Genomic DNA, 144,179 nt, shown 5'->3' with positions numbered 1-144,179 from the left:
AGTTATCTTGGGAGATAGCAAATTCATGCAAATGCAAAGCATTATAAACAGTAAAGAGGTCTAACATATATGTGCAATGTTTTAAATATATACAGATGTTATTGTGATGGACTAAATATAAATTCATATGCTTTTACTGATAAATGTAGATGTTTTTCTCATTACGAAACAATATAGCTAAAGGTAGAAAACTGACAACTGGTAGAAAGAAAAACATAACGCTAAGCTAAAAATCTACAACTCTAAGGTGAATACAGTTGTATATTTTTAGTAGACTAGATTTAGGTTTAGCATAATCACAATATAGTCTTCATTTAGGTCAGTATTGTGGTTAAACAAAACCTCATATTTCAATTATTACAGCCAATTAGACAATATTTACTGCTCCGTATGGGTTAGAGGTAAACTAATTGCATTATTTCTTTGGTTCTAGCTAAGCCTTTATTGATCCAAAATGCCATTGATTTATGCTAGCATTATTATCTGAATTCCATGAAATTATGTGTGATTCATTTTGAATAACAGGGATTTTATATTAAGTATTTGGGACTGACTACCGGGGAATATAATAGCAGATTCTGCTGAGTTGTGCCTATACACTAAGAAAAATGCATGTATAGTATCATACCAGGAAAGGAGTGGCAGAGCCTTGGACTAGGTCCATTATATCAGTGTAATGTCTTTACAGCAATAAACCAGAGGCCAGAGGAGTTGCACAAACAAGACTGCCAACTCATGCAGTGAAAAACAAAAATGCCAACTCATACAAATCATGAGTAATCAGGAGATCTTAGTTTATTCATTCAGATGTGATGCACTGCTCACAGCAGTGTTCTGTACGCTGTAAAGGTCTGAGTGTGAAAGGTTGCCCTTCAACTAGTACACCAACTTCCCAGGCTCATCACTTCCCCTCTGAGTTTCTGTCTTTTGTCTTTCTAGCTCGACCTGTCTTTCTAATTCAACCTATGAATTCCATGATTCTGCCTAGTATGAGACACTGTGTTGGTCGCTTCACAGCAGTCGAAGTTGTATAAGGCATCATTTAATTTCTTAAAAATCCCGGAGTCCAATGATTCAATAACTACCTAGCAACTCATTTGCTTCTAGGACTCAAGACCTCAAATCTGTAAGCAGAGACAGAGCACATAGGTGGAAGGTGGCAAAATTTGCAACAAGGCAACAGTGCTGTAATGCTTGACTCAGCTCCAATTCCATTGATAACACTCCAAATACTCATCTACACACCAGTAACGAGAGGTGAGAGCATTTTGCCTTAAACCACTGTGTGCTACTATCCTGAAATATTGCACACTGAGTGGTTTATAATGACTAGAAAATTACTTCCGTTTGAAAGCTGAGAAATCCAAGCCCCAGGTGCTTGTACCTGGTTTCTGCCGAGGACCTTCTTGCTGTGTCCTCACCTGGCAGAAGACAGAAGGGAAAGCAGCGTGGAACACATCCTCAGAAGGTGGAAGAGGGAAAAGAGCACAAACCTACTCTCACAAACCTGTTTTCTAAAAACATTAATCCATTCGTGAAGACAGAGCTCTTTCTGCCACGTTGGGATTAAATTTCAATGTGAGTTTTAGAGACAGAAGCGTTCAAACCACCACACATCGATTTGAAAACAAAAATAGAGCAAAACTAAGGCATGCTTGTACTTGTTTTGAAATAATGGGAGAATTATTCAGATACTTGGTAACTGCCTGCTTAGCTTGTAACACGTGTTCAGTTTAACTGTGTGGGAATAGAATTTGGTCATTGGAGAATAACAGGTGTGTTTGGTAATAGCCAAACATCACTCAGAGTCAGGACAAACGAATACAATCAATGATAAAGCTGCTCAATAGATTTTGAGATGACAATGAAGTGTGATTGGTGGAGTGAAGTTGGTTTTCTTTGAGGGTCTTATAATTAATTAGCCAGGAAGGCAGTTCTTATTCCTTGAGACATCTTGAGCATCACAAGATTCAGTAGTGTTCCTCCTGCTTCCAAAGGCAGTGGGAGTAATCTGGCCTACGTAATGGTTTTAAGAATTTGCTTAGTGAGAAATACTAGCTGTGTTAATAACACAGATGTCACACTTGACTGATCCTCATTGTTACGTCTTTCAGACAAGGAATACATTTTTTATTCTGATGGAAAATAAAATTTAGAAGAATGCTGAATTTCCCTTTCACTCAGTCATTTGTTTTGTGCTACATGTCAAGTTAGAACAACTGCCAAAACAGAACTTGCCGTTGTGGCACAGCAGGTTAAGCTGGTTGCAGCCGCAGCTGCTCCACTTTCAATTCAGTTTCCTGCTAATGTGCCTGGGAAAGTTATGGAAGATAGCGCAGGTGCTCAGGCACCTACACTCAAGTGGGAGAATAGGACAGGGCTCATGGTTCCTGGCCCAGCTTCGACTGTTGAGGCCATCTGGGGAGTACGTCAGTGAATGGAAGATGTGTGTGTGTGTGTGTGTGTGTGTGTGTGTGTGTGTGTGTGTGTGTCTGTCTGTGTGTGCGTGTGCACACACATCCCCCATCTCTGTGTCATTATATCTTTCAAATAAATATTTTAAATTATTATTATTATTTTCCATGTTACAGCTTTGTAGGTATGTGGATCCTCCCTTCTTCTCTTCCTGCATTCCACTCCTACCATTTCTCCCCATTATTATCACAGTGGCATAGCCCTTTTGTAACAGTTACGAGTCTGACATCCTGCTCTGTAAGTATATCACCGCATTGTAGGTAGAGGAAAAGGTAGAAAATCTAGCATCATATTGTCAAGGTATACTTACCTGTTTCATTGGGAGTCTTTTTATTCAGGAGTAGAGATACGTACTGCAACACATCTTCAAAAAGCTCACAGAGCAGCTTTATGAAATCAGCATAATTTCTCCTATTTTATGGAAGGCAAAACTGAGCTTCTGAAAAGTGAAGTGACACATGAATCAAAATTAGAACCTTTTTTTTTTTCCTTTAAGTGTGCCAAGAATCATAAATGTAATCTGCCCCATGAGCAAGTGTTTGATGCTGTGTTGGGAATTCTGCTTGGGATGCCTGCGTGCCATAAGCAGAGTGTCTGATTTGAGTTCTGGCTCCTCCACTTCCGATCCATCTTCCTGTGAGTGTGTTCTTGCAGATGGTAACCACTGAACTACCTGGGTCTCTGCTCCTCCTCTGTGGGAGACCTGGGTTAAGTCCCAGGCTCCTGGTTTTGGCCTGGTGCAGTGTTGGATGTTGCAGGCATTCGAGAAGTAAACCGGGGAGTAAAAGTGCTCTGTTGCTTTCTCTCTCTCAAATGTAGTGAAATTAAATTTTAAACAACTCACCTCTATAATGTATCTGTGTGGGGGAAGTTCTTGCTCAGTGGTTAGCACTATAGCATTAGCACAACTGACTTTTCTTTTTGTGATGTTATAACGTTTCAACTGACTGGAGTACACCACCATTTTTGTGCTGGCTTACAAGATACTAACATAATACAAAAGAATAATTTTTCTTTATTTTATAAATGAATGAATGGCGACACTTTCAATTTTTCTTTTCTGTAGGAAAGCGCTCCTCCTCTCATTGTGTGGTTGGTATACTACTCAACATGCCTACATCTCATCCAGGAGGGTTTGGCTTAAGCCTTCTTCACTTCTGATCCAGCTCCTCATGGTAACTTCACAACACAGACAGGAGTCATGTCTTCTTTTTATATAAGATTTATTTGTTTTTATTGGAAAGTCAGGTTTGCAGAGAAAAGGAGATACAGAGAGAAAGACCTTTCATCTGGTGCTTCACTCCTCAAGTGGCCATCATGACCAGAGCTAAGTTTTCCAAAAACCAAGAGCCAGGAGCATCCTTCGGGTCTTTCATGCAGATGCAGGGTCCCAAGGCTTTGGGCCATCCTTGACTGCTTTCCTAGGCCACAAGCAGGGAGCTGGAAGGAAAGTGGAGCAGCTGGGACATAAACTGGAGTCCATATGGGTGCTGCCACTTCCAGGTTGAGGATTAGCCAATTGAGCCACTGCGCCGGCCCCTTAATTTTTTTTTTTCTTACAAATATTTTGCTTGTAAACATAGGACTGCATAGTGCAACTGGATTTGGTGTGGCTTATTACCATCTACTGCATTTTGGTTAAAGGCTTTCTGGTGAATTTATTTGCTCACTAGAAAAAAAAAAGATTTAAAAAACCCTTTATTTAGCTACTCACATATCTAGATCTATGAGCCAGTTGTTAGCTCATAAATGCTAGTATTGTTCTGGAATACTTTTCAACTAAAGACTGCGCTTTCCACAATGGCTTCACTTGCATTGTTGTCTATCATTCTGATGCAAATGAGGGCCTTCACCTGTGCTGTAGAACTTATCAGCTAGTGTATTAGAGCTCACAGAAATAAATGTGCAGTGGTCCTAAGGAGCTGACATGTTAGTGCTCCTTTTTGATGTGTTTCCTTCTCCAAATTCGAGAGTCTTTATCTGCTGTTGACTACAGGCTATCTTGCATGAACATCATTCCTGCCTTTTCAACAGGAGTTAGTCTCCTGCAATAGCCATTTGCCATAGGGGAATTCCATTACCTCTCCTTACCAGAAAGATAGATTCTGTCTGGTATTTACTCGGAAGATGGGGGAAATTTAATTAAATTCTTTCAAGTGCCAGATTTACTTACACTATCAATTTACTGCTAAAACCACCATTCTCATTTTGGAGAAAGAGAATAGGACCATATGTCTCAAACTTATCAATTGTCAGCACTTCCAGTAATAGCTTTCTGTTCGAATCAAAGGATTTGGGTTTTTGTGTCCTCTGAGCCCTCTAGTTAGAACCTTACAGACATCATGATTTGAAGTGGGATTTACTATACATATTTGTTTATTGGAATAAGTTTTGCAATAAATCTAAAAACTGATTTGCAAAATGTCTTAGGGCAAAATTTGGCAGCCTCTTCAAAGAACAGTTCTCGTCTCCCTCCCATCATTGCCTCGTGAAGACTATGCAAGGGTTAGATTAAACACCATCACTAATAAATCATGGACATATTTGGCCAAATGACAAAATCCTGACCTGTGGGGAACCTAGAAAAATCCAGCATAAGTATCCACATCCGTTGGCATGGAAATAAATAAATAATATAAAAAGAATCTTGTTAAAATTCCTCATGTCAGAGGTAAATATTCCTTAATTCTGTCCACAAAATTATACTGTGGGGAAACCTCCATTGAGCTTTGATTTACATGACTATTTGGTTTGTAGATAGAACAAAACTACATGTGTATTTTCACATTTCTCTATTACAAAGATATGGTTTACATTTGGATAAAAGTTGAAAAAAACCTATTCAAAATCTAATGGGACATGAGATTTGTCCTCAGTTTGCTTATAAAGAAATTGGAAAGATGAGACTTCCACACAAAATATCATTAAAATCAAAGAAAGCATGAAAAGAAGAGTGGAGTGCACAGTTGTATGAAGCAGTGTGCAAAAATATACATTGAATGCTATAGAAATATAGGAAGGGCAACACAGGAATAATGGAAGCTTGGTTCTTAGGGAAAGATTCCAAAAGAATGTGTGGTTTGTGTTCTGACTCAAAGGCTAGGTAGGCTGCATATGTTCAGAACAGAGGGAGAACGAGGCATTCTGATTGAAAAGAGGAAGGCAAAAAAGCGAAGTTATAAGAGGTAGAATCAATCTGGCTGGCAGAAGACAAAGAAAAGGCCAGGTTTCCTTGGGCAGAATGTGTGAGAAGATTGGTGTGACCAGGTAGATTGAGAATTGGCTATGCAGGCCTTAGAACGTTGTTGAACTTCCATAGCAAAGAAGAACCATCAGGCCCCATGGAGCCATGTAATGACATGATGAAAGTAGTGCTGTGGAGAAATAAAACCTGGATTTATGAGATTACATATGGCCATCCAGATGGCAAATGGGATAGTTGCAAAGATTCTTACTTGCCAATGAGATGAATTTGAAGGGAAAGAGGCTGAAGACTGGCATGAAATCAGACTGTGATGGAGCATGGGTTCAACCTGAATGAATGCAGCTGGGAAGACAGATCGTTCCAAGCAGCTTATGAGAGAGTTGAAACATTCTGATACAGTATACTCAGAGTACTGAGGGATAAAAGTAAACTGATGAGAACAAGCAAAGTGGAATAGTGAGGGCCGAGGATCACCTGGTCCTGGTTTCCTAGTTCAATCTCACTTTGTTTACTTGTCTAAAAATGTTAGTGGACATATTAAAATTGTTCTTCTTTATGGGGTAACATGTGTGATACTTTGATACATGTAAATACTGTACATTATCCAATCAAGGCAAATTGAGGACTGTCTCCTCTAATATTTCACATTTATTTACAGTAAAGCATATTCAAAACATTAGCTTCTAGTTGTTTCTTTGTTTAGAGAAATATCCGATGCATTATAATTGCCCCACTGCGTAATGGAACTCCAAGTATTCTTACTTCTTCTGAGAAGTTAGTATGCATTAATCAGCAGAGACTGCCTCCCCAATCTCTGGTAAACACCATCACACTTTGAACATCTATGACATTATCCCTTTAAAAGACTCCACACATAGGAGTCTGCAATGCTTGTTGGCACGTAACTCAAGTGTGCACATGTATGAGATCAACTTATTTCACTTACCATAATGCCTTCCAGTCCCATTCTCATATTGGAAATTGACAAGATTTCATCCTATTTACAGCTTAGTAGTATTCCATTGTGTATGTATATACCACATTTCCGTTACCCATTCATCAGTGGACAGGCATATCAAGTGCTGGTATGTCTGAGAGAATGGCATCATTTCCCTTGGATGCATACTTAAGAGTGGAATTGCTGGATACTATGGCAATTCTAATTTTAGCTTTTTCAGAAACTTTCATACTATTTTCTCCAATAACTGTGCTACTATATTAATTACCTCACATGCTCTTAGTCATATTGAGCTGCCTATGCTTCCCCAAAGTCAATGTTTTTTCTTCCACCTTTCCAGTGCTTTGGCCAGAAGACATGCTCTTTCATTTCTCCTGTAAGAATTTATCTTAGGCAAATGGGCTCCTAAAGCCATCTAGATGTGCATCCCTAGAGCTGGTACATGTGTAAGAGATTTAGCAGATATAGTGAACATTACACACATCAAAGTAGTAAATATTATGCTGGATTTTCTTGGTAAGTCCAACCTAATTACAGAACTTTCACTGGAGTTAAAGTGATACAATGGAAGAAGAAATCGGAGGGCTTGACATGATGGCTCAATTGGCTCATCTTCCCCTTGCAAACACCAGGATCCCATATGGGTGCCAGTTTGTGCCCTGGCTGCTCCACTTCCATTCCAGCTCCCTGATTATGACCTGGGAGAACAGTAGAGGATGGTTCAAGTCCTTGGACCCTTACACCCATGTGGGAAAACTGGAAGAGGCTCTGGGCCCTTGTGGCCATTATGGGAGTGAACCAGCAGATGTAAGATCTTTCTGTTTCTCCTTTTCTATCTAATTCTGCCTTTCTAATAAAAATGAAATCTTTAAAAAAGAAGAATTTGCTTAAAAAAAGGAGAAATCAGAGAGATGAAAAATATGAGAGGAACTCCATGCACTGTTGCTGGAGGGGAAGAATAATGTGGACATCAGGAAAAATGAACAGTATGGTGGTAAGGGTCACTGGCAATGCAGACCAGTGCTCAAAGGAGATGTCAAGGTTAGCAGGGAATATCAGTAACAAAGGAAACTTAGTTTCCCTGATTCAACCTAGCAAGTTTAGAAATTGAGAGTGTTTGCTTATGCTCCTCAGTTACTAAGCATCGCTTACACAGTATATCTTTAGCTATCTAGTAATTATTTATATCTAGTATTTATTTATTTACAGTATTTAGATATCTAGATATTTAGTGTATTTTTATGTGTCTTCACACTCAGATAGGAATGGTAAGCCAAAGATCATTAGTTCTTTATTTGTATTTCTTTATTTTTGGCAATCTTTACATGATTAATTAGAGCATAAAGGTTCAAGGGCTACAGGAAAGTGGGTAAGACTATTATTTCCACACACTCTCTCTCTTTTTTTTTCTGTATATGGGGTAAATGGGGAGATAAAGGGAAAAACCCCACCCAGCCGCCCACCCATCCCGGGTCCCCAATGTGGGGCATGCTCCAAGGGTTTTGTTCAAGTGGTTTTGATAGTTCAACAGTTATGAATTGCTGCCAACCACTCCCTGTACCCACCCCCCATGGTGGATTCCTCCACCTTGTTGCAGGTGAAGTTTTCCTAAAAAGAACTGATGATAGAGGCTCAGACGGAGCAGTGGACAGCACAATCAGGTGCACATGGAGGATATGGCAGTGTATTGGAACCTGCAGAGGGTACCTGGCACCACAACAGAGGACAGAACAAATCAATCAACTACCCCAGCCATATGTTGGCAGTGAAAAACTGGGCAAACAGAGACTCTAAGATGGACTATGTCAATCAGTGGATTCTGCAATGACTTCATTGTGCTTGGAATGGCAGAATGGAAGATAATGGGGGAGGGTTATCCTCGGAGTTCTGAACAAATGCCTATTTGTAGCCAAGAATTTTATTCTCAGCTAAATTGACCAACAAATCAGAAAGTAGAATAAAAATATTTTCAGATATGCAATGTCTCAACAATCTTGCCTACCACGCACCTTCACTCAGAGAGTGACACTCAAGCCAAGTAAGAATATAAACTCAAAAAGAGAGTCACGGGAGCTGGGTCATATCTAGGAGAGAGGTGACAGGCATTTATACAACAACAGCTGCACAGCAAGCTCAGAAAGAAGATAGTGCTTACTGGAACAGGCTGGGGACTCCAGGATAATCACTTCTAGGGCTAAAATACCCCAACCACCTTCCAAAATTCAAAACAATGATAACAAAACTGACAGATAATGTGGTACTACCATGTGGACTATACTGAGGCATTGACAAGATCTTCAAAATATATAGGAAAATTTGGTCACAGGCTGAAATAAACTATTAAAAAGGAATAAAATTAATCAGGTAATCTAATTAGGTAATTTAACTTCTGAAAACTCAGAAGTTGTGCAAGAAAGCAAATGAGGTCACAGCATAGTTCTTGGCTCAGTAGTGGACAATATTTGCATAGTCATCGTGACACAGATTTTGAAGTGTGATATTCTATTTGTAGAATAAATGCTAAGAAGGACCTTAAAAACAAATGGAATCCTTATCTACTATTATAAGATGACAAGAGAAAGTATGTGTATGGAAAGATAGCAAGGCAAGCATATTTTAGGGGAATATGAAAGCAAAGATTGGAAGAATGCTTGACAATTAAAAGTGAGATAGTGTAAGGCAAATGGGTCTTGCTTCTTTTTTATTTTTGTAAACTAATTTTTAAAAAAACGTTTGTTTAATTTTATTAGCAAGGCAGATTTACAGAGAGAAGGAGAGACAGAGAGAAAGATCTTCCATCTGCTGGTTCACTCCGCCTACGGCCATCATGATCAGAGCTGAGCTGATCCAAAGCTAGGAACAAGGGGTTTCTTTTGGGTTTGTCACACAGGTGCAAGATGCTTAGGCTTTGGGCCATCCTCTACTGCTTCCTAGGCCACAAAATGGGGAAGTGGAGCAGCCAGGACACAATCTGGTGTCCATACGGGATGCTGAGGCTTCCTAGGTGAGGATTTAGCCATTGAGCCATCACGCCGGGTCCCTGTAATTAAAGCCTTTCAGGATAGATTAATATAACATAATAAAATAAGCATGCATTACTTAAATAAGGATAAAGATTAATTGAAAGCAAACCAGTAGTGGCTACTTATAAAACACAGATTCTTTTCACTTTCACTTTCTGAATCCTCTATTGCTGGGCATTCTGTGCTTTCCTCTTGACCACAACCATAGAGGCAAGAGTCTGCAAAGCTCTCATCCCAGGCATGTAGAGAGCTAACACTCAGGAGAAGGGTCATGAAGAGTGCAATCATTTATAAAGGAGGAGTTCAAAGCAGCTCAATGCAAGGCAAGAAATAATTTCTAAATATGGATATATGGGCATTAACACATCAGTTCCACTTTGCCATACTTGAGTGTTATGAACTGTGGTGTTCAAAAAGGAAGGGCAGGTAACTCAAGGAGCAGTAATCCTAGGGCTTAAAGTTTATCTCCGAGTGCAGGAGGGAAAAGGGGATAAGTTTGCATCTTAGAAGATAAAACCCATGTATCCTTGCCACCTCTACTATCTTCTACTCTGTGCCCAAATTAGAAAACAGGGTATCATCCTTTGTTCTTCTCGCATCACCTTAACACATTCTAATCATAACTACCAAATGTCTGTTTCTAGGCTCTGATGTTCTTTTGAAGCAATCCAATTATTTCCAGCCTCCCTGCCATTTTAATCCAATCTGCCAAATCCCATGATGGCCATAGCATTATCACTGACCTCCTTGTCACTGATATGTTTAAATATACATTTATTTAAGAGAGAGAGAAAGAGAGAGAGAGAGAGAGAGAGAGAGAGAGAGAGAGAGAGAAATGGGGAGGTAAATATCTCCTACTCACTGATACATTCCCCAAATGACTGCAACAACATGGGCTAGGCCAAGACTTTCACCAAGAACCTAGAACTCCATCCAGGTCTCCATCATCAGTACTAAAGATCCAAGTATTGAACAGCTCCTGCTGCTTCCCAAGGCTTGCATTATGAAGAACCTCAAGTCAGCAGCCAGAGTCAGAAATCCAACCCAGATACTCTGATGTGGGATGCCAGCATCTTAACTGCTACCCTGAATACCCACTTGCCTGACTCCATATACGCCATTGGCCCTCCAATCTATCCATCATGTACTGAACTGTGACCCTCTTCCAGCACCCCACCCCCAAATTCATATCTTGAAGCCTTAATACCCAGAAACTTAGTATTTGGAGACAGGATCTGTATTGATGCAAGTAAGTTAAAATAAGATTATAAGGGTAGGTCCTAATCCAATATGACTATGTCTTTATGATAATAGGAAATTGTGACATGGACAACTACCAAGTAAAGAGACAACGTGTGCAAATCATGTGTCTGATAAGACAGTCATATCCAAAACATTGCAGGTAGTTGAGCAATTCAATAACAAAGTAATAAATAACCCGATTTTAAAATGGAGGAAAGACTTGTCTTTTCTCAAAAGAAGACATACAAATCGAGGCCAGTGCAGTGGTATACAAAACCCTGTATCTGTGGTGCTGGATATGGAAAGGTGCTTTAAGAAGTATTCACAAGGTGGAAATATTATTATAGCAGATGATAGTTCCTTGTGTGTTTTTGCTCCTGATTGCCTTCCAGCAGGACAAGATGTCATAATGGAAGACAGTGGTATGGATGATCCTGATGATGTATAGCCTGAGGCCAAGGAGTTTGTGTCTGCAATTTTTCTAAAGGTTTATTTTTGTTGGAAATGCAGATTCATAGAGTGAAAGAGAGACAGAGATTTTCCATACGCTGGTTCATTCCACAAAGGGCTGCTACAGCCAGAGCTGAGTCAATCCAAAGCCAGGAGCTTCCATGTCTTCCACATGTGTGCAGGGGCCAAGGACTTGAGCCATCCTCCGCTGCTTTCCCAGGTGATAACCAGGGAAGTGAAGCAGCTGGGACATGGACTGATACTCTTATGGATGCCAGAGCTTACAGGTGGAACATTAGGCTGTTGAGCCACAGCACCAGTCCCTGTGTTTGCAATTTTAACAAGATAGCATAAAAAGAAAAGAAAAGAAAGTAAAAAATTAGATATAATTCATATAATTGTAAATTGTACCTGAGATGTATATTAGGTGATATCATCTTAGTTTGTTAATTACAGCCATATGTACACACAATGAAAAAATGATCTAATGACCGATTTCTTGGGGCATATCACTATCATTAAGCAATGCATGACTGTTACTGTATGTCCAAACAATAGAGAAGATGGAGAAAGTCTATGAAAAGAATTCAATTCAAAAATTAGAATCTACAGATAATGAAATTTAAATATAGAACTGGAAAAAACTTTAAGAAGCACAGATAATACATTCAATGTATGACTGTACACAAATGGAGAGGGTTTGTATGCTGGAAGATATGTTACAGTAAAGTATTCAAGTGGGAGGGTATAGAGAATTAAAAAAATGAAAATTGAAAGAGTGTAAGGATAAGGGAAGCAAAGTAAAAAATGGTTTTAATTGGAAGAAAAGGATAGGAAAGAAAGAATGGGCAGCAACAGTACATGCAGAGATGGAAAATTTCCCCAAACCAATGAAAGATACCAACTATCCAGGGGGAAAAAAAGAATTGCATTCTATAGTGAGCAGATAATGACTATTCAGAGATCCTAACCCCTGAGATGTATGAATGTTACCTTACAAGGAAGAAATCATTTTTACAAATACAATTAAGGATTATTACATGAGGAGATCATGTCAAAAGGTCCAGGTGGGTCTGAAACCTAATCTTGTAAAAGAGATGCAAAGGGAGATTTCATAGAAAGGGAGAAAGGAGAGCAGAGGGGAGAAGAGAGGACAGAAAAAAAAGGAGAGAAGAGAGGAGGGGAGAGGAGGGCAGAGGGGAGAGAAGAGAGAAGGGGAGAAGAGGGGAGGAGAGGGGAGGAGGCGGGGGAGAGGGGAGGGGAGAAGAGAAAGGAAGGGAAGATGATGTGAAGACAGGATGCAGACAAAGGAGTGACACATCACAAGCCACAGAGATCCAAGGCTGGCCTGCAGTCACCAGAAGATGGGTAAGGAACAAATTGAGATTTCTGAACTCTTAAACTGTGGGAGAATATATTAATACTGTTATAAGCCAAAGCTGTGGTATTTTGTTACAACAGAAACAAACAACCAATGAAATAATGATGAGACAACCAATGTAACAATGGCCTTTAATATAACAAGAATGACAAACACAAGAGAATAGAATTCTCACAACCATTATATGAAATGAATAATTCATGATTCCGAAATTGATACTAGAAAATTGAAGCTTGGAGAATAAAGTGACTTACCCAGGAATCTCATGGTATAGAAAGGATTCAAGGCCAGTCGTATGTTACTCAAAATACCATGTTTACATATTCACCATATTATCTTACTTTCTTTTTTTTTTAAGATTTATTTTATTTTTATTACAAAGTCAAATACATAGAGAGGAAGGAAGATCTTCCGTTCGATGATTCATTCCCCAAGTGACCACAACGGCCAGTGCTGTGCCGATCTGAAGCCAAGACCAAGAACTTCTTCTGGGTCTCCCACACTGGTTCAGGGGCCCAAGGTCTTGGGGTGACCTGGACTGCCTTCCCAGGCCACAAGCAGGGAGCTGGATGGGAAGTGGAGCTGCCGGGACTAGAAGTGGCGCCCGTATGGGATCCCAGCAAGGACTTTAGCTGCTAGGCCACCGCGCCGGTCCCATATCATTTTTACTTTCCACACTCCTTAGCATGAGGAGGAACCTTCAAATGTTCATGAAAAATGAGTATTATTAAATATTTGTGCGTGATTTCAGTTGTTGTGCCATAATAGTTATTTAATTCTGTTTTCCATGACTTTTTGAAGTACCTTCATATAATCCTTGATGAGTTGATCCCGTCTTTCCTCTTGGGTTGGATCTGCCCCCGCCTTGATTTCAGAGCCCATGCTCTAAAGCAGCCGAACTCCCTGCGATTCCCTTCATCTCTACTCTGCTTGCAATACTTTTTCTCATGTTCTACTCCCACACATCACCATATGGCTACTCCAACTTGTTCTGCCACTTCTTTTCATAATCACTTCCTCTATGCTTCAAGGTTTAGCTCCTTGTCTTTCTGTACTCCCGCAGCCCCTTACATTCACCTCGAAGAGTACTGATCTTCCTCATTAGATTGAGAGCTATTTGAGGCTGTGTGGTCATGCCAGAGTGAAAGCTGGTAATACAAATAGTGCGACCATAGTGCAGCTGCTAAATTTGGATAATTGGTTGGAGTCAACTTCTAAAGGGCGTATGTATCTATGCTCAGATACAAAGACACTGTGTGATTATAAGATAGAGGTTCATAAAAATATTAATGGAACCTTTTCTTATATTTCAAGGCTGAATTGAGTACTGCCAAAAATGATGTTGTTAGGGTTTTGGGCACATTATTTACAGTGTACATTCCCTCTCTCTTGGAACAGATGTTTGGGAAAAACCTGTAAGACATCTGGCTCAGGGAGAGGAGAGGTCCTGAAAGTATGAGTAGAGAGAGTCATATTAGATATTCAGTGAGCCTGTGGATGACTGCAGATGCTGTTTAACTGCAACTACTTGAGAGACTGTGAGGAAGACTAACAGAAGAACTGCTGAGCTGAGCCCAGTCAATTCAAAGAATGGTGAGAGAAAATGCATTGTCATCTTAATCATTACAGGTCAGTCTGTTGGGAAAGAATAGAAACACTCCCTTCATACCTACTACATTCCCTACACTATGAAGTCAATAGTTCTGATTTCTAAAGCTTCCTGAACCCACAGAACCAAATATCGCTGCTGATAGCCCATTTCAATCCCCAGGGAAAAGGCTTTGCTCTTGACTCATGATACCTCTGTGTGATCCAAATTTCAGGATGATATCTTCCCACAAAGTAGTAGGATTGAACTTCCATATCCATGAGTTATGCATCCAAGGAGTCAACTGACCACTAACCTAAAATAGTTGGGAAAAAATGCATCTGCTTGAACCTGTAGAAACTTTTTTTCTTGTTTTTTATACAGTACAGTATAACAAATATTTGCAATAGTCACACATATTACACATAATCTAGAGGTGACTTCAAATATACCAGTGGATATGTGTAGAGTATGTGCAAACACTCACCATTTTATGAAAGACTTGAACATTGACAGATTTGGGGGTCTTTGGAGAGTACCAGAACCAGTGTCCCACAGAAGGGTAATGCATTCTAAGTCTCCTTTGGGTTGTGAATGGAAGTCCCAGGTTTTCACATTTGGGGATTCACTGAGTAGTTGGAAAACCCTTTGGATGACTCTTAGTCACCCTCAGTACATAAGCCTCTTCTCTCTACAGGTCTGTCTGTCTAGAAGTTGGTGATAGTTCAGTGGTCTTGCCTTGCTACCCACCATTCCCACATACCTTAAAAGTCCTGGTTTCATTCACAACTTCTTATGTATGGGCCTACAATGTCATCCTGAGGTTTGCATACGATGAAGCTCAAACTGCATATTTTTCCATAGGCATCATTCAGTTGCAAATTTAGAAGACACAGTGTTGCTGGTGTTCTTGATTTTTGCTTCCCTGACAAGAGTTCCATTTCAACAGGTCCTGTGAAAACATTAATTTGCAGCTATAATAATTTCAAAGTAAATTTTGGAGGTAGCTGATAGGCACATCAGCCAAAAATTACTTATACAAAGCAGCCTTCCTGATATTGTTTTATGCAGAATGCACATTGTAATTGTATAAATAGAGCAGATTTGATGATCTAGGTTATGGACAGGGAAAGGTGACATAAATAATCTGAAAAGGTCATTTGTATTTGTTTTGCGAATGTACTATAGTTTATTTTGCTTCAACAGCAGCAGCAGGTGTTCCTAATTATGGTTTGGCTTAGACTAATACTGGAATTAGCCTGTGTATTCAAAGCTTATATGTGTCAAAAACCTGTTGGGCAATTGAGTAGGGAGAGCTGACCCAAGACTCTCAAGCCATGTGATGCACAATTTCCTTTCAATCTTGAATACTGATGTTGCTAAGGGGCCTACAAGGTTTTATGCATGAAGTGAAAGCTGATCCTCACACTGATTGACTGGATGTCAACGCCAAAGAAAACTTCTCCCGTGTTCTCAAAAATCTTTCTGTAATTCACCTTCAGAAACTGTCCTACTGTTCTGTAGTGGGAAGCTGCTGTGCGAGTTTATCCACTACCATGTCTTTCCCTGGAGGACTTTGGGGACCAGGCAGAGCTGGGAGGCATGAGGAGCAGTCAGGATGGAAGGTGGTGCTTGGTCCAGGATGCAGCTGGAGACCTTTAGCCATCATCATCATCTTGATAACTCCCAGATCCTGTCCTGAACCCAAACCTTTCTCCCAAAACTGTAGTAATGCATAGATGTATTTATTGCCTGCCAACTGTCCCTCAGGACTCCAAACCGAACTTCTCTCGCTCATTCCCTTCCAAGTCATCTTTTCTTTCTGTGTTCATCAGTAGGTGGTGCCACTTTCAATCCAAAGAAGAATTGAGGAATCATTGTCGCCTCTCCCATCTCCATTCTCCCCTATCTTTTTCACTTCTTGCTGATTTTATCTGCTGATTTTCACTGCTGACCTCTCTGCACTCTCCCTTCCAATCAGACCAAGCCTCCATTACCCCTGCATCTTGGACTCCCGCATTCTCGTCACTGGCTTTTTTACATGAGCCCTTGTTTCTTGCCTCCATTTTTCCACTAAAGAGCAATGATTTAGAAGGGCTGTTTTTTTTTTATCACAAAGTAAATCCTAATAGCTTGCCATCAACTTTAGGATAAAATTCAATATCTTGGCCTTGCCTACAATGACCCTGCACAAGTGTGACCCTGTAACCTTTCCAGCTTTCTGGAATGTCTCCTTTGGTTCTCTGCACTTCAGGCATGCTCTGCGTTTCTCAACCTTGGGCTATGCCAGGCTCTCTCCTCTCTGAGCCTCTGGGGAAACCTCCACTTTGCCTGTAACGCCCCTTCACGTTGGTCTTTATCAGATATTCAGGTCTTCTTGCTTCAGGCTGTCCTACGATTTGGAACTTGTCCTTTGGAGCACTCTTCAGACCATGAGGACTGCCAGAGCCTTTGTTCCTTGCTTAAGGTTTTAGCACCATGGTGGGAACAGAGCCAGCACTCCATAAATACGAAAACCTTCTTAACTAGTCTGCCTTCCTTAGAGGTCTCCACTTCCACTCTCCAGAATCAGCTCTATTGCATGCAAGGCACAGCTCTGGTCTGGTGTATTTTGAGCTAAAGGCAAAACCAAAAGCCAATAACCAATGCTCCTTATCTAATGCAGAGTGAAATCCTGGTGTTTTTATAACATCACAAAATCAGAGTTTTGTCTAACCTTTGCATAAACTGCCCAAAAGGCCTTCCTCGGTCCATCTTACATTCTCCCTAGAAGCACATACTTCCTAGAAGTAGACTGCCTAGAAGCCCAGCCAAACTGAACTGCACACTGTCTACGGCCTGTGCTTCAAATTGTGTAACCTTCATGCATCTGGTGAGTTTGTACTGTGCTTCTGCCTCTTATGTCTCATCACTTTTTCACCATCCAACGGAAAAATCTTGATCCATCTGAAGGGTCTGCAGGTCCCCTCCCAGCTGAAAGTGATCACTCCCACCAGTGAACTTCAGCCCGTTCTAGCTCCCTCTTGCCATAATCCCATTATGTGTACACAGGATTCATTCTCTGCTCAACTGCAAGAGAAGAGAGTAGCATCATTTCTGCATGGCCATTTGCCTTCAGCCAACACTGGTTGTCTGGGGCTAATCTGTGGGCCTACTGCATGCTTTTTAACCTTTTCCACAAAGTATGCTTCAAGGATCAGGGAGTTGCCTGGTGGCTTGTTAATCATTCATAATCTTGGGTCCTCCAGATTTGGGAAATCAGAATGTACACACTAAGATTCCCAGGTGATCCACAAGCATGTTATGATTTAAGAAGCCGTGCACTGCTTTCACAAGGGAAAAATAGCAAACCCGAAGGAAAAACAAAACCAAACACACACACACACACACACACACACACACACACACACACACACGCACACACACACACGCACACGTTGTAATTTGGGGCTCCCAGATAGGGAATCAGAACTTTCAGATCAACTGCATCATGCGTGTTTCTCCGATTTCAAATTCCTGCTGTCGAGTTGGGACCTGGTGTTTCTCCCAAACCATGGGAAGAGCTGTACCCCAGGGCAGGGGCGCCTACAGTGCTGTGGACACACCTCGCTGGCCCTAGTCAAGCCGGAGAGTTGCAACTCTTTGCAGCTTGCCTTAATCAATGTGGTCTCTAGCCAAGGTGTGAGTCAAGCCTTGTGTCCTCTGTTAAACATCAGTGAAAGGAATGTCACGGAATGATGTCAAGTGAGCTTTTGAGCTAACCACTCCTAGAAACATCTGGCGCTGGCAGAGAATCACGACTATGAATGTGGCTAAAGGGAACAATTGAGCAATTTGAATTAATCACGGTCTTAAGTCTTTTGTATGTAATGTATTTCTGTTTTGCTCTAAAGAGGCAAGTAACTAAGCAATGCTTCCTTGGCTTGACTTTTTTTCTTCGTCTTTCCCCAGGTTTTAGAAGAAAGCTAAAGCCCCCATGTAAAAGGACTGCCTTTCCAGCGTTCCTCTTTGCACCAACTAAAACAGCCTTCTTGCCTCCCTGAGGCCTTTCTTAATGATCAGCACAGCTCAAGTATGGTGTTCAGCACCCACCTCGCTTGCAGAAGTTACAGGGTCCTGCCTAGCACACTGTCTCACTTCCTGGCTGTGTGCTGCAGAGGAACTTGGTAATTGGAAAACCCCTCAGGTTCAGGCAAAGTAGCTCAAACTGGCAAGTGGCAAAAGCCACTGTTTGTGCCTCACACAAATATTCGCTGATCAATTACTGTTCCTAAAGCACGCTCTCTCTCTCTCTCTAATTTGAGCTGCTTGACTTCTAATCGCCACCATACCCAGGCTGAAACAGGAGTGGTTTCTGACCAGTTTCTATCTGACACTGGAAAAGAAAGATAGCACTGTCCTTCTGCCACCAAAGTGACAGAAAACCCAGGCTTGGCTAGCAACCCCTGTCACAGCCCCCTGGCTGCATTTAAATCAAAAGTGGTTATTGTCAAGGAAGACTTTGCCAGCCAGAGAAACAACTGTTTTGAATTAGAAACTGAGAGCTGGTGAACAGGCTGCTAATGGAAGCCGTCTTTCTCATGGGAAAGTTGCCCCCTAGACAAAATTGTGATTTAGACACACATGTCACATTTTTGTCCTGAACTGTTCCTGCATTGGCCGGGGGTGTTGGTCTGGGTTCACTAGAGAAGCAGAACAAATAGAATATATATGGAGGATTCATGGAGGTCACGGGGAATGTTTATTGTTTTTAATTACATTTGTCCACGAAGTTTTTGAAGTACCTGAATGCGGGGGGGGGGGGGGGGCGGGGAGAGACAGAGAGAGAAAGAGAGATGAGAGATTTAGGGGATATGTCAAGTTCAAAACCAAATCTTGAGTCAGAAATCCTGACTGTAGGGTTGACCTGCAGATTGCAAACTCGAACAAGGTGTTTGTTGCAAACATAAGATACAGTTGCTTCTTGTACAGCATGCCAAGGCAGTTATAGCACTTCAAATCCACTTAGTATAGATCACATTTTGCCCCATGATATATTCATCTAATTAGACTGTCAGCTTGGGTAGGGCCAGCCAACCTTTCTGGCTGCAGGCTCGACAGGTACATGGTTGTTAGTTGGGAACATAACGACACATTGAATTTTGTGTTAGAGACACTGGTCTGCTATGATCCAACCATGGGATGGCACCTATAGGGCAATGTCAACAGGGAAAAAACTTTCAGGTGTTTTATATCCCCAAGAAGTCCATGGTAGCTGGTGACTCGAGAACTTCTGAAAGACCTTGCTTTAAAAAAAAAAGATTTATTTATTTTTATTGCAAAGTGAAATATATAGAGAGGAGGAGAGACAGGAAGATTCCCTGTCCAATGATTCACTCCCCAAGTGAGCGCAACGGCCGGAGCTGAGCTGATCCAAAGCCAGGAGCCAGGAGCTCTTCTGGGTCTCCCATGTTGGTGCAGGATCCCAAGGCTTTGGGCTGTCATTGATTACTTTCCCAGGTCACAAACAGGGAGCTGGATGGGAAGTGGGGCTGCTGGGATTAGAACCAGTGCCCATATGGAATCCTGGAGTGTTGAAGGTGAGGACTTTAGCCACTAGGCTTTGCCTTTTAAGTCACAAATTTGAACCTCCTCTTTTCTGTGCAGCCCTTCCCTGCCTGAGTGGCCAGACGCCTTGTATTGACACACAAGGCTCACTGGTCTCTTCCTCTCTGCTGGCTACTTGTTTCAACCCCAGCAGCTCACTGAATCCATTGTCCCAGCCATGCTTCTGTCAGCTTTCTGGTCACCCAGCAGTTTACCCTGTAGGGTCATCCTCCATGCTTCTAAACAGGAGTTCTCCAACCTTCCATATATTCTGTGAGCCTGTTATAGCTCAAGTGGTATTGAACAGCTCTGCAATAGAGAAAAGTGACAACAGGATCAGCACAACTGAGACTCTACTGAAGTTCATTTATTCAACCAATAGCTATGTAACCAAGGTCTACCTGCACATCAGCCCTGTGGTAGGATTTGGGAAGAGAGTGATCAGTTTGACATGAGCCCACCATGAGCTCAGCAAGTGCTTTAGAAAAACAGACAAGCAGGTAAACCCTGAAGATTTACATAGAGTTCCCCCTTTCCCTCTAAAAAGCATAACGATAAAGATGTGTGTTGGGGATCATTATGGTTCAGGAGAAGGAGGGTGGAGATTAGGTAAAGAGGAGGGACTTTTCCTGCACTCTGGAAAGTAAGTTGTAACTTACTAGATGAACAAAGCAGATGAGACATTACAGAGGGCAGGGAAGAGCAGGAGCAGATGCGCAGCTTTGCACTCATACGGAGCCTGTGTGAACAATGGAGATGAAGTCCCTTGGTGTGGACAGATAGGGCGCAGTGCATGCCATAGAATTCCGAGGTACATGGAAGTGAAGCTCTGGAGTTTCTGGCCATGAATATTGGACTTAATGCTAAAGGAAAGCTCCTCTGTTCCCAAATAAAAGGAGGACTCCCATTGAAACTATGAATTCTACCTTGACAATAGGATGCTAAACAATCTACCATTGCCTATACCTAAAATGCGTAATATACTTAAACAGCAGGATGTTGGACTTGGGGCTGTTAGTAGAGGTCTATACTACTGTCATAATATGGAGAGGAAAAGGTAGGAAAGGAAAAGGAGAGGGAAGAAGGGGAGAGGGGAATCCCTACACCTATAAAACTGTATCATGGAAAACAATAATAATACAACAATATTATTCTAAAAATGCTGAGGAAAATAGAGAACTATGGACGTTTTTGCTTTTGGGGGGACGGTAGTTGTATTGACATAAAATACAATTTCATATTGTGCTTGGAGAGTACAATTCATGATTTTCAGAATATGCACAGTACTCTGCCACTGTCTAATTGCAGGTCATTTTCACCATTTCAAACAGAAACCTGACACTGATTAACAGTGTCCTCCATCCCCTTCATCCTTAAGTCACTGACAGTTACTGATCTATATCAGTGTCTGTGTATTTGCTTACTCTGGATATTTCATATAAATGTCATCATACAATGCATGACTTTTAAAAACTGCTTTCTTTCATGTAGCCTATTTTCATGGCTTGTCCATGATGTAATATAGTTCGCTACTTCATTGTTTTTCGCACCCAAATATTAGTTCACTGAATGGATGTGCCGTATTTTACTTACATATTCATCAACCAGTGGGCATTAGGGGTGCTCATATTCTTGACTCTCATGAATAATGCTGCTGTAAACTTTGTACAATTATTGTGTGGACCTACTAAGGGTCTTCATAAAGTTCATGTCAAATGCACACTATGAAAAAATATACACAAATTAAAAATTGCACTAAAATAAACAACTTTTAATTTTTTCTGCTGACTTTCTGAAGTATCGTTTATGTTTTCTTTTCTTTGGCCTACATACCTAGGAGTGAGATATGTGGGTTATATAGTACGACTGTGTTTGTTTATCCATTGAAAAGCTATTACTGTTTTCTAAACTGGCTATACCATTTTACTTTGCCTCTACCAGTGTATAAGGGCTATGATTTCTACATAGTCTTGTCGAAAGTTCTTATCTTTCTTTATCTTTATCCTAGTAGCTATAACACAGTGTAATGTTCTTTTGACTTGCAGCTTCCTAATGAGTTTGTGTTTGAGCATATTGTTTTTGGAGAAATGTCTGTTCAGATCCTTTGCAAAAACTTCAATTGGACTACTTGCTGCTCAAGTATTGCATTGTAAGACTGTTTTTTCTATTTAAAAATATTTTGCTTTTTAGAAAATACATCATTCAACCATCCTGCCCAGTGGACACCCTTGCTCTGGCCCTGATAGATCCCTCTCTTTGAGGGATCAGAGGCTCCTGGTCTGGGCTAGAACTCTTATCTCTGTTCCCCTGGAGGCTAGTCCTCCACTCAGCTCCCAGGCAGGGCTCACAGGTGTCTGAGTACCCAGGTGAAGACAAGGACTAGGAATGGGAGGGATCTCTCTCTCTCTTTCTCTCTGTCTCTCTGTCTCTCTGTCTCTGTCTCTCTCTCTCTCTCTCTCTCTCTCTCACACACACACACACACACACACACACACACACACACTAGCACTGGGGCAGGGGGAGCAGAGAGTCCTGAGAAGTACACATGTTTGGTCCCCAGCCCAGGTGTGTCACAGAATGCCTTCTCTGGAGGTCAGACTGGTTACGAGGGAGGAGGCAGGGAATGGAAGGGAAGTGGACCCACAGTCTACACCTGCCAGCTCCCGTTGTAGTCAGCCTCCTAGCTGCCATTCACCGTATTGCAAGAGAAATTGTTCTCTTGATATAAATAAAAACATTCGATTTTATTGGAAAAGCAGAGAGACACGAAGATCTTCCATCTGCTGGCTCACTCTCCCAATGTCTGCAGCAACCATGCCAAATCCGGAGCCAGCAACCAATCCAAATGCATGGCAGGGACCCAACTGCTGGAGCTATCACCACCTGTCCCCCAGGATGTGCATCAGCAATGGCAAGAAACCAGATTGGAAGAACGGGGAGCTAAAGCCAGGGACTCTGAAATGGGATGCAGGCATTCCAAACTGCATCTTAAATGCTGTGCCAAATATTACCCCTCTTTATATGGTCTCACTGCATGTTTAAATATATTCTCAATTATATTTTACAATTGTTGTCCCATTCTGTATTTTTTCTTTGTATATTCTTGATTGCATCATTTCTTATTTTTTTTTTTCTTTTCTCTTTTGGATGGGGTCCTTTGACAGACAAATTTTTTATTTGGATAAAAATCGATTTATTAGTTTTCAATTTTACAACTAGCATATTGGATAGTGTATATAAGAACTCTGTCAAACCTAATGTAAGATTTTTCTCTCCAGTTTTCCCTAGAAGTTTTACAGACACTGAAGTTTACAATCCATTGTGAGCCAATTTGTTCTTTGTGTGTGTGTGTAGCATGCATTAAGAATATCGATTCCTCTTTTTCACATATGGATAAGCAGTTGCTGTAGATCATTTGTTGAACAGACTATGCATTTTCCATTAACTTATGTTACTATGTTAGAGAAAAATCAGTTGACCATAGACTCTCAGCTCTGTGCCAGTAATAGTCTGAATTTCAGTGGTTTGAAACCAGTTAGTTTTTCTTTTTCCAAACTGCTTTGGTTCTTCTGTATCTTTTATATTTCTGTATGGAATATAGGAAAGGCTTCTGTGATTTTGAGGGGGTTACACTGACATTACATATCTGAAGATAATTGTCATCCTGCAATATGGAGATTTCCAATCCATGAACATTTGTTATCTCTATTTATTTAGATCTTTATAAGGGTACTTTAAAAAGGTCACTGAAAATGAAATTTCAAAGTGGATTCATGCTGGTATAAAATATTTTCAAAATCTTTGTCTAGTTTTTTCATGAACTTTTGGAAGACTCCTTATATTTTCTAGCGGGTATGATTTTTGGTACACAGGGTTTTTTTTTTTAACATACTTTGTGTTAGATTTATTCCTAAGTGTTTCATATTTTTATGTTACTCTCAATGGCATTTTAAAGCATTCATCATTAAGTATGACATTAAACTGTGCTTTGTCCTTATTATCCAGCCACTTATTTATTGCTTTTGTATATGTCTTTATCAATGCGAGGAAGTCTTCCTCTATTTCTAATGTGTTTAGAGCTTTTCCTATGATGGGTGTTGAATTTCAAGCTTTGGAAAGTACTGTTTGAGGAGGGGTCATCTATTGAGATAACAACATAGCATAGTCCTTTATCTCCTAGGTCCTTTATCTCCTTAGGTCCTTTATCTCCTTTATCTCCATAGCTTAGGTCCTTTATCTCATTAATATCTCATAACATTGAAGCAGATGTGGGGGAAAGGTACCTTAATCCTAATCAACACTGCTGGTGGGAATGTAAACTAGTACATTATGGAAGAGAATATGGACAGTCTTTCAGAGATTTGAAACTATATCTACCATGACTCAGCTATCCCACTCATGGGAATTTGCCCAAACAAGATGGAATCACCATGTAAGAGAGTTGTTTGTATACCCGTACTTATTATAGCTCACATCACAATAGAAAGATATGGAATCAACCCAGATATTCATCAATGGATGATTGGATAATGAAAATGCAATACTACTCAGGTATAAAAAGATTGAATCCTGTCTTGTGCAACAAAATGAGTACAAGTGGAAGCCATTACACTTAGTGAAATAAACTAGTCACAAAAAGTGTAGGGATGAAATGATCACTTTGGGATATGATGGTAGTTTCTAGTTCATGTTTATATTTTAGGGGAAATGCAGTCTTGTGATCTTTTCAATTTTTATTTTTGGAATATTATGATCAGTAGAAAAATGTTTTGTTTAATAAAATCAGAGATTAAATAAAAAGCAAAAGAAATAAGTAAAGCCATAACTTAATTTTTAAAATTAAGTTTCAAACACTAAACTAACCTTATATAGCTAACATACATCTTACTTGGCCATGGAGTATAAATTGCACATGTTTCTACTTTTGGTTTCTTAATATTTTGTTAAGAATTGTGATTGGCTCAGCTCTGGCCCTTACAGCTACTTGGGGAATGAACCAGTGGACAGAAGATCTTTTTCTGTCTCTCTTTCAGTCTGTAAATCTGCCTTTCCAAGAAAAATAAATAAATATATTGTAAAAAGGATTGTGTCTGTGTCTGTAACCATGAATAATGCTGGTTTGTACTTCCATTTTCTTGTGATTTTATATTTAGGGTTATACCAACTTTACATAACGAGTTGGGAGGTGTCCCCTCTCAAATTGTTAGAAGAGACAGTGAGGGACGGCTGTTATTTCTTCTTCAAATATTTTGTAGAATTCATTATAAAAATCTGATTCTGGGTGTTTCTTTGTGGGAAGATATTAAATTATTCTATACATTTATTTAGTTGGCACAGGATTAGTTGGATTTTCTATCTAATTTTTTGTCGGTTTTGGTAATTCATGCCTTTTTTAGGAACTTACCTATTTCAGTTATATCGCTCAACTTTTCACATGATTTTTTGTCCTAGGGCCTGGCCTGATGTTGTGGCTTAGCTGGTAAAACTGCCAGGTGTTGCACAGGCATCCCATATGGGTGCTGGTTTGAGTCCTGGCTGCTCTACTTCAATTCCAAGTTCCTGTGTATGGCCTGAGAAAATGGCAGATCATTCAAGTCTTAGGTTCCCTGCCACCCACGTGGGAGACACAAACGAAGCTTCTGGTTCCTGCCCCTGTGTGGCCTTGCGCTGGCCGTTACAGCCACTAGAGAGTGACGCAGGAAATTGGAGATGCTCTCTCATCCTCTGTCTCAATCTTCCTCCTCCCATTCTCTGCCTCTTCCTTTCTCTGTATCCCACTGTTCAAATAAATACGTCTTTTTAAAAGTGTCAGTAAAGTTAAGCTACTTTATAAAAGACTTTCGTGGTATTCTGTTATGGTCTTTCATCTCTGTAGTGTTACTGGTGACATCCTCTCATTCCTGTATTTTTTTCTGCTTGATCATTTTAGCCTATGATTTATCAGTTTTGTTAATCTTTTCAAAGAATGAACTTGTGAGTTAATTGATTTCATATCAGTGTTTTCTATTATATTAACTTTTTTGTAATTTTAACTATTTCCTTTATTTTGTCAATCTGAACTCTTTTGATTAGTTTTATAAGGCGAAAGTTTAAGTAGTCACTTAAGGTATCTCCTATTGTCCAATTTAAGCACTTAAAATTATAAATGTCCTAAACTTTGCCTTAGAAGCACCCCCCAAATGTTGATACTCTGTTTTTTTTTCTTTCAGTTATTGATAAGTATCTTGCTTAACTTGGTAACACTGATTTATCAAGATTCTTTCTGTTGCCAATTGTCATTGAATTTCATTTTGTTATTGAGCATATTTTGTTAATTTCATTCCTTTGGAATGTGCAGAAACTTCTTTATGGCCTAGCATATAATCCATACGGGGGAATGTTTGGAAGGGTTGTTAGCGGACAGCAGGGATTTTTAGGTAGCAAACGTTGTGAGGACTGAAGTAGTCACAGAACTAAGGAGCAATGGAGAGACAGATTTGCGAGGAGAAAGGAAAAGGAAATTGATTTTGAAAACATCTAATTTTCAAGCTACGAAGACATCCAAATAGATATGTCCACGGTCAGTTTACAGGGTAGGTCGCAAGCTCAGGAGTAAGAAAAGGCTTCAAATGTGACAGGACAGTGATCACACAAATATTTGGATGCAAATATGTCCAGAAAATTGGAGACATCTTTTGTATTATTTTTTTAAAAAATAGCTTGGCCCTTCATAATCTTAAATTTCTCTACAGCTCCCCAAAATGTCTAAATGTTGTCCTGTTGTTGCTGGTGTTTCGTTTGTTTGTTTTTCCTTTGATTTCTGTTTTTTTTTTTGGGGGGGGGGATGAAATTGAATGTGAACTGATCACGGAAAGAAACATACTGGCTAGCAAGAAATTGAAAGTTAAAGCAAGTAAGATCCCATAAGGCATACAGGACCTTCTTTCAATCCCATCACCATAAAATTATGCTGCAGTTGGTGGTCCAGAGTCAGTGATCGTGTGATTGCTGCCCCCACTCATTCCCACCACCTGTTTTTCAGTGAAAGATTCACTCAATTTCGCAAATACGTGTCTATGGTTTTTTGTCTCAATTTCTTTGGCCTTGTCTTCATTTGTACCTCTTTTAGTTTATTGAGCTTTCCTTCAGGATGCTTTCTCACTATTTATCAACCTAGCGTGTTTATCAACCTAGCATGCAATGGCCTATGTTTTTCTGAAAGGCTCTGAACCTCCACTAGATGGCAGTGTTTGGGAACTTTGTTAACCAGGCCTGGGGATTCCTGAATACCTGTTGGAGGGTTGTATTTGGGTTGTGTTTCAACTGTTGCCACAGTTTGCGAGGATAAGGCACTAGGCCTAGTTGCACCCCTTTGCCTAGTACAAAATAAGTGTCTTTAAAACATTTAGTCCTGGAAAACCCATTTTTTAAGGCTTGCCTTTCTCCCCACCTTAATTTCACACAAGTTGCTAGCCACAAAGTTTTCCTTTAGCTTCTCTTTTATTCCACTTCTGCTACTGCTGGTTGCTTAGTCATATTTTTTTCATGCACAATAATTCCCTTCTCCTTTCCCGACTCGTAAGCTGGATTAATTCCTCCTTCCCCCCCTTTTGAGCATGGACTCGTGGAATCATATACTGTCAAAGTTTGAAGGGCTGATGGATTTTGTTGCAACTAATTCCTTATTTACAGATGGGGACTGAGGTAGGGAAGAGTAGGAATCTGAGGATAGAGTCCTATAGGTTGACCTCATGATTTGCTGGTAAGAATTAGCAAAAGCAATCATCATTTTTGACCTGTTTGTTATTTGTGGATATGACATAGCTGAAAAGAGCTAAGGAGTGAAGACTGAGTACTTGTCCTCCAGACCTCAAGAATCAAAGTGACCAGACAGGGTCCATACTCTGTGAGAAAGGATGCGTGCGATCAGGCAGTGCTGCTGTAGCAGGCACAGGGATTCGGGCAGGAGGGTGGGGAGCGCTTGTATGAGGAAACAGTGCTGTGAATGAAAGTGGAGGGGGGATGATAACTGGTCATGGGAAGTCCCAGGTTTGTTTTTATTCAGAAATCAAGATGCATCTAGAGGCTGAAGATGAAAGAGAAGTGAAAAGGGTATGGCCAGCATAATGGCTCAGCTGGCTAGTCCTCAGCCTGCAAGTGCAAACATCTCCTATAGGTGCTGCTTCATATCCTGGCTACTCTTGTGTCCATCTAGCTCCCTGCTTGTGGCTGGGAAGGCAGCAGATGATGGCCCAAGTCCTTGTGATGCTGCATCTGCATAGGAGACCCAGAGGAAGCTCCTGACTCCTTGCTTTGTATTAGTTCAGCTCTGCTCCAGCCATTGCAGGCATTTGGCGGGGGGGGGGGGGGGGGTGAACCAGTGGATGTAAGACCTCTCTGTCTGTCTCTCATTTTCTGTATAAATCTGCCTTTCCAATAAAAATAAGTAAATCCTAAATGGAAGAAGTAAAAGACAAGGTTCCGTGATAACACAAAGAACAATATGTCGGTTCATAAACATCAGCTAATTTCTTACCAAGGCTGAACAGGAACCATCAGATTTTCTATAGTCAGTGATTTTCCATTATGTTTAATTCCCCAAGAAGTTGCTTCTTCCCTTTGCTCCACTTTCCCCCACTATACTCAGCTCTCACAAAAGAGATGAAAATGAATTGAGAAATCAGACTGGAGCTTATTTCTACTACAGCTGTTCCCTAGTGACCCAACCAAGAGAGACCTGGCTACTCTCCACTCCACACTCCATTCAGTCACGGGATTTTCATTTTGTATTCACTAATGAGAGTCTGAGCACCTGGTCTCTGCACGCCAGAGCTCCCTTTGTTACAGGGGCCTTCCAGAAGCTTTGGAGAGCTCTTGACAGCTGAGAAACACCTCTAGGGACTGAACATGACCTCATACAAATGAAAGAGGCACAGAAACAAAAAGGCTTTTTGAAAGCAGGTCCAAACATGGAAACAGCCCAATACCCCATTCAGATTGTCAAGCATCCTAGCCTCTTGGTCAACCACATTTCAAAGCAAACAGGCTTACTCCTCCACTCTAAACTTTCTCTCGATATTTCCAAATGGCTTGAGACTTGTCTTTTTGCAACATACAGTGGACATTCCCACCTCAGTCAACTTAGTTATCAGTAAAACTATCTAGGTGACCAGCATGTAGCATAATAGGTTAAGCCTCCACCTCTGATCCAGACATCCCACATGGGCACTGGTTCAAGTCCTGTATGCTCCATTTCCAGTCTAGTTCCCTGCCAATGACTTCAGAAAGCAACAGAGCAGAGTTCAAGAGTTTAAACCCCTGCACCCACATGAGAGACCCAGATGAGGCTCCTGGCTTAGATTTAGCCTAGCTCCATCTATTGTGGCCATTTGGGGAGTGAACCAGAAGAATGGAAGATCTTTCTCCCTCTCTCCTCCACCTCCCCCCCATAAATCTGACTTGCAAGTAAATAAAATAAATCTTTCCTCCTACCATTTGGTGCCTTCCTCCTCTTGCAGAGTTCTCTTCCTTCAAGGGCCTTAAAGATTGCCCAGGCCTTGAATACCTCGGAGCTTTTCATGTGTCGCTGAGAATAGAAAGTACAGGGAAATAAGGACATATTACCATCAAAGTCCTCTATTTTAGAACTTCTTATGCTGCTGTAGCTGGTATTAATAATTATCTTTCTACTACCCAATCTTTGTCCCTTTGATTTCAGCAAGTGCCTCAGCTGCTCATATTTCTTTTTCTGGGAGGGTGACCCAAAGCTTCATCCCCAGGGTCCGGGCCATTAGGAGCCTTGCAAGTGCTAGGTAGCTGTAGTTTTTCGTAAGCCATTGTCACAGGGCATGAGGATATTAAGAAGCACCCTAAGGCACTGCCTGTATTCTAGGTATACTCTTCCTCAGCTACATCATAGAGTAGTTCTCCAATTTCCCCTTGGTGGTCAGTATCAATCACACCAGTCAGCACAAAAAGTCCTTTATTTGCCTGTTGATTGAGAGACACGAGGAGATCAAAGCGGCTAGACAACAGCCTCCATTTCTAGTAGTCATCGTTGTGGCTCCTGCTGCAATCATTTTTGCCCTTTGTAACTAGGACTCAGAGGCTAGCAGAGTATACGACATAATAATAGAAAGCAACATCTTGCTAATGGGTTGCTACTAAGACAAGGGTGAGTGGTGTCCCTCCCATTTCAATATCTTTTGGGGGGTATCTAAAAGAAAACGTCTTTATTGCAATTGTCCAAGTCCTTAGGATTTGTCCTTAAAGATCCTTGAAGAAGATGAGGAAGAGCATATACATCAAAATTTCAATATCTTTATTCCTGGACCCACACATCTTGGTTATGAGGAAAAAAAGAATAAATTGGACATTGATTCAGAGCATACACAATGTCCTAGGGTTTTGTCCCAGCCCCACGAGATGCTGCAACCTAACTGGAGCTATAGCTGAATCCCCAAAACGCCATCCCGACTATTTTATCAAGCCTGCTTTTTTACAATAGCAGGGAGCATGATAAGACTGGTGAATTCCATGATCATGGTTCCACTGCTGCATTTCATTTTCTATAAAGTTTTTCTTGATCAGAAGCAATGCTGTGAGGTATGTTTGATGGTAAATAAAGCATTGTATAAGCCCACAGTGGGTAGTTTGGGTGGAAGTGTTGTATGCATTGAAAACAAATCCATTTTCAGGGTGTCTGTTCTAATAAGGACAAAATGTTGATGGCAGAGGAGGAGCTGAGTAATGACTGTAACCTTGTTGGCCTTGGCAAGTGAAAGTCCATGTTGCTGAGCCCAGGCACCACAGCCGTTCCACCCGATGAACATATTGCATCTGAGCCCACTGGGTGATGACAGGCATGGCAGGAAAAGAAAGCCAACTAAGTTCTAGAGAACAGATTGTCGCATCCACCTGATTATTCAGAGTTCTGCTTAGGTCAATATTTGGTGAGTGCTTACCGGGACACAAACACCCCATTTTATTGTACATTAAATTAATTCTGTCCATATAGCCTTTCTCCCAATTTTTTAACCATGTTCCTTCCAATTCTCCAACTATTCGACTAAACCATTGGCCATAGCCCAAGGCTAGTGTATAACTGTATGTCTTGCTACTTTGTTTTCCAATCAAAATGGGTGACAAGGTATGCTACTCAAATTCCCGCCCACTGGGAGGATTTTTTCCCCACTATCCTTCAGCAATATCCCCAAAACGTGCAAGTTGTGTTATTCAATTCCTGCATCCCCAAAACAGGTGCTGCACCTGTCCACTTGCAGGTGGTGTCTGCATGTGATGCAGAACTTCCTATAAACTGGACCCAAATCCTTTCTATCTGACAACTGATCATAAGGTACTCCGTGAGGTAACAATGCTGAAGTAAAAAGAGAAGATAGTGTAGCAGGGTTGGGAACGGTGGCCATGAGTTCCCTCTTCAAATTTAACTGACTTGTCCCTTCTGGGTCTGCTTGGGCTAACCATACATATACATCATTGCAATTTGGTGATGGTACCTTCGGTTGCATACATGAATTTATGGCTTGGTAGCTCAGAGCACATAATAATTTGATGGTTCATGGTTCAGCATTCAGTCTGTACTTAGGCTCAATAGCGGGCCAAACTGCTTCTCAAAAGAATAGTTTTCTGTGGAGGACAATAGGGCTTTGTTCCAAAATTCTAAGGACATGCATGGCAATTCACCTGTAGGGTCTGCCAAAGGCTCTGAACGGTATCTCTGACTGTTACTACCACTTCAAACATCATTGGATCTGCAGGATCATGCAAGCCAAGGCACAGAGCTTCTCCCTCAACTGGCAGCTTTTGGGGTTTCTAGATAAATGGGGAAGACTAATTCACCCAAAGAAAGAGTGTATTGAAATCCAAAGAAGCCCACTAAGCATCATGCTTTCGCTTTGGCTGCAGCAAGGGCCAGGTGCTTCAATTCATTTTTTCACCACAGCAGGGACATTTTGACATGCTGGCATATCACTGAGCCCCTCCAGAATCCCCATAGTCACTGAGATAAAAGCCCTCTAGGCCTTTGCTTGATTTATTTGCCATCTTCAAACAAGATGTCACTCCACCATCTTCCCATGTACGTACTTTCCAACCTGCTCACACTTTTATATTTGTTCCTCTGAACAGAACATATCTCCTCTCTCTGGCTGCTTTTAAGAGTTTCTCTTAATAGCTGCTCTTGGGCAATTTGATTATGATGCACTGGCTCTAGTTTATAGTTATATTGTGCTGAAACATAATTGAGCTTTTTGGTTTTCTGGGTTCAGAGTTTTCATCACATTTGGAAAATTTTCAGTCATTATTTCTTAAAATACTTTTTCTGTCCCACCTTATACCACAAGGATCTGATTACATGTATATTAGGCTATTTGTTATTTTTCCAAGTTCACTGGTTTTACTAACTTTTTTTCTTTCTGTGCTTCACTTTTAATCATTTGTATTGATAGACTCATGTTCACCATTAGTGTTCATCTTAGACATTGACTTTTCATACCTTGAATTAGGGTCTTTTTAATAACTTTATGTAGCTACTCGCATTAATGTAAAAATTGTTTGTCTTTGACTTCTGAAAACTATAATTACATATAATGATAGTGTCAGTGTGTTTTTGAATACGTATTGTTTGATATCCTTCAGCCATTGCTTCTTTGAATGAGCTTTCCGTTCCTCTCTCACACTCCTTCTCCCTCTTCCTTACCCTCCCATGTCTACAGTGATCTACTTAATCCTGCCCTATAAGTCCCTTTAAGCACTCTTCACTGGTTTTCATTTTTCATCTTTTTCTTTCTCTGAATCACTTCCAAGTTTGTTGGACCTTTCTTCTGGTCTATTCTACTGAGTTAAATTTTTTGTTTAGTTTTGTTCATTGGTGCAATGCTGCTTGGTGTTTTTAAAAGATTTCCTATTGCAAGGAGGGCTGGTGTGGTGGCTCACAGGTTAATCTGCCTTCACGTGCTAACACCTCATATGGGCACCGGTTCATGTCCCAGCTACTCCACTTCCTATCCAGCTGTTTTTCATTATGGTTATTTTCTGGAGACTTACCTCGTTCTTTTGTTTGGAACATCTTTGCCTGATTGTTCATTTTCCGTGACTCTCTGTACTGTATCTGAATACTATGCAAAGCAGCTGCCTCTCCTAGTTTTCACAAACTGGCCGTGTACAGAAGAGCCCTTGCCAATCTGCTCAGCCAGATAGGAGGACCTCTCAAACTTTTCTGTTAGTACAACCTGATATCTTTGTGTTTTCCAGTGGCCAGGTGTTTAATATATCTTGGGTCCCATAAGTGTAATGGGGTGAGTGATAGAGACTGATTTCTTGGGAAACTCATAGAAAGTTGGATGTTCCATATACGTTTCCTTCCCCGAGGTAAAAGCTAGTCACTGAGGTTTTTTTTCACCTGCCCACCTAGCAAAAAATAAGCAAGTTTTTTTTGGTAAAACCCTCAGAAAAGTTGTGTTATTCAATTCCTGCATTAATTCTTTCTTTCTCTGGAGCAAAATAGGCAGCTGTGTTTTGTTTTTTTTTTTTAAATTTGCTCCATGCTGACCTTGGGAAAGCAGCTATGATGTCTAACAGTCATGGGCAGACTTCATTCTCTCCTGGGTGGTTAGCCTGCCAGGTTCTTCAGAACTCCAAGACTAACCAGGCAGGTGCCAGTTATTTGAACAACCCTAGAGAAGTTGAGGCACTGTATATAAATATTTTCTTCTTCCAAGAGGGAAGCTGGCAGCCTGGAGAATCACTCTTTTATACTAAACAGGGGAAAGGGGCTACTGGCTTCACCAGCCCAAGCCATAGTGTTTGTTCTCCCACAGGTTGCTAGATTGTACTGGAGCCATCAGAGTTCTAAAGACTGGCAAGCTGGAGGACAATAATCTGGTGAACCCTTCAGAAAATCAATTCCTTCCCTTAGGAGAAGCTGGGGGTGTCAGAGTGTCTTTCCGCTCAGGTGTTGCTGTGCTCTGGGTAAGGATTCTGATTGAGTACATCCAGACTCCATACCGGCTTCAGTGAGTCTGGCTTTAAAACGGCCCAGGATGCAGGAACCTTCCATTTCGGAATTTCTTCTGAATGAAATTTGTGTGTGACTTGCTGCTGGATTGGTATATTTATGAGGGGAAGGAGAGTTCATGAATTACTTTTCCACCATCTTGTTGATAGCAGGGTTTATTTCACATACATTATTTCCACGTCTTCCCTTTCTCTCCTCTTTAGGCTCATGTTTTACTTTCAGTAGTTAAACATATAGATTTATAATAGTTTTCTTGGAATATTTGGTAAAGCCACTGCCTGCAGCATTGGCATTCCATATGGGATGTAGCTTGTGACCCAGCTGATCTATTTGCCATCCAGCTTCCTACTAATAGCCTGGAGAAAACAGCAGAGGATGAGTCAACAGTAGAGGTTGTTGGGGCTATCTGGAGAGTGAACCAACTGACAGAAGGTCTCTCTATCTCTCCCTCTTTCTCTGCAACTCCTTCAAATAAATAAATAATTCTTTAAATACTTGTGTCTGCTATCAATTGGAATACTTTTTGCTCTAGATGACAGTTTCTTTGCTCTTTATGTTAGTTATCTAATCGGCTTTATGACTGTTACATGATTGAGAGTCTAGATTTTTCTGGTTGTTACAGAGAGTGCTTAAGTTTGTCCTGACAGGAAGCTCAACTACTTGTGGATCAAATCTTTTGAATATCATTGTTTAGTTCATAACATCTAAGCTAGTGCTCATTTAACCCATTATAAATGCATGACCTTCTCACTCATTAGTTAATGCTCCAGTTGTTCAATTTTGCTTCTCCACTTTGGTCAGAATTTAAGTGTCTCCCACCTAGGAACAGTCCTGGGTTATACGTGCTCGGTAGTTGTTCTTTGCTTGGACTTAGGGAGAAGGGACAGCTTTATATTCAGCAGAAAACCAAGCAGGACACCATGTAACTTATGGGGGAATTTTTTTTTGGATAGCTCTCTCTACCCCCACAAACTCTAGTTGTTTCAGCCTCCACAAGCCTTCATCTGTGTGCTCCACCAAGAGTTGCAGACAGAAACTTTTAATATGTCCTGTTCACTAGACCTTAAGTATTGACATAAAATGCTAACTATAACTTTGTAAATATTTTTTAGTTTTAGTCATATCACTAAAATTCATTCCCAGTATACCATTAGAATGTTTAAGGTCTATTATCAGTATGTTTATACTATCATCGCAGGAAAATTTGCACTCAACTGTATTATTTCAATTTTTCCTTCCTTAGAGTATATATATTTGGCTCATGTTTTAAAGCCAAGCAAAGGAAAAAGTAAATAAAATTATTGTCACCAACACTATTGCATTTTTTTCTTGTCCCTAAAATTCACTATCAGCAACACATACAGGGACAGATTGCCTGTAAATACATAAAAGCCCTTCTCGGAAAAAGTGGGCATTTTGTTTCCATCATGGTGATACCCAGGTCCTTTGATAGGATGATTGATGACAAGAAGATAAGAAGGGCTTAGAAGGCCTACCTATTTGCACTCTGTACTAGCATCCTGTGGACACATCAGCATGAACAGTGGCCTGACTCCTCTTAGCTTGCCAGGATCCAGTGACCTGACTACAACCGGTTACTGATGGATGGAGTAGCCCTGAACTCTAGCAGGAACAACTGAAGAATGGAATCCTGCCCATTCTTAAACCATTTTCCGTTTTACAAAGTGAGAGTTAGTGCTGGAAGTTGAATGGCATAGTGGATAGGCTGAGCACTATTCATACCTCCCAAAGATATCACATAGCCTCTGTTCCTGAGGTTCTGAGCAGCTAGCTGAGTCCCCTCTCCATTTGCTTTCATGTATCTCCAAGGAAGTAGGATCAGCAGGATGGGGGTGGCAGGTTTCGGGAATTTATTTTTAGAGGACATGAGCTACAATTAAGATATTGTAACTGACGCAATGCAAAAAGTAACAAATGGGAAGTCAATACTGATGCAAAGTCTGGAAGCCCAGTGACAGTGTGGTGCTGGTGGGTTTGTATCAGTCTGAGACAAGATCAGAGCGACAGTCGGAATTAACAAGCCAGTGGGTCCTCACAGTAGGGCAGGAGTGTGGATGCATAACATGTGGCTTGATTGGGTTGGCTGCAATCCTTGGAGTATATAAAATATTATTATTTCAGTTATTTATATTTCCTGCCTAACAGGTGTCCATTTACTAGACTTAAACTATGAATCTTTTGTAAAAAGAGAGGCAATCTAAGTTGAATTTCTTTTATTTTCCACCATAAGTATAATCATGAAACAATGCATTGGTTCTGAAATTCTCTATTCATTCCCCACAACTCAACCTTTCCAGCTTAAAAATCTTAAAGCAAGTGCATTTTTTGTTTCTTTTATTTGGAAAGGCTCCCTTTCATCCAAACTCTTAAGGACTTAACATACTTCTGTTTCATATGCGTTGCCAAGCAAAAGCAGACAAGAAAGGGCTAAGCAGTCATAAAGCAAGGAAAAAAGAAAACCCCATTTCCCTTCTATTCTTGCAGAGGTCCCTTACAAGTGGATTTGGGAAGGTTTCATACAGTTGACCCTAGGAAAATTTTTCATTAAATCTGGTTTAGAAATGCCAAACCAGGGGGAGAAGTGAAATGTTGCATGTCAAAAAATAATACCTGTATGTGTTTGTATAGATCATATGACTCTGTGTAGAGTCATCATGACACCTAATCTACAAATACAGGCTCTCAATAAGTTCATTAGCACAAAGGAGTAAGAGGTACTCCCCCTTTGCTATGCACATCCAGGAACAGCCGGAGGTTGATTTCTGAAAGGAGAAGACAATGGCCCACCCTGGAGTCAGAAAATCATCCTTTAGGATAAATCATAACATGTTTCAACATCAAAGTTTCTGTTCACATAAATTGATACAAATAACTGGGGAAGGAGGGTAACATGCCAAATTTTACGAACATTTGAGCTGCAGATAGTCTTTGTTACAGCAACACCTCTTCTAAAAGACTTTGCCAAAGAGCTTTATTCACAGTTATGTGACTTCATGTATAAGAATTTTCTTCAAGTCATGGATTGACAGTAGTGACACATCTATTGATAGGTTGTCAATTGAACATTAACTTGGCATCTAGAAGCTCCTGGGAACCTCAAAAAGGCAGTAATGAAAGAATCGAGAAAGAAAAAAAATGCAGAAAAATTGGCAGACATATTTATTTTCTCTCTAAATACGTTAAATATAGACTTAATAAGCACAATACAGAAATTTAAAGAATATATAAATAAAATTTGACCCAGTTATATTGTCTCCATAATAAACACATTTTAATTTCAAAGGTACAGGCAATTCGTTTCAAAAGTCCAGTGTGGCTGATTGCGTAGTGGCCAGGATGCAATTGCTCACTTCCCCTAATAGAGTGCTTGGGTTCGAGTCCTGGCTCTGCTGCAAATTTCAGCTTCCTTCCATTGCCCTAGGAGTCAGCAAGGGACGGCTCAAGTAACTAGGTTTCTGTCATCCAGCTGGGAAACCTAGATTAAGTTTCAGGTGACCTGACCTGGTCCTGGCTGCTGCCAGCATTTGGAAAATGAACCAGTGAATATAAGTGGTCTTTCTTCCTCTCTTCTTCTCTCTCTTCCTCTCTCTCTGTCTCTCTCTGTCTGTCTCTCTCGCTTTCTCTCTGTTTATCCTTACCCCACTGCATGTTTAAATACAGAAATTAAATGCTTCTTTCTGATAAAGAATTAGAAATGTAAAATTAAATCAATGATTTAAATCTAAGAGCTATAATCACGAAAATTTTTAGTGAAAGTACTGAAGTAAATAATTATGACCTTGGATTAGGAATAGTTTCTTACATTTGAAATAGTCAAATTGAATCTTACAAACTTAAAATTTTTTCATTACAAATGATACCTTCAGTAAAGGAAAGGCAGCACAACACACACACACACACACACACACACACACACACACACACACACACAGACTTCTTTATTTAGAAAGTCAGAGTTACAGAGAGAGGCAGAGCAAGAGAAGCAAGAGAGATCTTTCATTCACTGGTTCACTACCCAGATGCAGCTGCAGCTGTGTCTGGGTCTCCCACATGGGTGCAGAGACCCAAGCAATGGGCCACCTTCCACCACTCTCCCAGGTGTGAGCAGGGAGTCATCCCCATAAGGCATTTGAGGAGCAAACCAGGGTGTGGGAAATATTTCTCTCTGTTTCAAACAACTGAAATTTAATATTTGCTTTAGATTTTTTTATTGGAAAGGCGGATTTACAGAGAGAGAAAGAGAGAGAGAGGTATCTACCCTTGGCTGATTCATTCCTCAAAAGGCTGCAATGGCCAGAGCTGAGCTGATCCAGAGCCAGGAGCCAGGAGGTGCTTCTGGGTAAACCATGTGAATGCAGGGTCCCAAGGACTTGGGCCATTCTCCATTGCTTCCCCAGGCCATAGGCAGGGAACTGGAACAGAACTGAAGCAGCTAGGACTAGAATTGGAGCCCAGATAGGATGCCAGAGCTGCAAGTGGAAGATTGACTTGTTTAGTCACCATGCAGGACTCTCATTACAGCTTTTCTAATCCAGATTCCTGTTAATGTGCACCTTAGGTGACAGCCAATGATGACTCAAGTGTTTAGATCCCTGCCACCCACGTTGGAGACCTAGAGTTCTGGGTTCCGGCGTCTGCCTGCAGCAAATCTGACCATTGTAGTAATTTGTGGAGTGAACTAGCCTATGAAAAAATTCTTTCCATTTGTCTTATGATTTTCAAATAAAATAAAAGCTTCTGTCTGCCCCTATCCAAACTCATCTGTTGCAACCTTTTGGGGTGTGAACCATTAGATAGAAGATCTCTCTCTCTTACTCTCCATTTCAATTTGATGAAAATGGGCCATGATGCTTTCTAGGTGTTGAAGGAAATCTGTGAGTCTATCATGAGATTAGAATATACGATAAGGAAGGAATTAGAACTTAACTGTGACTACTTGCTACTTCAACTGGATGAAGCAGTAACATAAATGTAAAAGGAAATATTACATGTGGGAAGTGAGAAAATGGAGGGACACGAAGTACAATGCCCATTTTTTTTCATCTGCAGCTAAGTGGGTGACAATGTCATATTTTAAAGGGGGATATTAGGATGGAAGCATGGATAACAGGAAAGATGATCAATTCTGTTTCACACATGTAGAGTTTGAGATGCTTGGGAGGCAGCTGAGTGAGTCAGAAGGTGTGGTATCTCACTCGACATAAGAAGCACCATTTCAAAGGTAGCCGCCATTTTCATTTGCATCTTGAACTCCGACATACACGCAGAAAAGTTCTCATTAACAAACCTATTAAGTGATATGTGCTCCCTGTTTACCTTGAAATGCAGCTGATGTCTTCTGTACTCCTTGCCCTTGACAAGAAACAGACTCCTTGGAGTTGGCAAAGGGCCACCTTTGTCAGGCTAGCCTATTAACTCCTTCCCTTTAGCCTTGAGAATGGGGATCCTCTGGTGCCTTGCCTCCAGCCGACCTTGACCACACTTCTCTCTGTAAATTTCCTGTAATAAACCACATACTTTTGGGATCCTGGGTTTGTCTGCTGCTTTCTTTGGTCTTTTGGCACCTTCTGCTTTTGGCAGCCACTTCTCTTATACTTCAGTTAGTCACAGCAGAAGGTGTGAAGCCCAAATGCATCTGGGTGAGGGACCTCTATGATCTGAATGGGCAAGACCGCCTTTTGGTAGAGTGCAAAATAAAAAAAATAATAATCATAAGGGGTTGGTGTCTTATTTGCTCTCTGGGCAGAGGCGGATGAGACATAGAAAGAGCACATTGCCATAAAAGACAAAGGAAGAAGTTGTTTATTTTAAGTGTAATAAATTTTGTTTCATTGTATGCAATTTTATGGATTTGGGCAGTGCATAGTCATTAACTATTAATACAACTAAGAAGCACAACCATTTAATTCCCTCCCCAGCCCCCAAATTTCCTTGTGCTGCCCCATTTGAGGCAATCTCTTAGCCATTCTTTATAACCATCACCATAGCTTTGGCTTTTCCAGAATGAGCTATAAAAACGGATTCATAAAATTTGTAGGTTTGGGAGGATGGCTTGTTTCACTTACCCTAGTGCATTTCAGATCCACACATGCTTGCTGTATCTAGCAACAATTCAAACCTCTTTCTTTCTGAGTAGTGTTCCATTGTGCATTTATGCCACAGTTTGTCCATTCACCAGTTGAAGGGCAGTTGAGTTGTTGGCAGACTTCGGAGATTGTAAATTAAGATACAGCAAACATTCATCCACAGATGTGTGTGTGTGTGTGTGTGTGTGTGTGTATACACAAGCCTTCATTTCTTTGGAAAATGAAATACCTGGGAAGTAATGTGGCTGGCTGGGTAGCATGAAAGGTGTACATTTAGTTTTGTAAGAAAGTGACAAACTGTATTCCAAAGCAATTGTACCTTCTTCATTCCACACAAGCAACGTATGAAAGTTCTGTTTGCTTCATATTCTGACCAGTATCTAGTATTGTCAGATTTTATATAACTCATTCTAATAGGCAACTAAAGGTACTATACTGTGATTTTAAATTGTATTTATCTGATAACCAGTGATCATTTGAGAGGCTGGGAGAAAGTGAGATAGACAAACAGCACTTCCAGAGTTGATTCACTCTCTCCAAATGCCCACAGCAGCTGGGACTGAACCAACCCAATCCAAGAGCAACGAATGTAACTTGGGCAGCAGGAACTCAAAATGCTTAGGTACCTGATATCACACAAGAGTGCATGTTAGTGGGGAGCTGGCATTGGGAGCATCACCTGGATCAAATTCAGGCTCTCCGGTCTGGGATGTGAGTGTCCCAAACAATGTCTTAACTTTTAGGCCAAATGTCTGCCCCTGGCTTAGGATGTTAAACATATTTTCTCAGATTTACCTTACCTAAATTTCTATGTTTTTCTCATTTGAAAATCCAGTTTCCTCTTGTGTTATCGTTGAGTTTTAAGGATTATTTATTGTAGATACAAGTGCTTTGTCAGGTATGTAATTTGCAAATATGTTTCTCCCCAGCTCTAGTTCACCTTTTCTCTTCCTAACAATGTTTTTCCAAGAGCAGATTTTGCATTTTTAAAAGTTTTTATTTGAAAGGCTGATTTATAGAGAGGAGGGACAGAAAGAAAGATCTTCCGTGCATTGATTCATTTTGCACATGGCTGCAATGGCCAGACCTGGGCCAATCCAAAACCAGAAGCCAGGAACTTCTTCTATGTCTCTCACATAAGTGTAGGGTCCCAAGGCTTTGGGCCATCCTCTGCTGCTTTTCCAGGCCACAGACAGGGATCTGGATGGGAAGAGGAGCAGCCAGGACACACACTGATGCCCAGATGAGATGGCACTGCAAGGCAGAGGATTAACCTGTTGAGCCACTATGCCAGCAACAAGAATAGATGTCTTTAAATTTAATGTCTGACTTATTAAATCCCCTCCCGAGTGATATTTAGATATGAAACTTGATAACCTTTTAAGTACAGAAATGAATGGGCTCTAAAATATCTGTAGATGAAAACATGGTTTCTTTTCACTGAGAGGCAGTAGAGTATTAAGATTGGAGACAGGATATGGAGCCAAATTGCCTAGATTTGAATATTGACTCTGGCAAGGGGTAGTAGCTACATGATCTTATGTTAGTGACACAATCTCTCTGTGCATTAATTTTTCCACTTGTAAAACAGGGATACTATTTGTACCTAACAGATTAAATGATGTGGCTGAACTAAGGTCATAAACAAAGCCCTTAGAACAGTAACTGGCACACAGTGTGTGCTTAAAAATACAAGCTCTTGTTATTATTATTTTTCTCCCAGTACTAAGAGGTAGAGTAGTATGTTCAGCTATTCTATTCATTATTCCTCTCTCTTTATTTTCTTTTAAAGATTTATTTTTATTATTTTTTTATTGGAAAGGCGGATATACAGAGAGGAGAGACAGAGAGGAAGATCTTCCGTCCGATGATTCACTCCCCAAGTGAGCGCAACGGGCCGATGCTATGCCGATCCGAAGCCAGGAGCCTCCTCCGGGTCTCCCACGCGGGTGCAGGTTCCCAAAGCTTTGGGCCGTCCTCGACTGCTTTCCCGGGCCACAGGCAGGGAGCTGGAAGGGAAGCGGGGCTGCCGGGATTAGAACCAGCTCCCATATGGGATCCCGGGCGTGCAAGGCGAGGACCTTTAACCACTTGCGCCACCGCGCCGGGCCCCCTCTCTCTTTATTTTCTTGTACTCCAAAGAGGTCCGAGGTTCCAGAGAAGAAAGCTGATGATGTTGTATGGCTCAAGGTCCCAGAGCATTTGCTCACCTGGAATCCCAGGTGCAATGTCAGGATTGTGTTCAAACACAGGGAAAGAAGTAGTCACCTCTTGATTAGGCCAACATAGAGATGTTTCTCCAAGCCTTGGAAGAGACTTGCAGCTTCCTGTTTGGAAATAATGACGGAGTAGGGCCACTCTCTTGCAGAACCACTAGGGGAACCCTTCAAAGCCTAGCTCAGTTCTAGGTATAATTTTTACCCAGGCATGGGGGAAGCATGGCTGCTTGCTTTTATAACATCATGCAGACTTCAACCAGAAATATTCTCTCTGTTTGTCTCTCTCTGTCACAGAGATCACTTATGCATGAATATAAAGTTCCAGGAAATGGTGGTGATTTCTAATTTTTTGTTTGTTTTTTAAAGATTTATTTATTTTTATTGGAAAGGCAGATTAGGCTTAGGGAGAGAATTAGAGAGAGAGAGAAAGATCTTCCATCTTCTGGTTCGCTTCCCCAATGGCCGCAATAGCCACAGCTGAGCCAATCCAAAGCCAGGAGCCAGGAGCTTCCTCTGCGTCTCCCACGTGGGTGTAGGGTGTTAAGGCTTTGGGTCATCCTCTACTTCCTTCTCAGGCCACAGGCAGGAAGCTGGATGAGAAGTGGAAAAGCCAGGACATGAACTAGCTCCCACATGAGATCCCAGCACACACAAGGCAAGTATTTAGCCATTGAGCCATTGCACTAGACCCTAGGTGCTAAGAAAAGTTACAAGGAAACATCCTCAGAGGGGTAATAAGCCAGAGTTGTAGAGCAGGGAGCAATAGGATCTCCCCACTGCAGTATTTGTTAAGAAGTGATTCATTTAAATGTCTTTCAGAAGTATGTTGAGACTCTTGAGAACATGCGTTAGTTTTTAGGGCTTCCTTGACAAAGTACCACAGATTGGATGTTCTAACAAAAACCTCTTTTTCTTCAGTTCTGTAGGCCACAAAACCAAAATCAAGACATTTTTGATACTGAAAACTATTATATTAGCATTGATTTTTGGAAAATCTGTACAAATTTCCTTTTATTCCTAAATTACACTACATAGATCACACATCTGCTGAGTATTTTTTTAGAACACTTTTAGCTGAAGGGGAGCCCTTTGGAGGCATTCTTTAAAAATTCAAACACAACGGAAACCATCATTTCGCTGCCTCAGTTTTGTTTAAGTTTGCCTGTCAAATAAAGTGTATTGCTATTCAAGGATGCAATGTGATACAAACAGCTTTGCAAGGACCCTCCAGCAATTTTTGGTGATACCACAGCAAGGAGTGACTTTGTGGACCGATGTGTCATTGGGTCGTGAGTAGATGCAACCCTGGCAGCATGATTGGTTGAATATTCTAGTGAGGATGTATATGAAGAAAAAGGCATTTTATCCATAATGGGCAAGGAATGAATTGCGTAATGATGATTTTTTTTTAAGAGTGTGACATTCCTATAGGCATTCTCCAGGGTCATTGTTAGGCTGGTCACATTGGGGTACTCCTTGTACAGAAAGCTGTGAGGGAAGGGAACGCAATTGAGGATGCGCAGGCAATGCTAATAACCAAGGCTACCCTACTGGCAGCAGGTGACTTGGGAAACATTCTCTTCATCTAAAAGAAACAGCTGCCTTTCAGCTGCAGCACATTGTACAGATGCTGCCAGATCTACATCATTATGTGAAGCATTTTAATTTTTCAATGTTGGCAAATAATTCAGGAAAACAAACTGACAAATTGAATTTTATCCAGGGGCTAACATTTTTGAAATTTTGGTAACATCAACTTTTCCTTCAGTTAGAATATTGTGCTTTGTTTACAGTTTCATGGCATCTAATCCTTATCTTTCTGACTATATTTATCTCCTATCATATTTATTTATGATTTTATCTGTAGTAGACATCAGCCAATTCAAGTTCTACTTTGGGAATAGCATAGAAAGGCTATAAGAGAGAAGTCTGCCATTGTTTATGACTATATCTGATTGGATGCTGCACATTCAGTTCACCAAACAGGGTGAGCACTATTTTCTCTCTAGGAAATTGGCATGTATGTAACTAAGCATCTTAGTTCTTTATTCTGCAACAAAATGCCAGAATTTGGGCAAATTATAAAGGGAAAAATGCCTCATTGAGCGCACTCTTTTGGAAGTCCAAGGATATGGTACCAGCATCTGTTTGACTTGTGCTGAGGCCTTCATTCTACATCACAGCATGGTGGAGTGTGGGCATTCCTGAGTGAGTGGCACTCAATGACTTTCAGAGTCATACCTTTATATTATCTGGTGGCAGAGGGGTGTGGTGTCTGTGGCAGGTATAATTAAGTATACATAGAGGGTGATGTTTGGGACAGGGATTTAGTACTGTTCGTCCCCTGCCCTTTTGTGGAAGTCTATGAACTGTTAGGTCTCAACACACAATACAAGTTGTAGCTTCAATAATGGTAATTGTGTAATTTTATTAAAATGACATTATAACCAACCATAGGTCATCCCAGGGACACAGTTGACAACCATATTAGTGGTTGACCATCATACTGGTTGTTTTTGGCCAGTGCCCATTTCTACAAACTGAAAATTATGATCTTCTGTAGCCCAAATGGAGAAAAATGTGAATGGGGCAGGGAGAGCTGCAGGAAGGGGCTGGTACCTCAGCCGTATCTTTTTTTTTTTTTCTGCTCTCAGAGATTTTTGTCTCTTACTTCTTACGGAAGGTCGGGGGAGGAAGGTCCACCTTCTGTAACTCTTCATGCTCTGTCAGGGTGTTGTTTCTGTCTAGTCGGGGAATAAAAATCCCTTGATAACTGAACTTCAGTTTCTTTGGGGGAGCTAGAAATTCATTGTCAACCCTCCCAATAAAACTGCTAAATGTAGGTTTACAATAGGATGCTGGACTTTGTATCATTGTCTACACCTATAATGTCATGATACACTTACATAGCAGAACAATGGACTTGTGACTGTTGCTCAAGGACTATACTATTGTAATAATATAGGGGAAAACTGAGGGCAGGGGAAGGCAAAAGGAGAGAGTGGAAGGGGAAATCCCTTAGTCTGTGCAGTTATATAATGAAAAATAGGCTGGAATCCCTGCATGGTCACCGAATTTACATGAGATTGTGGGATTCTAGAAGAGTAGCAGAAATAGGTCCCATGTCCGAGAAAGGAGAGCACTTTGGGCTTTTATCCAGGTGATGGGAGTCAAGGGACTTCCTTTACCGAGCTCATGGAGCCACTTGGCCTGGTCACAAAGTCTTCTGTTATCTTCTCTCATGAGACTACTCTTTTTAGTGTAAATGAAGCTGGTTTTATTAATTGCTGCATATACTCTATCCTGTTTTAGCAAGGGAATCAAAAGAATATTATAGTTGCTCTAGTGCCTCGCCAGATATCTGGACCAAGTAGTCCAAGGAAGTCCACAGGTTTTTTTTTTGAAACAACTCCATGGCATATAGTAGGATTTTCTTCTTTTGCTATTATAGTGAAAAAATTTATCAGGGAGTTTTACTGCTAATGGCAATTTCTCAAGAAGGATAAGAGATGAAGGAAAGGCATGTCAGCTAGAAATACAACAGCTTTAATGTCTCCTTCTTTAAGGAGAAGTTTATGATAGAACTAGTTTTACTTATCTTTAGCCTTTTGAAGATAAATTTGAGTTCCTTTATTGGATCACCAGAACAGGCAGAATTATCCTGTGTATGTGCCTGGGAAGACTCAAGGGGTAGAGGTTAAGCCCTTGACAGATGTACCCAGCTTGAAATTCAATGTAGTTTAACTGTAGTCATCCTGCACCTAATAGGGTCCTTTCCATTTAGGCTGTTGTTAGTTACAGAGGGTAGAACTTTGGATGTTTATTGCACTTTATCTGGTTCGGTCAGGAAGATTTCTATGCATCCAGTGTACCAAGAAGGACTACTAAACATTAGTGACCGTTTGTTGTGAGCCTGTTAGTGAAGACTATTCACCAATACTCTCCAGAGTAGATTTCCCTCCTTTGTAGAGGACTGAGTAGGGGAAGTGGTTTGGTATGACTCCCACAATGCTTTGTGGACAAACGGAGACAAGATTGAGTAACTTCGTTTATAACAGTATGTAGTCTCTTTCCTCCAGAAACATGAAAGCTATTGGATTTCATGTTTGTCTTCCCAGGTGGATGGACTTACACATGTATTTGACGATTCTCCATCGAGAGACCGTTAGGAGCATGATTTTATGACCTAAAGTGTAACACCCATTGGGATCATTAGCAAGTCTCATTGCCTAGTGTAAGTTGTTTTATTGTAGGGACCTCTAGCTGTCTCAGGAAGTTAGGATATTAGAGCTGTTTCTGGACCCTTCTCAGCGACAGCCTTATTTGCTGCCTCATCTGTTGCTGCATTTCTGATTATATGCCTATTCCGAAACCCTTTGATGGCCCCTGTAATTTATTACAGCCACCTTCAGAAGCTTCAAAATGTTTGGAAAGTCAAAAACATCTTGACCATGCTTTATAGGAGAGAAATTAGCAGTCAGTAGGTTTCTTTTTGTCCAAGTTTGTGTGTGTGTGTGTGTGTGTGTGTGTGTGTGTGTGTGTGTGTGTGTGAGATAAGGAAGAAGTATTTGCAACATATAGCTATTGACTCTCTGCACTTTTTCTAGTTATAAGGCTTTAGTCAAGGTGATGGTTTTGAACTTTTGATCCTAGATATTGGGTGGTAATGCATAGGCCTCCATAACTTAGGTAAGATATACTATGGCATATGCTATTTTTCTAACTCCTTCCTTCATGACACTACAGGCATCAGTACATTCCAGGTTCGCCACACATTCATATTTGTAGAACAATCCAACTGCAGTGGACTTTCTCTGTGCTCTCTACCTAAGAGCAGACTAGTTTTCCAATAAGTTCAGATGGCAGAAGCATAACTGGATGGAACACTTGGCATAGTGTGAGAGTTACCTCTGGATATTCTAATACCAGAGCCTAGTATTTAGTAAAAGCATTCTCCTTCCAGCCGCTCATGTCCTTTAATCTGTAGGTCCTCTTATACTTAGTGTGGCCTAAATAAATTTGGTGGTTTCCTCTTCCAAAAGTGTGAGAGCAACAACTGCCCTCAAGCATCTAGGCTCTTTTGTAGCCACTGATTGTAGCTGTTTTGAAAAGTAGCCCACCAGTTGGGGAAGTGGAATCAATTTTTGGGTGACTACATCCAAAGTCATTCTCTTTCAGCAGCAAAACAGATAAAAGTCTTATTTAAATTAGGAATCCCTAGAGTGGAAGTTGTTTTCAATGATCTTTAATCTTTTAAAGGACTTGTGGTTTTTTCCTGTCCACTCAAATGGGTCAATGCTGTGACCATTTGATGATGTCTTATATGGTTTGGCTATCAACCTGAATCCTAGAATCCTGATCCTGCAGAAGAAACAATTTTCAGGAATGTTTTGTACTGTTTCCTTGTCTGTTTTAGCCTTACATATAATCTGGTTTACTTTCACTTAAGGAATAGGGCATGGTTTCTTGAGATCAAAACATATACCAAGTGGAATACTTCTGGTTTAGACACCTGGGCTTTGGTTAGGGAAACTTTATGTTCTCCTCTAAAAAAAAATTTAAAGCCCGAATGATGTTCTCATCCAAGTCTTCCTTAGAATAACTGTGAAAGGGGTAATGTCTACAGATGCTAAAATGATTTCCATGTTTTATTTGAGTTCTGTAAGTTCCTTGGTGGAAAGCACCACTAAACAAGTGAAGATTATCTCTAAAGTATTGAGGAAGGACTGTCATCAGGTGTACTGCTGAGTAGTTTTTGAGGATAGATCTGTATATTTCAGGTGTGAGCCACTACTGGAATTCTTCTTATTATTATTTTTATTATTTACCATTATAGAGTTTTATAGATATAGAGGTTCCTCCTTCCTCCTTCCCTTCATCTTTCCCTATTTTTCTCCACCTCAACCCACCACCATTTCCCCCTGAATTATCACAGAACTACTGGGATTCCAAATTTGAGGTTATATAGAAGAAGAAATTTTTCAATTTGAGGATTGTGAACAAAGATATGCCTTCAGATATAGAGGTAGGATAGTATAAGGATGCTGTATAATTGGATGATGTGGGATGACAACTTCATTTATGGCTTTGAGGTCTTGAACCACTTGCCATTCTCTATTTGACATTAAAAATCAGATGGTAAGGGGATGGCCATGGAATCAGGACTTAACGATTGATAGATAATTTGCCAGCCACAAATTGGAGTCCCCACATGGGTTCCGGGTTTTAAGGGATATTAGCATTAATGAGAAAATCATGCCTTGTCTTTTAGGAGGACCATGACTGGGGCAGATGTGCAATCCATTCATGTGTACTCTGATATCTAATGATCTACTACTTATTTTGGACTGCAACTGGAGAATTGTTCAAATTGTGTTTTGTTTTGGCATTCATTGACATCATAACAAAATATTTAGGTTTAGGGGTAATTATTTTGAAAGAAGACTCCAGAGAAGGTATCACATTTCTGCCAAATAAAGGAATCAGACATTCAAGCATAACCAACAGCTGATGGGAGATCTATCTGGTAAACCAGAGGCAAAGTAAATTGTCACCAGTTCTCATGGTGACACAACTTTTGGAGGATAAAAGTGCTGCATGGAAATTCAGAAGAAAGTAAATGGCTCTCACATGTGTTAGAAATTTGCTTTTTCTTATTTGTAATATCCAGAATCACCCAAGGGATTTGGGGTGTGATGGTCATTTGGCTTGTGGGAGCCACCTTGAATTCCTGAGACCTTTTAGAGCTTGGATAAAGACAAAAGTTAACTGAAGTTCTTCCTTCCCTTTAGAGCTGGGGACATTCCCATCTCCATTGCATGTCTTGTTGACAACGGGGGCAAGGACTCCACTCATTTTTAAAGCAGGAAGATTCCGAATTGCCCCAATTTCCGAGCTTCTGAGCTTAAAACACTCTCTCTTGGGCTTTTCAGCCAGAGTTAGATATCTCCTGGAATGGCGATGAGGTCATGCTGTGGTGGTTGTAGCTGCAGTTATAATATGAGCCTGTTGTCTAGACTGCTGTTTCTCATGTTGATGGTCCCCTTTCACTTCAGTTTTGTTTCGATAAGTTAACACCAAAAATTCTGTATGTAGTATCTGGTTCATGGGAGTTTGGGGGCCACTACCAGTTCCTGGAGTTTCTTCTCAATATCTGGGGCTGACTTCCTGACCAACTGAATGCTGAGCATGATCTTTCCTCCAAGGGTGCTAGAATCCAAATTAGTATATCTCTTCAATGCCTCTTTCAATCATCCTTGAAAGAAGACTGTATTGTCTCTTGTGTTATCTTTTTGAATTTGTCATAGTTTATGGATTTTATAGAACATTTTTCTTTCATTCTATCTACTAGATAGGTCACCATACTATCTCAGCATTTCAAATATTCATGACCTTGATAGTAATTCCAGTTAGGAATTTGTAGGACTTTTGTGACCCCACATCATACTGATTTGGCACCTAAGCTACCATGAGCTTGGGCCTTGGCTCCCAAGATTGGTTGTTCCTCCTCTGGGCTGCAACAAATGGACAGGACAACTTATAGGTCACCCAGGTCACATCAAGGGCTGGAGTTAGGGCCTGAAACTCCTCAGTAAATTTGCAGAATCTTCTGAAAACCTTTGTTAGCATTTGTTCACATTGATTGAAGTTAGTAATAGAAAAAAGGATGTATACTCTAATTGTCCCATTATGGTTGTTTGTCACCTCTGTCACAGGAGAAAGCCCACCTGTACCTGGATGATAGCAATCCCCAGTGTGATCGACTCTAGCCAGACTGTGCTATAGTAGATGGCAGGTGTCGCTGTAGGGTGGAGGTTATGCTAGTAGGAGATGAAAGAGAATTGAGATCTGAAGGTGACAGAGATAACTCCTTGGCCCCTGGGGATGGTTTACAATGAGACAACCTGAGCTTGAGGCAACGGATCCGTGGCTAGTGGAGGACCACTGAATAGTGGGTCATTCATCATCATCTATCATCTGTCTTTTTGAATCAAGTGTCAGTAATAGGGTAAGGACATAACAGGGCCAACAGCTCCCTCTAATGGTAGGTTTTGAAATACTGTCATGGACACCTGGATATAAGCACTTTTTGACTATTTTTGTTGTCTCTTACAGAAGTGAACAAGTTGAAGGATAATTTTTTTTTTTTTTAGATTTACCACTGTTCTTTATTTCTTTTTTTCTACAATCTTAGTTTATTAGGGTTCAAAGAGTCAAGGGCTACAGGAAAGAGAGTAAGACCATTGTTTCCACACTAATGTCACCATTATTTTTTTCCTGTATCTGGGGTGAGGGGAGAAACAAAGGGAGAAGCCCCACCCAGCCTCGCACCCATCCCAGGACCCCAATGTGAGGCACGCTCCGAGGGTCCTGCTCAAGTAGTTTTGATAGTTCACTAGTTCTGAATTGCTGCCAATCTTGCTGTTCTAATCGCGATGAAATCTACTCAGAATTCACTTACTGACGTAGTCTATTCATGGTTGGGGTTCTGAGATTAGCAGTTCAGTTAGAAGGATCTCCAAAGAAACTTCGTCTGAGGTGATCCCAGACCTGATTTTTGTGTGTACTTGCTAGTACAGGGTCCGGCACAGTCTGTCACCCCAATCAGCTTATGCACATGCTGGTCATTGCAATTGCTGGGTCACTTCTGTTTCCAGCCCTTTATTCTATGTGAACTGATGGTGTTGCAGTCCAGCCCCATCCTGCCCACTTCATACTTAGTCCTCATTCAAACTAGTGGGAGCTGCAGCCTGGTTGGGGTGACTCCCACAACCCCCACCAGGCCTGCCCCTATCCTAGTTCCCATGCATGCCAGTATGTACTGCAGACTTGTTCAGTCTGTCCCACATCCCAATTAGCTCTCCTACATGTCAGTGGGCACTGAAGCCTAGTTCAACCCGACCAACCCTACTATCCAGCCCACATACATACTGGCGGATGCCTTTCTGTATAGCCACCCCTGCCCCAGTTCTAGTTTTCATGCTCCCCAGTAGGAGTGGTAACCCAAGAGGGAAGTGTCCACTATTTCCCTACTAGGCCACCCCACTCCCGGATTATACACTCTCCAGGCAGTTCTGGAGTTTAACTTGACAGATTTAGCCCCCAGTGCTAGCTTTTGCCAGCTGATGCTGTGGCAAAGCCCAACCAACCCTCAGCCACTCTATATTTGCTTGCACCAGTTGGGACAGTCAGCCCAACCTGGCTTTTCCCTGATCTAGCTCACATGAGGCCCACAGGTATTGTAGCCCTGCCTGGTCTGGTCTGCCCCCATCCCAGCTCATGCTCTCCAGTGGGAGTGGTTGTCTAGCAGGGCAGCCCACATTCCTCCTGCCGGCTTTGCCCCTCCCTCCCTGGTTCTCAAGTGTGCTGTTTGGGCGCTGCAGCCACATCTGGTATGGCTCATCTCACGATGGCATTCTGTAATGTGCACTGGTTTGTGTTGCAACCGAACCTGGCCTGACCACACTCTATTCTAGTGCTTGGATTCGCCAGTGGGTGATGTGAACTGGTTCAGCCTGTTCTGCCCCTGACCAATGCCAAATGTATGCCAGCGAGTATCTTTTTCTGGCCTGGTCTGGTTTGCTCCCTATCATGGTTCTTGCACAGACCTGTAGGGACTGTGTCCCAACAGAAAAGTTTTCCAAGCTTCTCCTTCAGAACCTCTCCCTATGCCAGATCTTGTGCGTACTGGTGGTTCCATGGGCCAGCCCTCCTTGCTGGCCTTCAATCTATTCCAATTCTTACTGTTGGATGTTTCAGCCCAGCCAAGGCTCTTCTGTACCCAGACACTGCTCACACATGGCTCAGTAGGCGCAGAGACCTACTATGTAAGGACTTTTTGACTATTTTTGTTGTTTCTTACAGAAGTGATCAAGTTGAAGGATAATGTTAAAGTTGTGGATTCTTATGATTGTTAACTTTCTCCACTATTTATCTTATGGTGGCTGGGTAGTACTACAAAAGCAAATAATATTTTTGCTTATATAAAAATAAATCTCAGTTAAAGCTTCCCAATTTTAAAGATGCAGCCCAGGAATGAATCCATGGGAATGGACAGAGTGTTCCCACGGCCGATAGAACCTCTTCACCTAGGGAGAGGAAAAGAGTTAGAGTCATGCCTCCAGGAGGCTCCTGTCATTGGACTAGGTCAGATTTGGGCATCCCAGCATCTCAACTGCATGCCCTGGGCCAATTCATACCTGGCACGTCAAATCTTGAATATGATCTGTGGCATCTGAGCATGTTCTTGTCCTTTTATTTGGTCAGGATATTCTTGTACCTGTGGGATATTCCATGGAAACTAGGCTATATGAAGCTGGTCATGAGAGATCTGAAGTCTCATTCAGAGTGTTTTAACAGACTGGTAGTAGGCTTCTGGTCCATTTCGTAGCAGTTTCAATATGGTCCTTAACATGATCCTGAAAATTCTTAGTTGAAGGGTGGGTAGAAGATTTTTCTTTTAAATATTGCTGAGAAACTCTCAAATGGAGCATTGCTTAGCATCTCCATCAGTCATGTCCCAAAACCACACCCAGATCTCTCTCCCTCCACGTGTGGCCATAGATATGGGGTATGGCAGCACTGTTATAAGTGAGGGAGGAAACAGAAGCCCAAAGTAAATGGAGGGTATGTTGGGGTCTTGTGGGAGTTGGAGCCAGGAACATGAGAATGTCCATATATCAAAAGTTTTCCATAGAGGCAGCAGTGGTTCTCAGGGGTTAATGGGATGGTGGAATTTGTCAGAGGTTTACTGTATGAGAACCAAACATCTCATTAGTAATGGTGGTAGAATATATGATGGGGCACACTACCAAAGGGACAAAAAGTCTGAATACTTAGAAGGCATAAATGGAAGAAGTCGGGCAGTGTAGACTATTCATGGCTAAATGGTGACAGAAAGAAGGACACCCCCCTCCTTGGACACTGCATGGGCGAAAGGCAAATTCCATCCTTTTGCATAAACCTTCTTCACGAGGCCCCAAGGTGTTCTATCTACATGGCGTTGTCTCTCAGCCTTCCCACTTCCAACAGCTGCTGGAGAGAAGGCTTGATTGACTTAATAAGAGTTTGTCCATAATGGGTTACAGCAGAGTAAAGAAGGAAAGACACAATCAAACCAACACTTTCAAGTGCAAGGGAGGCAAGAGTTGAGAGAAAGACCTGCTACCTAATTTCCAGGAGGACTTTATTCATCTACACGACTTACTACAGATGTCATGGGCTGGCTGGCTCTAGGCTCTTGCTCTGTTGCAAGAATAAATTTGTGGATGAGAGGTAGGTTAAAGGTTAACAGACAACTAAGATTTATTTGCATGCAAAGTGACAGTACATTCAAGGGGGAGTATTGGTGCATTCATACTGAACAGCACCCAATGACATTGAGGCCCATCCTTTTGCATCATCTGTAGGCATTGGTGAGGCAGAGCAAGGCTGGGATAAGTGACCATATCCACTGGTGCTTGCAAGAACTAGAGTGAATGCAGGCTGGTCTACTTTGCTGCAGCATTGGCTAGCAGGTGCTGGGGCTGGGGTTAAGTCCTGTCAGGCTAGACTGTAGAACCAACTGGAGAGTGCAAGATCTAGGGCTGAGAGTGGGTCCAGTAGGGAAATTGTGGGTACACCTCTGATGGACTGCAGTTCCCATTGATGAACATGAGAACCAGGGCTGGGGGCAGGCCTGGCTGGACAGGCAGTAACACCTGACAACATGAGTGTGGGCTGGATACTGGGGTTGGTCAAGCTGAGCTAGACTCCTATATGCATTGATGTGTAGGATTGCCAAATGGGATGCAAAACAGGCTGGGCCAGTCTACTGCAGGAACCTGGGCTGGGGATGGGTCTGGTGAAGGTTATTGGGGTCACCTCAACTAGGTTGCAGTTCCTGCTCGTATGTGTGAGCGCCGAGTATGTAGGTGATCAGAGTTAGGCTGGGCCACAGCATCCATTGGTTTGCATATGAGTTGGGGCTAGGAACAGAACTGACTGGGTGACTGCAACCATCACTGCATGTGTAGGCTGGTATGGGTGATGGACTAAGCTTGACCCTGAACTGGCTGGCATGCACATGACACACTGGAGTTAGGTCTGGGGTCACCTATGGTGAGGTTACTTTGGCGACCCTCTTCCAACTGGACCACTGGACTTAGAACTCCAAGCACAGGGACAATCATACAATGTGTGGTCTGACCATAGAGTGCATGTGCCAAAACTGGGTCTCCTCAGCTGTTGAAGCCTCTGCAACAGACAGCATGCCCAGATGCATGTGGGGAACATGACAACCAATTCATTGAGGCCAGCAGAGGACATCTGGTACCATGAAGGGTGGAACAAATTGGACAACCCTCCCTCTCAAGCTTTGGCAGCTATTATCTAGGCAAGTGAAGACTCTAAGGTAGATTATATTAGCCAATGGACCTTGGAAGGATTTCCTCAACCTTGGAACTGTGGAACCCAACAGCATCTCAGAATTATTGAAACCATCGGGGACCCTGGGATGACATGGGGTGGCCGTCCCCATCCCCTAGTACTGATGCTGTTAGGTGCTGGCAGTAGCCCTCTTCCCTTCTCTCCAAAAGTACAGGAAGAAAGAAAAAAAGAGATTGCAAACTATTATCTCAACCACTTTCCCCCATTCCTCGACCCTCCCTATCCTAATTGGAGGTCCACATGGGCATGCATCTTTCTTAGGTAAACATCATCAAAACTAAAATAGATTCATTATTTCTTTAAAAAGAGGGAAAATGCAAATAATCTTTGCCTGTAATGCCTTCCCAACCCCTTCCCCTACTCTCACCATTCTAGTCTGTTTCTAAGATAAATTTTCAAGCTCTATTTTCTCAGCAGTGGTTCGATTTGCCTGAAGGGTACTCTGCCAAGGAAAACTCCAGACTTTAGCCCAGCTTTTCTGAATCCCACTCCCTCCTGCAAATGATGTCTGACCCTCCAAATCTCCTGTCAGCAAGAATCCTCTTAGATTAAGCCAGAACCCTCCCACCCCTACCCCCTTTTACTGCTGTTTTCTCTTCTTCACCTTCTGTGGGCCCCACCCCCACCCTCACCCCTGATCTTAAATCTCCACTTTTCCTGGGATTCAGAACTGATCCCAGCTCAATACTGAGGTCTCATTCTCCCAGTTGAAACAATCCTGAATCAAACTTGCTTGTACCTCATTAGCTACTGTCCACCTCTGGTTTTCTCTGGCAAGTTACAGAAGGCAGAGGGAAGCTAGAGTGCACACTCAAGATCAGTGTATGAAAGAGTGCTATGTTAAAATGCAGACTTTATTCCCTGGCCAGGGAGGGGCCATAGAAGACCTTTGGTGAGAGAAACGTAGACTGGCAGCAATGCAGAGGATGGATTGGAGGGAAGAAGGGTCAAGTGTCACAGCACTGAGTTCATACAACGTAATAACTTAAAAACACTACTTACAGCCTATTTAGTTTGCTATGGCTAAAAAGCAATCCCTGGACTGATGTTTCACCAAGCCATCCTAACAATATCTGGAGATAATGACAATATTTCTCTACAAAGTGAAAAATAGAGGACAACAGTGAGTGTGGCTACATATGTGACACTCTTTGACCATGAATTTTCTAAAATGTTCAGCTGTTCTGGCCTCACACACTCGTCCTAGTTTCTCCCCAAATCCTAGGCATCTTTCAGAGCCAGAATTTTTCTGATGAGATCCATTCAGCAAAAGCAGTTGCTTGGTACGGTGGTTCTTACTGTTGGCTATTGGCCTGCTTTCTGGTAAACACTTGCCCCATATTCTCAGCAAGGTATTTTATACCAATAGTGAAATTGGGGTGTGATTGTTACTGCAAATGCCTCCTATATTGGTGACCCCTACCATAAGCTCTATATTTTGAATACTGATGTGGGATCTGATTTTTAAAACAATGTATAGATGCATTTTTGAAGCTTAGACTATATTACTAGAGATTGAGAAGAGCCAAGACACTTTGAATGAATTCTACACACGTTTATTAAATACTTAAGAAAGGCACATCCAGAATCACTATCTATGTATGTATATGGATATACATGTGTATACACACACATATACAGACACGTACAAAAATAACACAGATACGATTCTCTCTTCACTGTCCCCTTTTCTAAAGAAAGATTGGTTCCACTCTTCAGATTGTGAAGGCTATAGGCAAAGTCTCAAGTCCTGGTCGTATCCTTTCCCACTTTTTTATTGAGCCCAACATTGATCCTTGATGGATTCATAACCATCTTCTGCAGCCACAAGATCTCCAAAGGAACACTGACTACAGACTCTTCAGATCCATGTGGCATTCCTTTAAGTCCAATTGTTGATGTACAGGCTGCCTGCATTCGCAGGTGCTTTTGCTATTTGACCAATCTGACTCCCCACCCACCGGGTCTCTGCCATTGTAATTACAGGCAGCATTTTGCATCACTGTCAGGGAGACATCTCCTGCTTTTGTATTAGAATAACTGGATTCTATGGGGCATGTGTGTGTAATGCTTTGCCCTGCTCTGTTACCATGCACAACACAGTAATGCTGGACAGCACTGATCAGCACTTTCCTATACTGATGTCTGTAACCACATCAGGATTTTGTGTGTCTGTTTTAAGTACAGATTTGTGTGGTTGGGATTCAACCTTTCTGCGCTTGCCACAAGCCTGAACCTATGCTCTGCTGACTGACTTTGCTATCTAAAATACTTTGCTTGGAGCTCGTGGCTTTCATTCTCCGGACACCCACTGTCATCCTGCTAAGGAACTGTATGTCAGGTGCTGAAAGGAAAATATGGGAGGGTTTGGTCAAATGGACATTTCTAGTATGGGAAGAGGCACAAAAAAAAAAACAAACACATTATGTTTGTCCCTCTGGTGACTGTTCATAAGAACAGACATTAGATTATCATCACATGCATTTCCCTAAGAAATTTAATCTCATTGTCAGTGTGTCATGCCGTCTGCAGATGCTAACCATGGGAGTGGATGCTGAGCCACAGAATTTAGCATGCTAGCTATGTAAAATATTACACACTATTTTAGATTTGTTTCAGAGCTTTCCTGATAATAACAAAATTATAAGCCTTCCTTCTGAGCCTCCATGGATGGTAAATGATGGCATCACTTCCCAAAAATGATTAGATTAAATGCTTAGACGTTTGCCTCGGAAGCCCTCATCTGTGCATGTGGCTGTCTGATAGTTGAACATTTAAAGGGCAAACTCTTTTCAATACAAATACTCCCAGGAGGTACTTTTTTTTTTTTAAAGCATCATAGTCTGATGTCTTAGAACTCAGCTCTGGAGCTAGTCTCCAAAGCCCGAGTTGTTAACCAGGAAAGTTTTGAAGGAGAAATGTCCAGGTTTATGTGAGAAAACAGTTATTGTAAGTTGCTACCCCAGGGCTTTTAGAAAGCCAGGAGCCATCATAAAGCATTAATAAGGGCTCGCCTTAGAAGGATGCTATGCAGAAAAGTGATAAACTTGATTTCCATATGGTTTCACTGTGGGTCATCTTTCTTCCAGTCAACAGAAACTCCAAGTCTCCATTTTTGAGTGATGGTCAGAAATGGCTGGCCTGAATGGTTACCTATCATGCAGCAGCTTCAGAGAGAAACATGTAGACTGACTTCTGAAGAAACCAAAGACTTCTTGTAAATGTTTATATACTGAACTGGGTTTAGTGCTCAGAATATCAAACTCACAGAAAAACATACAATACATCAAGGGTCAAAACCGTCTCACTAAGAACTATGGGAGTGGGTACCACATTACAGTGAAGTAGGGCGTTAATCAACAAGAGAGTGCTGTGTGATATGGTGACACGATGGACTCAGTTGTCTACCTGGCAATTCTGATGGTCAAAACCACATGAAACATATTCTGCTACAAAAATATGACCTAAATTCTCTTCCCCTCAGTGTGCTATCAGCCTAATTATGGAAGGGTGGTTAATGCCGAGCTCCCAAGTAGTGTTTTTGACATGTTTAAAAATTTGATGGAACAGAGTATTAGCTCTTCTCAAGCATAAAAATGATTATCCTTTCACCATTTCTGTGCCATGTGTAGGACATAACCAATCTTAGATGAAGAGGAACATTTTAATTCATCCATCACATTGTTATGGAACTGCTCCTGCCCATCTTGAAAAGAATGTAATAAGCAACACTTGTTTCATGTATTACACTGTAGGTACAGTTTAGAAATGAATAACTAGGAAACACACATTTCTCATAATGTAACAGAATATGCCTTAGCATTTCTGAGACACAATAGAAAATCAGTAAGTATTAGCTTGAAATTCTTAGTTTTCTTTTGCTAAAACACAGCTCTCCACTTTTTGTTAGTTAATTTCATAGGAACAAGAAACCTAACAACGCATGTATTATCTACATAATTCAAAACACTGAAGGTGTATTTGGAAATAAATTTACTCTATTGATAAAACATTGAAACAAATCACAAACTTAAATTTTGTAATAGGATTATTAACCATTACTAATCACTGATATACTAGGATGTGAATAGCTTTTAAGTGAATTTCGAATGTGTAAATATGGATTCATAAAAACAGACAAAGCAGTTTATATAGTTTATTAAAATGACAAAAATGGAAGTAGCATACTAAAATGAATTGCATAATGCACACTTATAAGCACTAAAGCATAATAACTTGGAAAAAGCAAAAAAAAGGTATCTGCAGTTGAGGGAATGAGCATTTGGGGAAGCAATTTATATTCATGAAATATTCTGATCAATATGTGAATCTGTAATTTGCACAGTTCTAATCATTTTCTTATAATAGGCATTTTTAACTTACCATTTTGGAGGGCTTTAAATGTATTCTCTGATTTTCTATATTATTCTGAATTGTTTATGAATTCATAAAGTTAACCTTTAAAATTGTGTGTGTGGAGTTCTTCTTTCTTAAATCTTACATGTAATTTTGTAATCTGGGGCAAATGGCTTATTTTCTGCTAATGAAAGCAGCAACAATATCATGGTGGTATCATTCTCTCAACTGCTAGACACAAAAGACATAGCAACAAATAATTTGGTTTTCATCACTAAGAAATAGCAATTTTATGCAGAATAAAGCTTTGGAACCATGCATTCTATGACAGCTAAAGCTTTACATTTTGCATTTTGGGAGGAAAAAAGTAGGCTGAAAAGTTTGGTTGATTTTAGGTCTTGTTACAAAGGTATTTTTAAGATGCCTAGCAAGAATTTTCGCAGTATTTCCCAAGAGTGGTAACTTATTTCACAGTGATACGTTTTGTTTTCTTTTTAAGTTTATCACAATTGAGGGTGGGATCTATTTAAAGATGAAATTTCCCTGGAATTGGCTTCAGAGGTAAGGATAAGTGGGAGGGTTGAACATGCATGAAATAGTTAAACTAAATTGTTTCCTGGGCTTAATAATGAAGGCTAGTTTTTGGTCTGTTACAATCACTTATTATACTTTATTCCTTAAAATGTTTTATTTAAACACAGCCATTGTGTTCTAGCTCCAGAGTGCGACCTGGTGGCCATCAACATACACACTATGCCAAAAATCCCTGGATAACTTCTGCGATGCTGCTAGCATCATTCCCACACTCTTATGATCCTTCCTGATTTAGACTCTCATCTCTCTACCCATTTTATGAAAATATAATCTTGCATCTTATAAATTCAAAAGGCAATGTCAACACAAGGACGTATGTTGAAATGGGGAATGATGGTGGTGATAAGGCTGAAGCTGTAGCTCCTACTTTCAAAATGGATGAACATTTTTTTACATGTTATTGATGGAAATGAAATGCTGGTCAGATTGTCAGGCTGCTTGTTGTATGACCTTAAGTGTAAGTGATTAAGGACTGGGTTGGGGTGGAGGGATCAGAAATTTCTAGCCAACTGGCCCTGAGATACTGGATAACTTGTAAGGCTTGGATTGCTTTCTAGCTTTGGCTTATTTTCCTGTCTTTGTGAGAGCTATCAAAATGAATTAACAATGCCCAAGAGCAACTCCTTCAACTCTAGCATGGTCTCTTCCTCCAGGGCAGGAGCAAAATGCCCCAAGATGTGAAGGGCTCTAAGTACTTCCCTTAACCTTTCTAAATTCCATCTTGTCAGGCCTCACAGCCTTGGGACATCAGAAAGTGGAATGGCTATCTGTAGGCAGTGTGGGTGTCAACCTGGCAGAGATGGGCTGACTGATATATTCTCTCCCAGTTCCCATGTTATGTGAGATTTTAGCTGATTCTCTGATAGTTAATTAAAGGCAAAGAGTGGGAGGCTGAAGTGGTCCAGTAAGGTATTTTGTAAATTGTCAAAGGTTGGTCAGAAAACAGCTCTCAACAAACAGGTATAATATAATTAAGACCATTTAGTAACTTGGGCCAGGAGCATGGTTTCCTTTGTTGAAGAGAATGAAATATGCTACTGCTGGCCATAAAAACTCTTAATTGAAATTGTTTCATGGTTGACCATTTGGTTCACAGGTCTGGATTTGTGGTCCACCTTAAGAATCTGATTGTCACTTAAATACACAGTACATGATAAACAGATGAACCCATAATCTTCTGTGAATGAAATCTGATTTTATCACAATGGGAATATCTAGCTTGCAATTTACAGGTTAACTCCTTGCTACCACTAGTGTGTGTGTGTGTGTGTGTGTGTGTGTGTGTGTGTGTGTGTGTTCAGTGAGGATTACTTTAAAAGCAAGCAATCTTTGCTAGTGGTCTTATGCAAAGGTGACATAATTCTAGTCGTGATCAGAGTTGTTAGCTGAATTTGACCTTTAACTGGTACCAGTCTTCTTTTCCGGTGACCTATAGCGAACTAAAAAAACCTCCACACCAGCAAAGCAGCATCATGCTTTAGGTAAGTCTTCTAGAAAACACTTTTCCTTCTCAAAGCCTCAGAAAAGACTCTCTTACTAACTTTCCCACTATTATCACAGACTTCTTATACTTTTAAAAAAGCTCCAAGGATTGCTTTCATGGACTATGTACATAAGTGCAAAAAAGGTGTGTCTCACACATTCGCACCCTAACTGAGACAGTTAACTGCAGCATATGTCTCTTAAACACTGTTAAAGGGTCATTCCACAGTATCTTTACGTTTGGGTTTATAAATTGGAATTGATTTCATGTTATGCTTTAGTTATGCTTCAGTCTTTATTTAGATGTACCTATGGTTTGTCATTCTAGGAAACCACTTTTTCAGCCATCACTATGCCGCTTACACAAGGTAATTTTGAACAAATAAAGTTAGAATGAAAAGGCAATTAATGTATCATAAATGCAATGACTATGCTTTGAGGTCTAAATACTGTAGAATAACCCTATCCACGCAACAAATCTACAAACTGGAAAGCCTGCTCTAGAATCCATGTGTTGAAAACTTTTTTGAACAAAAAAGTCACACAAGGATACAAATTCTGTTTTCACATGGGACTTGAGGGGAAAAAAAAAAGAAGCAACCGTTTCTGCTTTCTGAATTTGGAGCTGCTGCCTTCTATCTGCTCATATTGTCACAAATTCCAAAGTTTACAAGAAAAATTCTTACACAGGCACACACACACACACACACACACACACGCATACACACACATACAGAGAGAATTTCTAAAGGTAGCCATGTTGTAGTTTTGTTGCAAAAGCAACAACTAAATATAATTAACAATTACTATTTGTATATAAAGCTAGAAGTTTATTCTTAAACTGTGAACTGCAAAGAATAGTTAATAAACTACATTTTCTATCTTTCCATGCTTCAGTGTCAGTTTCGTACCTATGGAGGCAAGCTGAATATAAGGGGTCAAAACTAAACTTTTCCTAACTCAGCTTCAAAATGCAATTCATTATTTACATAGAGATATAAAAACGCGCTGAAATAAAGCTTAGTGAGATAAGCTTAGAAAATGAAAACATCGCACCAATCAGAGACTTGGTGCTCAGGACCTACATTTGCAGTTATCTTAATTTTAGCAGGTTGTAGGCTAAATTTGCAAAGACGTTTTTAGAGTCTTTTAATACTACTTGTTTTATTGTCTTAGGCAGGCACTGGTAAAAGTAGGCCACTATCTTACTACATCTGTTGATCAGAACTGGAGACTCATGAATTTTACCTTCAACTGATGTGAAACATAAGAGCTAAGAAGAATAAGGATTCCCGTTGACGCTGTGTGCGCCACTGCCTGGCTAACAGACGAAAAGAACTCAGAAGAAATAATGGCTGTACTTTATCCAAGAGCAACCTCATTTTCACTCTCCAAAGGGGTAAAGAAAGAAGCCAAGAAACATTCCAAAAAAGCACATGAGCCTTTTCTCTTACCTAGTTAAAAAAAAAAAAAACATAGAAATGCAGTTTTTAGACTTCACTCTGCTTAACGGTCTGGTCATTAAAAGCTGATTCAAGTTGTAAAGATTAATTTAACTTGGTTCTTGCTGATGGCAGGAAGGAGGTTCTTGCTTTTTCCCAAACTGCAGAGCAGGTGAGGTGAGGCTTCCCATTAATGAGCACAGCCTAGCAGTGTAGGGGCAACACTTACGGCGAGATCAAAGTGCTTTATCATGTTCAAAACCAGATGGAGAATGTGGATGGGGAAGGGGAGAGTGTTCCACATCACAGTCAACTACAAATTACAGACTCTAATCTAGAAAAGTGAAATGAAATGAAACAGCTGGTAGTGGAATCAGGCTCCAATTGCAAAAGTAAATACTGTACTTAAATAGCAATTTTATGAATCCATTTATTTTAATTTAATCTTACTTCCTCTTTAAAATATACTTATGGTCACATAATGTTCTTTTACTAATTGAGTCTACTAAAACCTTCTTAAAAGATAATTTTTAGATTACTTTCTCTGTATTTTTGACCCGTTTTATCCACAATTCAGCACTCTTGCGAATTTTTGCAAAGGACTGAAAGAAGTGGACAAAAGCATAGTTTGGGATAAATAAAAAATAGAGGCCCTTATAAAATACAAAGCTTATAAAATGTCAACTAAGAATCACAAGTGTTTAGAATTTATATGTACAAGTCATCCAGAAAATTTTTGTTTAGAGTCACTGATTAGTTTTGTGACTTGTCCTTTTTAACTGGAGATTTATAGTCTAATGACTTATTTTTCTCTTCTTATACAGAGATAATTTGAATAAGTCATTGCACAAGTAATTAAAAGAGTGCTATCTTGAATGAGACAGTATGCTGCATCAAAATGTCAAAGTACACAAAATTAATTTTTACACGAAAAAGTTGCCATCTTCATTAAGGAATACTTGTGCAGACAAACTGCGGGGCATCCTTGCTGGATTCATGCAGTCACACTAATTCTCTGGAGAGGCACTGGCACAGATGGTACCACAAGTCGTTCTGTACTCAATCAATTTCAAAAAGGCATACTCTTCTTTTTGTTTGTACTTCTCTAGCAGTGTTACGATTTTAAGAAACAGAAATGAAGTGGTTCTAAGAGTCCACAGGTAAAATGAGAGCAGCTCTTGATCTCTTGAGATGATTCTGGGGACAGATGGACATTGACTCCTTAAAGATCAAGACTGCTTAGAAATCCTTGTGGATCTGGATCTGGATTGAGAATTGTGATCCAGAGGACATCAACCACCAGAGAGCAGGAGAACTTTGCTCTTTTGTATTCCGAACCACATTCACCAGCTTTGGGATAAGAACCCAAGTGTTCTGAATCCAAAACTAGGTGAAGAGGAAGAGCGATTGGGGGATCAGGACTGACGGTTCTGGGTCCCACAATGGCTACAGAGCTTTGGGTAAGTCACAGACTCTGGGCCTCAGCTTCATCAATTGTGAAAAGATCTTGGCCAGCTCTATTCTTCTGTCATTGCAAAACACTCCTTGCTGGCTTAAGGTTTCCTAAATCAGATTTTCTTTTGTCATTTTCAAGAAAGAGGAAAACAGCAAGTTTAAAAGAGTGCCATTTTAAAATTGTGTTGTTCTCAAAAGTTTATAGAATTTCATCAAAACTTGGGGGCTTGGAGTTTTATTTTTCTTTAAGCTCATTTATAAAGCAACTTCCAAAATGCCAGCAATGCAGAAAATTTTAGGACCAAAACTACAGTATATAAAATTTGATAGTTTTATACATTCTCATAAGTGAATATCTATTTAGTAGAAAAGATAAAATTTATCTAAGCTGATGTAAAACAAATCATGCTCTCTTTATTGTGTCATAATAGTGATGTTAATAAGTAGCTGAGTAGTGTGGAGACTTGTCACCTATCTTGCAGAACGAGTTACAATTTCATTTGGTTGCAAAAGAATCTCCCAAGTATTAGTAGTGTGAATTTATCTCAGGTCTGTGGGATACCTCCATTTTTTGCCATCCAGGTGTTGACACTGGGACAGGGAAATACATGTCACGTATCCCAGGGGCTAGTGCCTGTGCTGAAGTACTCAACAGAACTGCAACCTCAAGCTGAAGTTAAAGACAGCGGAGAACAGCTGTCCTAGTTCTTTTCAACAGATCAAATGATTCCCAATGCCCCGCTGCTTGTCTGACCCCACCAGTAGTCCAAACTTGTACTAAGACTTCCTCTGTGATCAATAGAGAAGGTTGTCCATTTGAAGGGGAAATGCCTCATTTGGAATCAATCCTCTTTCATGAGAACTGACTTCTGCTACATTGTACCTGATTATTCAAAGAACGGTGCAAGGAGCAGGAGCCATTGGCATTGGAAAAAAAAAATGGCACTAGCATAAAAGGTTACACTGCAATGGTTTTACGTACTTCTCTCCAATATGTTATAACCATCTGCATGCCCCTCTCTCTGTGATTTCCAACGTGTCATTTGCATACCTTTAAGTCCCCAGGTACCAGGTTTCTCAGCTGAAGATGACAAAAACGGCTCAGTTGTAGACACTCAGTTTAGGAGACAAGAGTCTTGAGCCATGAAAATGTAATTAACAGTTTACCTAGTTTTCAGTGTAAATGCTGAGAAAGTCACTAAAAGATGAACTCTTGTTGCTCACACTATTTAAGAGTAATGAGTTATCAGGGTGAAGAAGTAACTATTTCTTTCACACACAAAACAGTCGCACAATTTGGCTGCATTATATCAGGTCCGATTTGCAGATACAACATACACACATACATGTTCAGGGATTGCTTAGGTTCTAAACAGAGAGCGTATTAATTTGAATTCACTGTCATGTTTTTCAACAACATATACTTCTTCACTAGTAACATTTTAGTTGAAGTCAAACACCACATATACAGGAAAATACTACAGGAAAATACCCAGGAAAATACTACAAAACCTAACACAGCACAATACAACAATGAAGAAAATGGTGCTGTTTGTATTTGTCACATCCTAAATCAACCCAATAAATGATCATGTAAACAAAACCATAACGTAACACTTCAAAACAGATAACATTTCTTCACCAGGAATGTGTAGTAAGCATACAGTTCACTGTGGAAATTCACTTAGCATAAAAGTTACTGAAACAAATCACTAAGAATACTAGAACAAGTTACAAAAATTCTATGATCATGTTCTACCCGACAATTCAAATGAGACAAATGATAGTTACTAGTTTTCTACTCATGTTTTGTTTTTAATACCCAATTGATTTTGTAACGCTTTCTTTTTGTTTGAACTGGTTGGTAGCGATGTTTGCTTAATGTATGGACTGCACCATGCTTACAGTTGTATTGGTAGAAGAGGACACATGAGAATAGATATAGACAGGCCAGATGGAGGTTCTCAGGGAGAGATTCCGATACTCCATAACTCTGCTGTTCAGAATTTCAACTGAAATGGAGAAAACAAACAACAACAAAAAGAGTGAGAAACATTCATGGGTTATTGAACAAGGAGGCAGGAGTCTGTGATCCTTGCTCCAGTTTTGTGAGTGAACTTAAAGCAAAATACTTCCTATTCTGAATCCCACACCTGACATTTATATAAATGGGACCATTGAGAATGATCCCTGAGTACCATTTGGCTGTGATAATCCATGGCAAGTCCCAATTGAGAACTGTTGTTGTAAACTGCCCCAAATTAACACTGTTCTATGCATCATCTACATATGGCCAAAATTCGTTACTTACATTCAACTCCTTCAACAGGCATATATTAAGAAAATGTTACATTTTGCAATATACAAATATAAAATAAATTTTCTTTCTATCCGAATGACTTAAAACTCGGTAGGAAAAACCCAAGTGTGCAGTATTTATAGGCCTGCACAAAATTGTACTACTGACCTTCAGAGAAACTATCAATGCCAGTTACGTCACTTTAGTGATTATGTTCTGTCAAACATGTCTGCATTTTTTTTAAGTGTGATCAAGCAAAGAAGAATCGATTTTCCCAAACATGCTCTGTTGGAAAGTTACCTGTATTTACCAACTATTTTTTACCTTGATGTGAAACAGCCCATTTGATTGGTTAGGTGTCAGACAAATTTACATTCTCACATTTGGTACTGTTTTCAAGTTGCCACTTATCTAAATGACACCCCTGAAAATTGTTACAATGTCTACATCTGTTAATCAGTCCACAAGTACTCTCCAAGGAGTCTTTTGAAAACACTCCTTACTATCCACAGAAGTTGGTTACCTATTGTGTTGTTAACTATTGGCTCTGTCCAAAACAGTTAGTGTTCTAGGCCTGTGTGTCCCTAGCAGGACAAAGGGGTTAGTGGCAGTGTAGGGAGTTAAGTGTCTCCTTCGATTAAATAACACACGTTGAGTGTGAGAATTCAAATGTGCAGTGATTAACACATGCAATTCAGAGTCAGCACCCTTGTTTAATTAATGCCTAGAATGAAGAGAACTGCAAGTCCTAAGTTGGCTTCAAAAGTCATGCTTTCTGAGTTGAGTGATGGCTCAGGTTAGTCTGTGGCTCTGTGCGTTCTTGGCCATGTGAAAAGGAGATGAAAAGTAAAGGGGTGGGGAAAGCAGCAGCAATCACATTTTAAAAGCCACAATTTCAATGACAACAAGTCTCCCTGAGATGCATGGGAAGCGACACAATGCAGCACATTATGGAAGCAGTGTTTTCTCCAGCATTACAGGAGGAGCACATTTGTTACTGCCTTTCCGAGAATCATCTTAGTCCAACTCCGACAAAATTGCTTTATTTACTTCAATTAAGAAGTGAAGTCTATAAACGTGTTAAAGAGCTAAAACTGAAAAGTGATCTGTGCCTTTGGTTAACAAATCGTAACCTTATAGTAACAGGAAACTTCAGTATCACTAAGTTCTCTGGCAAAACACAATACCAGCTATCACTTCTAAGCTTAAACAACAGATATTCACTCTCATACTTCAAGTTAGACAATTTAGAATATCTAAGTAAAGATCTATTTCATAAGCAACAGTTATCAGTGAAAGTATTGACCCAAACTTGTAAGAAATGCAATTGTGTAAATAAGAGATATAACCTATGAATATTATTTATATTAATACTTAAAGAAACTTACTGTTCTACTGGTAACTTCTACATCTGTGAAACAAACATGCTGCTATTCAGTTCATCTATTGATAATTGGGGCATCTACAGTAGTAAAAAAGATTTTAGATTAACATAGTTTCTTACGAGAATTCTGTTTTGTTCACTGCCTGGACATGGTAATCAATAACCATACTATTTTTCACAAAAATAATTTGGACATTATTAGTAATTTCAACTGATAATTTCATTTTGCAAAGCACAGATTAGAACATAGGTTGCTCCTCCAATGAATTAGAGCCTTGTGTGTTTCATGGTTTTCACAGCTATAATTTAAGCTGAAATGGAACATGTAGTCAGCACAGTTAGCACTTCAATGAGGCAAAAACATAGGCCATCACATTAGATAATAATTTATGCTATGTTTCTCCATAAAATCTCAAGACTCCCCCAAAATTTCTAAGTTGCCCTGTGGCTCTGCCTGGGAATCATAAAGCAAATGAATATCCAAGCAACACAAGCATATCTAATATCTGCGTGAGGAGACATTTTTGATAAAATCACTTGTACTGATAAGGATAGCTGTGCAGTGGAAAGAAATGTGGTATCTTTCCTTCCAGCAGCCCTGAATGGACATGTAATGATTGCACTAAGTCAAAAATCAAACACAGCAACCAAAATAGCAATACAACAAAATGGATCTTCCTCTTGACCAATGAGGAAGCATTCCAGAAACATTTAGTACAGCATACACATTTGAGGATTGGTGAGAAAGCAATAATCGGATATAGGCTCTCAAGAGTGTCTGGCCATCAAAACAAAAACGAGTAAAGCTGTTGATGAACCTGGAAATGAACAGCAAAGCACATACAAGTACTCCAAAATACACACAAAAGCCAGAACTTCTAAATGTGATCACTGCTTAGCAAACATACAATACAGACCAATCTCACCAATCCTGAAAGCATGTACTGTGCCCTACCAACACAATGTCATAGATTCCAACAGGTGAAATAAATGAGCAAACCTGATTGCCTGTAGGTGCTGCAGCGAAGGGAACGGTGGTGGCAGGTGCTGGTGCTGCAGACACAGTGGTAGGTGTAGCACTGTGCATCATGGGCACTTTCAGTAGGAAACCATGGAAGCAACACATGGAAGAGTGGAGCATTTATGTAACCATGACATATACGATGGAATGGGGCATGGTAGGCATCACAGCAGCAAGCCATATGATATCGTCATGATGGGTACACCAGGGTGCGACATGCAGTCACAGTGCAAAGCAACACAGCATGGAAGGGGGAAATTTAAAAAGAGAAAAGGGGAAATCCAATTATAGTTACCATTAAGGAAAACGGAACCAATCTCACCATTTAGTAAATTTTTGAGCAAAATCACAACGTTGTTGACTCAAAAGGCCACATTTTCAGCAGAGGCTACCATGAGTACATATGGACACCTCCCCCAATTTTATGTTATTAGGGCTATCTAGTTGAGGTTAAACAAATTTCACATTCACCAAGAGTATATGTTGTGAACTGCTGTTTGGGTTCATTGTCTTATGCACATGAGTGCAGCCACTAAATTTGCAGGTGCAGAGGGACAGTTATACATGTACACTTACCGAATCTGCATGCAAACAATGGTAATCCATTTGGTTGGTATGTGGTAGGGGAGCAGATATGAAGAACACAGAGGCCTATGTGTGTAGGTTTTTAAGTATGTCTCTGGCAAGCTCCTAGGAAACTTTGGCTGTTTGCCAAGCAGGTTCATGGAGGACTTCATAGTAAATCTTGCCTTCACAGCAAACACTACAACTACAATGGCTAGCAGCTGCAAAATCTCTTTCAGGATGTTTTGTCTTCGCCTCTTCTAGTTTCCATCTCATTTTGAAAGCTTTTTGGATGCTCCTCTAATTTCTAGCTCGTTTTGGAAAGTAAACCAGGGAATTAACGTGTGAGTGGCAAGCATGCATGTATAATAATTTGTCATGTCTGTATCAATCGAATTCAGATTTTAGGAGTCTACAGAGAAAGTAAATGGCTGGAGAGAGGAAAATTGACATATGCCTTGTCATAGGAACCCCAAAGTTCATTCCATTCACATGATGATTCTCAGAGACTCCGGCATTCTCCCTTCTACTCTTTTTTTTTTTTAAGAATTATTTATTTTTATTGGAAAGGCGGATATACACAGAGGGGAGGAGAGACAGAGAGGAAGATCTTCCATCCGATGATTCACTCCCCAAGTGAGCGCAACGGCCACTGCTGCGCCGATGTGAAGCCAGGAGCCAGGAGCTCTTCTGGGTCTCCCAAGCAGGTGCAGGGTCTCAAGGCTTTGGGACATCCTTGACTGCTTTCCCAGGCCACAAGCAGGGAAGCGGGGTCACCGGGATTGGAACCGGCACCCATATGGGATCCTGGCACGTGCAAGGCAAGGACTTTAACCACTACACTTTCGCGCTGGGCCCTTCCTTCTACTCTTAAAATTTTTTTTTAAATTATTTTCCATAGGGTCCCAGCACGATAGCCTAGAAGCCAAATCATTTCCTTGCCTCTGCAGGAATCCAATATGGGTGCTGGTCCGTATCCTGGCTGCTCCACATTCCATCCAGCTCCCTGCCTGGGAAAGCAGTCGAGGACGGTCCAAAGCCTTGGGACCCTGCACCCGTGTGGGAGACCTGCAAGAAGCGCCTGACTTCAGATCGCCTCATCTCTGGCCATTGCGGCCACTTGGAGAGTGAACGAGTGGATGGAACATCTTTCTCTCTTTCTCTCCTTTTCTCTGTAAATCTGCCTTTCCAATAAAAATAAATAAAATCGTAAAAAAATTATTTTGCATGATACACTTCGGTAGGTATAGGGAGTCCCCCTTGTCCCTCCCCCCACCATTCTCCCTTCCACTCTTCTCCAGTGACTCGTCTGTCCCTTACTGTCTCGCACACCAGTTCTGAAAGCACTCATGGTTTCCCTTTGGGAGCACAGCGACCGAGCAGAAACAGCACCACTAAAGCATGCAGCTTGCATTCCTAAGCAAGCTCTAAGCGGAAAACGACAGAGGAGCAACCCGGAGAAAACAGTCACAAAATGTAAAGGCAGACACACACACATTTTTTTTTTTTTTTTTTTTTTTTTTTTTTTACCACTAGGAGAAGGTTGTTTCCTTAATCAGATGCATATCATGTCCTTGTTAGCATCAGGGGAATTTCACTAATTCCTACAAGGGTCAGCCGATGGCTCTGTGAAACAGGCTTCTAATGCTGAGGGTTCAGGTTTTGTGGCATTAATGAGGGCTGCTCCTAGGTGTTGGTATTCTGACTTTTGGTTTTTATCTCAATATAGCCTGCGAATGCTTTATGAGCTCTGTTATCTATTCAGGTGTGCAGTGGGATGGAGCCCTAATGTAGTACAAACTCTCAAAAAGCTCAGGAGGAGGCAGATTGGGTGAGCCGGTGAGGAGGGCTCATTGCTCCCTGCTTCTGTCTGTTCCTTGTGTCCCTAAGGACTATAGGAGCTTTCCTACCTACTTAGTAAAGGACAAAATGGCTTAGAGACAGCGACCATGCTGTATTGGGGGCTAAGCTAGGATCTGCGTGTAACTGGCTGCTAAGAATCACACACTCGCGCAAGAGTCCATGTGAAATGAACGCATTGGGCCTAAATGTTGTGTAGTTGATGCTTCATCCTACAACACAACAGAAATTCATTACAGAATACTTCAGAATACACTAGTTTTGCTCCAGTTAGCCTTTTTCAACATATGAGTATCGAATGGTATGGATTACATGGATTATGGAGAGAAGAACTGTTGGTACTTCAGAAACTAAAGAAAGAAACTGCTCAGTCTGGCATTGAAAAGAAACATAAAAAATATTTCTGGTGCAAGTTTTAGGGTACAAATAAGTTACAAATGTCAGGGTTAGTATTTGGCCACAGTGGCAACCAACTAGGACTTGAGAAAGTAGGATTATTTTGATTTCACAAACAGAAGCAAAAGAAAGTGCCAAATTAAATGTTAAATACCCAGAAAGTGTCCAGCTACCTCATTCAATCACTCTTTTTTTTTTTTTCATAGTCAGAACAGAAGAAACAATTTTTCAGGTAAAAAGAAATTAAGAATTTTTGTACAAAACCTACCAATATTTGAAGTGGGTGCCATGCACAGTATTGGCCCTGTACACCATGCAGAAAAGCGTGGAAAGTAAAGAAAAGAGATAATTCATTATTACAGCTTTACTGAGAGAGAGATAAATTTTAAATAGAAAGATAATTTTTTGACAATATCAAGTAATGCGTATATACAAACCCAGTAATCACCAGGCTTACAAACACAGATTAGCTTTAAGATCACAAATGTAGATATTGAAAGTTAATTCTTAGGTACAAAAAAATTGAAAGTTAATTCTTAGGTACAAAAAATTGAAAGTTAATTCTTAGGTACAAAAAAAAACTTTAATTTTTCTTTAAAGGAATTATTTCACTTAAGTCAACAATTTATTTTGAACATAAATATGTTAAATAGTTATCACAAAAAATAATATTACTTTCAAAGACTGCTATGGGATCCACCACCTGGAGTTCATATTCCTGTTTGGAGCATTGATGTATCACACTGCCTCCTCTCCCTCAGTGCATCTGAGGACTTGAGTATGAACATAGCCGTAACAATGGTTTGTTTCCATGAAAAAGGGAGCTCTCACCTAGACAGATTTCTGGTTTTGCTCATGATACAGGGAAAGAGGTTTCCTTCTGATATTTTGTCTTATCATAGGGCAAAAAGTGCAAGTTTTAAACAAAGTTAGTATGGAATTTAAAAAATCTAGATTGAATATCATCAACTTTACCATGTTCATTCACCTTGCCTGCACTTCCTGGGAAAGCTGGAAGTAGCTGAAGTGGGGTAATCTCATATGGAGGCAAATTATCACATTTTTTTGAGGAAACAACAGATGTCAGAAATAAAGCCTGCACTAATTCATATGGTTTTCACTTTTACTCTGTAGAAATTATGGTTTTTTTTTTTTCTCTCGTAATTGCAGGAAAAACCTAATCTGTTATCCATTAATGGTAACTTTTAAAGACTGATATAAAATGTACAAAGAATTATATTTCCCCCTTCAGAAACTATTATATAAATGCATAAAAGCTGTATAATGATTGTTTGCTATTTATCTGAGAGGTACAGAGGGAGTCAGTGGGAAGAAAGATACACCACGTGCTGATCCACTTCCAAATGCCTGAACCCGGGAGCCAGAAACAGACAGCAGGTGCCATGGCTTCAGTGACTGTGGCTGTGTCCTAGGATCTGCATTTTCTGAAGCTGGTGTCAGGAACGGGATCTGAATTTTTAAGCCAGCTACGCTGATATGGAATGTGGTCACATCTCATCTACTAGACTGGATGCTCACTCCTGGAGCTGTGGCTTAAATGATGTCATGAAGAACTACGACAATGTGGACTTGAATGTGTAAAGACTGGGTGTGTTTTTGGTTTTGGTGAATTTCTTCCACTTCATTAACTGATTAATTCACTAATTAACTAATGGGTTTTTTTTTTCAAACCCAGGTATACAATACTAAGTGTTCAGTGTGTTTATATAGTTAATGATGCATTCTGAATTAATTTTTAAAGTTTGTGTTATTTTCACTTACTCATTTACAAAGTGGAGCTTTTTAGAATTCTGACAATCCACCCATCCCAATGGTTAATATTTTTAATTTTTTTCTAACAGTTTCCATGCACACATGGCATTTTTTTTTTACCAAATTCTGATTTAAAGTTTTCTATCACCTTGATATAAAATTGTTACACTATTAAACACAGTTGGATGTAAGACGTAATAATATATGTTGCAAAGCATCAGAAAATAAATATTTCTGTATTTTTACGTTGTTAGGGTTTTATGCTATGTTATATTCAAGAGCTGGAGGCAACATAACTGTTTTACAATACACTGTGCTATACCATAACTGTAACGTACTGTAGCTACTTTGGGTATATTAAGGATATGTGGGATATAGATTTTTTTCAATGTTGAAAGGAAGTTATTAATTTTATTATGCCACAGCTCATGTCTGTGGGAATTATACCTAAGAGTTAAGAAATTAGTTTGTGACTGAATCAAGCAAATCAACTATAAGAAGGAAAAAATAAGAACTGCTAAAAAGAGAAATGTGACTACTTTCTCCCAATTTGATTTCAAATCATTAACTTTCAGGAATCACAGAAGAACAGGTTGTTCCAGATACTGGCAGATCAAGCATGCTTGCCTTGTTTTATTTCTGATCGAAACACATGTCGACAGTTCTCCTAGCTAAACGCTTTAGAAGCTGCTATGCACTGTACACATTTACAACACCATGAACTCGACCAGGCCAAGAGCCTGTTCTTACCTGCAGGGATAAATGCCGGCTGCGGGAGCTGCAGGTTACCCATAGCCTGCTGGCAGTGGAAAACACTGGGATTAAACATTGGAGTGGCACCATTGGTCTTCTCAATTCCCATTCTCTTTGGTATCAGTTGAACTGCACCAGGCTGAAGGGCCTGTCGGGGGAGCAATGCATTAATCACTAGTAGCACAAAAAGGAAAACCACATAAATAAAAAGCATTGCAACAAGCAGCTGTAGATGCCACAGCCTGAGAAGATATTCACCAATCGGCGGCCCCAAAGCAAGGAAACCAACCGGGAAGACGAGCAGTTCACAGGAGGAGTTGTTCATCCTAAACACAAAATTCAACTATGGGCTGGGAGTGGGTGAAAGGTTGCCAGCGTCACAGATTGAAACATTTCTAAGGCACATGGTAACATAAAACAGTTACAGCAAATAGCAATTACAAATGGACAGCATAGGGATGTTCACCGTTAAGCCTTAAAAATGAGATTGGCAAAAGCAAAAAAAAAAAAAATGTAGCATGAAAAAACTTTTTGGCCCATTATAATTCCAGTATGGATCTATGAGCTCACAGTATGCTAGGTTATAAAGCCTAAAACACATGCTGGAAGATCACAAACTCGAGCCCCAGAAACCAAAATTCAGCTTATGCACAGACTTCAAGTTCAGGTCCTGCAAGTTCTAATTAAAATGTAAGTGAATGCCAACAAAGCACTTCTCTCCCACTGCCTCTCTCACCCGAGTATCAGTGAGCAAAATGTATTCCGTTTTTATCTATAGAGGTTTTCCTGGCATTTCAACGAGTGTTGTTTTCTTTGTTAAGACTTTATAAAGTTTAATTCTAAAACCTATTATCCTTTTAAAACTCTTCGGTCCATGTTTCCTTGGGGGGAAAAAAAAAAAGATTGTTCTTACAATTCTCAAATATGCCCGAATCACTTTTATTAGAGAAGTTTCATATTACTTTACATTCCTTTATATTTGAGAGGCAGAGAGACCAACAGAGCTTCTAGCTGCTGGTTCATTCCCCAAAGGTCCACAACCACCAGGTCCACAATCCGAAGCCAGGATACCAGGATACCAGCAGCTGGCACTGAGCTACTGAGCTCCCACTGATGCCTGCCAGAATGTGCACGCGTGGGAAGCTGGAGTTAGAGACCAGCAGAGGGACTCAAAACCCAGGCACTTAGATGCACCATGCAAGTGTCTTAGCTCGTCTGTTATCTGCTAGGCCAAACACTATTTCTACTTTACCTTTTCTTTTACCCCAACACATTGCACATTGCTTAAAATACATGTCCCAACAAGAACAATGAGGTATCTCCAAACCCTTACGGAGATGGGAAAACTTGTGTTCACTAAAGCAATTTTCCTGGTCCAAAAAAAATGGTTCCTGCCATGACATCCTTATTCATGTGAATGATGAAGATCTAAAGGTGCCAAGGTTTTCTTTGGGGAACTTTGCTCTCAGTATACATAGTGTGGCAGGTAAACATTTCATTTCTCCTAAATAAACAAAAGCAGGCTTAAATGGGTAAGGTTAAAATTAACTGCATAGCTTTAAGAGACATGCAGTCTTCAGATGTATCTGAAAGGACTAGATGGCAAAGAAAATGGAAAACGTGATTTAGCATTTCAAATGCCTTTGTCACCATGAAGGCAGGACACTGCTTCCCTAATTATTTAAAGAGTTTCCTTTGGTATAAGTAGAGGATGTTCATTTCCCCAGCAAGTTAATGCCTGATATGATAGTCAGAGCCAACGTGTTATAGCCCAGTAAACCAGACTTTGGAGCAGGGCTCTGAGAACCATTCAACTGATAAATGCTGGCAAGGTCACACTGGTTGCTACTGAGGGTCTGTCCTGGCAGGTGAGTGTACAGTTCTGATTGGGATAAGCTTGCACTATTATCAAACATTGCTGTGATCCGTACCAGCTGGGGCCTCAACAACCTCATCTAAAACTCATTAATTTGCCAAAAAAAAAAAAAAGTGAAACAAAATCAAACCCTGAATGAAGTAAATATCAGCTCTCTAAATCCTTAAAAAAAAAAAAATACACACAAGGCCTGGCTTGGTAGCCTAGCAGCTAAAGTCCTCACCTTACACATACATATGAGTGCCGGTTCTAATCCTGGTGGCCCTGCTTCCCATCCAGCTTCCTGTCTGTGGCCTGGGAAAGCAGTCGAGGACGGCCCAAAGCCTTGGGACCCTGTACCCACTTGGGAGACCTGGAGGAGGCTCCAGGCTCCTGGCTTCAGATCAGCTCAACTCTGACCATTTTGGCCACTTGTGGAGTGAATAATAGGATGGAAGACCTTTCTCTCTGTCTCTCCTCCTCTCTGTATATCTGACTTTTAATAAAATTTTTTAAAAAATAAATCTTTAATAAAAAAATATACAAAAGTTGAGTTCATTGAAGTCAATCTCAGCTGTGTACATGAACATGGAAAAACAAAATGTTTTTTTATGAAGTATTTTCACTTTGAATCCTTACATGCATAAGAACCTTAAACCTTTTCACCAAGCCCTCATCTACTTAAGACTTACCTCCAATTCCTGTGGGCTACTTTCATCTTACCACTAAGACCTGCTCCAGCTAGTGACTCGGAAAGGAACTTTATCAACGTTCACAGTATCAATTGGATGTTCGCTGGTTGAGGCTACTTGGAAAACCAGGGGAAATCCAATTGGAAGATGAACTTATTTTGGTACAAGTTTGAAATCCTTGCATAGTTCCTTCTTAATATGCATTTTCCATGAATTTTTAAAAGATTCTTCATATAATATTTAGCTGTCTAAATGGAAATCTACATATGTATTTAACCAAGCATACTCAAATAATCAGAAATGAGCAGACATATAGTAAGCCCTATGCCTGGGTCTGGATATAAGTTTATACAGCACAAATAAGCTACTGCTTGCGCATCTCCTGTGCATGAAGATATTCATTTCTAAGGGAGTAACTGCACTCAATTCTTAATAAGCCCATTCTGCTTCTAAACTCTACAGAGCCAACCTAAGTCATTAAAACATTGAAGGTTTTAACCCTGCAAGCAACAGTCTAGATTCCTTATTCTTTTCATAGATTAAAATTCTCCCAATTCAAATAGATTTACTAAAAAAAAAAAAAAAAAAAAAAAAGTGGAGTGTTTTTTTTTCTTTTTCTTTTTTTTTTTTTTTAACATGCACTAACAAAAAGTATGTTGTCCAGATCAAGGGAAAGGCTAAATTCTACCTCAGGGCTCTGATCCTCACAAAGCAAAAGACAGTCATAGACTGTCCAAAAGACAGTCATAGAGATCACACAGACTGTCCAAAAAATACTCCTGTGCCCTGGAAACCATAATCTACAAGCAAAAGTTGGGGAAATTTTGATGTGCTTTGCTTAGATAAAAGAATCTCACATGGGCTAGCCATTGGCTTGTTTGGTGAAGTTCCATTTGCAACCAGGTAGATGTCAACCCAACATGTGGGAATCCTCCTGAATTGGAATGTTTGAAAACAAAGGAATGCCTCTTGTGAGGAGGCAAGGGTTCCGTCACGGAGTGTGAACTGTGAGCGTGCTTGAAGCAATTCAGTTCACACTGCATTGCCTGGCTCCAGGGTCAGGCATGGTGCTTTATTTTTTATTTTGTTTTGCTTTGGTGTGCTGTTTGTTCATTTGTTTGTTTTTCACAGCCAGGGAACAGGTTTCCCTAGAGTTTGTCCCTTATTGAAACTGGCACACATAAGTTACCTAAGGAAAAGTCCAGGTAGAAAAAGACATGTAGAGCGAGCAGCACATTGAAGGCCTTGACAGTTGTGACAAACTTCAAGTAATCATCCCTTGTACTTCTCAAGGTTATCACACCATAGGGCTACTCCAAGAGTTTCCCCATTTTTGTCCTGTCAGTGTTAGAAAGCAGAGCTGACCCACTGCGGTGATTGAGAAAACAAGGCCTCTGGTCCCTAGCGGGCGGAATTCCACTTTAGCCTCTGTGTCACCTGCTACCCTTCCTCTCCCCTCTGTTAATAGCATGCAGCCAGATACAAAAGGCAACATCAACCACACAGGGAGACTCCAATCTATTTCAGATGCCATCTTACTCAAGTGTTTTGTTTTGGAAACAAATTAAGGATGGCAGGAGTAAAGTGCCCCGACAGTGGTTTGCAAAGTGAAGGCAACTTCCCGTCTCTCTAGGGTAGTTAGACTACGGAAAATACTCAACAATAATTTACTGCTATAAATCATGGGCTTTGCCCTGCCTCTGAAAATGGAAGAAAGAGCCCAGTACGTTAAATTAATTAACAAAGCTTTTAAATAATTATCTTCAGAAAAATCTTAGCAAACAGAGAACAATAAGGTTGTCTGTTTTCTAGCTCCTAAGCTTGACTGTTCCTATTAAGGTTCATTCACGAGCAGCCAACATTACAGTCACAGGCTATGAGACAAATTGGGGGATATATTAGTCATTTAGTCATTTAGCAGAGACGGGCCACAAGTTCAGCCTGCTCTTACCATGGCACTTGCAGCTGAGTGGTTCATGTGGTGATGAGCTGCCTTGAGCTTGGCCTGCAGATGCGCAGGAGGATGAAAATACTTGCATTTCTCCCGGGAGCATCGACCTTTGATATAATCCATGCAGACCGTCACAGTGTTATCGCCCACTTCGATCATGGAAGCATCCGTAGGGTGAGCGTAGCGGCAATCATTCTCCCCACGGGTGCAATTTCCACGCTGAAATTCCCGGCAAACCTAAAAGAAGAGAGAAAACCAAACGCATGCACACACACACACACGTGTCGTAGTGATGACTGGAAGGTGATGGGTTATTTATTTTGCCACTGGATATAGAAAGTAATCCTCAACGTTGTACCGTTTGTTTAGGAAGCAGCTAAAAAGATGAGGGAGAATCCCAAGTCCACTCACCAGGAGATACACATCTTCCTAGCAAGCAACTTCCATCCTTCCCAAAAGGAAGCAGTCTGTTTTCACTCCATTGAAATGAAACTGCTTAGAAATATATTGGAAACCAAGTTTAACCCTCCAGTTAATACAAGTATAACTGTTTGTTTGTTTCTGTAAGATGTGAGTCTTCACTGCTCTGCTGTTACTACTTCAATGCTCAGCAGTGTGCTGCTAGTTTTTCACATACTGAGTTACACGTAAAATCAGACTCGGTTACAACTGATAGACCTGCAACGAAGTTCATGGGAATGTGAATTATGGCAAAACTACACCTGGATGCAAAATTTTTATGCAGTAAAATAGCATTTGTCTTTGAAGTCTTTTAAGTACCTTTCTTTGAATTTGGTGAATCTCTTTAAGCGTATATGGGGTTGCCAGTGGTGTCAACTTTGTGAGAAACTATTTTTTTTTTAACATACAAAGAATGGAAAATAGGACTTTAAGAAATCTAAAAGCTGTATGAAATTTCTTAGGCATTAAGTGATTTACTTTCTAGTAAAGCATTCTTTGTATTTTAGTGCTTTATAGAGGTAAAATTTTGCCTGCAAGTTAATCCACATAAATTGAAAAGTTCAACGATTTTAAAGGATGTGGTACATCTTTCCTAAAATGTTGACACAGCCTTACACACTTTTCTGTTTCATGGTTATAGTAAGTAGATTCATTAGTAAATACAGGTACACTAATCCTATTTTGATAAGTTGGAGCCTGGGTACAAGGAGTGTTCATACTCAGATTCCCTGCATCACAGACCACTGTGTGACTGCATACATATAAAATGTTATTTGACCTATTACACAACTGAATCAGGGCATAATGTGGTATAACTGCAATAGTAGAATGCTTAATATTTTTCTGGGGTTATATTCTGTATGCCAAAAGGCTAGTGAGCCCCCATTTGAAATACATTATGCTATGAGAATACTGTTTATATATAAGGCACATAACTAGTTTACAGGTATTCATATATTTCTTTGCAAATACCTCCAGTTTGTCTGACCGCATCGGTTTTGGACCAACAGTTCCAGGCAATGCATAAGGCGGGTTTCCAGAGATCAAAACAGGAGCATTTGGTACAAGTTCGGCAGGAACCAGGCTCATCCCATGATGAGGTATGTAAGGATTGAAAGCCATGGCAGGATTAGGTGCAAGTGGCGGATTCATTGGAAAAGAAGTCTGTAGGTTTAAAAGAGGGGAAATAAAAAGGGTGTTACAGGCAACAGATTCATTTTATTACACAAGGAGACATTAATTCAGAACTATCAGACTTAGGAGTCATACAGAAATTTATCATTGTTCCTTCTGATTTTTGGTAATATTTATTCTCACTTGGAATTGCTTTAAACTAACAAATCTCTAACAGTGAATTTATTGAAAGCTGATTAAATGAGTTAGCCAAATTAAACTTCATTGTTAGAATCTGTTCCAAGTGCATTTTCTCCTTTTCTACCAACAACGCATGTCTTGAACGACAATGAACCAATCTGTGCTCTCTTCCCACAGGTTTGGCTTTTGCAGGAGATTCTGGAAAGCCTCTATTTTCTACCATCTTCTTCCCCATCAATACTACGGAGCTCAAAGGCTGCCTGTCCTACCACAATGCCCCACCATTTATTGCTAAGCATTGATTTTGCTTCTTTTCTTGGCCTGGCTGACAACAAATGTCTGTCAGGAACTGTGGAAGAAAGAGGTAACTTAGAAAAAGTGGATGCTTTAACAACTTCTTGCCATCTACCTAAAATGCGATTGGCATGGGCATTCTTTTAATATCATTTTTTTTTTCAACTAGAGGTCTGGTTTCACAGATTGATCTGCCTTGCATAGTTTGTCTTTATCTAGGGGGCAGATGATGTTCGGAGTTCAAAACAAGGCCCTACACAAGCTACAGCGATCTCTGTTAGGAAGAAGTAAATATGAAGTACACACACTAAGCTTTAATTTGTAAAGGAAAGTCTTAAAAATGCAAAGGATCAGTACTGGCTTTCTATTTTCGAATGCCCTGGATTTCAAGAGTTTGTTATGTGAATTGCTGTTATTACTGGCAACCACATAATCTAGCACTTGATTGTGTTGTTCTCCCCTGTGTGCCAAACAGGGGCATTTTTCTTTCCCAAGGTGATGATCATTTCTTTGCAGGTTTTCTTGTCTCCCCCCATAGCACCCAATAGTTAGTGAACAACAGCTTGATAGATTGAAAAAAAAAAAAACCCATGATCAATTTTAAAATAAATTTTTTACCAGTTTACAGAACAAATCACCAATCATGACTCAATGTATTATATTGAAGAGTATAGCACTTGTCCATCCTGACTCTGTAAGGTGGTAGAGCTGCTTCCCTGGGTACTCCCAACTGCCTGGACTCAAGAACTGGCAAGGCTCAAAAGGGTGAGTGCAGCAGGACATGAGAGCAAGAGACAAGGGAAGGAGTAGCCATCAGGTGACAACAAAGATGAAAATAGCAGAAAGGCTTTAAGGCTAAAGGGCCGACCTTGCCAAACAGGGATTGTGACCTGTTGCCTCCTCTTAGGTCTGTTATATGCTTCAAGTATATGAGCAAAGGCTGTGAATTAATTATCAATCTATATTTAAAAATGTGAAGGGCTTGTTGACAGGTTTAGACGGCTTAAGGCTTACCAACAAACTGTACTATCTTTAGGTACTAAAATTTAGTGCTGTCCATTTAGAACCATTTCCTCTTCAGGTATACATCTCATTCTATAACACTGGTTACTGAGAAGAAAACGAATTCTTCATTCGCAGACTCAGAGCAGAGACAGGAAGTCCTGAGCTCCTTATTCATTTGCAAAGGGAAATTTCAGTTTTTCTCAACCACCACCTCTGCCCCAGGGTAACCACTACATTTCACTAATTTGAACATGCAAGCCTTAGTTTAGAATAATAGCCCGGGGCTAAATAAAGCACCTTCCAAGTTCACAGGTTCAACTTTTATAAGCGACTTAATCCTATGTCTACTTATTTCTTTGATGTCAATAGAGCTACAATGAACTTACGTGTCAGTTCATTTTTTTATTTTTTAAAGCAAAAAGCTCGAATATGTTAAATACATGTCAGATATTTAAATTAAAACCTAAGTAATTTATTAATACTTCCAAAATATGAAGAGCTTTTTACTCCCAGAACCAGAGGTATGGATTTCCATATTCCTGATTCTTGGGAGATTCTAATTCTTGGGAGAGATAATAGATTTTATGATTAAGAAGATCTAATAGTTATTATTTACCTCTTATGATTCCAGAAGGATTATTCCCATTAGCAGAAATTCTCATGAGTTCCCAGTGACTTGCACAGTGCCTAGGAACTATCGGACCCTCAGGAAATTTCTGTTAATATTTCATGCAATATCACCACAACACTGAGCCTTACTCCTTTTTTTTTTAAGTGTGGAACTTTTTTGAGAATAAGATGTAAACTGTGGGCCCCGTCCACAGGAAAACTCATGCGTGCACAAAACCCCGCACATATATACTAAAAGTGCCAAGACTTCCTCCGCCCCTTCTATCCATCTCTGGTATAAGATTACGGGCTGATTAGGAACTAAATGTTCTAGAGTTAGGATCTGCACACTAGGCCTGGAAGACCAAATCTAGCCTGCCCTTGGTTTTTTATGACCAGTGACCTGAGTATCATTTTTACAGTTTTAAATGGTAGAGGAAAAAAAAAAAAAAACAGACTGGCATTGTGACATAGCTGGTAAAGCCACTATCTGTGATGCCAGCATCGCATATGAGCACTGGTTTGTATCCTGGCTGTTTCACTTCTGGCCAGCTCCCTGTTGATGCACTTGGGAAAGCAGTGGAGGACCTGCCCATCATTTTAGTTTCCATTGGACTTCATAGGAAACTCACCGGCTCATGCTCGTTTCACAATTTTTGTTTGGTCACCTCCATATCCTTTTAGTGATGTTCTGCTGGGATTGAAATAGCCAGAAAACCAAGTGCTAGAGGACCATATCATCTCCGAATTGGTTAATTGTCCCCTCAATAATCAAGAGGTAATTTTACAGATGCAAACTGATCGTGGTGTTTGTGTACTAATTATACTGGTTAATGAATTAGTCATTGTTGCCCCAGAGTGAGCTAGAAAAAAATAAGCTTGAGAGGCAGGAGTGAATAACTGTCCTCCTGGCTTTCTGAGCTTGCTAATCACAGATGTCTCCAAGTAGTACTGCAGAGCAGTAAAGGCAAGCAAGTGGGCAAGAGAGCCTGGAATTATCCTGGTATAACAGGTATGAGTAGTAACATTGCAGAGAGCACAAATCATGGTTCAGATCTTCTTGTGTTTGGTGGGAGAAGCTGCAACAGTTGGCCAAGCATCAGAATGGAGTACTCAAATACCAATCAATCAGTGTAACATCAAATTACTAGAGAGAAGAATCTGGAAAGACAGCAAAATGCCTTCTTCTTTAGGCAGGATATTTGAGAGCCCATAAGCAAAGCAAATCTGCCTTTTTCCCAGAGGAATAAAAACTGACCTGAAAATTACCTGTTAGCCATCATTCTACAATAATAAGAATTAAATTAAATTTAGTATTGCAGTAGGAAATACATACTATTTTTAATGTTGATTGATTGATTTGAAAGGCAGAGTAACACAGAGCGTGATTTTCCCTCTGCTGGTTCACTAACTCAACAGCTCACTGGCTGAAGCTCAGCTGATCTGAAGCCAAGAATAAGAAGGTTCTTCTGGGTCTCCCGCATGGGTGCAGGGCCCAAGCACCTGGACCATTCCCCACTGCCTTCCGAGGCCGTAAGTGGGAGCTGGATGGGAATTGGAGCAACTGGATTTAAACCAGTGACCACATGGGATGCCAGCACCCCAGGCTTTGGCTTTACCCAATCCTGCACAATGCCAGGCCTCAGCACTAATTTTAATAAAGTTTGTGACATGAACAGTATGGTGATATCTCACAAAAGTATGCATGACTGCAGGCTATTGAGGTTGTATACATGAAGTGTGTCAGTCATATCTTAATGCGGTGTTTACTAAAATCAAACTTTTATCTCACTTTAACAAAGGGCATGAAAGAAAGTGTGATTCTTTTTAAATGGCAGGTGCTGAGCTGAGCAAGGAAACCTGGACATTTTTAAAAAAAAACCCAAGTCCAGGATAGAATGGTGTTAAGAGTTAAAATTATCAAGGATTTCACAAATAGCTACCCTGCCACCAAAACAGCAACCAAACCATCTTACTATGGGCTAGATAACAAATTCCTATGAGGTAAAAACTGCTTCTTGCCTGTGGTTTTAGGTGCTCTTTACAATTTAAAAGCCTAGCACAGATGCTATGTTCAAGGAATACTTACTGAATTGAATGAAAAGAAAACTCCAAACTATTGGTTAAACTTTGGTTTGCCAAATAGAAAAATCCAATTTAAAGTCCCAGTGCAAAAGAAAAAAGAGAAGCTTGAAAAGCAGAAGCAGAGAAATTGAAGAAATTTATTAGTCTTGCTCCTAAAGAGGACATTAGGCGGATAGCACTTACAAGCTGTCTTTTGATAAAGATGTAAAATACATCTAACAGTATGAAAGTACATCTAACAGTATGAAAAGCCCTGGGTATTTTATAAAAATATACATATATGCATATCATATAGGTAGGATGCATACATGTCTTTAAATGGAGAGTCTAAATTACTAGCAGCAGAACATACCCGGTAAAGAGTTGTCAAAAATGATACCGTCAATCAAAATACATAACTTCTTATTATATATAGTATGTGGTTGCAGTAGACTAATGAATTCTTATGTGGCTGATAGCCACAGCATCGATCCTTAAAGGTTATTAAAACAAATTAGGGGAGTGCTGGCATCCCATATGTGCACTGATTTGTGTGGCTGCTCCACTTCTGACCCAGTTCCTACAAATGGCCTGGGAAAGCAGTGGAGGATGGCCCACATATCTGGGTCTCTAAGTTCCTGGCTTCAGATCAGCTCATCTCCAGCCACTGTGACCGTTTGAAAAAAAAAGAACCAGCAGATGTAGGATCTCCTTCTCTTTCTGTATTTTTCTCCCTCTTTCTCTGTAACTCTGCCTTTCAGATAAATAGATCTTAAAAAAAAAACAATCAAAAAAGTAAATCAAGAATATTTGAGTGCTCTTTTACTCTTCTCAGGTGGTGAAGCAACCCCAGGCTTCTCTAGGACGTGCCCTGGGGCTACGGAGCCATCTCGAGCAGCACAAAGGAATGACTTGATTTAAGAAAAAATAATCACCCTTTCTAAATGAGATTGTCAAACATTAGCTTTGTGGTTGCTATTTTGTTTATCTTCTGCCAGAAAAAAAAAAAAAAAGGTTCTCATAGAGCCTTCCAAATGCGCAGCCTTTGTCTTACGAACAGTTTCGAGGAAGCTGTCCGTCTATAGTTTAGAATATGATCATGACCGTGAAGCTGACAAGCATACATGGTCTCATTAGTAACAGGCTCCAAGAAAACTGAGCTAACCAGCCCCAGAGGTGAAGAACACAAACTGCACCAAGAGATTTCATTTCATTCATCTCATGGGAATAGATAAAGGAAGATAAGGGAAAATGTTGAGATTTGCTACTATCAAAAACCCTGACCCTATAAAAGCTAGCGAGTACCAGTGCCTTCTATTTGGCCACAAAAGGATAGCATATCTATTTAACTTAAAAACAAAATAAAACAAAACAACAACAACAAAAAACAGACTCCATATCACATATAAACCAAGTTGGGGCAAGCAGCAAACCTACTGCTAGAAGATTCCTTTTGCTTTGCTATAAAATGACCTTTAAGCTATCAGAACACTGGAAAAGGGTGAGGACTTTTAGAAAAAACAACCTTGCCATTATATAAACATATTTTTTTAAAGATATGACTATGGTCCCTCTCTCACGGTCTCAGATAAAGATCCTAGAAATGAGAGGCCTTGGACCTTCATGAGCCTCAGGGGAAGTTCACCTGTGGGGAAAGTGCATTTTGAACAAATGGAAAAAAAAAAAGAAAAAGAAAAAAACGAAGGAGAGAAAGCATGAAAGAAAGGTCGACTGAGTGGTTAGCCCAGCGATTGGGATGTCCCATATCAGATGGAAATATCTGGGTTTTATATTCAGGCTCTTGACTGCAGCCTGCAGCTTCTGGCTCACAGAGACCCCAAGGCAGACAAAGTAATGGCTTAAGTGCTTGGGCTCCTGTCATCTTCGTTAGAGAACCACATTGGCTTTTCCAGCTTCTGCATTCAGTTTCCTCAGAATCTTGACCATGGGACTTATTTGGGGAGTAAGCCAGTGAGCTTTCTCTCCCCTGAAATAAACAAACAAACAAACAAACAAAACTACGATTTAAATGCTATATGTAAAAAAGTAAAATCCATGGGCCTACCATGGTAGCCTAGCAGCTAAAGTCCTTGCCTTGAACATGCCGGGATCCCACATGGGCGCTGGTTTGTATCCCAGCGGCCCCACTTCCCATCCAGCTCCCTGGCCTGGGAAAGCAGTTGAGGACGGCCCAAGCAAGGCTTTGAGACCCTGCATCCACATGGAAGACCAGGAAGAGGCCCCGGGTTCCTGGCTTCGGATTGGCTCAGCTCCAGCCACTGTGGCCACTTGGGTGGGTGGTGAATCATCAGATGGAAGATCTTCCTCTCTTCTTTCTGTGTATTTGACTTTCCAATGAAAATAAATGTCCTTTTAAAAATTAAAACCTTACCTAATCTTTGGAAAACTGCAGTAAACTCCAGTAGAATTTTGGGCTCATAGCATGGCTGTAGACTGTAATGTGACTTGTTTAACTTTTGTCAATGTGGAAAGTCCCATGACAATGACAGTCATAACTGTGCTAAGAGTCTAGTCATCTACTTCCATGATAATGTGTATTTTGCCAAAATCACTTGACAAAAACATTTAGTGTCACCACGTGCAGTTAAAAGGACTAAATGCCTTCACTTACCATTACACACACAAATCAAAAGAAGGTCTGCTCCCAAACTTCGGTGAAAATCTACTACCATTTTTATACTAATCAAGACGGTCATAATGTGAATACAGACATAAAGGCTGTCTACACTGCGCCTCCGACATACCCAGCCCGTGTTACTCACAGTCATTTTTAACAACAGAGCCATGCCATAAGTTACTCTCTATGTACAGTTGAACTACTTTCAGGAAGGTGATTATGTGAACCAAAAAACTGTGATTCTGATATAAATGTGCAAAATGTATGATAAAGGAAGGATTTTATATTCTTATTCTCAGCTACTAAATCATTTTGCTAACTGTTTTTTTAAAAATGAAGGAATGGGCAGGCACTGTTTACACAGCATGTTAAAATGCTGTTTGGGGAGCCAGCACAATGGCTCACTTGGCTCATCTTCCCCTTGCATGTGTCAGGATCCATATGGGTGCCACATCATGTCCCAGCTGCTCCACTTCCCTTCCAGCTTCCTGCCTGTGGCCTGGGAAAGCAGTAGATAATAGCCCAAAGCCTTGAACCCTGTGCCCGCGTGGGAGACCCGGAGGAAGTGCCTGCCTCCTGGCTTTGGCTCAGTTCAGCTGTGGCCATTGTGGCCATTTGGGGAGTGAAAAAGCAGATGGAAGATCTTTGTCTCTTCTTCTCTCTGTGAATCTGTCTTTCCAGTAAAATTAAATAAATATTTTTTTAAAAAATGATAAGGATGTTGTTTCTGATGCCCAAAATCCCTCTGAGTGCCAGCTGAAGTCCTGGCTTTTTGGCTTCTGATGAAGCTCCCTGCTGTGCACAAGGGGAATCAATGGAAGATGGCCCAGTTCCAACTGTTGCAGTCATTTGGGAAGTGAGCAAGCAGAGGAAAAATCTCTCTCACTGTGCCATTCAGATAAATAAACGAATCTTTAAAAAAACAAAAGCAAATTTTAAAAAATGGGTTACTAGCCTAGTAGTTCCACATCATGTTCCACATCCAAGTGGATGTGATGGCTCAGATTCTCAGATTCCTCCCACTCACGTGACTGACACGGACTGTGGGCCAGCTCCTAACTTCAGCATGGTCCCCGGTTCAGTCCAGGACATCACAGATATTGTTGGAGTGACCCTGTCGGTGGGAGCAGTCTCAGTCCCCCTGCCTCTCAATATCATTTTAAAAAACAGCAAGTATGTTTCAATTCTATTTTTACTTCAATCCATTCAAGTCCAAGGTTCCAAAGATTAACCGAATAACTCACAGCTGTTGTTTCATTAAAGAAGAAGACCATCAGAAACACTGGAGTCTAAAATTAATATTATTCATTAACTACTATTAATCTTCCATTTTCCTATCTACTTGAAACTCTTGTTTTGTTCTCTTTTTCCCCCCTTTTTGGTTCTGAAGTGTTACATCACCTTCATTCCTTACTATTTACTGTCAGATAAACATATCAGCATGTTTATGTATCATATTAGTGACAAACATAATGAAATGATGTAGAAAGGTGTGCTGGGGTTCAGACAGACATAGGATGATTCAAGTTGGGATTCAGGAAATCCCTGAAGTGGAACCCTATTGCCTTCATAGTGTGGTGTTCCATAACTTGAGCACAGGAAAGCAGACCATGAAAAGCATGCTGCAGCACCAGAGGGCGTGGCACACCCCACTGAAACCCCGAATGTGCTGACACCCTCTGCAGACATCACCAGGTGAATACACGCAACAGGATTAAATTCGCCTGTGTGTCCGGAGCTGCTTCCATGTGAAAGCACCACATTCAAGGAGGAAAGCTAAAGGAATTTCCCAGATGTGGTCTAGATATGCAAAATGTGTATAAGTAAATATTTTAACAGCCTTATAGCATTGCATATACTTGATGCATACATACACCACGGCTGGGAGTGAAAAACCTTCCTCATAAGGAAATTCTCTGGTTGTGAAAGAGAAAATTTTCAACTGCAGCTTTGTCACAGAGTAATGCAGTGAGCCTACCTTTCCTACTGTTCCTCTACAGTACTCACGCTTGCCTCCTAATTATGCTGAAGGACAGTCTTAAACCTCTAGCTTTTTGCCATGAACATCACAAAGGAAACCTCCCTTAAGCTCCAATGAACAATCCCAGGGAGTCACACCCTTTGTTTCACTTGCTAAGCTTCTATAATAAAGGCAGCAAAAAAGCTTTCAGAGATGCAATTTTACACTAGCAAATGTCGGCCGAGACCTATCAAAGGCAGTGAACCAACTTACCTGCTACCCCAAGCATTCCACCAAAATTGACTAGGTGTGGCTTTTATTCATTGTTCAGTCACACTGAATAGAATCTGTTCTCTACACTGCCATCCCATTTAGGTTGACATTCACTTTATCTAAGGCTTATCATACGCAAACCATATTCAGTTTTTCAAAGATAGATGTGCTCTTCTGGTATCCTAGGAACAGTCAAAGTATGCTTTGTGAAGGTCTGAAGTTCAAGTCATTGACACAGATATGTAACCACAGGAGGCACTTTCTAAAGTTCATGGAAAATGACATTAAAAGGGTATGCAAATTTTCCATGAAGTTTCTGAAGGCCCTGCACACAAATACAAGGATTGGGAATTTTTTAAACAAAAGCTGGAGTATTTTAAGGACAGGCATCTGATTCTTGGCGGTGGTAAGGTGATTTCAAGGGACAGAGAGATGCTCATGAGAGAGCAGGCACCAGGGGAACGAAACATAATTATACATAAGTTCTGCAATAATGTGAGAATTCATATTGAAGAATTTTTTTCCCAAGTCACACTGGTAAATGTAACTGTAAATATCTCAGTCTAGCTCAGTTGCAGCACATTTACAAAGCAGCTTTGCAGACCACTGAATAGGAGTATATCAGCTATCTCCGGGCTAGATATTTTGTATAGATTAAAACTGCACAAATTCATCTTTTATCAGTTTATCACATCACAAAAACTGTCGTTAAATGATCTATGAGACAGAAAAACACCTTCCAATTGTTCCCTGTGGGCTTTGAAGTAATGCCTTGTACTGTGACAGGCTAGAAAATAAACTGTGTCCCTGTGAGTCATATCAGTTATCCTCAGCAATCTGCAATCACCCTCCATGAAGAAAACAAAAAAAAAAAAATCTATTCTATTATAGTAAGCATGAGGGAAATCAAATTAGAAAGCACAGATGCTGAAAAAATCAACTTCTCAGGGGATTCTAAAAAAGTCACTCCCTGTTCTCCAAGGTGAGTCAGCAGGACCAACATTGCAGGAAGGGCTAAGACTAGAAATGAGGAAGCTGTAGCAGGGACTGAAGAGGAGGTGCACAGGTGACTTCGCATGACTTTACCTTTGGTCAGCTTTCCCATTCTCTGAAGCAGGGCATTGAGCTAGGCCCCTAAACGCTGTCCCTTAACTTATGCATGCCCCAGTGCTACAGCATACCTTGGGATAAGGTAGCTGATAAGCAATTTTGGTTCCTATTCCTTACTCAGTCTGAAGTTGGGACCTTCTGTGACAGTGGTAAAAATAATGATGGTGAGCTAAAAGCTCCTTTGCTGTAGCAAACTCTACCCAACATCTTCCTGTTCACCAACCCCAGCCTCTAGCAATTACCTCTCCACTCTGCAGTTAGAAGTTCAGCTTTTTAAATGATTAAGCACAAAGGTTAGAGAATGCACTATTTATCTGTCCCTGTCTGGCTTATCTCACCTCAAGTAATGTCACCACAACTGCATCTATGTCATCTCCTTTCGGGATGTACACGTATATCAACACATCCGGTTGTAGATCTTAGACATACAAGGAGTAATTAAAACATTTCAATGAAAAATGGAATCCAAAAATGTTTACTTTGCTGTCAAACGCTTCTAAAATGCCTGCATAATTTTCCAAAACATCTTCAAGATATCCCCTGTATTATTTGTCAATTATGGCTCAATGAAGCAGAAAAGATGAAAGTTCTTTTTGTTCCCCATCTACTCAGTCTCTGGGGTTCTGTTCATACTGTTCTCGATGGCTAGAAGGCATTCTTTTCTCTTTTCCCTTAGAAACAAGGAGGGAGTTCAGCTATGTTACTGTGTCAAAGTCCAGGGAAGAGTTCGAACACGAAGCTTAGCCATGAGAATAAAGTTTTATTGGGGGTGAAGGAGAAGTTTTGAAGAGTTCACTGATGACTTCCAACATAATAAATGAAACAGCACTGAGTTTCAAGGTAATACTTCCTGGCAAACTAACAGTATAGGATTTGAAATTTATTATACTTAAATCTAGATATTACAGAGGATGAATAATATGGTACAAAACTTCAGCGACTCATAAATGCCCTTTTGTTTTTATATGCTCTAATGGTGTACTAATTAAAGGGTATCATATCAACACAGATCATTTTGAATTCTGAAAATTAATTTTATGATAGGCTCTGCTGAGAGCCAATTACCTTACTCTTCTTTTAAAACATTTATTTATTTTTATGGGAAAGTCAGATACACAGAGAGGAGGAGAGACAGAGAGGAAGATGTTTCGTCTGCTGATTCACTCCCCAAGTGAGCACAACGGCCAGAGTTGAGCCAATCCAAAACCAGGAGCCAGGACCTTCTTCTACATCTTCCACGCAGGTATAGGGTTCCAAAGGTTAGGGCCATCCTCAACTGCTTTCCCAGTCCACAAGCAAGGAGCTGGATGGGAAAGGGGGTGGCCAGGACACAAACTGGAGCCCATATGGGATCCTGGCACATGCAAAGCAAGGATTTTCACTGCTAGGCTACCATGCTGGGCCCAGAATACCCTACTCTTACATGTGCACTGCATCGACAATCTTTCTTTCTCTCTCTCTCTGAGTGGATAACAAAGGTAAGAAAATGTTCTAAATAGATTTTGTTAATGGTTTAAATGAAGCACAATAGATGGAATTAGAATGAGAAACGACTGAATTGAATTCGAGATGTGAAGAATTGTAGCAGAAAAGGGGTGATTAGCATTCCTCTTGAGAGGGGTGGAACCAGAACACAGCATTATATTTAAATCTCTCAGGACAAGATGGCCTCTGACAGGACAGTATGAACACATACAGCTTCATTACTTTCTAAAGGATCCATTAAACTCACTGATCCATAAAACACTAGACACTTGTCTCAAATGATACCATATTCTTAATACCTGCAAAATGAAATTGTATGTAGGTTAAGATGAAACAATCATCTACTATCATGCCAATATAGTTAATAATAATGTGCTAATGTCATTTTGTTGTTGTTTTTTTTTTTTAATCAAAACTACCATGGTAATTTAAAGTATTGATAGAGGGAAACTGGGTGAATAGTAACAGAAAAACTCCCTGACCACTTGTGCAACTTTTTAATACCTCCAAAGTTATTTCAAAATAAGAACCCATCAAAACTCCTATCAAAGAACAGAGAATTCCATGTGAATTAATATCCGAATCCAAAAATTTACATATAATAATAATCAAATCTGATGATCTTAAAAAACACCTTCATCCTGAGATCTGATTAAACTGAACTCATGTATAAATACAACCAAAATTACAGTCCAACACACCTGATTGCTCCCTTCAATAGTACTACTCTTTTGTGCCAACTTAGATATATAAGCTGGCACCCTAAAACCCATAAGGACCTTCTTAAAGGCCTTTGAAGGTTATTCCAACATAGCCATGTGCTCTTAGGGGAAAAAAAAAGGCAACTGCAGTTTTCACAGACATATCTGTGGGATGGTGTTTGTCTTAGCTTTTAAGATGATGAAGTGTGTGGGTTCGATACCCAGTCCTGCCCCTGGTTCCATCTTCCTGGTAACGTAGACTATTGGAAGCAGCCATGGTGGCTCAATTAATTAGGTCCCCATCATGCACACGGGAGGACTGGCTAGAGTTCCCCACTCCTGGTTTTGGCCTAGTCCAGCCCTGGCTGTCACAGGCATTTAGGAAGTTAACCAGAGCAGTGTAGACTCACTGGTTCTCACTCTTACTCGTTCGCACACTCTCTCTTTGCCTATCCCCATCTCTCTCTGCTCAATAAATACTTTTGTCAAAAAACCCCTGCTGGTAACTGTCAAAGTTACAGCTGTGACTCACAAGTGATGGCATCTGGGCGTTATGGAGCATAAGCTGCATCTGCTGGGCGAACATGGCTGCGGCAGTCTTCTGTTGGATCAGATTGTTGCGCCCATTAACCTCCAGCTGCGATCTGAGGTGTGGAGGGGGGTGCAGGTACTTGCAGTTGTCTCGAGTACACCGGCCCTGATAATGGGGAACCAGATAGGCTTTCTTTAGTTTTTCTAAAAATCTGATAGGGTTACAAACATAGCAAAAGTTTATAAATTAAGCTTTTAGCAGGTGAGAGCAACTGCAGTAAATGCTTCACAGAATTAAGCCTTTTAATTTTCACACTCATCTTGTAAAACGAATCATTTATAATCTTCATCTTTGAGGTGAGGAAGCAGAGGCAAAGAAAGGCCAGTGACATGTGTGAATCCTCAATTGCAAAGTTACAAAGTCAGAAAAACTCAAATCCAGTTATCTGATTCAAAACACATTCTCTTAGCACTCTATTTTAACTTTGAGATGCATCAACTTTTATTTAAAATATAAAATACTAGGGATAGCACATTATATTACTATACATTAAAAAAATGCAACATATCCTGTAAAATGCACTGTCAAATTAAGCAAGATTAGTAATTTAGATTTACAAATAATTAAGACTACCACTTAATAGCTACACATGCAGAATTATGTAAATTTTGGACTGTATTAGTCAGGACAGTCTAGGCTCCAAAGCTCTTTTTTCCCCAAACCCATTCAATGTGAGGAAATCCGATGACGTTCTATTAATCTAAGAGTGAATTCCTTTAGCTGCCGTTCCTTGTTGTTCATTAGCTTCTACAAGCAATGGCCCTAGATCACTTTGACAGTTGAGACTAAAACATATTTCAGAGTTATTTAGTTTCATTGAGGGGTTAAACACTTGCACGACAGAATAACATGTCAGTTCTGTAGACTCAAACATACCTTTAGTGTCACCCAAGTGCTGGTACCACTGTTGGCTATGGTGTCCACCAATGTGGCAGCAAAGAATGTCTCTGTTGCAGGTGCTTACTGTGATGTCATAATGTAACCTATTGTTATTTTGAATTCATGAACAATATACAAAGGAGCTAAAGATTATCTTATCTTGGCCAAAAGGTCCATCACAAGCTTTTTAAGACAAAGGCAAATGATTATTTTTTTCCCCTTCCCACAGATACTAAGATTATATATAGTACATCAGGTTATGGGGGAGCAAGAGGGAGAGATTAAAAGGCAATTTCTTTTCTTCTTCTTCTTCTTTTTTTTTTTTTTTTTTTTTGACTAGACATTCTGAATCCCAGGAGGGAAAAAAGTCTGTTCAGTATGTGTTTCCATTCAACACATGATGTGTATTCCCTTTATTTGCAATGCTTCAATGATTTACACAATTACTTCGCCATATTTAGTTATGTTACCATTAAAAACATTCTTATAATTTTACTGAAATTCAAGGCGTGTTCTTCAAATCTTTTATGGAGCATATAATGCCAATTCAGATACACTGCAACTGCTCATTTTTGGAGTGCTCATCAATCTTTAAAATATTGTAGGGTTGTTAATCGACATGTAACACTTATATCTATTTATGCACCACACACTTCAATATATATATGCAATGTAAAATGGTCAGATTGGCCCATTAGTGTGGCCGTATCTTAAACACTTATCATGTCTTAATGTTGGGAACATTAAAAAAATCCTCTCTAGTAGCTACTTCAAAATACACAATTAATTGTTGTCAATCAGTTATTCTATTGTGCTATCGGATATTAGAATTTATTCCTCTTATCTGACTGGACCCTATACCCACTAACCACGTTAAATTAAATGGCTCTGTTGTTTGGCTTCTCTCAGCAAGAGGCTGTGCTGCAGGTAGAAACTAAGTGATTTGAGAACAAAACTCTGCTAGGGCATTCTGGATGCAACGCAGCAGTCAGCCAAAAGCAAAAGCCATCTCAGAAGCAAGTTTTCTTTAGGAAAAGGAAATGGACCAAGACAGACCAATGTCAGGTATCAGAGAGTGGAAGTTGTAAAACAGAAATACTGCCTTGATGGGAGTTCTTGGTGGGCAATGACGGAGCCTCAGGCAGCATACATGCCTAAGGGAACTGGCCACGTGCATGCTCTGCTCTCTTCTCTAGGCTTGCTGTCACATCTGAGGACCTCTTGGCTGGGACAGTGATTAGTCAGTAAACAAAAGACCCACAGGTAATCAAGTTAACCTGAACTATCATTCCCCAAGGGAAAAGAAGCTGCTGATATAGGCATCAAGTAGTTCCTCTTTAAGGGCAACCCTCTGGCTGCCAGCTTTCAAAAATCTATTGTTATCTGTCTTTTCTCATTACACATCACTCCTTCTTCAGCCCCTGGTTCATGCTGCACATCAAGCTATCTGAGAAATTAAAAGATGTGTTATTGGTTTTTTTTTAAATTGTTGAGTTAGTCCTTTTGCTTCTCCTATTGATTAATTTATTTTAAAATAACTAAGTTAAAAATTATATGGCATCTTAGTTTCAGTGCGCCTGTATAAGTTTCTGGCAAATCCTGGGAAAGGAATTTCTTGAAAGAAAGAGTGAAGAATGGCATTATAATCTTCTTTTCCTGAATTTTTAAGTGTCCTAAGAGTAATTACATAGTTTCAGCACATACAAGCACTATATGAAAGCATCATACATGCCAAGAATTCCAGTAATAGAGACCTTATCTCCATGAATGTGGCTCAAGAAAAACAATAAGCTTCCATTTACTTGTACCATGTGAACTGCATCAAAGCAAAGTCACAAGGCATTTAGTATCAAGACCGGCTATTCTATATAACAGGTTACCTGGGTCAGAATGCAACAGGAGGCGGCATTTGCACTCGGTAACTTCTACAGTCATCTTTGGGGTCTCTCTTACTCTTTCCACATTCTAACATTAAAAATTTCCCCAAAGCTCAGGCCTAAATCCTTTTCTCTCATCTTTAATCTCTTCCCTGGGGAAACGAAGTTGTTCCAAAGTCCCATCTTTGCAATTGTTCAGATCTGAAAGCTCGAGCTTTACCTCTGACCTCCCTTCTGACTTTCAATCCTTTTTATTACCATTTGCAGCTGCATTTGGAGATCCTGTGCCCTAATCAGATCGAAATAACTGACTCCCGACCTTCCTTCTCCTTTGGCTATTTTCATCTTGTTCATACTCAGATATTGCCCAATCCTTATGTTTTAAGGCAGTTACACAGCTAAAGTGAGAGAAGAAATGTGGCAGCTGCTGACCAGATTGTTGTAGGATTGAAAAGCAATCTAGACTGCTTTTTCTTACAATCAGCAACTCCTCCAGCAAAAAATATATACGTATATTATGTAAATACACATATGATATGTACATATATTATAATATGTGTATCTTACAAATACATATATTAGACATGCATATACGTTACATTGCACACATATTATAATGTAAATATTATGGTGTAAAATATTAAATTGTATGTATAGAATATGAAGCATGTATGCATATTATGTAATGCATATAATGTGTATAATTCATATACATACAAATTCAAATACATATATGTGTGTGTAATAATGAGGAGATTCTTTTATACTCAGGAACTATAAAAAGATGAATTAAAGCAAAAAGAAAAAAATGAAATTTTCTCATTTTTTACAATGAGGTCCTTAATATCACTTTCATTGAATGCAATGAGAGAATCAGTGTATTGACAAATTTTCTGCTTATACATTGACAAAGAACTAACACACTTCTGTGCTTTTATACAGATATGTTACATATAGTAATTTAAGGTTTTTCTTGAAAAACTGATGACATTATTTTCAAAGTAAAAACAGTACACAGGAAGAGAAAAAAGAAATTACACTTTAAAATTACATCAGGTTGAAGTTATGAGGCAGCAGGAGATTTAAAGAAACTTATTCATCTCAGTTATGAGATTTTTGTTGATTTATAAGGCATTCTTTTTTGAATGACAGAATCCATAATTTAATTCTATAACAATGCAAATACATAGTGATGCCACCTTACGAGAACCTGCTGCTTATGGTAAAGAAAGCTTATAAAAAAATACGCATTTTCTATCCAAACAATAGATGTGAAGACCAAATAATTTAATATTCATGTTATCTGTGGAATACAATGTTTCCAAAGAAAATGCAGCCCTTCATATTTTTTTTTCAGAATGACTTTAGAATTCAGGATAATATATTTACATGCACCACACTTGGTGAAAATCAATCTCCTCCCTAAAGCACTCATTCGTCAAGAAGCTCAAACTAAATTATATAGGCCAGAGTACTTTAATTGGCATTCGAAGGGGAACACACTTTCTGACATTTGGTATCACTTGTTTCTGATCCTTGTAGGGGGATTAGGTTTTGGTAAATCGTGTATGGATGGGATGAAGTAGGGGTAGGGGAGAGACTGATAAAACAGTTGAGTTAGGTAATCATCTGAGATTCTTGTCTATTCGAAAGCAATGACTATTGTCTAAAAAGATTCCACTGGGTTCCTAGGCCAACTAAACATTTTTGAGTGGGTAACAAGATACCCTGTTACACCAAATCTATAACAAAATGATGCTATCTTGGTTCTGGAAAAAAAAAAAATCACCCTTAAAATGGCTCTAACCAAGCCACAAGTGCCCCAAACTCCCCTCCTTCAAATTTAGACCCACAGGTGCGGAGTCGTTAAAGTATTAGAATGTATCCGAAATGACTATGTTGTACTTGTGACCATCACCATTCTCTAGAAGAGCAGGCTATATCCCAAAAGAGCAGTGAAGGCGAGTCAGGAGATCCAAATCAATCCCAATCTCTCACCCTCTCGTCTTACACAATTAAACAAACATTAAAGAGACTGGAGTACAAACTCATTCCAGTTCACTTCCATTTCGCCTGTTTTCCATTTCTTTTTGGCCTTCAAGTTGTCATTCTCCTCTGGTCTTTCACTATGTTACTGAGTTACGAAAGCAGCAAAGTGATTCAATAGGAAAAGAATTCTCTGCTGAAGTAAGTGCTCCTACACCTGCGAATCTTCTAGCTCCCCTTTAGCATCTACGGTCTCTGAAAATGCAGTCGAAAAGCAGCAGGGGGAGAAAATGGCCAATGACATTTCTGAACTACATCTGCATCAAAAGTTGATGACAAAGGAAAAAGTTGTGAAGCCTGTATAAAACCTCCCAAACTCAATCTACTGCTTTTTTCCTACCTTCGGGCTTTTCATAAATGAGCACAAAGCCTTTGATTCAGAGAGAAAAGCAGCATTGTGGAGATTCAAATCCCACCTAAGTTTTGGGAGTTGTGAGAGCTGAAGTCTGTCAGATACCAAGCTTCCCATGCACTTGGTGGTAGGAAACCCCTGTGAAATGCACTTTTTTTTTTATATTCATGAGAGAAAGCCCTAGCATCCATCAAAATAAGAAAAGGACCCTAGGAAGCTGAAAATTACCCTTTGTCAGTCACAGTATCTTAACAAAAACACATGTCTGTAGAATGATTTACCTCTTCAAATACATTTGGAAGTATATGGAAAAAAAAAATAACCAAAATACGTTCTCTCGAATAACTAGATTATATCAAAGCCATAATCCCATTGATCTGCCAGACTACTGAATTGAAAGCTAAATGTCAAACAAAGGCATGGAGCAGATATTTGTTCTAGGAAGAAAAATGGTGTTATTCCGTTTTAATAATCATATGTTAAATGAAATTCCTATTGATATTTGCTCACAGTAACATACATACATGCAGAACCAGGGCTTTTCACAGGAAGTACCAGTGATTTGAGAACTACAAATTTACATGTACTAGGTTTGCCTGGTTCTTGCAACCACCACAGACCTATCAAAAGCTAGCAAAAACCTGAGAGAGCTGTAAGTGACTTAACATCAACATATATTGAGTATTAGCCAGCATTTTAACGGCTATTTCCCCACATTCTTTCTGTTCGAAACCGGGCTTTACAAAAATGGCTATAATCTTCATCACTTTCTTCTCCAAATATTCTACTACATATCAACATGAGCACATAGCATATACGCACAAAAAGTATGCTTAAAATCCTACAGATGACTTCTATTTTTATGTGAAGTACAGGCAATTAATCTTGGGAGAAGAGTATTTCATTTCTGGAATATACTGAAGACAAAATCAATGCAGCTGAAACTACACCTCTCCCCACCATTATTGTTAATACTGCGTCCCATCTGTTGTCTTTTTTTTTTTTTATCCCTCTTGGCTTTTAAAAATGTGTTTGAAAACATCTCAGAAAGAGGAAGAGAGAGAGATCTTTTAGTTTACTCCTTTAAATGGCTGCTGCTACAACCAAGAATGGTCCATGCTGAATCCCTGAGTCAGGAACTCTATCCTGTTTCACACGTGGAGCATTTCGCTAGGAACTGGATCAGAAACGAAGTAGCTGGGACTTGAACTAGTGTTTCAATATGGAATGTCAGCGGGTAAACCCACTGTACCACAATGCTGGTCCCAGCTTTTGGACACAACCCATACAAAGCAATGGTTTTGGTGCAAAGTAAGTATCAAATGTGAGCTACACAGGCAACTGGAAAAAAGAACAAAGTGATTCCATCGCCCATCTGCATCTGGAAAGCTTTTTCAATCTCGACCTCTCCAAACTCAAGGGAAGATTAGGCTTCCACAATCACGCTGCTGTTCTGAAATAAGCCACTAAGATAATTTAATTCCCAGAATTGAAACAACGCAGGGCTGGACCGGATTTTAGGGAACATGTTGTGTACCTTTATCTCACAGAAAGTGAAGGCCATGGGAGTGAAGCAACTTGTCTTAATTCCCAAGCAGCTCAGCAATGATGAAAGCCAAATTTCCATCCACTCACCATGCCAAGCAGATTCTCTGGGTGAACGTGTCTGGCTCTATAAAGATTATCCTGAGACCACCTACCCACCCCCACCCTCAGTTATCGGTCCCTTCTCTGGGCCTGCACCTTGTACTTAGTTTTATCATAGCACTTATCACTGAGTCTGTCAATAAATGGTTTGGATGCCTATTCCCAACCCCCCCCCCGTCCCTCCCCCCCCCACCCCCCTACCCCCCTGTTAGACTTTGAGCTTATCTAAAGACAGAACCTCAGTTTCCAAATCTCTGCATCTTCAAGTGTGTTTCTAAGCCTGGTGAATAGTAGCCAACCCATACAAGCTTGTTGCACTTTGTCAGAGTAATTTTTACAGGGCATAACCCTTAAGTGGGTTTCAGAAGCCTGATTGCATCTGGTCTCCCACATGAGAGCATTTGCAGGGAGCCGGAGCAGAAAGGACCAGCTGGGACTTGAATCACTTCGTGTTCCTATCAAGGATACCAGCAGCAGCTTAACCCACCACACTCTCTTGCTATGTCCTTCCCCAAATTCTTACTTCTCCCTCCAAGAAGAGAATACTCAACACATGATTTAGGCTGTTCCTGCTTCTTTTCCAAATAAATCTCAATTCTGTTCAGTTCCAAGACATAGCTAACTTGTAACTTCTTTTCTTCTTTTCTTTTTTTTTTTTTTTTTTTTTTTCTATGAACACAAACCCTAAGGAACATATATATGACCATGATGGCTGAAAAATGCTGGTAATACAAAGTGTAACTGAACAGGAAGTAACATGAACCCATGAGGCACACAAACATGAGTCAAGATCCAGGGACCTCTTTCCACAAGCACCCCCAAGATACAGTGTCCTCCTCTCCCTTTCTACCCCTACTGCAGAACAAAAGTAGCAGCTACTGATCCATATCTAATCAGAATGTGTGCGTGTGCTCACAGGGCTTGTGCTTGCCCAAGGGTTGCCTGGATCTCCAGAGTGGTTTAGAAGCAGGTTTTTCCAACTGACCTGCCCTGAAGCCAAAATTCTCTGAACAAGCAGCAGGTCAAATGCCCTGAAGCCACTTAGACAAGGCTGGAATTTGTGGCTTTAGGAAAATCACAGCTGGTGGAACTTTCTTGTGAGTAGCTACCGCTTACAAGTAAAATGTTCCTGGCTTCACTTCATGGCCGCATTCACCTTTATTCACAATACACAATTATTTTCAAATAAGCACAAGCTTGAAATTTTTCTTTGACGATTTTTGAAAAGCAAAGAACGCTAAAAATCCTACTTGTTCTTCATAATGAAGCCAGACTGCCTCACCGACAATAACCGAACCCGATTCCTGCTTCCCTGCACTCCGTCTGCTCTAACCAAATACCTTCCATTGCTTTCGAAAAATATTAACTTGGCTGTCTGGGCAGTTACAAGCTCTTCAAAAATGCATTATTTCTTTACAAAATAGACTACCGGGATCAGATTAAGACCCAAAGACAATGGAGCACCAAGTTAACAAAAGTCAGAAGGCATTCCTGGCTCAAAGTACTCATGGGAGCCGTCTTTAGAGCAGCGTTAGGACAGCCAACACAGAATAGCATTAAATACAGAAAAAGGGGGAGATAGTAATGATATTCAATTTCTTACTCCCAGGAACAAAACAGAAAAGTATACAACTTCACAAAGAACTTACTACATAGGCCTCCTTCTTAAATAGCATAAGAGATGTCTCTCTCTGGCCCATTCACCAAATCTGCTCTTAGGGTTCCTCTGCCCCTTTTTTCCGGACACCCCATCCCACCCCCACCCACAGCAATGTACAAGCTTCTTGCATCCTTTTCTTCCCAGCTATGGTTTCTGCTTACAATTCTACCTAGGGATGCTAGAGTTACAAACAACAACAACAACAACACAGGACTCCCAATAAAAGTTCAGGAAAAAATGAGTAATTTTTGGTCAGTGAACATACACCCGGCACAATATTTTATCTGGCAATTGTTTTCCTATGTGTTCTACTCAAAAATCCACTTCACTTCTATATGTTAAGGGCCTAGGCAAGCCCCCTCATCGGAAAAAGCACGCGTTCTCCCAGGCCTTCAGTTGCCCAAAATAAAGCAGAAGACTTACCTGATCAGCTGCAAGGAACTTAAGGAAGTTCGCTGGTGGAGAAAGATATTTTTGATGCTGTTGCTCCTCCCTACCAAGTGGGAGGAGCTACGGGGCTGCTACAGTATCAGCCACTCCCTCTTCTCACTCTTCCTTCCCACACTGAGTATGCAAACGACCCTGATGCCTGCTGGAGCTTCCCCTTATGGTTAGAACCAAACGGGGAATGGTGTGTGGCCCAGATCTGCCTGACTTCTGACTCTAAGAGCATAGAATCATTTTTTGAGCACATGAAGTGTTCCATCAAGATAAGACTTTCTTTTAACAGGTTTTTATTTTTGTGCCCAGGGGTAAAGGGTGGGCTAGCATTTTTTTTTCCAGCCCTGTTTATGGAATATTCAAATTCAAGCAAAAGTCATTCATTAAAACCCAGGAAAATGACTGCTTCTTATTATATTTCTAAATGCATACATAGGATCTCTGTAACTACTTATTCTAAACGTGCAGAAGAATAGCTGTTAGTTGCATAGATATCTTTTATAATCTATTCTTGATTACTCATATGAAGAGAGGGAAAAGTAGAGGGGCATGACTAATTCTAATGAACCAAATAATATATTCAGGAAAAATGGCTATTCATAATAGCCCTGCATTACATACTATCACAAAACTGGCAAGGGCAGACATTCAAGAATCAATTACTAGACACAGTCCTGAATTCATTTTTTTTCCTCTTTAATAATGCAGACACGTTCATAGAATTATCAAAGCTTCAGAATTAGTCAGGTCAGAAAGACTGAAATTGTACTATGCTGGGGGAGATTACACCTTTCCATGCATATGCTTGTGATATTAAGCAGAAAAGCTGCCAAGAGTCCTGCAGACCTTTTAGGCTCCAGGTTGGACCACAGACCACCAGTCCCAAGACAGCACCTATACAACCTGCGTTTCCTTCTCAGATGATTGCAAGAAATAACATACTATATTCTTCTCTTAGAGAGTGACCGTGTGCCAGCCATAACTCTCCTATGTGTTCCGGTCAAGACATGTGTTTGCTTTGGTTAGTCCAGCATTTCCCAACATGGTCTAACTGGCCCCCCTTTTTACCAAATATTTGTTGCCATCTGTTCTTAGAGCCCCCTGTGAAAACCTGGATTGAATTCAGCTTCCTCATTGTATTGATAAAGACCATTAAAGCTCAAACCAAAGTTGATAGCATTTTAAAAGCCATGTTAGTTTTCTCTCACACTCTCATTTTCATTTCCCACTAAGGCATGAATTCCAAAGAAATGCATCTTTTGTTGAAAAGACTTTATTTTTTCCTTTGTTTGATCTCTGGATATCCACCAAGAGACAAATTATTCCTAGGATCACCACAATGTAACATGTCATCTCCACATCCCCTTCTGAATGTTGCTACATTTTTGTTTTTGTTTCCTTCTTTCCCATGATACAGGTTTGCAGAGGTAGGGATGATCCCCTCCTCCCCCTACTCCTCTTCCTCCAGTCCTAGTCTCCTCCCTCACTGTTTCCCCCATATTATTACAATAGTACAGTCCTTGAGAGATAGTCACAAGTCCATCATTCTGCTATTTACGTGTATCATGGCATTGTAAGTATAGGCAATGGTTAGAGAGTCCAGCATTCTATTGTCAAGACATATTTAAGTTTCACTGGGAGTCCTCTTTGCTATTCAGGAAAAGAAATGCATACTGCAACATATATTCACTTCCTGGTATGCTCTCTCCATTATACAGTTCATTTATGAGAATATATGTATATACCTGTTTACCTATGTATTCATTTGTTTAGTATTTTGTATGAATATTGCCTTATATTAAAGAAACATATGACATTTGTCCTTTTGGGTTTGGCTTACTTCACTGGGCATAAGGGTCTCCAATTAGGATCACTTTGTTGCAAATGGTATCATTTCATTCTTTTAAATGACTCTATATTGTCCCATGGAGTAGATGTACCACAGTGTCTTACCCAGTCCTCTTTTAATGGACATCTGTGTTACAGGCATTTTTTTCAAAAGAACAAATTAAAATGCTTAATAGTCATATAAAAAAAATGCTCAGGCTCCCTAGCTGTCAAGGAAATACAAATGAAAACCATAGTGAGGTTCCACCTAACTCCAGTGAGACTGGCCTACATCCAGAACTCTGCTAACAACATCTGCTGGCGTGGATGTGGGAAGCAAGGTACCTTCCTTCACTGCCGGAGCAGCCACTATAGAGGTCAGTATGGAGACAAGTCAGACAGATTTTCTATGACTTAAGGGTCTCAAATGAGTTTTAACTACATTAAAACTCAAGAAGTAAGATGGCATTAGCCAAACCCTTCAATTGTTGAGGGCTTTGCTTTTGCACTAAGCTTAAAAATTTGGGGTTTCCACTTGGCAAAACTAAATTTCGTGTCATTATGCAAAAAGAGATTCAAAGAAGAATTTAATTCAGTTTTTTAAACAAATGTATAAGGATAATATGAGAAAGGCAATGAGTGCTGTTCAGATTTAAGCAATTCATCTTTGCAGGCCAATAGAGTAACTAAGAATCAATTAAATAATTATGTTTTTGAAGCCAGCCACAGATTCTGCCATCCAATGGTTATATACATGACAGACAGAGTTTATTGATTTATTTTAGCATTTTGAAATTAGGAGCACAAAGATGCTGAACATGAGTCTTCTTTCAAATAATCAAGTGTTTTTTTTCACATAAAGAAATGTAAATGTGTAAATGTTAGGCTCTTTTTTTTTTTGCCTTAGGGCTTAACAGGTTAAGCCACCACCTTCAATGCCAGCATCCCATATGAGGACTGATCTAGTCCCAGCTGCTCCACTTCTGAGCTGGCTCCCTGTTGGGAAGGCCATGAAAAATGGCCAAAGTGTTAAAATTTCTTCCCCCAAAGGGGAGACTGGAAGAAATTCTGGTGCCTGGCTTCCAGTCTGGCTCAGTTCTGTCTATTTCTGCCATTTGGGGAGTAAACTAAAAGATGGAAGATTTTGCTCTCTCTTCCCCTCTCTTTGTAACTATGTCTTTCAGATAACATAAAATAAATCTTTTAAAAATGTTTTAAAATACATGATCTTAAAATGATTGTTTGTGGGTTTTAAAGTCTTCAGAATGAAATCGAGTTCCAAACTCCCAATAAAGCCAAATGTACCAATTGAAAACAGTCATTTTCCTCACACACCTCCGTTACTAGCAAACCAATAGCAACAATACAATTTGCAAGTACTAAGTTCTATATGGTGATATGGACTGCTACTGAAATATTTTGAGGCTTGGATCAAGTCAACATTTTACTGGTGATAATATATTTTCATCACCAAAATTCTTACTTGAAGTTGTGGATTAAATTGTTATTAAAATGCAAGGAGTTGAGAATATTAGACAAAGCCCCAAGAAAGACTCCAAACTCCAAGTGTACTGTGCATTTAAACAAAGTGGCATTTTTAACCAAACAATTTTTTTTTCTAAAAAGCATCTGAAAATCAAACTAACTTATTATTTTTGTCCTGCAGACATGAAAATAAGGAATTTATTGATATAATTTCTTTCTTTTAAAAGTAAAACTCTAGCCTAGCTGGGCTGTATATCTATCAAATATATTAAATCTCTTCCAAAATATTTCAAAAGTATGAACAGAAATGACACAGTTCAAAATGAGAGTTCTGTGATTTTTTTTCAAATCAATCCGTTCGTTTTTAAATGAGCTTCTCACAGTTGAATTTACTAAGCACAGCAACTTGTTACGCTCACCATCTGTTTTCAGAAGGCAGTTAATATTTGATGATGACAAAACTATTCTCAGGATTTAAAGTAATAAACAAGGCCATTGACAAACAATGTATCCAGCAACCAGATTAGTTAAAATAAAGCTGTAAATCCAGGGGGTTTTGCTTTAACAGATAGCAAGCAGTCCATCAACCACAAATGGCTCATGCTCTAATGCAGAAGATATCTTTGGCCAAAGGCAGCCAAGGGCGAAAAATAATGCAGAGAATGGAGAAAAGGAAGTATCTTTGAAACCTATCCCTGATCCTCCCTAAGTTAGTTTAAACCACTTGGAAGTAGGCTTACCTGGAAAAGTAGGGCACATGTCAAGATATGGCATCTTTAAAAATACACATTCTCTTTACTAAGAACCAAAATCAACACAAACTTGGTCAACTTCAGAAAAAAAAAATCTTTCTTAAAAACAAACTAAGACTCTCTATGATAAATTCAATTCCATCCTGCAAAATATTTGATAGGGTGCATACAGTGAAATAAACTCTACAGGAAAAGGCATCATCATGGCACTTCTTTGCACTTTTTCTATCAAAGGCATCTGGAGCTTCTTTGGTTTCATTGTAGTTCATGTATTACACAGAGTGTAGATACTACATTCCAATATAGAAAGTCAAGTGACATTTCAGATGTGAACTAATTGAGACCACTGAGGGGTGTGCTGGATAATAATCATATATGCAGCTTTAATGCATGTAATTTGGCAAGGAACACCTGCTAATATGCATTTAGAGATCATGTTGGAGCTCTCTGCAAAATTAGTTTTCCATTAATATGATAAAAGTAGTCAGAAAAATAAAATGCAATGAAGGGACTTAAAAATGCTGCAATTTGAACTGCATTTTCCCCCCATCATGTCCACCTGAGTATTACTGGCTAATTTTATGGTGTATTTGTCATGTGGCAGGTGCTAGTCAAATGCTCTATATGCAATATCTCATTTAATCCTCATAACTGAGAAATCAGAGGCCCAAAAGTAAAGGAAAAGGTCCAAGCCAACTAACAGAACTAATATGTAGCAGGTTTGGGATTTGAACATAGATGCTTTAGCACACACTCTTTAAAAGGCAAAGTGAGAGACAGACAGACAGACAGACAGAGTTCTTCCATCCATTTGTTGATTCCCCAGACAGGAGTGACAGGACTGGGCCAGGATGAAGCCAGGAGCCTGGAACTCCATCAAGCTCTCCCACATGGGTGGCAGGGGTCCAAGTAGTTGGGGCAGCAGCTGCCTTCAGGTACATTAGCATGAAGCTGGCTCAGAAGCAGAGCAACTGGGACTCAATCCACATGCCAATGTGGGATGCCAGCATCACAAGTGGTGATGAGCCACAGTGCTGGCCCTGAAGGTCAAATCTGTAACCAGCACACTTTATGGCCTTATAATATTTTGACAGGCTTAAACTGAGGAATGAGCTGGTTCAAATATTTCTACTGCCTGGGCCACTGTTTTCCATCTAAGATCATAAGAAGGATGACAAATCAACTGGCGGTTAGCTGTGTCCAGAAGTCATTTAATAGACAAATGCGTGGCAACTGGGACATTTTGTTCCACACTTAGGGATTTTTAGTAACCTTAAATCAAATAAGACGAAGCAACAAAATGTTCAAAATAGTGTCCCATCCTTCCAGTTATTTCTCTCAACACAGCTTTTTAGTTTGCACAAGTGCATCTTGTCAATTGGGAGAAGTAACATCAAATAATCAGGCATTATAACATGCAAACTTAATCACAAATAACCATGACCTAAAAAACAGAACAATCTAAGGACCAGCACTGTGGCATAGCTGGTAAACCCACCACCTGTGGAGCTAGCACTGTGGCTCAACAGGCTAATCATCCATCTGTAAATTCCAGCAGAGGATGGTCCAAGTCCTTGAGAGCCCTGCACACCCATGTGGGAGTCCCAGAAGAGGCTACTCATTGGCTCAGCTCTGACTGTTGCAGCCATTTGGGTAGTGAACCAGTGGATGGAAAATCTTTCTGTCTCTTCTTCTTTCTGTAAAGCTGACTTTCTAACAAAAATAAATAAATCTTATTTTCAAAAAACCACCACCTGTGACACTGGCATTCCATATAGGCACCAGCTTCGGCAGCTCCACTTCTGACCCCACTCATCACCTGGCAAAGCAGCAGAGGATGGTCTAAGCGTGTGGGTCCCTGCCGTACACATGGAAACCCAAATGTAGCTCTTGGCTCTTGGTTGTGACCTGGTCTAGCAATGGATATTATAGCCATTTGGGAAGTAAACCAGTAGATGGAAGATTTCTCTCTGCTTCTAAGCAACTCTACCTTACAAATAAACAAATAAATCAGCCAAAAGGTCAATCTTAAAATAGATGGACATGCAGCTTTATGAAATACTTGGCCTATGGATTTGGTGGCTGCCATAAGAGAAAAACCATTATGAAAGAGAGTAGTGTCGTCCAGGAGTGAGTCATTCGGACCACTGTTGTCTGAGCGCTGTGAGTTTGACACAGTAACAAAACAGAGAATATCCAGAACATTACAAAAGGTCAACTGTACCAGAAAGTGGATGAAGTGTTCTAAAGCGTTTCATTGCCTTTTCTTCTCATAGAATCCTTCTCCTCTTATCAGTACTGGATGTGACTGTTGAACAGCTAGGAATGTAGACAAATGCAAACTCAAAGAAATGACACACATCACTTTGCAAAAACACTGCACACCCAAAGACTCATACAACCGCAAACCCAGTTTTAGAGTGTGTTTACTTAAATGACTGTAAAGCCGGTACATTTTGAGATAGTGCAAAGTGAGGACGGAGTATGAACTAAAATTTGACCTTTTTCTGTGCTTCAAATATAGCCTTAAGAACAATAGTTATGTTTATATATTTTTTCTACATTACCGATTTCTTGTTGGTCAAGTAAATACTACTGGGATGCCTGAATCCCATATGACAGTATCTGGGTTTGATGTGGCTTCCAGGTGCTGACTCCCACTTCCTGCCGATGGGCATCCTGGGAGGTGGGTAGGTCATGGCTCAAGAATTTAGGAAAGCTGGACTGAGTTCCTGGACTCCCAGCATCTGCTCCTGGTTTAGGGCCCATTGCAGGCGTTTTGAAAATGAACCAACAGATGGGAGTTTTGTTTCTGTCTTTGCCTTTGTATGTATGTGTGTGTGTAGTTTTGCCTATAAATGAGTAATCAATAAATAAAATGCTATAAAATATATTCCCCAAATGCAATTGTGAGGTTATTCAGACACAAAGGAATATGTGATCATATCACTTAAGAGTAGCATCTCAATTCTATTCTATAATTTATTAGTAGTTTTTTCCCCACAGCTTCTAAAATGTGAAGTGCTACAGAAATCTGCCGATGATAGCAGGAAATCTGGCTCTTAGAAGAAGTGGTTAGACAAGTGAACATGCCAAGTCCAGGAGTGTACTCAGACTTGTAAAGACAATGTGATGGGAAAAATGAGAGCAATCCAAAATAAACCCATGGTAATAGGAACCAAGTGTTTGGAGCCAGGTCAGAGGGTCTCTGTGCTCCAATTTCTTCAGCATCTGTTTGTAGGCAAAGAAGAAAAAATTCAAATTTGAATTTGAATGTAGTATGTTATTAGACATAGTGATAGGTTAGAATTTTTAAGTCCCCTGGATTCTAATTACTTTTCAATCATGGACAAATTATTTCCCAATTCTGTTAACTAATTTCTCTAGGAATAATTTGCACAGTCCATACTTTTTAAATTCTTTTAAAGAGCACAGGAATAATGCAAAAATTTAGTAATGCTTTGGAAGTAAAATAAGTGCAAAATGTAACAAAACATTATATTTATTTTTCTTTATTAGTTCTATTTAAAAAACTGAACTGCTTCTTGAGAATAAAGTATTAAAAAAATTAAGACAGATTATAATGACTTTTTAAATTATTTTACCTCCTCACAAGAGGTAACACATTATTCTACCTAAGATTTTTGATTACATGAGTAATAAAATTATCACACATCTAGGGATGGAATCTATCCATAATGTCTAAAAACTGAGAACATTTCCCTTATTAATCCTGGGTATGAGCATTAAGCAGTCACTGCTTCCTCAGTTTAGTGGCACACAGGTAAAAGAGCAGAGCATACAGAGCTGATCTAGACTTGAATGTCATCCACCCCAACAAGAAAAAGTGAGCAATGACCCAGCACCTCTATGAGACAATTCTTGATCATCACAAAGTTTTTTGGAGGGAACCGCCCCCCCCCGCAACATTTATGTGTTTCTTTGAAAGGCAAAGTGGAAGAGAGGGAGGGATGAAAGAAGAGAGATATCCATGAACTGGTTCACTTTCCAAAGGCCTGTCTACAACAGCTAGCGCTTGATCAGGCTAAAGCTAGAAGCATGGGGCTCCGTGAGTCGCCCACGCAGGTTGCAAGAACCCTATAGCACTAGACTTACCATCCATGGCCTCCCAGGAGCATTAGCAGGGAGCAGGGATGGCAGCATGTAAATCGTGCACTGTATACGAATGCCAGTCTTCTGATAGGCAGCTTAACCCACTATACCACAACACTCGCCCTAGCATACACTTTTTGCCTCAAGATTTGGATGAAGAAGATTCATTTTTGAATCCTGAAACCCTGAAAGTAATTTTTACCACATGAAAAAGCTTAGAGAAGCACATGCTTTGGTTGCTAATGTTTTATTCTAACCTTGCCATATTTACTATTCTGTTTTATTTATTTATGACATATTAAAATAATAAGAATTCAGGGCATTTTTCCCTGGCAAGCTGAGAAAGACAAAGCAAAGCAACAAAAATTGGACTGGAAGAGAAGATGCTAAACATACATAAAATATAACACATAATCACAAAAAAGGGGATTTTTAAATGATATATATTTTAATCAGTAAAATAATGAATCTGAATTTAATTATAAAACTGTTTATAAAGGTTTGGGACAATTTTCCCTTTTTCTCTTTTCCATCTCAAAAAATAGAAGCTGAGAATGACCTGTAAATATGAGACATACATTTGCCTCTCTCTCTTTCTCTTTCTCTCTCTCTCACACACACATACACATTTTGCTCTCACATATGTTACCAGTGAAATTTTGAGAGTCTATGTGTGTTAGCTAGCAACAATACAGTTTTTGGCGAACAAAAAGTCACTAAACTTAAAAATGAAGTTGTAAAATAATTTGGTTTTGTTTTGTATTTTAGACATCATCATGATTCTTGCCCAACCATCTATGTTAATATTTCATGAGAAGTAGGCTTCTGTGACCAAAGCATTTTGAGAAACGTTGGGTTACATTAAAAAAAAAAAACTGCTCTTATTTTATTCAGTACCTGTCTAGGCCCTGTCTCAGCTCAAAAACATTGTAATGTTCCTTGGGAAGAGAAATAAAATAACCTTCCCAAGGAGACAGAAGTCTTCCAGAACAAACACCACTTTCCTTCCATCACACCCGAATATAAACAATTACTCTCTCCCCACCCCACCTCCAAAGAAAAGGATGGCGTAGAGGACAGGACAGAAGTAGCACTGGGGAAACACCACCTGGAGTTGACAACTCTGAAGCTTTGAAACATCAGTCTTAATTCACGCCCTGCCGCCACTTTCCCCACGCCTTCTCTAAACCAAAGTTCTGTGTTCATCCAAATCACCTAATGGTGTCTTTTTAAAACATTTACTTGAGAGGAGAGAGAGAGATCTCCCATGTGGGTGGCAGGGGCCCAAGCCCTGTGGCGATCTTCCACGGCCTCCCAGAAGCAGTAGCATGGAGCTGGACTGGAAGTACGTCAGCCAGGATCCAGACCAGCACTCTCATATGGGACGTCAGTGTCACATGTCATAATATGTCTGACTTTGCCACAACGCAGTCCCCAAAAAGTATCTTGACACACAGGCTGCCAGGCTTACTCCAGGGTTTCTGAATAAGTAGGCATAGGGACGGGCTAAGAATTTCCCTCTTGAACAAGTGCCCAGATAAGGCTGGTACTGTAATCTGCTCAGGCCACTTTTGAAAAGCTCTGCTCTGAGGCCATACTGTCCTATTCAACAATGAATCCAGCTCTTTACTGAGCATTTTCTACTGTTATTGATCATTCAGATCTCAAAGGTGACACTGAAGGCATTCGGATGTCTTTAATTCCACGTTCTGACATCAGTAGTGATGTTAGTCATGTAAAAGAAAGCCAGTCCAGGTCAAGAAAAAGGACTTGGTTTTTCTCAAAACCTCTTCTGCTACTCCTAGGAAATACATTCACATTGCTTTTGTAAAATGGAGCTATTAGTGCTAATGGTGAGAATAGGAGAACTCTGTATGACATGCCGCTGACACTGGCTCTATAAACCTCTCCAGTCTTTTCCTCAGTATGACTAGTGGCACTGTACTCAAATCCAGGCAAATCAAATGTTCTAATAAATACCCCTCAGCTCTCTGATAAATCACCACCTTTTACTCATCACAGGAAGCCCAATCACGTGGCAGTGCTGCCCTTATCCCTCATCCCCTACTAAAAAAAGAAACTATCTGGAGATAAACAAACTCAGAGGAGGAAAACAGTTGTCAAGTTAGCGAACAACCAAATTCTGATCACAGAATTTTAATGTGGATAATCCACAGTTAAAATATCAGTAGATGCCTAAACATGAAAGCAAGCACAGAAAATAAGCTTCATCAGTTTCGGTGAAACAATAGGGGAAAAAATGTATCAGACACTAGTCTCTCTTAACCCAGTAAAGAAAATAAACTCATGCCTGAGCAGTTGTAACTATCTGCTACCCTTCCCATCCAGGTGCACTGGGTTTATATCGTGTTATCACCGGAAGCATATTTTAAACTGAAGCCCCCAGTTTGCCATATTGGAATGCACATATTACATTAGCAATTATGTCTATATGAATAATACTCAGGTAACTTAATGAACTACAAATTAAGAAATCAGAAATAGAAGTAGGTCCTTCCCTTGCTGACTTGCTCTTTTGCTTCTGCCCCTGGGAAGCCAGCACAAGATGGCCCAAGTTCTTCAACTTCCCCCGAGCCCCATGTGGGGGACCCACAGAGTTCTGGGCTCCTGACTTCAGCCTGGTCTCACCCATGGCGGCTGCAGCCATTACAAGAGTGAACCAATGAACAAAAGGCTTCTCTTGTACTTCCTTTCAAATAATACATTTTTTAAAAAAGGATATGTCAAATCACAATTGTGGAAATGCTGATAAATACTTAGCATAATTTCAAGTTTTCTTCTCTGTTGAGAAACTTCTCCAAAATTTCCTAAGGCCTAGTACTGGTTTTGAAAACAGATTAAGTTATCTAAATGTGCATTATATCTTGGTTACTGAGGATTCCACCACAGCCTTATGATCCTGTGTTCCCAAAAGTACCATTATCCAGGAATGGAGATGAAAATGGAGAAGGTATAGGAAATTTGGCTACCTTCAGAAACTTCAGGATAGATCTTATTGGTCTAGCTATCATGTCTTAAACTTACATCTTCAAATTGCATTCTTATTTTCACATTTGTAAGAAAAGCAGGTTGTAGGGCCGTTGTATTGGTGCAGTGAGTTAAGCTGCCACCCCTGACACCGGCATCACATATGAATACTAGTCGGTTTCCTATCTGCTCCATTTCCCATTCAGTTCCATGTTAATGTGCCTAGGAAATTAGCAAAAAATTGTCCGCATGCATGTGGGCCTTTCCCACCCGCATGGGCGACCTAAATAGAATTCCTGCCTCCTGGGTTTGGTCTGGCCTAAAACTGGTATAACTATTTGGGAAATAAAGCAATGGAATATCTCTCTGTCTCTGACTCTCTCTCTCTCTCTCTCTCTCTCTCTCTGTCTCTCTCTGTCTCTCTCTCTCTCCTCTATGGCCTCATATTTCAAATAAACACACATAAATCACTTTTTTCAAAAAAGATTTATTTATTTTTATTGAAAAGGCAGATTCACATGGGTGCAGGGTCCCAAGGATTTGGGCTATCCTCCACTGCTTCCCAAGCCAAAAACAAGGAGCTGGATGGTAAGTGGAGCAACCAATATATGAACTGGTGCCATACAGAACCCCAATACTTGCAAAGTAAGGATTTAGCCATAGAGCCATTGTGCCGGGCTCTAAATACACAAATCTTTAAACAAAAAGAGTACAGATGGACAGATCACTAGTTGAGCTCATATTTATTCTCCTTTCAAAGTGATGTTACATTCTCATGTTTCTTTTAACAAATATTTTTGAAGGTCCTACTAGGTATAAGACACAAAAGATAATGGTGCAAATCTAGGACAAATAACTACAAGGGTACTTAAGCATGTTTATGGGCCTGGGAGACCTGAATTGTTCTCTGTGTTCTTAGCTCTTGCTCTGTTCCAGCCCCCAGCTGCTGTGGGTATTCCATGAGCCAACCACTTTATGAGAACTCTCTCCCTCTCTTTACACTGTTCCCTGACACCATTTCTCTGGCTTTCTGTCTAAAATAAATACTAAAATATTTATGGAAATTGAAACTAAACAATAACTTTGTGATGCCAGTATTGTGACCCAATGGGTTGATTTACTGCTGTGGCACAGGCATCCCATATGGGATGGTCCATTTGAGTCCTGGCTGCCCTGCTTCTGATCTAGCTCCCTGTTGATACTCCTGGGAAAGCAGCAAAACTGGCTTAAGCACTAGGACCCCGCACCCATGTGGGAAACTGAACAGAGTTCCTGGTTCCTGACTTTGGCACAACACTAGCTGTGGCAGTCATTTGGGAAGTGACCCAGCAGAAGGAAGATTTCTTCTCGTACCACCTCTAACCCTCCTGCCCTGTCACTCTCTGTCACTCTGCCTTTCAAAGAAATAAATACATTTTTTAAAAAAGATAAATTTGTTTTGACGTACAAACTTTTGAAATCCATGTACATAGAAGACCTTTAAAGTTTGTGGAAAGTACATATTAGGTAAAAACTAAGCATGGATTTCAAAAAATGTTGGCACCCAAATCAACTTTTCATTTCATTCTTTTCTACAAACTCAGTGAAGTGCCCCTGTATGATGGATCTTCCCTTAAACCTCAGGGAACTGAGATGTTCAGGCGAGCACTGGAGCAGCAGGCTGGGGTGGAGTGTCGACGCCCTCTCCTTAGCCATGCTGCCTCCACCTGCATCTCGACTCCATCTCCAGCTGTCTTCCCATTGCCACCATTTCATCCAAATCCTCAGCCTTTCATACCTTCGATGCCACATCACTTTTCTATAAAGGCCTCCCTCCCTCCAGTCTCTTTTGCTCTATCAGTTTTCCTGCCAAGGCTCATAGTACCTCTGCTTACCAATTTCTCAGAGCAACAAGACAAAGCTCAATCTCCTGTGATTCGCAGACCATTCTGCAACTTAAGCTAAGAGATTCACTTAACCGCCCGATCACATCAAAGGCTTTGCTCCCAGCCTTTACTGAGCTTATCCCTGGTGTCTCACATAGCTCCCTTCTTCAAAGGATATCTCCAACAGTACCCCTTTCTCTCATGACTGTATTTTTATTCATCATTGCCGGGTGTCATTCTAGTCTCTGATGCTCCCCTTGGACAAGCAACCACATCCTGAGAGGTCAAACAAGAGCCAAGTCTTGTATCACTTTGTATCCCACATGTTACTGATCTCAGCAGCCAACAAGTAATAGCTTTCAATGAATGTTTGTTGAATGAACAATTTCTTAGGGGAACTTGACCTATAGAGAAACCTTAATGGCCTTAACAGGACTTTCAGCATTAAATAATCCCTAGACAGTCATACAAATCTTTGTAATAAATCACAACCCATAGTCTTTTGAATCCAGTGCTATTGATCTGTGCTGGAGGAAGACAAACAGAAGCAGCAGTTCTCATGCTTAGCTCACGGCCTTGTTAGAGCTGTTGCCATTTGCTGATGCCCTGCTTCATTTAAAATGTTTCAAAGGTTATTTCTGTGACTATTGGTCACTTCACCCAAGAAAGAGGTATTTCTCAAGACTCAAGGCTACCTTGAAATATAACACAACATTCCAAAGCCAAATCCTTTCCATGTGCGACACCAGCAGAATAAACAGGAAACTTCAAAAATGCTACAGACTACACTTTTATGAAATCTGGGGAAAATTTTTAAGTTCATCCAAGTGCAGTATATGTTAAACATAAACTTTGGGGGCTGACATTGTGTCACGGCAGGTAAAACCACAGCTTGTGATATCAGCAATCCATATGGGCACCAGTTAGTACCCCAGCAGTCCCACTTTCAGTGCAACTCCTGGCTACTGGCCTGGGAAAAGCACAGGATAGCCCAAGCGCTTGGGTGCCTGTGCCCACATAGGAAACCTTGAAGAAGCTCCCAGCTCTTGGCTTAGAAATGCCTGGCCACTGTGGCTATATGGGGAGCAAACCAGTGGATGGAAGATCCCTGTCTCTCCCTCTCTCTGTAACTCAGCCTTTCAAAATCAATAAATTTTTGAAGTGATAAGCACGAACCTTAGGGACAGAAAAACAATGTCTGAGACAGGTGGGAAAACGTGTCAAATATGTGAAACAAGAAAACATAGTTCATAGAGATAGCAAAAACTTTTTATTTCTTACGTCAGTGTAGCTTTCAGAAATAGAAGAAAGCATAAAGCCACTAAATTAATGTGATCATGAGGTGTTAAAATTACGTGACCTTAAAAAGAATGCAATTTCTAAAAAAGCAATTGCAACCAAATGATAATGCAGAACAATGTATTTAGAGGCAATTTAGAGGCAAAGAACTGATAGGTAGAATTTAAACTCGCAGAAGAAAAGGGTTTATGTGTGCCCCTGCACATACTTAACAGAGAAATCAGAACACTGCTTGTATGCAGTTAGCCAGCAATCATGAGGAACACATAAGATATGTTTTAGTTTAAGGAATCTGTCCTAGTTAACACAGTTATATTACTGTGGATTCTATAGCTTCACATTTACGGTTAGTTTTCACAATGCATGAAAAGACAAATACCATATGTCCTCTCTTATATAAGACAGCCTTTTGGCAAATTACAAAATAAATATAGGTAATCAAGTATGTATACACACACTCTCACAGATGAATGGTGTAATGGAGACTAACGCACTAACAAGTATAGGTGCAGTATGCATCTCTACTACTGAATAAAATAGGACTCCCATTTCAAAATACGTAAATATATACCATGATACCAGATTTTCTACCTCTACCTACCATGTCATGATACATTTAAATAGTAGAAAGGTAATCTGGTAAGTGTTACTAAGGGTCAGTACTACTGTCGTAATTCCGGGAATAATAGTGGGGGCGGGTGGAGAGGAGAGGGGGGAAGAACCTCTATACACACAAACTGTAAAAAAAATAAATAAAATAAAATAAAGCTTTCAAAAGAAAAAAAAAGAGTACAGGTAAGAGCAAAAAGTAATTTTTTCCACTAGTTCTAATAGGTAAATAAAAACGTAAGCTTCAAAAGAAAAACATTCCATTTATGATAAAGACAAATCCAGTTTAAAGCAAACAAATTTCAATGCCTATGACCCAGCTCCAGCTGCCAGACAGTTTTCTAGCAGATGGCTGCTATAGCCGTATCTATCCACTTAAGAAAACAACAGATTAGGACACTAAGCAATAGTGTGCAAACTCATCATAAATAAGATACTGGAAAATAGTTTACTCTTTTTAGAGGCCACATGCTTAAGTCCTAATCATGGAGAACATTTAGAAAAGAAAACACTGAGGAAGAAATGGAATCATTTACTGACTTTTGGGGAAAATGGCATCAAGAAACATAGCACAAAAAAAAAAAAAGAGCAAAACTCTTTTTTTTGGGGGGGGGGGTTTGCTTTTTTGGGCAAAACTTTTAATTACATATAGCAGCAGCAAAACATGACCTTGGGGTGAGAACTGAAGGCAGAGAAAGAAAAACACTGAAAAAACCAAGCAGGATGTCAAATCTGTACTAGATAGCAAAGTAATGAAACTATAAATTTAACAACCCGATTAGATAGTGGAAGACGCAGAAGAAAAAGAAAGGATTGGTTAGACACAATGAAAAAAGAGCAAATGCTTAAGATTCCTCTGGGATATCTGACTACATCAAAGATCAAGTGACATGTTATGCAGAGGACAGCAAAGTCACTTCACGGAGGGTACAAGCAGAACGTTCATTTGCTCAGGCCAAAAGAGCAGTGACTAAATGATGCTACAGGAACAAAGTCATGTTCTCAGAAGCACTCATTCTTACTACCCGGGAGCACCGAAGTCATTTGTATTCACATTTCTCACACACACAGAAATCAATATTTGTAATGACTTCATGTAGCTATGCCACAGGAAGAGAATCAATTAATGATAAAGTAGACTTAATACCTAAAAATAACTTAAAAAACAAGAAACAAGAGTCGGCATACAACAGACTGTTTCTAATTATCAGATTTTCCATTCTATCCTATTTAATGATGCTCCTATGGTACAAGATCAGTCCAAAATGGTTTCATCAAATTGTGGTTGGAGAATATATCCTGAGCCCTATCCTGAGTCTTTGCTCACCACATGTTCAATTGCAACTGGGTTTTGGGGTGGAGAGAAAAATGACCTTGAGCCAGGATTCCTTAAAATAATGTATGTTCAGTAGGACAGTTTACAAAATATGTTTAAAAAGATGCATTATAAAGTTGAAGTGCTAGGGCAATAATTTCAGCTGATCTGTAACACATATCTAACTAGTTGGTTAGTCACTGTACTGCTCTAACAGAACTAGTCATTGTATAGTTTTAGGCAGTAAAAAATATATATATTGTTCTTGGGCACTGGTTGATTTCTGGGCTGTTCTACTTGGATCCAGCTCCCTGATAACAGCTTGCAAAAAGCAGAGAAAGATGACCCTTGTGGAAGGCCTAAAGAGAGTTCCTGGTTCTGGTTTTGGCCTGGCCCAGCCTTAGCCAATACAACCATTTGGTCAGTGAATCAGCAGGTAGAACTTCTCTCTATGTATTATTCCTGCTCTCTCTCTCCCTTCCCCTTCACGCTGCTTTTCAGACATGAACAACTACAAAACTTTACGGGCAGGGCCTCTGAATCTGCTGTGGGACAATATGAGTATGTCAAGAGCCAGAAGAGTTTGGTTTAGTAAAACAGTAGTCCAAGTGTTGTTTTCCTTCCATTTTTTCTACCCCATAGCGGGGGGGGGGGTGCGGGGGGGGGACTGAAAGCTTGGGAAGCTCAATGGAGTCATCCACATTGTTTGATAATTGCGTATGTAACCTTGCACAAATGACTCATTCAGTTTTCTCATTTGTAAATGGTGTGGGTTTTTAAACGAATGGTCTCCATTTCACAGCCAAAAGCCTAGATTTGAAGGATATGAGAGCTTTCTAGGCTTTTTAATTATTTGACTCACTCAGCTTTGGGGGCTCGGTTCTGCCATCAGCTAATGCCTGGATTTCAGACTTTTCTCATAATCACACCCAAAGTTTTTTAAGTTTTTTTTTTTTTAAACCAAAAGGACAGAAAAAGGAAGCAAAACCATACCCTGATTGAATTTCTGAGCTTGCAGCAACAGGGGAAATCTACAAATAAAACTGAAGATGTTGAAGGTGTTAACTTTAAAACATTTTATTCCTAAATAACTCTGGACTTGTAGAAAAGTTATAAAATAACACTTACACTTGGAATCCACAGTCACCGAAATTGTATCACTGTTTGAACATTTTCACAGCCATAACTCAAATTGGCCAAATCAGGAACTTAATCCTGGTACAAGATTCTTAATTAGGGACATTTTTCAAAGTTCCCCAATTGTATCTACTTGTCCTCTGTTCTCAAGCCCCTCTGATCTCTGAGAACACCTCAGGTTTCCCTTGTCTTTGCTGAGACCAGGATGCTTTCAGTATTTCTGCAGAATGCCTCTCACTCACTTTTGGATTTCTTAACTGTTTTCTCACGATTAGATTCACAATTTGGCATTTCAGAAAGCAAGAGAACCACAGAATGTGCATCACATCAGAGGGTACAATATTATCAGTCACTAGTTTCAATTTAATCCCTAGCTTAATGTGCCATCTGCTGAGTTTCTCTGCTGCAATGTGACCGCCCCTCCTTTTCAGTTGGTCACTATTCTGGCAGGTTCTGCTAACACCCTGTTTCTCCTTCAACTTCTACTCACGGATCTTAGCATGCATCGGTGGCCCATGCCGGCAGTCATTATCACCACACTGTTTGACCAAGGGTTTGTGTTTCCTTCATTTGTCCTGTTCTTATTCATTGGAATTCTCCTGCTCCCTCTGCCATTTTCAAACACTTCTTACTTTCTTTCACCGAAAGACATTGCCAGTTCATCTTGTATTTCCCATCCTTTGACCCAGAGGCAATCATTACTCCAAGGAAGCCAGGTTTGTTTTTTGGACGGTGGCAGAACATGTGGGCCCTAGGTTTGCGCGTCGCTATCAGAGTGCGGCTGCTTCTAGGTCCTCCCAAGATGCAGGGGCAAAAAGCAAATCATGCATACCAACAGCTGCACACACAGATGCCTTCATCTCTTTTGCATCTGTGTATATACCGATGTCTCCATGCTAAGCCACAGGATTCATTCTAGTCTTCCCCTCATCTTTGCCTTCTTTCTCTGCACAGGCTCTCACACTCTTATCTCTATTCATTCATTTGTTTAACCTTGGTGTACACATAAAGCACTTAATATGTCTACGAAGAGCAGATTTACTAGCAAGAACACTGTGCTCATGTGCAACTCTTTTTATCTTTAAAATAAATGTAGCACTCGGGTCACTTGATTGGTGTCAGCACAATATAACTTTTCCCATCTTTTGACATTCAATACTTTTAACTGAAAATAACTTTTGGAAAAAGAACAATACGTTACTATTGATGTACTTTATATATATATATTTGAAAATGTCTATTTATTTACTATCTATCCACTGGTTCACTCCCCAAATGGCTGCAACAGACAGCTGAGCTGATCTGAAGCCAGGAGCCAGGAGCTTCTTCCAGGTCTCTCATGCAGCTCCAGGATCCCGAGGCTTTGGGCCATTTTCAACTGCTTTCCCAGGGCACAAGCAGGGAGCTGGCTGGAAAGTGGAGCCACTGGGGCACGAACCGGCAGCCATATGTGATCCTGGGACATGTAAGGGGAAGACTTAGCCACTGAGCCATTGTGCTGGGCCCTACTATTGGTCTAGAAATGGGAGACGAGGGATGGAATTGCTTGCTCCCATACATACAAAGCACATGTATGGGAAAGGGAACACTAAGTATGACAGTTGGGTCAGTTGAGAGGTCAGCTGATGTGGAAATGAATGAGGGAGAAATTTTAGTAATACTCTCTTATGCAATGATTTGTTTATCTGTTTGGAAGACTGGGAGGTAGGGAGAGAGAAAGAAAAATCTTGTGTATGCAGCTTCACTCCCTGTATGGCCACAACAGCTGGAGCGAGAACAGGCTGAAGCCAGGAACCTGCATTTCCATCTGCATGTTATATACGGTTGGCAGAGACCCAAGCACTAGGACTTTCTTCTGCTGCTTTCCCAGGCTCATTAGCAAGGAGCTGAATCAAAAGTGGAGCAGCCAGGACTTGAACCAGTGCTCATGTGGGACGCTAGCAACACAGGTGGCTTAATGTGCCGTGCCACAATGCCAGCCTAGGTTTTATAATAGTTATTTTTAAATTTATTTTTATTTATTGGAAAGGAAGATATGCAGAAAGGAGATACAGAAAGAAAAATCTTCCATCTACTGGTTTTCTCCCCATATGGCCGCAATGGCCAGAAAGGAAGCAATCCGAACCCAGCACTAGCAGCTTCTTCCGGGTCTCCTATGTGAGTGTAGGTTCCCAAGTGATCCTCTACTGCTTTCCTAGGCCACAAGCAGGAAGCTGGAAGGGAACTGGAGCAGCTGCGTACCCATATGGGAACCCGGTAAATGCAAAGCAAGGATTTAGCCACCAGGCTATCGCACCAGGCCCAGTTTTATTATAGCTTTAGAAACATTTTTCTTGAGCCAACATTCAGTCCTTTTGTACACCACAAAGTTCTATAACAACTACATCTATCTTATAGCAATTATCTAATTATCCCAAGAAGAACTCTCATACCTACCGACAGTCACATTACACTATTCCCTCACTCATCCATTCATGTGTCTCTGACATATTTCAAATATATGGAATAACGCAGAGGCTGGTGCTGTGGTGCAGTGGGTATGAGCACCACTTCAAGTCCTGGCTGCTCTTACCAATGCATCTGGGAAAGCTGTGCGAGATGGCCCTAGTGCATTTTGGAAACCTAGGCGGAGTTCCTGGATAACCATTTTTTTTTTTAATTTATTTATCTCTATTGGAAAGTCAGATATACAGAGAGGAGGAGAAACAGAGAAGATCTTCCGTCCAATGGTTTACTCCCTAAGTGGTTGCAACAGTGGCTGGAGTTGAGCCAATCAGAAACCAGGAGCTTCTTCCGGGTCTCCCAGGCTTTGGGCTGTCCCTTGATTGCTTTCTCAGGCCACAAGCAGGGAGCTGGATGGGAAAAGGGGCTGCTGAGATTAGAACCGGCAAGGTGAGGTCTTTAACTGCTATGTTATCGAGCTGGGCGTTTTTGGCCATACCACCCTGAAAGCGCCCGATCTCATCTGGATAACCTTTTGTCCTCCTTTCCTCCCTTTCGAGAAGCAGATCGCTGTGCCCCAGGGCTGGTGTTGTGGTGCAGGAGCTGCGAAGCCTCTCTGACAGGCACTGCATGCGGGGGTGTTGCTAGGAGTTCCAGCCCCCTGCTAATGTTCTTGGGAACGTAGCAGATGATGTCTCAAGAACTTGGGGCCCTGATACCCACGTGGGGAGACCCGGATGGAATTCCTGTCTCCTGGAGTGAGCCTGGCACAGCTCCATCTGGTTTATCAACATGAAGAGAGAGCCTGTGGATGGAGAAATCCCTGTCTCTGACTTTCTCTATCACCCTTTCAAATAAACAGATATGTGAAAATAAAACAAAATACCATGCAAAAACTTTACTCAGTATAATGTTTGCGAGATTCACCCATATTATCTAATGTGTTACAATTTTGGACTATCCACCAATTGATGACTATTTTTCAAAAATGTCTGAGTTATAACAATATGTTACACGTCCAAAAATTAAAGTGTAAAAGATGGAACTGAAAATTTTCATTTAAAAAAGCGAACAAGAATTTAAAAAATCACAGGTAACTGCCCTGTGAATATTATAACATGTGGATTGGCTCTGGCGGAAGGACTTAGAGGCTTAAGAGCAACTTACAGTCAACAGGTAAGATTTAGTAGAGCAAAGGATACACAGTGAAGCATCAGGAGAAAGATCTGAGGCAGTGCAGACAGCAAGCACAGGCCTCCTCCCTCAAGGCCATGCAGAATACAATGAGCTATAGGAATATGCATGAAATGATTCCTCAAAGGAAGTCCAGTGCAAGTGTCAGAGTCTGAGGCTCTGACGGGTCCTGGTCATTTACACATATCTTGCTACCAACTGGCCATGGCAACTCAAACCGAGGCCCCCAACGGTGGAACCCGTGGAATCCTGTTCACATACATCCCTGACCTTGATCTCTGTGCAAAACAACCTTGCCAAGCTGTGATCATTAGGGAACACACTTGTAAAAACAAATGTAAATATGCAGAAGGGAGTAAGGAGATGAAAGTGAACGTGCTCTGCAGCAGGTGGTAGCCAGGAGTGCACACGACCCTGCCACCTGCATCTCCCCCACCCCACCCCATGCCCACCTGTGCCGCCCATGCTACATTTCAGACGTGTGATTCCCACGCGGCTGCCCCCACCTGATACCCACATGTGCTCTCGCACTGCAACGGAGCCAATCAGTGGGCTTCATCGCGGCCCTGTGGATGTGCGGGTTACTGTCTAGCCACCTTGCTCAGCTCTCTCTGCATTGCACCTGCTCTCCTAAGAAAAGCCTTTCAGTGTGTGCTTTGCTTGACGAAGCCTTATTTATTAAAAGATAGTCTTCCCCTCCTTCCCCTCCCCACAAAGCCTTTGCTGGTGCTGCCTGGCCCTTGGCTGGTGAGCTCACAAATCTGTCGCTCTGAGCAGGTTAATATTATATATATTTATATATTTGCAAAGTTAGATATACAGAGAGGAGGAGACAGAGAAATATTTCCCCTCCATTGAGTCACTCCCCAAGTGGCCGCAACAATGGAGCTAAGCCAATCTGAAGCCAGGAACCTCTTCCGGGTCTCTAACATGGATGCAGGGTCCTAAGACTTTGGGCTGTCTTCGACTGCTTTCCCAGGCCACAAGCAGGGAGCTGGATAGGAAGTGGGGCTGCCAGCATTAGAACTGGTGTCCCTAGGGGATCCTGGCACAGTCAAGGCGAGTACTTTAGCATCTAGGCTACTGTGCCAGGGCCCCAGAGCAAATTACTAACGGTGCTCACCTGCATGTCCATCTGGCACTCAATGGTTTTCATTCATATTGCTAGGTTTGCATTTTGAGCTGCTAACAATGGTCTGGGTGGTAAATATTCGCTTAGTGGGTGCTGCTGATGTGCTTGGTGGCTCACGTGAATCATCTCATTTGACAGGTTGGCACAGCCTGACTTCTGTATTCCCGGAAGAGCAACTTTGGGGATGCAAGTGGTGGGAGGCCAAGGGCAGGGGTGTGCTTAGCAGACACCCCATGGCTGTGAAAACCTGACCCACTCCTACCACAGGCCCCAGCAGGCTTATTTCAGGGGTTACAGTGAGTGAGGGCAGGTTACTGCCAAGAGCAGGGCAGGCAGAGGATGGGGGTGTCCTCCTCTTGGTCACACGGTCCTCAGAAACCCAATCTCTGGGGAACATTAATGGCAAAAACGACACTTTCTGAAGCTGAAGGTATTTGTCAACCATGACTCCTTCACAAGTTGCAATAAAAAGAGATTTTGGAAGGATGTACACCAACATGTAAAAGAGTTGGGATAGGTAACGGAATTACAACTTTGGATTCTGAGAACATCTTTCTTGGCCTCTGCCTTCCAGTTTTCTATATAAAAAAAAAATTTTTTTTTTTTTTTAAATTCTCTGCTCGTCTGGCAATGTGGTGAAGCAGCTTAGGCTGCCCCTGGAGTCACTGGCATCGTATACCAGAGTCCCAGTTCCAGACCCAGCAGTGCCACTACTGATCTAGCTCCCTGCTAACACACCTGAGAAGGGAGTGCACAATGCCCTAAGTACTTGGATCCCTGCCACCCATGTCGGAGACTTGGATAAGGTTCTTTTAAACATTATTTCTTTATTTGAAAAAGTTTGCGGCAGAGACAGATCTTCCATCTGCTGCTTCACTCCCTAGATGGCCCCAACAGCCAGGACTTGGCCAGGCTGGAGCCAGGAGATCCAGCCAGGTCACCCACAAAGGTTGATTTAGTTTGAAACTTATTATCCTTTGTTAAAGCAAGAGATACTCACAAAAAAACACAAACCTAGATCAATGGCAACCCATGATATCAAGCAATCATGGGATACATCAGGCAATATTCCAAAGAGAACTTTTAAATTTAAATTGTGCCAAGCAGACAATGCAATTAAGCCAAAGCCAGTGTGAACCATATGGCATAAGAGACATCTATGCAACCTGAAATTAATCTATGAGATGCACTGTGTAGATCTCCACCTAAAGATGGTCCGATTTTCACCCCTGAGCACTCAACATTCATGGAATAATGGGCATGGCACTTCAGCACACTCAGCTATCCAGCTTGCCCTCCATGATTATGAGGTGAATATAAGACACTATCTATTGTATTCATTATGAAGGGCAAAGAACCATTATGTGGTAGGTAGCTGGCACTAGTAGAATACACACACACACACACACAACCAATTGAAAAGCAAAAGCTGCAGCCCCAAACTCATCAAATGACTGCTTCAGTTATTTCACTGCTCATGGAAAAAGAAAGCACAGATGAATTTCAATGATGTTTCAATTGTACAAACTCAAGAGGGTAGCAAATGCCACAGTAACCACTGAGGTATGTTATTTGTGTACTCCAGATTATGACAGGACTACGATCTACACAGGTCAATTACCTTCAACTTGGTGTAGCTTTCATGCATATCGTGCATAAGAAATAGCATAAAAGAGGACTGCAAATTACAAGGCTTTGTATAAACACCGAACTCTGATGAATGCGCTTTCTAAATGGTAAATTAAATCATTGCTTGAAAAGCTTTGTATATTTGAAATATAAAGCTTTTCATTAAAATTTGAGTATGTAAGGATTATGCAAATCATCTTTATTTTGTCTGACTGGCTATCAAGTTATTAACATAATGCACAAATTATTTAAAACAGTAGATAGTGAGTATATAGCTTATTTTAAATAATCAAGTGGCTTGTTAATATTCATTAGCCATCATCTATTTAGTCTCTGAATTAAGCATTTTCTAAGCCTCAAAGCATTAATGCAGTATGTATTTTATATCCAGTCACCCTTCATATCAGTTTTCTATTTTTTTTAAAGATTTATTTACTTTTATTGGAAAGTCAGATATACAGAGAGGAGGAGAGACAGGGAGGAAGATCTTCCATTTGTTGATTCTCTCAAGTGGCCGCAACGGCCAGTACTGAGCCAACCCGAAGCTAGGAGCCCAGAGCTTCTCCTGAGTCTCCCATGTGGGTGCAGGAACCCAAGGCTTTGGGCCATCCTCGACTGATTTCCCAGGCCACAAGCAGGGAGCTGGATGGGAAGCAGGGCTGCCAGGACTAGAACCGGTACCCATATTGGGTCCTGGTGCATGCAAGGCAAGGACTTCAGCTACTTGGCTATCACGCTGGGACCATCACTTTTCTTCAGTGTTTAATTTATGGCACCGTTTTGCCTTTCTATGAGAGCACTTACTTGAAGTGTATAAACAGTTAGGAAGATCACAAACCCCCTCCACATTCTATGATTCCTGGAAACACAGCATTTAGAAAGCCTGCATGAAATCTTATAGGAGAGGATAAACTATAGAAACAGAAACACTTAATTTCAAGAAACTGTATGACACTTGTGGCAGTTAGATTTAGATGTGTCTATCTGGAACATGAGTTTGCACTTTAAATAATAAAGCCTAACTAAATAGAATCCTTTTTATAATTTTAAATAGTAAACTCTGACTGAATGGACTTTAAGAACTTTTAAAACAAACAATTAATGGTAAGCAAGTGGCCCTTCAGTTAAGTGCCATTAGAGGTAATGCACAGTTTTTGTTTGTGTTCTCTCATCGGCATCACCACAGTAATCTTAGCAGTGGCGTAGAGGAGGACTCGTCAAGCTGATAGAAATGCGGTCTCCCAAGCTTTGGGGATGAAAAGACGACAGTCAAGCTCAGTAGCAGGGCTGGAATCATACTGTGTAAAGTGTCTAGGGCACAGCATGATGTTCTCTGGATTGCATGAACGAGGCCTCTTCCCCCCTGCAACCAGCCCAGGGCTTTTCCCTGTTCAAGCTGTTGGCCAGCACCCTAGCAGTGGGTTCAACTAATGCACAAAGTAATTGCAAATAAAACAGCTGTAGCTATACGATACTGAAGTGAAAATAAAAGCCCTTTAAGCACAATATCTGTGGCAAATCAAAGCAACTCAAAGGCTTTCAATAGAGAAAAATACCTTTATAACAAACTTTCATCCTTGATCTACAATGGTCTGCATTAAGGACTAGTAATAGCAAACGAAGCACAAGGAACTACTTAATAGATCACTCAAGACAGTGTTTTCTGAGGAAGCCATCACATGACAGAATGCATCTCTGTTAGCCAATGCAGCCATAAATAAAAATGTTAATGAGGTAAAATTGGTCATGATGAGAGTAAAACAATATCAAGAAATTGAAAAGGTTCTTAAGCTTAATTCATTTCAATAGATTTTGAAGTAAAAATCATGAATGCATCATAGCAAATCTTACTAATTAATCCAGGAATCTATTATCATTTTTTGCTTCTTTGCTTTAATTTGTACATCTCTATCCTTAATTTAGGGATTACCATGAATAAAACATGAAAATTAGTGCATCTTCTTCTGCAATCATATATGTCCTATTCTACACAATACCTCATCTGTCCTCATATTTTGTTCATACTTTAATACACATTATTTGGGGTTCATGACCTTGGCAACAGGGGTTTTTCTTACAAGATATACTCACACATCCGAAAGTGGTCAATCAGTCGTTCAGGAATAAAATGAAATGAATCTAACTTTGCAGAAATATGTTAGAGCTAAAGGCTCGAAACGTATTTTAACTGAGACATTTTAAAATTCCATCCTTATCCTCCTGGATAGGGAAATTTTCAAGTTATACACCCTCAGTCTGACTTGCAGTCTGATTGGATCAATCCTTTGAAAGTTAACTGTTGCCTGCTAAAAGTATTTTGATTGTATGGATAATAAGCTATGCTGTGAATCTGTAAAAGGCCTTCTTTAGGCTACAAGAGGATTATGACCACTGCATTCAAAGCCTGTATCCAACACAAAAGAAGCAAAGGATAGCAACACTACAACCCTTAACTCCCACAAGTGAATTGCTATTATTTAAGATCACCTGTTTTTATAAATGGGCTTTGGTGGCCTGAGCTTTAGACTGCTTTAGCCACAAACATAGAACCTACACCTGCCTTATAACACTACAAATAGAATGGGCCACTCCTAGGCCACAATTCATTTGTTTTTCTCCAAGAACATTGAACTTCCAAAGCATAGAAATCTATAAATTCAAATGATGTGTATTCAGATAAGACTCACCTTTAGAGAATCAAAACAGGCCACCACACGACCATTTTCCACGTGGCAAACTCTTGGCGGATGGGCAAACTTGCAATCTGCATCGGCTCGAGAGCAAGTCCCTCTCTGAAACTCTCTACAGACTTCTAAAGTCAGCCACTTGGCATCACGAATGAGGGCAACATTGACAGGCGTCATAGTGAAAGAAAATTAAAATCAAGTGCACCCTCTTTAGGACAACGTTCTTTACCTCCGATTATTAAAGGATTAAAGATGAATGCAAGCTAAATATGACGAGCTAGCAGGTTGCTTTGGTGAAATGTCTGATTATTAGCACTTAGATTTTCACTCAAGTCCAATCTGGTCTAGCCAAACAAAAAGCCAATTATAAAAATAAACGTTGGATCCGAATAACTAAAAATCAAATTAGAGACCAACTCCTAAGAAGGCAACTGTAAAGGTTAAGACACTGAATGTTTTAGTGTGTTCCTTTGCCGAATTTACTTCAAATAATTGGCAGACTTTCAAAAGAATTCTGTGCACTCTAGTTGATGTTTTCAATTACTCTTACAGAAAGCATATGCTGCTGGCTGCCCTTCAATTTGCAGAATGATCTCAGGATGGGGGGGAGGTTGGCAAGGAGGAAACTTTTCCTCCCTATTTCCTAGCTTTAGAGAATAAGTTTGCGGAGAGGTGTCCCAGCCCCCACAAGGTTTTGTTGCAAACTCCAGAGGAGGGAAAATCACTAAGTAAATTGAGAATCACAGAAAACCGGAACTGGACAAGTTGCTGGCGATGAACTACAAGCACACCGGGTTTTGTGGGGCAGGGAGCAGGGAATGGGGAAGGGTATGGCAGGCAGAGGGTTAATAAAGAGACAGCTCTAGAGTAGAATCCAAGCAGCAGAATGTTCAGAAAAGGCACTTTTCCAAACCTGCAAAAAAAAATAAAAAATAAAATAAAATTAGCTAAAACAATGCCAGGCTTCTGGGTTTAAACTCTACACTAGGGAGCCAAGTAACCATATCCCCATTAAACGGTAAACATCTAGATACTGACCATGCAACGTGTTGCAGTCAGCTACTGTCAAGGACAGGGGAATTTTCCAGTGTAAAAGTACACTGTGAAATGAAGTAATCACTTAGATTTGCTGTTACCAAATGAGACTGGGTAAGAACCCATTTTGCAAATTCTTTTTTTTTTTCTAAAATATTGCTTGCTATTGATGTGTGCAAGGCAGAAATTCATTTTAGAGTACACTGCCCAGAAAGCACCATAGCACAACATGGTCACCTCTTACGTATTCATAATCTACTTATGTGTCCTCGGTTTCTAAAGGCTAAGAAACACATTTTCGTAAAGATTTATTTTTTTCGAAAGGTAGAATAACACAGAGAGAAGAAGAAGAAAAGGATCTGAGTCTCCCACGCAGGGAGGAGCAGCAAGGGCCCAAGCACATGAGCCATCTCTACTGCCTTCCCACATCCATTAGCAGGGAGCTGGATGGGAGCGAGAGCAGCCAGCACTTGGACTGGCCCCCCAAGTTGGGATGCTAGCAGCTTAAACCGGTGCAAAGCAGCATTTGCTCCTTCCTGCTAGACCTGTCTCTTTAAACTGCTTAATCACTACAGCCTGGTTGACATCTTGATGATCTCTTCCCCAAATCCAAAAAACAAGAATTGCTAAGACAATTTAAGTCGTTCTAAGAGGGTAACTAGAATGAGCATTTGAAATATAACTGTTGATAACAATTTAAAATAATCACACACAATGAGGTGGAAGCCCACTACCTGAGAAGTAGAGGATAAAAGTGTAAAGTGTGCCCCACATAAACAACAAATAATCCTTTGAAAAGTGAGTGCATTTTTCTCTGTGTATGATGTCTTATATCTCCATGAAGGGAAATTGAACAACTCAAAAAAAAAGGGCAGAAGGCACCGTAAACACCATAAAAAATAAATATTGAACATGTTTAAGGTTTGTAGCTTAATCCAATGTGTCAACCAGTAATAATTTTTATGTAAATTATCTGGGAATATAGACAGATTAATTCACTGGCATCAGGCCATGAACACATACTGACATAACACTAAATAAGTACCAGAAAAATCAACTAATTGCTAACTTCATCAAAAAAACAAATTCTTGGGCCAGGCATGGTGGCGCAGTGGTTAAGGTCCTCGCTTTGCACGCCCGGGATCCCATACGGGTGCCGGTTCTAATCCCGGCAGCCCCGCTTCCCCTCCAGATCCCTGCCTGTGGCCTGGGAAAGCAGTTGAGGACAGCCCAAACCTTTGGGACCCTGCACCTGCGTGGGAGACTCGGAAGAGGCTCCTGGCTTCAGACCGGCATAGCATTGGCCATTGCGCTCACTTGGGGAGTGAATCATCGGACGGGAGATCTTCCTCTCTGTCTCTCCTCTCTGTATATCCGCCTTTCCAATAAAAATTTAAAAATAAATCTTATTTAAAAAACCCAAATTCTTGGAAATATTCAATTTTGAACGTTTTCAATTACTTCACAAAATATGACTTTTATTTCTGTTATAAGATGAAATTCAATATCCCTTGACTTTTTTCTCTTTTAGATACCATTTAGAAATCAAATGCCCACAAAAAATCAAGCATAATGATCCGCATTGTGAAACTGCAAGTTAAGACACTGCCACATATTCAGTTTACAGTCTCACTCTTCTACTTCTAATCCAGCCCCTGGTTAATGCACTTTGAAGGCCACTGCCACCAACGTGGGAGACCTGGATAGAGTTTCTGGATCCTGATTTCTATCCAGGTTAGCCTTGACCATCATGGCCATGTGGGAGAACGAATCTCCAGATGAAAGATCTTTCTCTATAAGTCTGCCTTTCAAATAATGAATTTAAAAATAGAAAAAAAAATGAACAAAGCTAATCTATTCAAGAGGTAAACGTGTTTTTTTCTGAGTTGTTCATTGAGAAAATCTTTTGAAAATATACCTAACTTCGCCACCTTAGAAAAAAAAATTAAGTGTAGTTTAGTCTCTGGTTAAAGAGTGTCATCAATATCCATGGAAGTATTTTACTCTTCTTCCTTCAGTACAGACAGCTAATTGTCACTTCTCTTATTATCACAATATCTGCCAGAGTGGATTTTCTAGTTTCCTTCTGGAAAGCCCAATAGCCAATGATGAATATTGAGCAAATTATCCATTGAGTAATGAACCCAAAAGGCAGGTGCAAGGCTTTCCTCCAAAAGTTCTATTACAGCTCTTACTGCTGGTGTGGGGGCACTTTTGCATTCACTTACATGTAAGTTAGTGCTCTAGAGGGTTAAGGTTTTCAGGCAAATGATCTCTATAAAACTATTATATGAAAACAGCTTGATAGAGGAAATTCAAATCAAAACCACAATGTCATGAGCTGCAATCACTTGGTTGTCTATGTTGTAAGAAAATATCAGAGACATTGGTACTCTTGTACATAGTCTGTGGGTATGTAAAATAGTGCAACTGCTGTGACAAATCATTGTGGAGTTCCTCAAAATGTTTTGTATTGAAAGCAGGTATATATAAAAAAAAATCCTTCACAAGACTGTTCATGGTAACATTATTCACAAAAGCTATGACCAAAGTGTCTATTAAACAATGAGTGGATAAACAAATATGTTGTATACATACAATGAAATATTGTTTTGTTATTAAAAGGAAAGACCTGGGCTGGTGCTATGGCTCAACCTCCTAATCCACCACATTCAACTACCAGCATCCCATATGGGTTCCTGTTTGTATCCCGGCAGCTCCACTTCCCATGCAATTCCCTGCTTGTGCCCTGGGAAAGCAGTCAAGGACAGGCCAAAGCCTCAGAACTCTGAGCAGATGTGAGAGACCTGGAATAGGTTCCTGGCTCCTGGTTTCAGATCGGCTCAGCCCTGGCCATTGAGGCCATTGGGGAGTGAACCAATGAACAGAAAACCAAGATGGCTTAGATGGCTGCAACAGCTTTGTCTCTCTTGCTCTCTGTAAATCTGCCCTTCCAATAAAAATAAATAAACAAATCTTAAAAAAGTAGAATGACATTATGATACATCCTACAAAACAAACTTCAAAGACATTACAGTAAATGAAATAAGCTAATCACGAAATGCTAGATGTTGTCTGATTTACTTTATATGATATACTCATAACAGCCAAATCAAGAGAGATAGAATGTAGCTGAGTGGTTGCAAGGGGCTGGAGCAAGGGGAGAAAGGGGAATGACTACTTAATGGATATAAGATTGCCTTTAGTGGCAATGCAACTTTTCTAGAATGAGACAGTGATAAAATGTGCACATTTTTTTTTCAGTATCAGTAAGTCCTGATTTATGCATTATTTTTTCCCCATGGTAAAGAGGAGGGATGAGGAGAGTTAGCATATGTGTCACAAAGCAATTAGAAATGGGAAAGGAAGTACCCAGCACAGGAAAATCCAACCTTCAAATAAATACACCCAGTGACAGGGTTACCGAAGCGCAAGGGGACTTAGTCTCCTACAGTTCAGAACAATTGTTTGTCATAGATTCAATCTATTTACTGACATGTACACTTCAAAAGGATGAATTCTATACTACGTGAATTATGTTTCAATAAAGCAATTATTAGTTCTTTTAAAAAGATTTATTACTTATTTGAAATGCATTACTCCATGAGAGAGAGAGAGAGAGAGAGAGAGAGAGAGAGAGAGAGAGAGAAAGAGAAAATCTTTCATCTGCTGTTTCACTCCTTAGATGGCTGCAACAGCTAGAACTGGGCCAGGTTGAAGCCAGGTGCCAGGAACTCCATCTTGGTCTGGCTGCAGGAGGTGGCTTAACATGCTGTGCCACATGCCACTTCCTAAAGCTATTTCTTAAAAAAAAAAATTTAAAAACCCCTATATATAACAACTAAAAATACTTCTAAAAAGTCTCAAAGTCTAATGAGCTATGGATTGACTGAAGTTTTTTTAGGTTCTCCCAAGACATAAATTCTTCTCATTAATATTACTGAGTTGAATTTCAAGAGAAAATGAGTACTAGTAATTGGCTAGCACATAAAAGCTGCTCCTAAAGAGTGTGCTGTAAGAGTTGGCAAATTTACATTGAAAGACATATTCAAAGTGAATCCTGCAATTAAATTATGAGTTTTGCATAGTATTTTCATATATATCTTCCATGAACTTATTGAAGACACTGCATAGATTCAAAAATATTTTTGTAGAAAAATAAAATTAGCTTTTAATTCCATTTTCCATCAACTTCTTGAAGTACTCTCAGAGAGTCTGTCTGAAAACAGTAGAAGGAATGTAACTAAAAGAGGAATATGTATATATACATATATGTGTAACATAATAAAACATATATATGTATATGTGTATATATATATATGTTAAGGATTTTTCAGTACGTATACAATGAGGTTAGGAGGAAAGACCTTTTAGCAGAGGTCCATAAGGTATAGAAACAGATAATAAGCAATAACTTTGTGTGTTGAACTTCCACAAATGAAAAATGCAAGCAGGAACTGGCCTTTGGCCACATATTTTATGGAAGATGGGAATTTTCTCATTCTTTTTCTTTTTTTTTTTTTTTCTTCTTTCTCTTTTTCACCTGTGACCTCTGATGGGAGCCTGGCCAATTCCTCAAAGCAATTCTAGCCAGCATATTCTTCCTTTGAAATGGAAATACTCTGGAGGCTAACTCAGAAGAAACTCAGTACACCTCTTATAGGAAATCGGTGTGAAGGTGGGGAGGATTTTTCCCATGCCACCCTGCTCATCTAATGCAGAAAAGAGAGAGAGAGAAGTAGTGCCTGTTTTCCCTGGATTTTTAAGGACAATTTTGTTTGGGGGAATAATACAGCTTTATCCTATTTACACTTGAGGAATGGCAATACAGTTTTGCATTTAATGATTTATGATCCTTTACTGCAGAACACAAAGTTGCCACTTAGTGCATTTTTGCCTTATTTTTGTTTTCAGTGTACAAGTGCTTGTGTTTCATTGATCTTAAGAGCTCTCAAAACTATTTGAAGGCTTTGGTGATAATCCAAAAATTTCAATGAAGGAAATGAAGATCATAGACGTTAAATTACTTATTTAAAGTGATAAAGCTTCAAGTGGCAGAGCCATAACTCCTGGCAAAATATTCCAAATCTCATCTGTAGATCCAAGTAGAGGAATGCAGTAGAGACCACTGCTTATCTGCCTTGGAAAACTTAAACAACGAAGGTCAATTATTTCTGCAGAGTAATCACGGTTCTTCCTCGAAATCACATTCCTGATAAATATCTTAGCACTTGGAGAACATCCCTGAGCTATGCTGAGTCAACACTTACTCAGCATTTGCTGTGCTCTCAGCACTGTTCTAAGTCCTAAACCAAGCTGTTAAGGTCTGCGCTCCCACAGAGTTCCCACGGAGCTCTGTATCTGCGCTCCCACGGAGCTCCCAGGGAACTCTGTACGCTCATTGAAACAAAGAAACCAAATGTACAGAGAAATGAAATGAGTTGCGTTCCTGAAGGTTGGAAGTGGACACAAGGCATTCTGACTTTAATACAAGCCTTTAATCCATCAAGAATGATGCATCTAGTACTGTGACTTAAGCACACTTTTAATACTCAATAGTATTGCACAGAAGGAAGTAATTAAGAGGAACATCTGAAAATGACTCACACTGTGCTATTGCTCTCTGGATTCTCTTGGAGACGATGATACTGTTCTCATAGACTGGGACGTAAGCATGGAAGAAGATTATAATTAAGCCTGCATGCCTTCAGATAGCTAGTAGGTAATCAAGCCATGGTTAGGACCCAGGCAGTGCGACTGCAGGGCTCACACTCTTCTTCATGCCTTTCACATTGTTCCTCATTGTGCCTTATTGGGCCCCCTATCTTCTCTCGATTACACTGTAAAATCTTAAAAAGTAGAGAATATGTCTTAGCTTTGCTAACTCCATTTTCTCACTGGAAACTATCAGCAGAAACTATATCTCACAGATTTTGATTTTTTTTTTCTTTTTTTAGTTTTATCTTTTCAAAACTCTCATTAAATTCTTCACTGACTCAGATTATACAGTAGCATTATTTTCTTCAAGAAGCTTCTTGATTTTCTTTTCCATTTCTTCAGTGACTCATCAGTAGCATGTCATTCAGTAGCATGTTATTTAACTTCATGACATTTTTAATTTCTTTTTTTCTTCCTGTTGTTGATTTTGCTTTATGGCTTTTTATTTAAGGGGATGTACAGTAATTGTGTAATGGAGACTATCATATCAAGTAGCATGTTATTTAACTTCATAGCATTGTAAATGTCTATTTTTCTCCCTGTTGTTAATTTTGTTTTGTGTTTTTTCATTTAAGAGGATGTATGTTGATTGTGTAGTGGAGGCTATCATATCCAGATGTGAGGATACAATGCAGTATGCATCTCTACTTCCAGACAAAGATGGACTCCCGATGAAACTGTTGGATATATCTTGACAATGGGATGCTGGACTCTCTGCCATTGTCCATGCCCTCAATGATGGACATACAACTATGTATGAAGAACAGTACTATAGTAATAATATTGAGGAACTCAGTGTGGAGAAGGGACTTGCAGTGGGGGTAAGGGAAATCCCAGGGCCTATGGAACTGTATCATAAAATGATAATAATAATAATAAAAAGAAGTAAAAAATGGTAATTGAACATGAACCTTTTTGTTGCACTATAATGCTGTGAAGAAGGAATTTTATCCACTGGATCTGTAAAGTCGAAGAGTTCCTCACACTTCTAGCTTTCAGGTTAGGAAAATGGTAGCTGGGATTTTTGAGATACAGTGCATTCTGTGTCCATAAACAATGGCTTATTCCTGCTCATATGATAAAAGCAAGATCTTATAAAAACATGAAATACACAAATGACTCCTGTCTATACCTCTGAGTAGTATGTTCATCTTTGCAGTGTTTTGCCTAACAATGCATGTGATGAAATTGAACTGCGAAACCATAGAATGCCAGAATGAGAAACATTTCCTAAGTATTCTTCCAGAAAATAGAAGAGTTCCTTTTGCTTTTTTCATTAATGCTCATCTACAAGAATCATAAATAAGCCATAACACAAAGAAAATGCAAGCCCCTTTTCAGACTGATTTCATTTTTTAACTTATAATTTTTTCCAATACTTTTTTCCTGTTAATATGATATGAATATAAAGAACAGATTCAATGTATTTCATACATATAGTTGTAATATGACAGTCATTTCTTCCTCCCTAACTCGTCTTCCTTCTTGATTTTAGTTTTTGAGATAAAGTATTGTCAAAATGGTAATATTAACAGAAGAGTTCATGCATTCCAAGATATTCCAATATGACCACACTTCCCTTACTCCACTGCTGACCCAGAATCTTCCTCTCCTCTTTCCTCTCTTCATCAGTTTTTGCAAAGACATACCTTTAATCAACTTTATATTCACAATTAGTTTGTCACGAATCACGATATTCAACAAGTAAACAGTAGGAAGAACACAGTTCCACTGGAGTGTAAACAAACACTAGAAACAATAATATCCCCAAACAGTCACTTCATTCCTATCCATTTTTGTATTCTATGTTAACTGCCACATATTAGAGAAAACACAGGACTTTTTGGTAGAGATATAAACCAGTACAACCATTGTGGAAGACAGTATGGAGATTCCTCAGAGATCTGAAAAATAAATCTACTGAACAAATTCAGGCATTCCACTCCTGGGAATTTATCCAAACAAAATGAAATCAGCATATGACAAAGTTATTCGCACTCCCATGTTTATTATTGCTCAATTCACAATAGCTAAGATATGGACTCAACCCAGATATCTATCAACAGGTGAACGGATAAAGAAAATGTGGTATACATGAACTACGAAAATATTATTCAGCCATCAAGAGAATGAAATCCTGTCTTTTGCAAAAAAAACAAAATATGGTACAACTAGAAACCATCTTACTTATTGAGATTTAGTGAGACAAAGTATTTTTAATTAACACTATAGCCAAGGGCAAAGTGCCCCACCAAATAAAGAAATTGACATGTAAACAGTTTTTAAAAAGCTAGTTAATTGATGATATACAAAAGGAATATAAAAATAATCAAATAGATTATCATTTTACTCAAAAGTATATTTTAAAATTGTCACAGGGATTGATATCGTGTTACAGCAGAGCAAGCCACCACCTGTGATTCTGGATTTCCATATCAGACCCAGTCCAAGTCCCCACTGCTCCATTTCTTTTTTTTTTTTTTTTAAGATTTATTTTATTTTCATTACTAAGTCAGATATACAGAGGGGAAGAGAGACAGAGAGGAAGATCTTCCATCTGATGGTTCACTCCCCAAATGAGCGCAACGGCTGGTGCTGTGCTGATCCGGAGCCAGAAGCCAGGAACTTCCTCCAGGTCTTCCACACGGGTCCCAAGGCCTTGGGCCATCCTCAACTGCTTTCCCAGGCCACAAGCAGGGAGCTGGATGGGAAGTGGAGCTGTCAGGATTAGAACTGATGCCCATATGGGATCCTGGAGCGTTCAAGGCGAGGTCTTTAGTTGCTAGGCCTCGGCGTCGGGCCCCCACTGCTCCATTTCAAATGCAGTTTCTTGCTTATGTGCCTGGGAAATCATCAGAAGATACCCAAGGTTTTGGGCCCCTGCCATTCATGTGGGAGACTCCACAGGATTTCCTGGATTCTGCACCTGCCTGTTGGCTTTCTCCTAGCTCAGCCTAAGTCATTTCAAGCATCTGGGCAGATAACAAACAGATGAAAGATCTCTCCTCTCTCTCTCTCTGTCCTTAAGTCTCTCTGTAACTCTTGCATATAAACTTTAAAAATAAGTAAGTAAAATTACATATACACTACATCCATTATTAAATACATCCTTCAAGAAAAAAAAGTAAGATTTTAAGAATTCACATATTTTCTCTTGAAAGTTATCTTGAAGATAAAACCAAAGAGCAATGAAACATTTCCAGCTAACTCAAGTAATCTAGTGGAAACCTTAAACTTTTTTCAAGAGATACTTGCAAGGCCACTATTAGGAGCTACTTCTGCCCCATTTTCCTTCACACTGTCCTTGTCTTCTTTCGTTTGTCTTCCTGCCTCAAGCCATCATGGCACTTAGACATACTGACAACGCGTGATCCTAGATCACAGACACTGGTACCTAGAGCAATAAGGGAAGATGCATTCCTTTACAAGCATTCACCAACCTTTTGAATAAACAACGAAGCCACTGTTTTCTTCCTATTTTAGGTATCCCTGACATCTGTATTACTTCTGAATTTCTTGTGGCCATTTATTTTGGCTCAACAAATATATGACACACCTGCCATACACTGCTTGAACTGGCAGACTGTCAAGTTTTAAAAGCCTTCCAGTTTTCAAATTTACTTGAGGTTCTGTTTGCCTCATGAGCTTTGGTTAGTGGGTCACCACCACACATTCTTCAGGTGCTCAGCACTGCAGATGGAAACCAGGAGTTCACAGGCTTCCTCCGGAATCCGAGTCCTCAGTACGGAAAGAAAAGGCCATAAAAATAAGGATATTTTGACTGTGTGCAGGACTTTTTCATTAAGGTTTTTCTTTGTAAAATATCTGTATTTTTTTTCACAATACTCATAGGATAACAAAATTCATTTATCTTTTCGAAAATCAAGCAAATCAAGTTATTCTGCTTTTCAGCTCACATTTATGGTCACAGGAGAAAATAGAGTTCTTGCAGCATCTGTCTTTTAAACAGAGCAGTAACAATGGATATTACTGTTATTGTTTGTCAAATGAATCCACTTAAGAGGAGTCTATTTTTAAATAATATGTGAAATTATGAGAACTTATTTATAAATGCCAGTTAAACATTTTAAGTTAATCCAATTTAACAGAAAAGCAACTTAAAACTCAGATACTAAATATAGCTATTATTAAATAATGCTGGTTAAATGTTTCCTTATGTGTATGGGACAGAAATTCCAGGGCCATGAAAAGAATGTCTTTTACCAAAAACTGGATTTACACTTTAACATAAGAGAAACGTAATGTAGTTGGCCATTTTGGTCCTATAATGCTCAATCATTTGAGATGAGAAAAGAAGAAAGAAAGAAGGAAAGAAAAAAAGAAAGAAAGAAAGAAAGAAAGAAAGAAAGAAAGAAAGAAAGAAAGAAAGAAAGAAAGAAAGAAAGAAAGTCACAAGACTGTAATATATATGTAATATGTACATATATATATTGCTGATAATTAATTATTTATCCGGTATTTAATATCACCCAGGCTGTGATCTAGATGCTGGGGAAGAAGGTGAACAACACAAAATCCTATTCCTTCACTACTCCGTTCAAGTGAGTGGTAGCAGCTGGGAATGGAGACGGAGCAGAAAATAAACAAGTGTTATCTGTTGTTCATTTTATCCACCCAACAAATATTTGTTACAAAGAAAAGTGAGGCCTTCAAGAGCATTCATACAGGAAAATATCAATCAATAAGCAAACATTTATCGTGTGCCAACTATTTGCACAGACCTGTGTCAGGTGCTTCTAGCGAATTAAAAGAACTTGAAGGCACTGATTCTGCACTCAAGATGTCTCCAGTGTCACTGGGGAGCTAAGAACACCATATAGGAAATAAAAACAAGCAATGCAGCCCCTCCAGAGCAAATGCAGTAACATTCACAACAAATGGGATGAGATCGGTAGGAAGAGAATGTTACTAAGACTGGCATAATTCAAGGGGGTTTTCCCAAAGCAAGTACAGTAGGGTCTTCGAAAAAGAGAAGCAGCTAGGCGAGAGCAGAAGGGAAGAGAAGATCCCTAAAAAGAGGAACAGTGTGAATAAAAGTGAGAATATTAGATTGGGCACTCGGCATTTGTGAGATGGTGTGCACACATGGCCTGGCTAGGATGCCAAGTTCCTAGGGAAGAAGAGAAATAACATGGGGGTGCTTCCTGGAGGGCCTGGAAATTAATCCAAAAAGTGTGTACCTGTTACAGAAATAGATGACTGCCAAGGATTCCAAGCAAACTAGAAACTTGGTGGCCACAAATGTAAACTATTAACAATGATTATCCTCTCAAAAATTGTTTTATTTGAGGAACATACATCACATAATCAAAATCCGTAGATCCAACCATACTCTGGAAGAACGAAAGACCAAGGGGAAATGGACAAAGGCTGGTGTCTCTCTCCACTTCAAGTATGGCTAGTGTGAGAAGTAGACTAAGAAACAAATTGAAACGCATTTGTATTTTGCTGACTACCCATTTATCAATGACCCCAACCTTAACAGATATATAACTCCACTCCTATTCTCAAATTGACTAAAATGTTTTTTGATTTTAATTTCTATGATGGAAATGTTTTTTAAAAAGTTGAAATTTCCACAGGGCTTTTTTTTTTTGTTTTTTTGTTTTTGTTTTTGTTTTGTTGTTGTTGTTGTTGTTGTTTTAGTTAGCTTTTCTTTTTAGAGAATACGTTCATTACAGAGACTGAATTCCAAGAGTAACTTCTTTTGCTGCAATGGAATCCTATAAACTCCTGCTCTAGTGCTGTGACCAACATCTTAGCCAACTGAATCCAATTGAATTGAACAAACTGAATTGAATTGAGTCTTCCAAGCCACTGTGTGCTCTGGTAAGACTTGATTGCACATTCAAGTCTGTGCACCCTTATCCCACTCCAACTCATGCACAAACTTGCACACACACATACATATAATTTAATGTAATAATCAAAAGCTATTCCTAAATTTTTATTTCTCTTCTAAATACATACAAGCAGCCCAAGGCACTGTACAGTCAAACATGTATGTGAGTCATATAACAGGGAAACTAAGGTAGCATTTATGTGATTTAGTGGTGCAATTTATCATTGTTCCTAGTAGGGATTTGGTAAGGGATTGCTTATCTGAATTCTTCACTGACAATATAACCAATAAATTCAGATTCTCAGTCTCAATATTCAGCCCCCAATCCATTTTAGGAATGTTTAAACAAGTGAAAGGACAGACAAAAAGTTCTGTGGCCAAAAATGTTGATAGCCTAAAATGTCTCCTGATTTCAAATACCAATGCCAAATGGTTTAATAGATTTGAACAGAGTCTATCTGGAAAGCAAAATTCCTACGAAGGTGTGTACCAAATCTCTAACCCTTTATTTCTGAAGTTACTACTTCCCAAAACATTATTTCAGTTTCAATCACACACATGACTGAAATATATATCTGTAAACCAACTGTTTAGAGCTCAGTGGACAGTTAGCAGATGTAGTAAAGTATTGAAGAGTGAAATGTTGGGCGCACATACAGGATATATGCCTTGATTGTCCATTTCCCAATCTTCATGCAGGCCAAAGAATACACTTCCTTTGAGTCTTCTAAGCTAAGAATTTCAGTTTTCTCTCGCCATTCCAGAGTGATTTTCTGCTGAATTGGAAATCACAAGTATTTCTTTACAAAAAAAAGTTAGAGCTACTGTAATCTAGGCTGTCTTTTAAATATATTCTAACTAAATTTAGGACAAATACTCAACAGCCTTATTAATCCCCCCAAAGTGTAAGTATAATTCTGTCATTAATAAGGTCATATTGTGGCCCAGATAGAATAGTTTTCTATTTCCCAAAGTGAGTCTCAACGAATCTCAATGGAAAGATTTCAAACACCCCAAAGTACCGGGGGAGCTAGAAGGAAGATTGGTTTAACGATACCGTAAGATTGGAATTCAACACTTTAATTCTATAATTTAATAATCATCTCCAATAGAGCAACACAGTAAGATTGTCAATTTCAATTCTGCTTTGCCACGACTCACACAGAAATAGCTTATTTGCCCTCTTTTGCAGGGCACACAATTTAAATACAGATTCTGGTTCTTAAGAAGCAAGGAAAGACAATCAAGTCCACATCAAATATAAAAATACCTCAAATAACTCCAATAACTCAAAATGAGCTCATAACGAGGTTATCAAAGTCCATGAGGGACCAAGTAATGTATTGATAATCCTCATGTTGAACAGACTCAGAACAATTTATCTTTTGGGCTGAAATGCTTGAAATGTTTTCTGTACACATGAGGAGCTCATGATCTGATTTAATTATAGCGGATATTTCAGCAGTCTATGGTCAGGACAGGCAAGCATATCCCCAAAAGTTTAACCTAACTGTCCGGTTTCTGTGAGTTTGTTTCACTGACAACTCAGATCAATGTCAAAACTTAACTCCTGGCTGTGTAGGCATCCCTGCAGCAGTGTAAACAGGCAGAGCGCCCTCTAGAGCTTCCATTTGCTGAGGCAAGGAAGTCCTTTGCTTCTGAGACCGCCAAGTATTTACTGACCTCTGCCTTACCATGAATCTCAAGGAAACTGCTTTGATATCGTCTTCCAGACAGCAGAAGCCTGGTTTTGTCCCAGCTACTTTTCTCTTGCAGGCTGTTTGTACTTTGAACTCTTTTTTTTTTTTTTAAATAATGCTCTACCTGGTTCTCTCCTCTAAATAAAACCTGTTAAAAATCAGACTTTGTTTCCCCACTTATAAGCATCTGATCCTCCTGTGCACAGCCAAAGCTTACAGTAGCTAGTAACATTTCTTCTGTTAGACAAATGCCTGACTTTGTCCTCCCTTTTCCCCCTTTCCTACCAAGAGATCCCACTGTCCCTGCTGTCCTCTGGTCAGGTTAAATGAGCTTCATGCAAAATATTCTCCATATTAATCTTAATTAACGGGGATACTTGGGATTTTATTAAAAATTCTAAGGGTGACCTCAATGTTTTAGAAATAACCACTAAAAACCAAGGAGGAGGATAAGCTATCTTCGCTGAGAACATCGTGTGATATACTCTAAAGGCAGCATCTTGATTAGTAATTAACTTTATTTATGGTAATAATAGTTAACATTTATGGAGCTCCTATTGTGTTCCAGCCACTGTGCTAGTATTCGTTATCTCATTCATGCATCCCCAACAGACACTATGAGGAAGCAAAGTTAGCCTATTTTAAATTCTTCCTAAAACTTATCTCAAAAATTTCGATTCTAGCCCTGTCATTGAATAGCTGTGTTAAATTTTTCAATATTTACAGTTCTCAGAAATCGCAATAGTCATGGACAACAATTTTAAAACCTTCAAATTTTCAATTTTCTTCCCAGCTTCTTACAATTACAATCCGAAAGCTTACTACTGTCTATCTATGGAAGCCAGGGAATCCTGAGTAAGTTATAAATTCAGTGCGTCTTCTCACGCATGCCTGACAAATAAATGAGAAAATGCTTGACACACTGTGTTTCAAAGTTACCCCTTCAACAGAAAAAGTGGTCCAGAAATCTGGCATCCAGCTGGCAGAAGAGAGGAAGTATAAACATCTTCGGGCATAGCAAATACCTCCTTCAATACTAAAGTTTCTCCCCTCAAATAAAAATTGGGTGTCTCAGTGAAAACTTTTAACCAGGATTTACAAACTAAAAATATTATAATACAACAAGATTGTCAGCACCTCCAAGACCTCAACTTTCTGTTTCTAACTTATAAGCTTACTCGTCAAAATCTGGAGTATGAAAGTCAGAAACAGAAGGCAAAATAAAAAAAAAATTCACCATAAGAGAGTTTTAGGACAAGATCTGAGCAGTGAATGCAAAATAAAACTCCCAGGAGACGCTCAAGTCAAGGAAGTCTGTACATCAAAGTGCAACAGAGGTGAAAGTGAAAAGACTCACAAGATCGAGAGTCATCCCAATCAATCAGCTCTGTTTACACAGCCTGAAAAAAAAAGTGAGGCAAAATGAAAG

At 40.1% G+C, this 144,179-nt stretch overlaps 1 protein-coding gene across 3 annotated transcripts; it reads right to left on the bottom strand.

Annotated features, from left to right (window-relative positions):
• Positions 1-65,543: 65,543 nt before the first annotated feature.
• MBNL3 (muscleblind like splicing regulator 3) lies at positions 65,544-128,652 on the bottom strand. 3 transcript variants are annotated; one of them, XM_040999442.1, is made up of 8 exons: positions 128,435-128,652; positions 92,999-93,163; positions 79,986-80,177; positions 78,552-78,788; positions 74,051-74,201; positions 71,796-71,831; positions 68,687-68,781; positions 65,544-66,015 (listed from the first exon to the last, which is right to left on the bottom strand). In XM_040999442.1, the coding sequence occupies exons 1-8, from the start codon at positions 128,609-128,611 to the stop codon at positions 66,004-66,006; spliced, it is 1,065 nt and encodes a 354-aa protein (XP_040855376.1). In that variant the 5' UTR covers positions 128,612-128,652; the 3' UTR covers positions 65,544-66,003. The 3 variants fall into 3 exon arrangements, with proteins under 3 accessions (XP_040855376.1, XP_040855378.1, XP_040855377.1); XM_040999444.1 differs by lacking the exon at positions 128,435-128,652 and adding an exon at positions 101,943-101,957; XM_040999443.1 differs by lacking the exon at positions 71,796-71,831 and having other exon boundaries at positions 65,955-66,015; positions 128,435-128,648.
• Positions 128,653-144,179: the final 15,527 nt, after the last annotated feature.

The sequence above is a fragment of the Ochotona curzoniae genome, unplaced genomic scaffold (genome assembly GCF_017591425.1).
Source record: "Ochotona curzoniae isolate NIBS_2020 unplaced genomic scaffold, NIBS_Ocur_1.0 scaffold_1852, whole genome shotgun sequence".
Lineage (NCBI taxonomy): Eukaryota > Metazoa > Chordata > Mammalia > Lagomorpha > Ochotonidae > Ochotona > Ochotona curzoniae.
The sequence above is the reverse complement of the archived record's forward strand: the minus strand, read 5'-3'. Positions and strand labels throughout refer to the sequence as shown.

Coding starts and splice junctions, on each gene's coding strand:
- MBNL3 (XM_040999442.1), bottom strand. CDS start 128,611: ATGACGCCTGTCAATGTTGCCCTCATTCGTGATGCCAAGTGGCTGACT. Junction 93,164..128,434: donor CCTGTTTTGATTCTCTAAAG/GTGAGTCTTATC, acceptor CCCCATTATCAG/GGCCGGTGTACTCGAGACAA. Junction 78,789..79,985: donor TGCGGTCAGACAAACTGGAG/GTATTTGCAAAG, acceptor CTCTTCTTTTAG/GTTTGCCGGGAATTTCAGCG.